This window comes from Sciurus vulgaris (assembly GCF_902686455.1).
Source record: "Sciurus vulgaris genome assembly, chromosome: 12".
Taxonomy (NCBI): Eukaryota; Metazoa; Chordata; class Mammalia; order Rodentia; family Sciuridae; genus Sciurus; species Sciurus vulgaris.
In genome coordinates this window covers 99,035,511-99,179,689 of record NC_136473.1, presented here as the reverse complement: position 1 = coordinate 99,179,689, position 144,179 = coordinate 99,035,511, and the positions used below count along the sequence as shown (strand labels likewise).

Here is a 144,179-nt window from a genome sequence, read left to right as displayed (position 1 = left end):
AGATGTTACCTGGTTCTGAAAAGAGAGCCAAAAAGATGAATGCAGTAAAGTGTGTGTTAATTTTAATTCTCAGGAATGATGTAGGTTGATTTGAGTTCTATTGTAAACCTTGGAAGCCTCAAATCAGTGTTTGCCAAATAGGAAAAAAAAAGTAAATACATTGGTATGTAGGGGAAGGAAATGTTATTTTTAAGAGTCTAAGGTACATATTTAAAACAATAGAATGCTTAAAAAAGAAAACCTTAAGAATATATAAAAATAAGCCAATTTCCTCTGAAATATTGCAAATCATTATGTCCTTTATGAAAAAAAAAAAAGGTCAGTATCTATTTAGAAAATAAATATCACTCACTTGTGGTTTTAAAACACAAATTTAAAAATTTTAAATTTAAATTAAATAATAAAAATGTATGGGGTACTTTCTATGTAGTACGAAGATGAATAAGACAAGAATAATTAAAAAGACCAAACACAGAGAAAAATGTACATGTCTAGAGATGAAGCCTGTGTACGGAATCACTGTCCATTTAAGTTAAATTTAACTAACACTTATATGATGCCTGTTCTATTTTATCTTGGAAATAGAATGACAAGTTAATATTAGAATACTAGTGACATGCTGATCTCATCTTCTCCACTTTCCTGCTTCTTCCCCGATCCCTGCTATGTTGGCTCAGTCCCTACTCCTGGAGCAAACTGGGCAGGTAGGAGAGGCATGCAGAGTGGTTGCAAAACAAGGGACCCATCAAATAACAAAATGTGTTCGAAAGATGGGTGCCAGCTTTGTTGCTGTCAGGGAAGAGCGCCCCAGTTATGAAAAGGGAAAAGTTCAACCACCTTGTGTTGGATTGGAATTAGAGGTGTTGGTGTCAAGTTGAAGATCTCAGATCTACATCAACATAAAGGTAGACCTAACACGTGTGCATTCCCTAATTCTGGTGTGGCGCAGGAACTCCCTGATAGCATCGAACCACCAAGTGTCAGAAGTAGGCTCCTCTATATTATTTTCCACTAAAAAGAACCAGGACTCTTTCTAAAAGTGTCTGATTTCTGGATTGGTACAGGGAAGGTATAAGGTGAGTCTGGAAATTTTTATTGTGCCAGAGCAAAGGAAACACTCAAAATGATGAAGACATGGCAAAGAGACACAGAAGTCAATTTTCAGGAAGTTTCCATTGACCAAAAATAAGGACTAGTTGAACAGAGTAAGAAAGACTTGTAACAGGTTATAAATCCATGAGACAACACCACCACAAATTAATAAACGAACAAGTTGAAGACTGGGTGAAACTTCAGATTCAAAGTGTGACTTTACAAAATACTTATTAATGACAAAGGGAACAAGAGTAACTGTTACATAGAGAAGTCAGGCAGATATCTCCTTAGTCAAGTGATCAGAGTTAAATGGGGAAAAAAAAAAAAAAAAATCAAACTTCAGTACCTCTGGGTGCATAGAATAAGAGCAGAACATTACTTCGTGCTGTTCCTACAAAGATAACAATACCTGAACTCTGGAGAATATCTCAGACAAGTCCAAATTGAAGGGCATGCTACAATATAACTTGCCAATAATTCTCAAAAAATATAAAGGCCATGAAAGTCAAGAAAACACTGCAGAACTGTTTGATGTGGAAGGAGTGTAAAGAGACATCATGAGTAAATTTAATAGGTTTTTCTGGATTGAATCCATTGTTCTTAATGGAGATTTAAAGTTAATTTCTTGATTTTGAAGGTTGTATTGTGGTTATGAATTCATAAAGTTGTCCCAGTGATGGTTCATCGACTTTACTCTCAAATTATTTAAGTTCTTAATATCATATTTGCAGCTTTTCTCTAAGCTTTAGATGGTATCAAAATCAAATGATGGGGGCTGGGATTGTAGCTCAGTGGTAGAGCACTTGCCTAGCACATGTGAGGCACTGGGTTCCATCCTCAGCACAACATAAAAAATAAATAAAATAAAGGTACTGTGTCCATCTACAACTAAAAAAAAATTTTTTTTAAATTAAATGATATGCAAAGAAAAAGTATGTGACTTTATCACAGTTCTCTGGTAAGGAATTCAGGTTGGACTCAGGTGGACAGTTTTGTGCTCCATGTCCCAAACGTTGGGGTCCTTGCTCAGCTGCATTCAGCCACAGTCTGGGCTGGAAGTTCCAAGAAGACTTGGATCACTGGCTCCTCCATTTATGCCACCCCCACCCCTACATGGAGCGCCATTATTCAGCAGTCTAGCTGAAGCTTGTTTCAGCCTAATGGCTGAATTCCCAGAGAAACAAAGAACAGAGCCAACACTCTTAATGGCCTCTTTACCTGGATGGTAGGTACACAGGTGTGTTAATACTGTAAAAAATTAATTGGAATGCACTTAGGATTTTTTTAGACCTTATAATATGCATGATATACTTCAACAAAAAAGTTAAAAAAAAAAAAAAAAAAAACTAGAGTTACTGTTTTTCTAATTGCACATCCTTTTTTACTTTCTACTTAATATCATGTGATATGGGCAAATTCTTTCTAGAATGAAGCCAGGATAGTAAAATAAACTCAGGCATTTGGATAACCTCTCTTTCCAAGAACCTGCTAATGTAGCCCAACAAATATACAGATGATAACATTTGCCTTACTTTAAAACATGAAGACCTGTCTCACCTACATATCTCAAGACTCAAGGATTTTCACTGAGCTAACAAGGGAGAAAGAGGAGTGCCAAACTCTCAAGGGTGTATCTTCAACTATTTCCACCAGGGAAAGGTAAGAAGGATAGCTTTGACTCATATCCTTCTTACTTGCTATGAGAACTGGCTGGCTCATAAATACTTATGAGCCTCCCACCTTGGAGGAAGTGCCTTCACAGTCTTACCCCAGGGAGGGACATTCCTGTCTCTGCTCTCAAACCATTCAACAAAGAGGAAGGTTGCTCCGAGATTTGCTCCAGGGAGATCTAAGGCCGTACAGTGACAGGCTCTGCCCCTGCTCAAAGGAAGCAATTTGAGAATTAGAAAGATAAATATACACTCCAAATAAGCCCAGTTGAAATAGATTGAAGCTAAATGAACACAAAATTATGAAAAATTAAATGTGTAAATTAGGTATTGGTCAGTTTTTTCATCATGGAGAACAAAAAGCCTGATGGAAATAATTAGATAAAAAGGTAAAATGTGGGATGTGGATGTAAGTAATCTAATTTTTAAAAGATGAAAGCAAAAAAAAAAAAAAAAAAAGAAAAAAAAGAGAGAGAAGTAAAAATAAAGAACATAAAAATTTATACATAAATATGTCATCAGGATCCCTGAAAAAGAGAAAAAGAGATGTTTACCTGGATACATTCTGATAATACTTATAAATCCAAGATAAATTTATAAATCTTTCTTCAAAAAAGAAAAACTCTTATTTATAAAAGAAAGATAATCAGACTGGCAATAGATTATATCAGATATTCACAAAGACATATGAAATTTAACTTGGAATGAAATTTTGGAAACAAATGCCCTTTGATAGAGTTTTCAGATTACTTTCTTTATTTTTGAATGAACACCTTCACAATATTTAGTCTTCCTATCTAGGAATATGGTCCACCTTTTCATGTGTTGGGTTATGTTTCCTGGATTGTAGTAAAACTTTATAGCTGCCTTCACATAGGGTCTTGCTCATGTTTTAATATTTTTAATCTTTGGTTTTACATGAATTTCTGTGTTTAGTTGTTTTGCCACTGTTTGTTTCATTATATTTCTGAGTAAAAATTGTGAAACATATTATCTGTGAGTAATGATCAGCTTTTCAAAATTTGTACTTCATTTTATTTCTTATCATATTGCAATGGTTAGGACCACTAGTACAATGTCGATAATAGCAATCTTTGCTTTTTCCTGCCTTGTATGAGATTACATTACATTTAACTAAATATTTCACCATTAAAAATAATGTTTGGCATAAAATCTGGTGTATTACTTTTTTTTTTTTTTTTGGTATAGGGGATTGAACCCAGAGCCTTGTGCTTGTGAAGCAAGCACTCTACCAACTGAGCTATATCCCCAGCCCTGGTTTATTACTTTTATCAAGTTATAGTCTTAGCTTAATAAGGGTATTTACAGGTGTGGAATTCTATTAAATTATTTTATATTATCTTTTGAAAGAACCATTTTTTTAACCTCTGATTTGTTAATGTGGAGAATAACATGCTTAGATTCTACAAAGTTCCTGTGATAAATGAGTTAGGCAAAATGCATTTATCTCTTCATACACTGCAGATCTTATTTGCTACTATTTTATTTAGCATTCTCACAACATTGTTCATTAGTGACATTGGCCTATAATTTTATTTTTGGTGTGCTATAATTGTATTATATAACTAAACATGATAATATCAGATTGATAGATAGGTTGAAAAGATTTTTTCAAATGTTTATTTCTGAACACTTTCTAGAGCATAGAAATTATTGAAACTAAATGAATAAATTGAATTCAACTGACTTATATGTTTTAATGGACAGTTCTTTGACAGATTCACTAGGGATTTATTTGGCTTAAACAACCATTAAAAGAGCTGAAGGAAGAGCCTGTAGGTGGAGCTTCCAGGACCTCTCTCAAGTCCACACCAGGGAATTACCCCATCAAGGTTGGGGCTGCCTCTGCCACCATCAGGAACCCAAGAAGCCACTGAGTCAGAAACCTCCTTCCACCATGAGAGGCACCAGAACCAGGTCACCTCGACTACAACAAAGGTTGCACATTGAGATGCCTTCTGCCAAATCAGGAGGGTGTCTGGGAACCAGCATGTTTGTACCCACAGCCAACATTCTAGAATCATAACACCTCTCCCTAGTCTATATATCCCCACGCTCAGATGGTTCAGTTCCAAGTTGAGTTCTTCAAGAATACATCTGCTTGTCTCAATCCAAACAATCTGAATCCGGAAATTTGGTTCCAAGGGATTCTGGCATGTTTGACTTTCTGCTTTCCAGTCTCAGAAAGGCATTCTGAGACAGGTTGGAAAGGTTTTGTGCATGCCATTCCACGGTATGTGCCACAGCCCTGTTAGTTACCCAACATATACACACACCCTTCCTCCCCTACTTAAACTCCCATCAAGATATTCCACAAAACATAATGCAAGTACTGCAATAGGTTATACAGATGAAAACATCCCCATCATCTTCCCAAAAGAGGAGACCCAAAATCTTCTTGGTCATGGCATCTATCTCTAAGTGATATTATTTCCTCCTCTGGTTTAGTCATGATCCCCCCTTTAATAACCTGTGATATGTGGACTAAATGAACTCATGCTACATAATGAGGATAAAGGAAAATTAGTCATTATAAAAAATATATAGTAGGAAAATATACATAAGTACTGCTGCCCAATATCTGCAACTGATCATGAAGAATAATTAATATTCATCACCATCTGCTCCATAAAGCATTCCAAGTTCCTGTGACTTCAGTCATTTCGGCTGCTGGTTGAAGGTTTTCCCCTGGCAGGGTGAGCAAACCTTTATTCCCGAGGTGACCAAACTTTTTTTTTTCAAAAATTTTAAATATTTTTTTTAATTGTAGATAGACACAATGCCTTTATTTTATTTATTATCACGTGGTGCTGAAGATCGAATTCAGTGCCTCACACGTGCTAGGTGGTCGCATTACCACTGAGCCACAACCCCAGCCCTGGTATCTGAACTTTTGTGGGTCCTGTGGGTACTGAGGGGGTGGTTTTCCATTAAGTTTTAGCACTGAGCATAGTAGTACCAGGAGACAAGCCAGAGGATACTCTGTGTTCTAGACATATTCTTCCTGGCCCAGTGTGTGATAATTATAATGATCTTAGCTAGCATATTTGTCTCCTATTTGTCTATATTCCAGTGACATGAAAAGGCCAAACGTCCAGGTGAGAGTCTCATGAGCCTGTATAAGGGAACTGTTGATGGAAACATTTTCCTTTTGAGCACTGAGACTTCTAGCCTAGCAGAGCCCAGAGTCGTGGGGTTAGGAAACAAACACCCTGCAAGTGACTCATTTGGTGCAGTAACAAGTACCACTCCTACTTCTTTGGATGCTGGGGCCACGTTTTTCTGGCTGCTGGAGAAACCACATCACACATCACTTTGAGGAGCATGTATCACAAGCTTAAAAAGTGTTATCTCCCAGCTCGGAGATAGCTGAATCTCAAACGTTTCATTCCACTGTTCTATAAGCTCAGCTGCTTCGAGGGAAATAAGTATGTGGTGAGATAATCTTATCTCAAAAGTATCAGGATCATTGTTTTATTTCTTTGACTGTAAAATGAATTATCTGGACAGAAGCAATGTTGTGTAGGATACGATGATGGGGATTAAGATATCCAGGAAATGCACAGATAGCATTGCTGGCAGGAGCATGCTAGATACTGAAGAAAAACCCGTATTTGTTCTGAATGTGGTGTACCTTCATTTTCACTATAGTGGGAGGTGTAATTGTTGGACCTGGAGTGTGGGTCATTTAAAGATCTCAGTGCTGGGTTCTTCAGCACTCAGCGTTGGTGGACACAGTTGTCCCCAGTATTTTCTGTCTTGGTTATGCAATGGTAGAGTTTTTGACCTACTCATATCACTCTCAAAATAAAGACCACATTTCCCAGCTACCCTTGTAGTTTGAGCTCCAGTTAGGTCACGGCAAATAGAACGTGAGCAAAAGCAGGGCACCCTTAAAGGGAAGTAGTGGGCTTCTCCTCTCCCTTTTCTTAATTTCAACTGGTTAACGCGTGGACTTGGGTGTGGGAGCTGAAGTAACCACCTTGACTCACACAATGAAATCCAGAAATGGAAGCAGGAAAACAGCAGAAGAACAGCAGGAAAATGTCTGGATCCCTAACATTCTAAAACTGCCATATAAACCTGTACTAACTACTGGGATTTTTTTATAGGAGAAAGAAATAGACTATTAAATTCCTATTACTCTTGCCTTGTTTAAGCCACTGTAATTTCCGCCTAATTGTAACCTAACCTGTACAGGTACTTAGCAGGGGATCACAAACCAGCCTTCATAAGGAGAAGTCCATTTTATTGAGCCTATATACAATCTCCACTATTCCTATCAGAGCTAATTTGTGCTTGAGCCAATTAAACATCCACTACAGGACTGGGGAAAGAGTCTGCCTGATGTCCACAAAGCAGGATGCTCATCTGGTTATTTATAGCTTTCTCTGTGGGGTAGAGTAGAGAATTAGATGATCATTCACATGAGGGCATAAATAACCTCATATTATCTATCTACCCTGAGAAGTTCATATACTGTATAAAGCTTCCCCAAACCTCCTTGTTACTAATCTTCCCAGTGGGTATTATTCCCAAGTCCCTGACCATTCACCCAAACCATTGAATGGTGCCCCCCAAATTATTGCCTATTTTAGCCTTTGGCTATCAAGCATTCCTGGCCAAGCGCTGCTTAGAGTTCTTCCTACGAAGAGGAGGATTATCTTTCACAGCCACTTCAGCATGCAGGTCTAACTCAATAGCAGTCAACTTGATAGTGCTTGATATTCCAGAATCATCTGTAAATCAGTCTTTGGTTTTTCTTCCTCAGTTAATGAGTGACACTGGATTTTCATGAAGCCATATGTGTGGATCGAGGGAGGGGAGCCGGTGCATAGCCTGAGTGGGTGCATTGGACCGAGCACCACTTACCTGGGTTTTAAGGATCCACTTCAAACCACGCCGTCAGTTGCTGCTTCCACTTGATGGTGGAATGCAGTGGGTCATGCCCAGCTTTACACTATCATGCACTAGATAAGAAGCCCATCGCGGATTGTGATGAGTAACCAAGCTAATTAATCATTCGATGTCCTATGGTCAGGCATGTAATATAGTCTTTATCAGGATTCAATAGCAAGTTAAGAGGTATTTACCAGAAAGAGAGTAGTGAATTGTTGAAGAGAGAATGTCTTTGTGATAAAATTCAAAGGGGGGTTGATATGGTTCTCTTGGTTAGGCCTGCCGCAGGTCTCTCCACCACATTCCAAAGTAGCCACAGGTACATCAGTCATCATTGTATCCCCTGGGCCTCAAAAACCAAGAACATTCACACAGCAGGGACTGGCTGACAGCCTTCTCATTCTAGTAGGTCTTACTCAACATCAGTAGATTTATAGTTACTCAAAAAAGGGTCAGAGGTCTACACACAGCTAGGGCACATATGAACTTCAAAACGTAAGCAGTCCTGGAAAGTATTGTGCCTTTTTTCTCAGAGCAGCATTGCAGGGCACAACAAGGTATCTTTCCTTTTGGAGGAAATACCTTGATATGACTTGAATAATTTAATCCGAGAAACTTGTCTGACAAGGCAGGACCACGAACTCTTATGTCACTTAGGTGACCTCTCTTTGGTAGGTATGATATGGCTCACCAAGATAGTTAAGGTGTTCTGGTTTTTTCATTAGTGACCATAAGTTCATTCTACTGTTTTTTACTTATTAAGAAAGAAGAAAGCATTTGTCAGATAAACAGCTGCATGCAACGTGGTATTTTGTTGATTTGATCCAGTAAAGAGATCATAGCTGCTGGTGTAAACTTCCCGATTCATTTCTTATGATACTAAGAGCTGTTTGTCTTCAGCAATGTCAAATTCAACAGAAATAAGACAGGGATTATGAATTTTTAAGTCAGTTCAGCCCCCTCGAGCACTAATTTCTATGATTCTCCCAGGAGAATCTACTGGGAGGGGCCCCCTGCTGGATCCTCTCTACCCTAACCCTCACTGATGAGTTCCAGCCAGTGTTAGACCCCTACCCGCTGCTGAGATGTGATCTCAGCTGTACACTGTGGAATAGGAGACCGACTGAGAAAGACTGGAGTCCCACCTCGTTTATGATCTGACTGCAACCATCTACCTCAATTGAGTGACCATGGCAATCCTCTCAGTTCCCAGGATGCTGGGTAGCTCAGAGCTGCCAGTGCCCAATAATCCCTTGAAGGTTTCTCTTTCCCCAGTGCACAGCACAGTCACTTCAGTGAATGACACAGGGCCATTTCGGAAGAGCTAGGAGCTCTGAGTCTGCAGCAGTGGTAACAGGGAGGGGTCGCGACAATCCGGACATCTCAAATAAGGCTCTGTACATTAGACCTAAAGTGTTTCCTGGTAGTTTATTTTGGTTTGGTTGGAGAGGTCATGTAGAACCTTGGTGTGCTGCCCAGCCCTTCAGTCTTCAGGACTCCATGATGAATTAATAAAGACCCTTGAGGATCAACCGTTCGGATGGTCCCTCCTTCCCACTGCTTAGTTACGATAACGAAGCCCTTTTTGCCTGTTGTGCGCTGCTGCCAGCTAGTTCTGGCACTGCAGACTCTCATCATCCCAGGTGACAGTAGGGAGCCCATTTCAGTAGCAGCATCTCCTTCCCTCACCCTTAGCCTAGAAAGGACAATTTCTCCTCTCTCCCTTGAGCCAAAGTAATTTCCCATTAACCTTTTCTTCATACCCAAGTAAAGGAAATATCCCTTGGAACTTACTGAGAGGACTACGTAGGGGGCTGTTGATGTGGTCACACACTATCAATCAAGTCCAATGTCCCTGTGTGCTTGGCTCTTTTGATTTGTTCTTTTGTATTTGTTATAGTCCTGAGGATAGAGTCACTTCTTGAGGGGATCCTGGAAATCTGCAGGGGCATTCGATATCACAACGACTAGCGATGTTGCTTAGCATTCATTGGCAGGGACTTGGAGTAGGAAATGTCTTGCAATTAATTCATGGGACAGACTCATTCAACAAAGAGTTGTCCTATATCCCTCCGCATGTTCAGAGGTCCGCCAAATATGGTTTCCCATGAAAAACATCTGCTTATAATAATCCAAAACTAGACCGTATAATGCCATTTAGTATATAATCAGAAAGTGTTTTGTGAGTTTTAAATATACACTAAATTTTCTGGAATGCAAGAGTTATGTAAACAAAGGTATCAATATGTTGTTTTGCTCAGAATTTTATCTAGTTGTTTCACCATTTTGGAAAAAAATCTCACCGTTGATTGCAAGAAACTCGGCAAATATTTTTCTTCAAAACAACACATCTCTGTCCGTCTGCATCTGGAGCTGTTTTAGTCCAGGTGATTCTACACATAGATCCAGACGTATGATTACTTTGCCATATCTTCCGGTAGATTTGTGTCTAAATAATCATTTATTGAAACAATAACTTTCATTTCTTCTGTTCGTTAGAGTTAGAATGTTATGTCCAATTAATAGCAATGTATATGAGTAGGTTCTATTAACTGAATTTCATTTGAGAATAATAAAGGGGGTGTTACCGTATTTATAAGATTACCAAAATTATCCAAAAAGGGTGGATTGAGATGAACTACTCTATATCAAATGCTGTTAAACCCCAGCCAAGTATAGCCAATCTCAGCTCTGGCAATAGCTGATTATGGCAATCAGTCTTCTTTCTTTTTACATATATATGTATATTTTAAATTTATTTTTATTTTTATTTTTATTTTTTTTTGCAGTGCTGGGGATTGAACCCAGAGCCTTGTGCTTGCAAGGCAAGCACTCTTCCAACTGAGCAATCTCCCCAGCCCTTTGTTTTTATTTTTACAGACTGCATTTTGATTCATTGTGCAAATGGGGTGCAACTTTTCATTTCTATGGTTGTACACAATGTAGAGTCACACCATTCCTGTAATCACACATGTACATCGGGTCACAATGTCTGGCAATCATTCTTAAGTACTTGTTTAAATCTCAACTTGCTTAGACCTCGACTACTTTAAAAGGTTGTTGCTATCATTACTCCCATTTAACAGGTGAAGAAATGGTGGCATTATGTGCCTCAGAAGCTTGCTCAAGGTGACACACCGGTAATGAAATACAAGTGGTTTAGATCCAGGTCATTTCTCTTAACCACTTTCTTGCCATAAATAAGATATTAACTTGAAAAACAAGGTTTGCCTCAAACAGCTTGCCATCCTGGAAACGCTACAGAGATTACTACACCTTAGTCTTTGAGAAAAGAGCCAACCAAGATTCTTGAAGCTTTTTAGAAGAGCCAACTCAGGTAACCTCTCTGATGTTTCACTTTCTTCCAGTGGTTCACTTGATCATTCATGGAATTATGCTGCTTTTTGCTGACCTTTTGATCCCATTGTTAAAATGGGAATTCCTCCTAAAACGGGGAATTCCTTGAAGGTAGGAACCATTATTATTTCTCTTTTTATCTTCAGCACCTAGGTTATAATAGAGGATCACTAATATAGACCAACAAATTATGATACCCAAAATAAATGGCAGTAATTATTCATACTTAGTATGCATGAATACACTTACCCCAAGGGCACAATATTGTTTCAGAGTCTTTGGTTGAATAGGTCCAATTGTAAAAGAGTTAAACATTATTTTCCTTGTTTCACAATCAAGGGCTTAATTGTCAAAGGGTCAGGTGACTTACTCCAAGTTATAAAGTCAGTCAATGATGGAAAAAAACAATCTAGGGCCTTCTTTTTTCATTACAAAAAGATCCCTCCAAAGTTAAATCAATATCTGTCAGAATACCAAAATTTTCTTAAAAATCATGATGACACGTTGTGAAAATCAAGCAAAATTTAAACACAAAACATTCACCATGTTAACTTTATATGAGTAAGTTATTTTGAAAATCGACTCCAAATATCATGTTCAGAAGCTTCTTCTTTCCATGCTATTTTTGTTTTCTACATATTATTTTAGTAATAAGGGCTGTATCCTCCCATGAGATCTGCAGGGCGGATGTGAGATAAGCCACAGATGAGTTAACTTGTTTTGGTTTGAATAAGGAAATGTGGCTGCTCCAGATGCTTCCATGAGCCACGCACATTGGATCTAGTAGGCAGGAGAAACTGGGCTAAGACTCAAAGAAGCAGGGTGTTTTTCAGCTAATAACAGTCAACTCTTCCGTAGACGATGATTTTTTTTTATAAAAGAAAAATATTATTACAACATAGTTATAGATAAGTTCTTGGTAAACAACTTCAACAAAGGATGATCCAAGATGCTTGGGTTTCTAACTGGAGAAACTGTTATTTTTACTCTTAAATCTGTTCCAGGACTGTTTTTCCTCCCTCTGGTAATTACTTCACCATCCATTGAAATGACCAAGCTAGAAATCTCAAATTCCTTCTCCATGGCTCTTTACCCTCCCTGTTCTATGTCACTGGCTTTCTTTATATGCCCCTCCTATCTTCTAAGTAGATAAATGTAGGGCATCCACATGTATAATATAATCCTAAACTCCAGGTTCCTTCTGCAGGCTGTCTCGCCACCTTTCTCCTGAACAATATGACCGTCTCTTGCCAGGATTCACTGCCACCTGTCTCTCCTGTTTCTGGTCATTTTCCCTTGCCAATTTGATAGTTATTTATTAACCCCTCAAAGCACCGATCACTTTCCTTTGCCTAGAGTTCAGCATACAATCTCATTAGCATATTTATGTCCTCCCCAATCCCTAGAATGAATTCATTTTATTCGATTTCCCTGAAAACCCTGTCCTCTAACTGCTGATTTCTTTTTGCCCGTCCCCAGATCTCTCCAACATCTCAAGTTCTTTCATGCTTCTTTGGGTGTGATGTTCCCTTAGCCTGCAGGGTCCTGCCTCTGTCTTTATCAGGTGGCTGACCCCTAAGTTTTCCTTCAAATCCCAGCCCAAATGTAGCCTCTCTGATACATGTCTTGATGCCCCCACATAAGTAATCATTCCCATTTCACATCCGTGGTAGAGACTTCTTTATTTCTTCTTCTATTATTATTATTATTATTATTATTATTATTATTATTTTGGCAGTACTGGGGATTGAACCCAGGGCCTTACACATGCGAGGCAAGACTTGGTTACTGGGCTACACCTCCACTACTTATATTTTTGTTTTTTTCCCCCACCTCCTCCCACCCCCAACACTTTTAATTTTTTGAGACAGGGTCTCAGTAAGTGTCCCACTGACTTAAAACTTGCAATCCTCCTGCCTCGGCCTCTTGAGTAGCTGGAATTATAGTGTGGCTGGAACTTGTTCCTCACGAGATGGTCTTTTGATGCCCTATGTTTCCTAGTTGCCCTCCCATGAAGTAGGGCCCCATGGCTGCTTCTGATCAGAGTTGGAAGTGGAAGCAAGATGCGATATTTTTGTCCAAAACATTGAAGAGTTGGTGCATGACCTTCCAACTTCCCTCTCCTGTTGGCAATTGGGAAGGTCTTGTGCTAAGAGCAAAACCACAAGATGGAAATGGCCAAAACACACTACATGGGGAGAGGTGCTCTGGAAAGTTCTCTGAACTTGCATTAGACATCATGTAAGCAAGATATAAACTTTTCTGAGATAAACCACTGAGCTTTGGAGTACCAGGGTGTAACCTCATCTATAGTAACCAACTCAGTATGTTACATATCTCTATTTAGTCTTTAATTATTCTTAGTTATAATAATGTATTTTTCTTCTGTATTGTCTGAGCTTTCAGGTTCAGACCCTATGCCTTATTTTACATCTAACACAATGTTACAATCCAAACGGGACTTGTTGAAGATCGAGCTCAGCATCCTTCAAATTTAATCTCCTAAATGTTTCTTCTTCCAGGGTTTCCTTTAGCAATTAATGGTGTTGCCATTAACCAGAATCCAGAAGTGTCTTTTTACTGTTCTCTTGAGCTTCTGCAGTGGAGAAATACCTAGGAGGTTCTTATTCTACCTCCTAAATATGTCTTGAACTTGGCATGTTTCTCCATTCTGCTCTCAATCATTTTTCCTCTCTTATTCAATGTCAGTCACCAGCCTTCTAAATGACTTTCTTCTACTGCTTCTTTGTGATTTCTTTTCCCTCTGCAATAAAAGGTATTTTAAAATGGAAAGGTATTTTAAAAAAGGTATTTTAAAATTTGCAACTATTATCACATTACATATTTCCCTGTTATTTATTATGTAATGTTCTCTTCAATAATTTTCAGTATTTTCCGTATTTATAATCTCTATTTTTATATCATGTATCTTATTTTTTTGTAATTATTTGTAATTTTTTGTAATTCTTATCCTCTCCATTAGATTTCAAGTGTTTTCAGGGAATAGACCTGTCTTGCCTGCTTACCACTATATATTTAGAATTTTTCTTTAGTTGTCAATGGACCTTTATTTTATTTACTTACATGTGGTGCTGAGGATCAAACCCAGTGCCTCACACGTGCTAGGCAAGTGCTCTACCACTGAGCTTCAGCCCCAGCCGATATATTTAGATTTTTGATATATAATAGGTAGTAAGTAAATATTTGTTGAATGAATGGACAAAAGAATACCTGGAAAACAGTAGGTGTACTTATTGAACAGTTAAGCAACCACATATATTCAAGCAAATATGGATTTTCAATACATTCTGAAGTATTTTATCAGCACATATTCTTTTTAAAAAATTTTTTAGTTGTGGATGGACACATACATTTATTTTATTTATTTTTTTGCGGTGCTGAGGATCAAACCCAGTGCCTCACACATGCCAGACAAGCGCTCTACCACTGAGCCACAACCCCAGCCCTCAGCACATAAAAACTGTTATTGGCAGTAGTCTTTCCCCTCCTTTATGCCAATCCATAGTCCTTGCAAACTTTAAAATTCTAATCTAAGTTTCACTTATGTATTTGATCATTGGGGAAAGAGACAGGTCATATTAATTCTTGCATAACTATATATTTGAGTTACATAACATCATTGAAAATTAGATTATTTTTGTAAATAGGCTAGAATAATTTTTATGTTTATGTACTCAATCTTCTTGACTGAGTTGTAAATTCCCCTGGAATTGAAACCAGGAGCTTTGCGATGCAAAATGCTGGTATTTCCTCACACCCTTAAGCACCAGGTTCCTAGCCTTGTGTTCTGCACACAAAGATCACTTAGTAATAGCCATGGGAAGATTAGCGAAGTCAGACTATAAGTGTGAAAGATGGATGGGAAGATGCTTGCCAGGTAGATATTGGAGGGGATCCTGCTTTGCCCTGGGGTAGAAATGAATTCCGGGTTTTGACTTCTGGGACTTGAATCAGAGGTACAATGTGCATAGTGTTCATTGTCTTAGTTTTGATGGGCTCCAGTTCAAAATGCATTTTTTTAAGGACCCAGTCAATCATATTTAATAGACCCTTGTTAGATTAAGACCCATAAAAAACAAAAATGGAGAAGAAAATCAAGTTTCTCTAAGGTTCTTTTAAATTTACTGAAAACCTGCAACGTTCCAGGTACACTTCATTTATTTATTAGAAATAAGTTAATATGAAGATCTCATATAGCTTAATTTTCGTTTTTTTTCTTATAACCTCTCTCCACCTCTCGTTATGATCAATATTTAAAACAAAACAAAACTCCAAATATTTTGGCCTTTCACTTGAGGCGATCTGGAGTCTGAGACATACCATGTGAATGAAGTTAGGCTTACTGGCAAATTTATTCTTGTGTGACTCTGTTCATTGCCCTGCCTATCTGTGCTAAGAGGACCTTTTCCTTGGCAGGGCTGCCACAGCGGTGGGAAACATTCCATCTTCTGTAGCTTCAGAGCTATCATGTAATTAAATACTGCAGATGAGGGGATAAGACTGACGGAGAGGGCAGTCTGGTGAGTGATTACTGACACACTTGACGGACATCGATAGGATGTTTTTATAATGAGTATCTTAAGAAGGAAGTTCCAGAGTAAGAAATATTCTAGATTTCAGAATAATATAAAGTTATTGCTTTAAATGATCTTATACACCAAATGAAGGAAAAGTACTTTTCTGAGCTTATATACCTCACCTCCATGACAATGTTAAATCTGTACATCCTGACCATCAGAACATTATGGTGTAATAGAATGAGACAAACATCATTACCCTATGTACATGTATGGTTACACAAATGGTGTGACTCTACGTCATGGACAACCAGAGAAATGAAAGTTGTGCCCCATTTGTATACAATGAATCAAAAAAAAAATAATAAGGGCTGGGGAGACAGCTCAGTTGGTAGAGTGCTTACCTTGCAAGCACAACACCCTGGTTTCGATCCCCAGCACTGCCAAAAAAAAAAAAAAAAAAAGAGTCTTTATGTTTTCTCTCATATGTGGAAGTTAAAGAGGAAATAGGAAGAAAGATGGGGGGTCTCATGAAAAATTGAAGGGAGCTCAGTATAATAGAGAGGGAGCAGAGGAGGGGTGGGAAAGGGGAAATACTAGGAAATGATATTGACCAAATATATTGCTAAATCATGTGCATATATGCATATGTAACAATAAATCCCATCGTTATGTAAAATTATAATACACCAATAAAAATATGGAAAATATTTTTATAAATTAAAATTTATACATTCTGGGCAAAGAAAGTCATTCTTACAATTCGTGAAATGAAACTTTAAATACCTAAAACCAGAAGATTCAGAGCTGAAGCATACCTAGAGTCAAAGGCACACAGTATTTTAACATCTTGTGATAATCACTTGAGCTTTACTGAGTTACTGAGCAGCAACTTTTATTGGTATATTAGAGGGAAACGAGTATTAGGCTGTGACAGACTTTGGCATATTAAGATTAATCACTTCTACTTTTATGTTTCACAACTGATTAAGGGAAAAAGCAGGCTCACCCTAAATACACGCAGAGTCAGCAATTCTGCGATGTAGCAGGTTCACTTTGTGTCACCTGAAACCTGAAAGGTAATTTTTAAACAATTGTATTAGCCGGTTTGAGCTGCATAACAAATATGTAGGTTGGTAGTCTAAACAGTTGAAATTCTTCTCACGTTTCTGAAGGCTGGAAGTCAGAGGTCAGGGTACCAACCAATTTGGTTCTTGGTGAGGGCTCTCTTCCTGGTTCACAAATAGCCGCCTTCCCACTGTGTCCTCACATGATGGACACACAGAGAGAAACAGCTCTCTGATCTCCTCTTACAGGGACATCAATCCCATCAGACTAGGGCCCACCCTCATGCCCTCATCTAACCCTTATTACTATCTCAGAGTCCTTTCTCCAATACTATCACATTAGGAATTAGGAATTGGAAATTGAAATATCAAGTGGGGTCACACAAACATTCAGTCCAATCTTTACTTACTTATTTTTTTTTTTTTTAATTTTTTTGCGGTACCGGGGATCGAACTCAGGGCCTTGTGCTTGCGAGGCGAGCACTCTACCAGCTGAGCTATCTCCCCGGCCCTCAGTCCAATCTTTAAAGAGTTTTTTTTTTTTTTTTTAAATCTGCTGTGACCTTTCTGAGCGTCAGTGGGCTCTTTGTTTTGTGCTCCACTGGAAAAAAATCCTTTGGGGGTGCTTAGTTTCTTTCCTTTTTCATTCCTTCTTTCTTTTCTTGTCCTGGGGATTAAACTCAGGGGCACTCTACCACTGAACTATACCCTCAGGCTTTAAAAAAGCCAGTTTCTTCTTTGAGACAGAGTCTTCCTGAGACTGCCCCCCAATTTACCATGTCCTTCTGCCTTGGCTTCCTGAGTCTCTGGGATTGGAGGAGTTCACTACTGTGCCTGGCTCGAAGTGGTTATTTCCTTTTCTGCTTAAGATTTCAAAACTCATGAGATATTTCTATTTACTTGCTTTATGTAGTGATTACATTGCATTCCTGTTTTGTTGACTGGATTATTTTCTTCGCCAAAATGGCAATGATGTCACCGAGGTTCTTCCTATTAGGACTGTCCTTTCCACAGCCTATTCCAGAACAAATCATCAATGCTTCTATTAGCACTAACATTCAGATGCTATTAAAAGGAAAACAAGGTACCTTAGGCCTGAAAAGTCCTGGTGACCCTTGTATAAAGTGGACATCCAAAAGACCATCCAGATTTTGGGAGAAAATCATTCTTGTATTCCGTGAGTTCTCTGATGTCCAATTACTTCCTGTTATGACATTTCTATAAAATCAGTTTGATTCAGTATTAATCCTTGCCTTGGAAAAGCATACCCTGTGTGATTAACAAATGGATATAGTGAACACACATCAAAGATAGAAGATGAAAGGTTAGTAGAAAATTATCACTAGTTTAAAATGGTTAGGTAAAGGATTTGAAGTCCTGTCCCTAAAATTGGCACACTAAAGCTGAAAAGCAAGAGCTCTCCATTGCAACATAAGGACTTCAATTACTGCACAATTTGCTAGACAGTTTTAAAAACATGATGTGTGGGGAGAGGCTTGTTTGGCTTTGCTGCTATTAAACTGACTTGGTTATGAGGCAGCATTCTCTCTGGACTTCGTTGAAAATGGAGGCATTCTGCTTTACTGGAAACCAATTGTACATAAACCTTGTCACCACAGCATATTTATGAAGTCCTCTAGAGATTTAACATTCAAGTTTAACTTTACTACTTCAGTTTGCAACCAAAAAATAATCTGTGTGCATAATTTAACATAAATTGAATTTTACATTCCTTCAGCTGGTCTTATCTATAATGGTCATTTCTTTTGGTCACAAAAATACAAAGACAATAATGAACATTTTGTGTAATGATGTTTGTCAATATTAGAGTGTGAAGATTATTTCTATTGTGCCTATAAACTATGTTTTTCTCTTTTTTTCTTTCCATATTTTTTATTGGGGCATTATAGTTATACACAATGATGGCATTTGATGTTACATAGTCATACATGCACACAGTATAATGATAAAATTGGCCAACATTTCTCCCCAGCACATCCCCCTTGCTCTCTGCCTCCCACTCACTGGTCGTTTCCTCTACTGAGCTCCCTTGATTTTCACAAGATCCCTGCCCCCACCTTCCTTCTCTTTTCTCCTCTCTTGCTTCCACATATGAGAAAAAACATATGGCCCCTGACCTTCTAAATCAGACCTACTTCACTTAATATAATGATCTCTAATTCCTCCATTTTCCTACAAATGACATAATTTCATTCTTCTTTATGGCTGAATAAAAGCCCATTGTGTATATATACCACATTTTCTTTATCCATTCATCTGTTGATGGACACCTTGGCTGGTTCCATAATTTGGCTATTGTGAATTGTGCGGCTATAAACATAAGTATGCATATATCACTGTAGTATGATGACTTTAATTCTTTAGGATAAACACTGAGGATGGTATAGCTGGATTTTATGGTGTTTCCATGCCGAGTCTTTTGAGGAACCTCCATACTGATTTCCTTAGTGGTTGTAGTAATATACAATCCCACCAACAGTGTGAAAGTGCTCCTTTTTTTCCACATCCTCTCCAGCATTTATTGTTATTTGTGTTCTTGATGACAGCCCTTCTGAATGGAGTGAGATGAAATCTCAGTGTAGTTTTTGATTTGTATTTCCCTAATTGCTAATGATGTTGAGTATTTTTTTTTCATATATTTGTCAACCATTTGTATTTTTTCTTCTTCTTCTTCTTCTTTTTTTTTTTTTTTCATGGTTAGTTGTCATAGTTTTACTGCCTGGTTTTTGGTGTTTTTTTTTTTTAAATTTTAATGTATTTTTATTGTAAACAAATGGGATACATGTTGTTTCTGTTTGAACATGGAGTAACAGCATACCATTTGTGTAATCATACATTTACATAGGGTAATGATGTTTGATTAATTCTGTTATTTTTTCCTTCCCACCCACCCCTCCCACCCTTCTTTTCCCTCTATACAGTCCCTCCTTCCTCCATTCTTGCCTCCCTCCCACCCCCCATTATGTGTCATCATCCACTTATCAGCAAGATCATTCGTCCTTTGGTTTTTTGAGATTGGCTTATCTCACTTAGCATGATATTCTCCAATTTCATCCATTTGCCTGCAAATGCCATAATTTCATTATTCTTTATAGCTGAGTAATATTCCATTATATATAAACACCATAGTTTCTTTGTCCATTCATCAATTGAAGGACATCTAGGTTAGTTCCACAGTCTGGCTATGGTGAATTGAGCAGCTATGAACATTGATGTGGCTTTATCTCTGTAGTATGCTGATTTTAAGTCTTTTGGGTTTTGGCCAAGGAGTGGGATAGCTGGGTCAAATGGTGGGTCCATTCCAAGTTTTCTAAGGAATCTCCACACTGCTTTCCAGAGTGGCTGCACTAATTTGCAGCCCCACCAGCAATGTATGAGTGTACCTTTTTCCCCACATCCTTGCCAACACCTATTGTTGCTTGTATTCTTGATAATCACCATTCTAAGTGGGGTGATATGGAATCTTAGGGTAGTTTCGATTTGCATTTCTCTTATTACTAAATGTGTTGAACATTTTTTTCACATGTCTGTTGATTGCTTGTAGATCTTCTTCTGTGAAGCGTCTGTTCATTTCCTTAGCCCATTTGTTGATTGGGTTATTTGTATTCTTGGTGTAGAGTTTTTTGAGTTCTTTATATATTCTGGAAATTAGTGCTCTATCTGAAGTATGAGTGGTAAAGATTTTCTCCCACTCTACAGGTTCTCTCTTCACATTGCTGATAGTTTCCTTTGCTGAGAGAAAGCTATTTAGTTTGAATCTATCCCAGTTATTGATTCTTGCTTTTATTTCTTGTGCTATGGGAGTCCTGTTAAGGAAGTCTGATCCTAAGCCAACAAGGTGAAGATTTGGACCTACTTTTTCTTCTATAAGATGCAGGGTCTCTGGTCTGATTTCAAGGTCCTGTATTTCTTCTTTTGAAAAGTATAGGTTTAATTCATTTGCCCACTTATTAGTTGGGTTGATTTTTTTGATGTTGTTTGTAATTGTTTTACATATTTTGGACATTAATCTTCTGTCAGAAGAGTAGCTAGTGAAGATCTCCCTCCCATTCTGTAGGTTCTCTCTTCACATCCTACTTGTTTCCTTTGCTATGCAGAAACTTTTAAATTGATGCCATCCATTTATTAGCTTCTTAGTTCTATTAAGAAGGTCATTGCCTGTGTCTCTATGCTGGAGTGTTGACTTATGTTTTCTTCTAAGAGTCTGGTCTAATTCCTAGGTCTTCAATCCATTTCGTAAACTATGTTTTAAATTAAAAAAAAAATATGAAGATCTTATTGGTAAGCAAAACATCCAGTCAGAAGCAAAATGTCTCATTGTTTCTGACTTAATTATCAAGCCGAAGTGATGTTCATTTGTGATGATTGGATGATACATCTGAACTGATGCTTGACCTACTCAGCGTTGGCAGAGAAGCCCTAAGACGCTACAGCCAGACTGCCTGTGTTTAGTCTCAGCTGGTCACTTGCTAGCTGCATGATCCTTAGTGAAGAACGGAGCCTCCCCTGCCTCCGTTTTCTCATTTAAAAAATGGAATAATAGTAAAAATACATATCTCATAGAATTACTGCAGAGATTATGTGTAACCCTATATATAGGGTTAAAATGTCATTGTTATGTAGAAAATATCAAATCAGCACTTGTTACTATTGTGTAGTGTCAAAGAGCATTGGCTCTGGTGAGACATCCTGAGTTTGATTAAGAATGTATTTTTTGGGCTGGGGAGGTAGCTCAGCTGGTAGAGTGCTTGCCTCACAAGCACAAGGCCCTGAGTTCGATCCCCAGTACTGCAAAAAAAAAAAAAAAAAAAAAAGAATGTATTTTTTAAGTTGTTGATTGATCTTTATTTATTTACTTATATGTGGTGCTGAGGATCAAACCCAGTGCCTCACACATGCTAGGCAAGCACTCAACCACTGAGCCACAACCCCAGCCCTAAGAGTATATTTTTATTAGGCCTTTTGGTAACAAACTGTCATTCTAGGTGTAGTTGATTTATTCAGTGTATTTTTCAAAGGAAATGAATCCACTTTGGTTTTTCTTGAAGGAAAAGTTGTTTCTCCAATTGTCAAGGGGTACTAAAGACTTCGTACATGTTAGTGGCAAAGTCTTTTATTTGCTCCATCAATAGATTCTGAGCAAAATGACTAGGTGTCTCACTGAAAACCCAATGGATCTGTCCATTTATCATTGGGATTATCTTAGCTAAAGGCAGGCTGATACTGGAAAGACTATTCATGGAGTCACTGTGCTGCACATCCTGTTCAGTAGATAGAAAGAACTCAGCCATGTTGTCTAGAAGTCTACTGAAACCTCAGTTTAAAAGCTACTTAAAACTGTACTAAAATCTGGACCTCCTAAAATCTTCTGCACAGCTTGTTTAATGACAGTGATCAATTTCATCAGGCCATCTCTAAGGAAGTGTTAAATACTTGATAAATATTGCTTTGGAATCTGGAGGTCACAGATAGTTGTACCATTTTTTTCCCCAAATGTAGCACTGTGCATGTAAATTTATCCACCAATTATGTTTAACTAGACTCACGAAAGAATGACCAGCGTACAAATACCATATACAGCCATGATACTTCTTGTGAAAGTAATTATCTTCAGATTCTCCATTGTTTCTAGCTTGTTTGAAGGCAGTTTCAGAGGTCCATGGTTGGCCAACTCCATAGCTCTTGGCCTGAGTGCAGAACATCATGGTGGAAGGGTGTGTTGGAGGAAAGCAGCTCGAGATATGGTCACCAGGAAGCAGAGAGCTAGACATCCAGAGTTTGAATCCAGGTTTCCCCAGGAGTCCAATGACTTTAGACAACTTCCTTAATATTGTACTGTTTTAGTTTCTTCATCTGAAAATGGGGATGATAACAAATATGAGGACTAATTGAAATAATAGGCCCAATGCTTAGGACAGGGCCTAGCATGTGTAAGTGCTGAGTAAACATTAACTATGGATATTATCTTCATGTTAGAGAGAACAAACCATGGCCATGTCTCCTGAATAGCAGAAGAAATATGAAATGAGAAATATGATACAAATGAAAAATGTTATATTCTGTTTCAACAGCTTGGAGAATAACTTTGAGTCACATATTTTTAATAGTAACATGACTCCAAACATCTATCTTGCGTTTTATAAGAATGTCTTTCTGTGTGGAGGTCCCCATGTCATGGTAAGTCCAGGAACCCAGGGTTGTTAGTCTCGAGGGGTCCACTCATCAGAGTGTTCTCTGCTATTTAGTCCACTGCTTCACCTGCAGTAAAGCCCAGTGTGGTAATAAGGGAGGTGCTGGTGCCAGTCTTCCATTCCCAATTTGCTTGACCCACAGATCCGCGTCCTCATCTCCCTACAGTGCAGCTAAGCAAACTCCGTGTACCAGAAAAACAAGGTGCCAGTGATTCACTTTTAAATAACAACATCATAACAAACAATATAATAACAAAGATAACTAGAACATCTGCAAATGTTTGGAAATTTAGCGACACATTTGTAAATGACCTATGAGTCAAAATATAAATTGTAACATATTAGAAAATACTATGAATAATAATGATCATAATAAAAAGAATATAAAAACTCAGGAGATGTAGTTAATGTAGTACTCAAAGGGAAATTTTTATTCATAAGGATGTGAATTAAATGAATGACTGAAATTAATCATCTATGATTTTGTCCAGAAATTAGAACAGGATATCAAACTCAAAGTCTAAGGAAGGAAATGATAAAAACAGAAATGGATGACTTAATAAACCAATAATAGAGAAAAATTACAAGGCCAAAAGTTGGTCATTTATAATGATTAATAAAACTGATAAACCCTAGTAAATGAAAAAGAGAACACTAATGTCAAGAATGAATAAAATTCTAACCACTGTTAAGAAGAAAATAAGGGGCTGGGGATATAGTTCAGTTAGTAGAGTGCTTGCCTCACATGCACACGGCCCTGTTTTCAATCCCCAGCACCACAAAAAAAAAAAAAAAAGAAGAGGTTATTATGAATAACTCTGTGCCGCTAAAATTTAAATATAGATGAAAATGATGAATTCTTTTAAGAATACAACTTACTAAAACTGATTGTAGGCTGAGCTTGTTGGTGCCTGCCTGGAATTCCAGCAACTCAGGAGGCTGAGGCAGGAGAATCGAAAGTTCAAGGCCAGCCTGGGCAGCTTAGCAAGATGGTGTTTCAAAACACAAAATAAAAAAGACTGGAGAGTTATCTCAATGGTACATTACTCCTGGGTGCAATCCCCATTACCAAACAACAACCACAAAACCAATGAAAACAACAACAACAACAATACAAACTGTAGAAGAAATAAAAATTTTAAATCGTGCTATAATAGTACCATATTTGTGTAAAAAAAAAGTGGAATCTACTATTACAAATAAATTTTTAAAAACAGGCCCAGATGGTGTCACTGACGAAGCCTTCCAAATGTTTAAAGTTGAAATAACACAAAGAGGGGTGGAGGGGTGGGGGGGAAGGAAAAAATAACAGAATGATTCAAACATCATTACCCTATGTAAATGTATGATTATGCAAATGGTATGCTGTTACTCCATGTCCAATCAGAAACAACATGTATCCCATTTGTTTACAATAAAAATAAATTTAAGAAAAAAAGTTGAAATAACACTTAAAAATTCTTCCAGAAAATAGCGAGAGAAGGATACTTCCCAGTTTGTTTTAAAGGCCAGGATAATCTTGATGCTCAATCCTTACAGGTATGATTATTTTTTTAGAAAAGAAACATTAGAGGGTAATTTCTATCATTGACAAAGATGAAAAATCCTAAATAAGTGATGAGAAACTAAGTCTGGAGATAGATAAAAACATAACAGTACAAATTTGGTTTATTCCAGGAATGAGGGCGGTTTAACATTTAGTAATTAATCAGTGTAATTTACTACATTAACAAAATAATATGTGATATGTATAATAGAAACACCATATGAACATTTCAACAATTGCAGAAAAATCATGACCACTTCCGACATTCTTCATAGTTAAAAAAAAAAAAACAAAAAAACAAAAAAAACTTTTATCAAGCTGGGGTATAAGGAAAATTCTTTAATTTGATAAAAGGTAAATACAGAAAATGTACAACAAACATTTCACTTAATGGTGAAGTGTTGAAAACTTTCCCTCTGAGATCAGGAACAAGATAAAGATGTCTACAGTCACCATTTCTATTCAGTGTTATGCTAGATATCCTCACCGGGCCAAGTAGACAAGATAAACTAAACCGTATTGAAAATGGGAAAAAAAGATAAAGAACTATCCTTATGTATAGATGACTTGATTTTGTACATGAAAACTTTAAATGAATCTACAAACTATTGGAATAATAGGTGAATTTTGCAGGTTGTTGGATTGTTGGCCATGAAATCTACATCCAAAACCAGTTGTATTTTTATCTTCTAATAATAACAAAAAAAATAAGATAAAAAAGCAAATAACCTAGGAAAGCATTTAATGAAATATCTGAAAGATTCTATGCAGCAAACTATAATGATTACCAAGAGAATCTAAAGATGACCTCAGTAAAAGGGGAAGGTACTACGAGATGGAGGAATCAATATTTATATGCATGTTACTTCTTTCAAAATTAATTTATAGGTTGAATACAATCACAAGCAAAAATGCTGGGTAGTTTTTCTGGTGGAAGGTGACAACCCAATTCTAATTCTAAAATTATATGGAAATGAAAAGGGCCAAGATGGTTTCAATGAAAAAAAAAAATGTGCTGGAGAAAATGTACTAGTATTGGATATCAAAACTTATTATAAAACAACAATAAAGCAAGCTAGAGACCTGAAACAGACCACTCAATACTGGGTAGTAACAGAGTAATGGAAAAAGAACAGTCTTTTCAGCACTAATGATTTGGTAATAGGATAACCATATGGAAAATATACCTTGACCTTTCCCTTACTGCATTCACAAAAATCAGTTCTAGGAGGATTAAAGATCTGATTGTAGCCTGATGTGGTGGTGTGTGCCTGTAGTTCCAGACACTTGGGAGGCTGAAGCAGGAGAATCGCTTGCATCCAGGAGTTTAGGGCTAGCCCGGGCAATATAGTGAGATGCCATCTCAAGACAAAATAAATTTAAATGTGAAAGAGAAAACAAAATTTTCAGATCATTGCACAGGAGACATGTTAATGATATTAGAGATTTCTTAAATGAGAATAGAAACAGTGCTAACCTTAGTCATGATTGGATTACATTAAAACGAGGGCTGGGGAGATAGATCAGTGGGTAGAGTGCTTGCCTCGCATGCACAGGACCCTGGGCTCAATCCCCACCACCATAAAAAAAAAAAAAAAAAAAAAAAAAAAAAACAAGGAATTTTTTTTAAGTGAAATGGTAGAATATTTGTGATTTTGCTTCAAAATAATTAAGTGTTTGGAGTAAGGTGGGGGAGAGGAAAGAGGATAGCTGAAATAAGATTGCCATGAATCTTGTTGAAGCTGGGGTTTCTTTGCATAATTCTCTCCATTTTTGTTTATGTTTGAATTTTCCCATGATACAAGTCTAAGAAGGAAAGCCACTATCAAAGAGGGAGGAGTGAAACCACAAAGTGAAGGAAGATATTTGCAACACAGAGAACCTGAAAAAGGGCCCATATCTGAAATGTATGAAGAATTCTTAAGTCAAGAAGAAAAAGAGAACTCAGTAGAAAAGTAAGCAAAAAACAAAACAACACCCAAAGGGCTGATCACTCTGTGAAAAGCCAAGTGCAATCAGTGACCAAGGAATTAGACTTTTTTTTTTTTTTGCTGTGCTGGGGATTAAACCCAGGGCCTTGTGCTTGTGAGGTAAGCACTCTACCAACTGAGCTACACCCACAGCCCAGAATTAGACTTTTAAAGTCACAATGATACAAGCAATTTATCTTTTGTGCAAATACATATACACAAGAGCCAGGGGACCTTAAGCTCTGTACCAATACCATAACAACATTAACCCAGAATGTCTTAAGATTAAAAATACCAGTGTTGGCGGGGATGCAATGAAGCAACTCCTCTACAGCTGCTGGTGGAAGGGGGGACTGGTACAACTAGTTTGGTAAACAGTTTTGTGGTGTCTGCCAAATTTGAATATATGCCTACCCCTATATCCCAGGAATTCCATTCCAAGGTATCTACCCACCCAAAATATGTGTATGCATGTGTGTGTGTGTGTGTGTGTGTGTGTGGTGTGTGCGCGCAAACGTGTGTGTGTGGTGTGTGCAAACGTGTACATAAAATATATCTCCCAAGGCCAAGAGAGAATGTTGATAATAACATAGTAATATTATTCATAATAGCTCCAAATTAGAAACTGCAGAACTATCCACCAACAGTACAATGAATAGAATTGTAGTTTATTTATACATGAGAATATCATTATCACAAAAAACAGTGAATTATGGCTACATCAATCAATATGGATACAGGTCAAAATCATAATGTGGATGAAAAGAAGTCAACTCCACACAAGTACTATGTGATTTCAATTGAGTGGGATTGGAAAACAAGCAGAAATAATGTGTGCAGACTGAAGAAAGTGAGAGTCCAGATTGGAGAGGGAGATGACAAGACTTTTGGATTTATTTCTGGACCTGGGTGGTGATCACACAGGGTGTGTGCACTTTGTGATATCTCACCCACCTATCAAACCATACCTTGGATTTTGTGTATTTTTCTTTATGTATACCATATTTCAATAAGATGTGCCTATTGTACCAAAAGAATGATCTGGGATAGATGAATTCTGATAAATAAAAAAGTCATTTTAATGTAGCAGAATTATGCTTGAAAAATTAAAGTATCTTGTTTTAATTTGGTTGTTACAATAAAAATACAAGCAGAGGAGAATTAATTTAGCATTTGTTCAAATACACTAAATTAGACACAGAGGCCCATGAGTTCTTTGGGCCATGAATTTATCCGGACCATGATAAATTCAGTAGGAAAAAATTTAATGCTGGTGTTATACCCTTCCACTACAGCCCCCAAAAGAATATCATTAAAAGGGCTTTGAATTTCTAATTTTGAACAATATAACTTCCGGCCATACTCTTTAAAAACGTAGTGGAAACTACCAAAAATAAGAACTTTGGTTTTAAAAGAACTATCTTGCTGGGCATGGTTGTGCACACTTGTAATCTCAGTGACTCAGGAGAGTGAGGCAGGAGGATCACAAATTAGAGGCCAGCCTCAGCAATTTAGTGAGGCCCTAGGTAACTTGGTAAGATCCTGTCTCAAAATAAAAAATAAATAAGGACTAGGGATGTGAACTCCTGGGTTCAGTCTTAGTACACCCCCACCAAAGAAGTATCTTTTATTGTTTTCAACAGCAACTAACCATCAGGGTCAAGAACTTATTAAAGATATTCTGAGTCCCTACAATAAAACCATATCATCTGCATATAAAAGATAATCTCTCTCTTTTCTATAGTGAGATGCAGTTCACATTTAGTTGATAGAATAAAAAAAATGCTTGAGAGTTTAAGTTCTCTCTTGATGGGAAGATTTTGGGTGGGGGTGGGTTTTACTACTTGTTTTTGGAAATATCTCCTTTTTATTATATTTGTATATTGTAATAAATTAAGTTCTGTTTTAAATCTTAGGAATTTAAGATTTTAAAAAAAGTGTCCTTTTTTTCCTCCCTTTTAAAACTTGTGTCACAACGTAAAATGGCCTGGACTTGGTGCAAGGGGTTGGGTGGGAAGAAAGACCTTTACCTCATACAAGAGGAATCTTGTCTTGACCTGAGCGTAGTCACAAAAGATATCTTATCTTGTTATGTTTGAACATGTACCAAGGACCCAGGCAGGATCTATTAACCCAGTGCAAAATGTGCAGTTACTGTAACTTTTAAGAAGGAAATGTAATTCTCTCCCAGTATTATGTTAATTTTCACCAATTTTAAATTCCGGATTGATGGCCTCAAGACCTCAGAAGTGGAAGATGGCTCTTCTTTACCCTCTCCCCTATCGTGACCTTTTCACAACTGAAGGAAACAGTTACAGACAGGCAGCCAGAAAGGGCAGGCTTTTGTCCAGCTTTTGCTTCCTACTCGTCTACAGAAGCTAATCTCTTTGAACCTTAGTTTCTTCAACTCTATGTAGGCAATAACATCCCTTCTTCAGTGTAATTTTGAAAAGCAGAAAATAATATGTAAATATGGCTAACATTTTATATTTTTAATGATAATTGCTATCTGCAGGTTACATTTCTAAATATGAAAGATGAGGCATGTAGTATCATGGTGCGTAGGCTTGGGAAGAATACAGGGAAGTGAAGTCGGAAGGACTAAAAAATGGAAAAATAAACACATTGGTAACTATAAAAGGACAAAAAAGGGACAAAGTTGTAATCTCGAAAGGTCTATACAAACTTTTAAACAATTTTTCTAATTATATCATGGGTTCTGAATCCTGATGTAGTACACATCTGTTGTTTTTTTCTGTTTTGTAACCTGCTCCTTCCTGGCAACAGCAACTTTTTCTTTGAACTGCTTTCCCCAGTTTTTTGGTGGACTGAAGATCATGTACTCATTCACCTTCCTAGTGAGGGGTAGGCTCAGGGGTCTGTAGGTAACCAAAGAAAGACCAATTAGCATTCTTCCTTGAAACAATTTATATAGATCCTGATAGGGAGAAGTCTCCTTTCTTTGGAGTTATAAAGGCAATTTATTTAAACAACTGGGGCTATCAATGAGAAGGACACTAGAATGAATCAGACGTCACTTTCCTATGTTCATATATGACAATCAGTGTAACTCCAAATCATGTACAACCACAAGAATGGGAAGTTACACTCCATGTATGCATGACATGTCAAAATACATGCTGTTGTCCTGTATAACTAAAAAGAACAAAGAAAGTTTGAAAAATTAAAAAGAATGATTAAAAAAACCCAAAAAACAAAAACCTGGGGCTCTCCTGTCTGTTCAATGAACAACTACATTACTTCATCCTGCCTGTCTTGTGGCATAGAGTCATTGATGATTGGCCACTAAGACCATCTTTTGAGGGATCTGAACCCAGTTTTCCCCATACCTTCCTATTTTTCTTCTAAACACTATGTCTATTTAGTAGATAATAGAGTTTTCAAGCAGTTAAGAAGATGTGTTTAAAAAGCTCTGGAATTTTCTGAAAAACAGGGTAACATAGTAACCGCCCCCCCCCTCACATCATCATCTTCTTTTTTTTTTTTTTTAAATACCAGGTGTGTTTAGTTGACTGTGGCATCTCCAGGTATCTACAAATACTTTATTTGTTGATATCATCAAATATCCAGTGTTCAGATTTTCTGAGTTGTCTTTAAAATTCTCTTAACAAATTCTTTGGTTTGTTTGAATCCAGAGCCAGACAAGGGAACAGAATTTTTATCATCCAGCACGATGGTTAGTTACACTTTACCTCTCTTCAGAATAGGTACTTCCTTGTTGCTGTAACACAGTCTCAAAAGCAATAAAATTTAAGAGTCACTGGAGGTCTCTTTATGTGCTTTGCAAGTATCAGATGAGGTTCTGGTAAAGAAATCACGGAGAACGCAGGCATAAGTAATGGCTTGAATTTAACTTTGGACATTAAAACTCACTGAGAGCAACGAAAAGAAAACATTTAGGTTGATTTTGCAGCCTTTGGGGTCTTCTTTTAACTCTTTTGGTGATGAGTAGAAAACCAGATGAGATTTACCCTTTGGTTTGTCAATATCTAATAAAGTACTGCAAATTTATAATAAGACAGATTGCATTATTAAATGTACTTGTTAAAATCTGTAGCTTTATTTACAACTAACATCCTTATCTGTGTCCTATATTGCCCTTGTTAGTTCTCAAGTAAAATTTAAAAATGTAGAGAGAATATCATCCTCTCTAGGTGAACAGGAATATATTTATTTTGCTTCAACTCAAATATAAAAGGATTAAAACATTATTATAGTTCCACCTTTTTTGTCGCATAGAGAAGGTGCGGGGGTGGGGGCGGTTAGAGACATTTAACCATGCAAATCTCCATTTGTCTCACCAAATAAACGAACATTGTGCATTGGATGTACTTGCTAAACGGGTTCCCATCCATACTCATAGACTAATTATCCTTAGAACCCTCCTTATTAAGAACTGTGGGTCTAGAACTGACCCTAACCATAATCACTAACGTTTTGTTTCATTGTTGCAGAAATTCTGTGTCCCTATTTTAAGGGGACAGGAGTCTAAAACTGTGTATTATTGTCATTTTGTCATTAAGGCCCTGGAAAGTTTTATTTTGTGTATCCACTTTGGGGACTCCAGAAGGTTTAAAATCCGCTGCCTTTGGCTGGTCCACTTTTACAGCACCCGCCCTTGCCCGTTCTTTGCCTGCCCTATCAGCATCGGGTAAAGTGCCTGGGTTCTGATTTGGGACTACAACTCATGATCTTCTGGCTCAGGTTCTGCGAACTGAGTCATTCTGGCACTGAGAATATTCCGTGACTCAGCAGGCCCGAAAAGGAGGATGTCAGAATCCAGATAATTTCAAGTCTTTTAAAGGCAAGCCGGGGAACACAAACAACACAGTGGAAGAATTTCGCAGTGGGTCTGCGCACCCAGGGGAAAAATGTCATTCCATTCCCAGCCTTTTCGCTTCCTTCCTTGCTCGGGTTAAACGACTGGTTACACTTTAATTTAGCGGCAGGAAATCGCTCCACAAAACTCATTTTGATGCTGCGACCAGGCCCTTTACTCTCCAGGGTCCGTGTCAGGCCCCCCGACACCCGGGACCTCTCCTCCGAAGGGATTAAACGAGCAGGGTCCCGCGCAGCAGGGGGCATTCCTCCGGACCGGCCCGGGGGCTGGGGCGCACAGGCAGCCCCTGGGATGTGTCCCTCCGGACATGGCCCCGGGGCGGTGGCCCGGCTGGACAAGGGCTGACACCTGGCTGGGCCGGGACTCGCCTGCCGAGCGCGGCCCAAGTTGCCCTGAGGCCCGCAGGTCACCCCGAGCGACCTCACGGACCTGTGCGCCCCTTTAAGGGCTCCTCCTAGGCGCTCCCCACCCAACTGAGTGTCTCCCCCAGGCACAGAGCCGAGGACCCGGTGCCCTACCGGCTCGGGCTGCCGGTCTCCACCGCCTCGCCTGCCTCCCGGCATGCACCGCCCCGCCGCCCCTCCCTCCCTCCTCCTCCTCCCTCCTCCTCCTCCCCCTCCCCGCTCTCCGCCCACCCTCGCTCCCCTCCCGCCCACCGCGCGCCGCGGGCCCGAGCGCGAGACGCCGCCGCCCCCGCCGCCGCCGCTAGTGGCCAGGGCGGACGCGCAGTCCCTGGCGCGCGGAGGGCGGGGGAGCAGCGACGGGGGCCGCGGGAACTGCTGCGAGGAGGCCGGGGCTGGGCTTTCTCCTCGCCAGACCCCACCCCACCCGGCCGACCCCACCCCCTGCTCCTTCCTCCCCGCGGCGCGCGCGCGGGTGCGCGCTCGGAAGTCGGGGGTCGGCACAGAGTGCGGGCTGCGCCCAGGGTGGGTGAGGGAGGCGCAGAGGCAGCGCGCGGGGGCGGTGGTCAGGGAGCCGCACAGTCCTCGCTAGGGGCGCCCACCCGCCAGTCTCTCCGGTGCGAGTCGCCGCCACCGCCCGCGCGAGAGTCCGGCCCGTGGGCCCCCAGGCTCAGCCCGCGGAGCGGCCTCCCGGGGACGCCGTTGGGCGAGAGGAACGCGCCGGCCCTGGCCTTTGCAGTGGCCCAGCGCGCGGGCGGCGGGATGAGGGGCAGCGAGCGGGCCGCGCTGGCCCTGCGGCGCCGGGGGCGGCTCTGGCCGGTGCTGGCCGTGCTGGCGGCAGCCGCGGCGGGCTGTGCCGGGGCAGCCATGGACGAGTGCACGGACGAGGGCGGGCGGCCGCAGCGCTGCATGCCTGAGTTCGTCAACGCCGCCTTCAACGTGACCGTGGTGGCCACCAACACGTGTGGGACTCCGCCCGAGGAGTACTGTGTGCAGACCGGGGTGACCGGGGTCACCAAGTCCTGTCACCTGTGCGACGCCGGGCAGCCCCACCTGCAGCACGGGGCAGCCTTCCTGACCGACTACAACAACCAGGCCGACACCACCTGGTGGCAAAGCCAGACCATGCTGGCCGGGGTCCAGTACCCCAACTCCATCAACCTCACGCTGCACCTGGGTAAGCGGTGACAGCCTTGTCCCTTACTACAGCTCGCTAACAACCCAGCTCCCGGGCCGTCTCCACTCCCTGGTCCAGCTTGAGGGGCCCAAACGCCGTGTGCTGGCTCTCTGCTCCCCAGCAGGGACCAAACAAATTCCTTTCTCCAACTTCTATAATTGATCTAGCACTTAACATCCGGTGAGGGCCAAGATGCTCTCAGCTGCATCTATTTGCTTTCCTCTTATTTCTAACTTTAAGGGATTCTTGCCATTTCGGCAGTTAGGATTTTGGTCCCTTTTTTTCTGAAGCTTCGGTCAAAAACACCCATCCTCTTTTTCTCTACCCTAGCAGGGCCATCTGAAGGCATGCTTCTATGCGTGGTCAGAGGCAGGAAGGTCCACCTTGAACCCTTTTGCCTTTAAAAACTTTAGATGCTAGTCTTTCTCCAGGATTGAGGCAGACTGCTGTTAAGGAATTCAAGGGGAGCAAATACCTTTACTGCCTATATTGCCTATGTGTAATTAAAATAGAAATTCACTTTAAAAGTTATTGTTCTTTAGGGCTGTTCAGCCTCAATTAAGAGCCACGAAGCTATTTCACTGCTAATCCTTGTAGAGAGAAAACAAAAGGAAGTATCCTGCTCTAATTGTTGGGAACAGTTTTGTCCCAGCATATAGTTCTCAGTGTCTTGGCTTTTGCTTTTGAGTCAGCAAGTGTAGAAACACACCTAAGTGACCTTTTTAGAAATTGGTCAAAGGATGTATAGAAAATTGCATGACAGGGCTGTGAAGAGAAAGGACATTTATTTGAAAGTATCAGAAATTCTGTTTAATCTTGGCAAGTTTTTTTTTTTTTTTTTCATTATCGTGATACAGAAACAAGTGAAAATTTTTTTCATTATTGTGTTTAACAAAGTAACATGTATGTGAACCTGACATTTGATTTGTAATTCTTCAAACCCCCTTGCAGTGGGAGACTTGATTTTTACCACTAGCTGGTACTAATGAAGTTCCTGAGAGAACAGACTGCCCCAAGCCATTCTTCTGTCAAAGCAGGGTAATTCTATAGGACTCATAACATTATCTGGGGATGTTTGAAAGGGACATTTTGTAGGCATATAGTCCTTTTGATCATGGTTTTGTATTTTTCTTTGTACTGATCTCTAACACACTAAACTTGGTATAATTTATCAAGATTCCAGAGGAAGAATACGACTTATGAAAAGTGCTTGAGAAGTGTAATTAAATTACTGTGTGTGGAAAAAGTTTTAGAAAAGCAGTATTTAATACCTTTATAGTAAATAAGTTTTTGTTTGTAGATGAATCATTGGGAAGATGAAACTTTTTGGAAATAAGTTCATGAATGAACCCACGTGGCAACCTGTTTTTTAGCAGTAGAAATAAACTGCTTTGAGTTCAGTTTTTTTAAAGGTATTAGAAATGTACAGGAGCAGTGGTGTCTTGGAACAGGTGCCTTTCTAAAAACATTGCAAGAGACTCAGGGGTTCTCAAAATCTTGAAGGGATGCTCTTTAACTGTCTTCCCCTAATGGTTATATTTTTAAAGTTGGGCAACATTAGTTTTGTAATTTATATCCTATTACTTTTGTTTGAGTTTTGGCTTGTTAAAGTTTCTGTGTTCACCTTTGAATACTCTTGAATTCTTACATTATCCATTTTGAGATCTAAAGAATTTCAAAGAAAAGGCATTACCTTGATGTTTCAAAGTGCCTGAGATGCCGTTGTTCTGTCCTGAATGATAGACTATCTATCTTAACTTTTCCTACTTTTCTGTTGTAGGCTCCAGGTAGCTAGTTTATTTCAAGTGATTGTAGAGGTAGATAGATTACTCAGTGGTCACTTCTCTGTTGCAAAGACAATATAGTAGACTAAGAGAGTATCAGTCAAGTTAATTTGCTAATGCTAGGGGGCTGATAGATACTTAGGGTCATCATGATAACAAGTTCAAAAGAGATCTTTAGAGTACACCTCGTTAGGACTCTTTTTTTTTTTTTTTTTTAACTTTAAAAATGTTTTATGCTTTGACTTGTTTTTGCTGAAATATTCTTCAGTTTTTGGTCATATCTTTGCTAAGTGACATTCATAAAACTATGAATTTAAAACTTAAAAAGTTAATTGAAATATATTATTTTTTATCATTAGTTGTGAAAGCATGTACTTTTTAAAGCTTTTTAGTTAGTTTATAAAAACTGGACTAGAACTTACTGTGCTTGTTTTTGGATCAGAAGCCATGTCCTGGAGGAAACGGTGTAGTGGAGGAGGTGGGAAGTGGGAGGGAGATTTGTGTATTGGGGTTGATGTTCATTTCTCCCCCCACTTTCTTTTTGGTGACAAGGACATATGTATGCGTGAATGTTACGATCAACAATTTATGGCAAGTGGGCAAGGCTTTATCAGTGTGTGTTTTGATATCAGCATATTCACTCCCTAACTTCAGTTACTTCATGGGCTCTAGCTAACTAATTATTTCCCATGAATTCAAGTACCATGACTGTTTTGTGCGTCCATTAAATCTCCCATCCAGTTCAAATTTCACATACCCTTAAACAAGTGATGCATATTGTGCTCTGCCCTTACAGAGCATGTGAAACTCAGAGTGAGCAGTGTGAAAGAACTAGGTCTTGCCACCACTGTGCTAGCCTCCTTTTGATGTTGAACTTTAATCACAGTAAGCTGTAAAATAAGCCTGGTTACATCACACTTAAGTAGTTATAAGAAAGGCACATGTTTTGGCATTGATCATAAGTTACCTTTTATTATAAAAATAAAAAATGACATGATAAACAGTAAATATAGTATGTGAGCTGTCTCCAGTTGCTAAGCTCCTGGAGACCACCCTTTGTGATTTCTTATGTAATCCTTCAGAAATTTTTTATGCATACACATATCAAATTACATGATCATTTTAACTGGTACCTCTTTGGGAGGAGGCAGAGACATATTTTAATATCTGGCAGGAACAAATTAGATCATTGTACTAGTATCATCGCTTGCTGTTATAAAAGCCAGGAAAAACAGCCTGGATTCTGAAATCTGTCAGGTCTTAAACTGCACATACAGTAATCCAGGGTGAAGAGCATCTCCAGATATAAAGAGTTAAATTGCTGTGAGAACCAGAACTGTACTTTCTGCCTGTGTGGAGAGAACTCTGTCAGGCACCCTTTTCTAAAAACAAGTTTTTCTTATTTTATTTTTCCTTCTAGATCTGCTAACTTCTGTATGGATCATTAAGTTGCTGTTCAGAAGTTTGACTTTTATGTCTTATAATAAGTTTTATCAGTACGCAAGGGGTAAGATTATAAAAGTGTAACTGAGGATTTGTCTTTTATTAAACAGTACCTTTAATAATTTGATAAACATGGATAGAAAGTTGGCAGACAGGTTCTTGAACTTGGAGGAAGGTAGCTTTCCCTCTTACTTGAAACAATTAGATTAAGGAAAGAGTGCTTATAAAACCAACTCAAATCAAAGTTTATGGAACTCTCAAAATTAACAGAGACCAGATTAGTTTCCAAGTTCCTCATAAAACTTAGGAATGAACAGCGATTAAACAAAATTCTTTATAAGTGAATTCCCTTTTGTGTGTACAAATCAGAATAATTGACATATAAGGTTATTCCATTTTATTCTGTTTGGTCCTCTGATGAGTGTGTTTAACGTGAACAGCAGTTTTTTTTTCTTCCAAGAAAATCTGTACAAGGTAGGCTCTGACTGTGTCAGGGAGTAGCTCGCTCTGGTGACTTCACTGTGGTATTTGTGCACCCTGAGGGGACACTATTTTAGTTTGTCTCACAAAGGCCTGATTTACATTTTGCAGGTTTCAACTTGAGAAGTTTAAGGAGATGTTCTTTAATGACCAGTAGTTGTTGAACAGTTTTACAAAAGTTGCTGTTGGCTGTTTTTCCTATCCTATAGTTCACTGCTTTTTCTGCAAATTCCTTTCCCGTTTTTCTAAGGCACTCAGAAAAAAAAAAAAAGTGACACATTAGAAATGTTGGAGCTATCAGGCATCTCTTTCACCCCATCAATTTGTCATTTGTTGCATTTGTGGGAGGAATAAAATTTGACCAATTCTAAATCCTTTTAGGAAGTTGGTTATGCCTTTTGCTATGCATTCCTTGCCCCATGCATACATTCTCATGTTACTGCCAAATACCTCACAAACGTTTTTAAAATATCCATGAAATACATAGTGCTCTGGCTGATAGAAAGATGTAGAAGATTGAGGGGGTCCTGTTTTCAGGAGCTTATTCTCTGCCACGTGGAATTTACAGTCAGTTGTAATGCCACTGCAAAAATAAATCAAGGGCATCCTTACGGTATTTTGAAGTTGATAAATCCTCCAGTTTATCAATGACTAGATTTTTCATGACTCAGTGAAGGCAAAGATGAGGATCCTATGGTTGTGACTTGACATGTTGTCGTGCAGGTAGGTCTTGGACTCTAGTTGAGTATACTGGCTCATGTGGCTTGTAGCTTCATCTCTTAAAAGAATGTTTAGTTTATTCCAGGGCAACTTAAAAGTTCATATACACACTGATTCAGAGACGCTGAACTCCTTTGGTTGTCTTCCTTGACATTCCTCCGTCCGTTCCTTTGTACCTCTAGTCCATTTTCGTGTTGCCCCTGTCCCTGAATGAATTCATTTTAACCTCAAGGCTTATTTACTGTTTACAGATTTATAGGTTTTAGATTTGTATTTTGTATTTCCAGATTAGTTCTTTCTCCAGATCTAAAGACTTGTTGCATATGGTTAATTGGGGTTTGTCTCTGGGCCATATTCAAAACTAAATTCACTCCTTATTGTCTCACCTAACTTGAAGGTGTTTTGGCATTTTCTGGGTCAGGGAATGCGCTACTGTCTAACACTGAGGCTCTCAACCTTGTCTTCCCAAGTCACCTCTGAAAGATAACCATGCTTGACAGGCGTCACCAGTCAAGATTACTCTGGTGAGCCCAGAGGGTCAGCTATATCTCCATTCCTTTATTTCCCACCCATCTTTAATATACTGTGCTTCCTATTCCCACCCACTGTGGCTCTTGAATGTTTATCTTTCCATCCTCTTTGCTTGGGCCTTAATGTAGATACCCAGTGAATTTCACCTGGCTTACTTCAGTGGCCTCCTAACTGACGGTCTTTCTGCCTTCAGTTTTGCTCCTTATACAGATGCTTCTCAACTTATGATAGGATTAGGTCCCAATAAATATATTGTGAGTTGAAAATATTGAGTCAAATGCATTAATATGCCCAGTCTCTTGAATATCATAACTTTGCAACACAGTGTACTGTAGCATATAGGTTGTTTTCTCTGCGATTGAGTAGCTGACAGGGAGCTGCAGTTCTTTGCAGTACCCCAGCATCACCTCAGTACTGCATCTGAGTAGCTCAGGAAAAGATCAAGATTCAAAATTCAAAGTCCATTTTCTACTGAATGTGTATCACTTTCACATCATTGTAAAGCCAGTAAATCCTAAGTCAAGGATTAGGTCTTCCTGCCTCAGTATCCTGAGTAGCTAGGACTAAAGGTGCATACCAGGAAGTCTTTAAAGACAGGATTGGGGACTTAGTCGTCTTTGATTTCAGTACTGCATGAACACTTGTTTGTTGCTCTCTGTGCTTTGGCACAAAGTGAATTCTTGAATGGATAGTGATTTATAGGACATTGCTCTGACCTTGGGCTTACATGATGTTTTAGTCAGCATTTCTTTGCTGTGACCAAAATACCTGACAGGAACAACTTAGAGGAGGAAAAGTTTATTTTGGGCTCACAGTTTCAGAGGTTCAGTCCATGGTCAGCAGACTCCATTGCTCTGGACCTAAAATGAGGCAGAACATCATGGTGGAAGGGCGTGGTAGTAGAAAGCTTCTCAGCTCATGGTGGGTGGGAGGCAGAGAAAGAGCTAGGGACAAGTTATAATCTCCAAGGTCATACCCCAGTGACCTACTTCCTCCAACCATGCCCCACCTCCCTACAGTTACCACCTAGTAATCCATTCAAATTATCAACCCATCAGATAGATTGATCCAGTTATGTTACAGCTCTTGTAATCTAGTCATCTCACCTCTGAACATTACTGCATTACTTAATCTGAGCCTTTTTGGGGGCAATCATATCCAAACCATAACAGATGAAGTCTAGATGAAATCTGTGTCTCTAGACTTGGGGGTAGGCAAATCATGGCCCCCTGGCCAAATTCAGCCTAGCCCTGACACCTATTTTTGTGTGAGCTATGAGCTAGGAATGGTTGGTGCTTTTTTAATTGAAAAAAAAAAAAAAAAAAAAAAAAGGAATAATATGGGCTGGGGATATAGCTCAATTGCTAGAGTGCTGCCTCATAATCACAAGGCTTTGGGTTCAATTCCCAGCACCGCAAAAAAAAAAAAGAAAAAAAAAAAAAGAATAATATTGTGCAACATTTGAAAATTGCATGCATAACCTGTAATCCCAATGACTTGGGAGGCTGAGACAGGAGACTCACAAGTTTGATTGAGGCCAGCCTCAGCAACTTGGACCTTTTCTCAAAATAAAAGATAAAAAGGCCTGGGGATGCAGCTCAGTGGTAAAATGCCCCTGAGTTAAATCCTTAGTACGAAAAAAAAAAAAAAAAAATTCGAAATCTTAGTATCCATAAAGCTTTACTGGAACACAGTTAAGCCCATAGAATCGAATGACACATTGTTTATGATTGTTTTTATACTGCCAAGGTAGAGTTGAGTAATTTGGACAGACTCCCTATGTCCCAGCCCACAAAGGCTAAACTACTTACCATTGAATAAATTTGGTGACCTCTGCTTTAGACCAGTGTACTCATGTCATATAATAAGTCCTAAGTGAGAGATGCTGGCAGAGAAAATTCACTAAATTTACCATTTGGTTGGAGGTGGGAGGTGCTGCATTTCCAGTACTTAGCAGTTTGTCTGATGGAGTGTTCATAAATCCATGTAGTGTGAGTGAATCAACCATTAGCTGAATTATAAATGTCCCAGCATGTTGCCCATTAGCTGAAATTCTTTGAAGCCATACCTTTAAGCTGTGTTTATTTTTATCAGTGCTATCTCTCCATGTTCAAGAGTTATGCACCACTATAGTAGCTGATATTAAATGTGATATGTAGGGGCTGGGGAGATAGCTCAGTCGGTAGAGTGCTTTGTAAGCACAAGGCCCTGGGTTCAATCCCCAGCACCAAAGTGGGGGAAAATGTGATGTGGTAGCTTTATTTCTATAGCTTTTAAAAAAGTACTAAGTTAGGTGTGGAAGTACTAGTTAGTCCATGACTAACTTCTTTTGGGTAAAAATTACACGGCTGACATGACTTAAAGTCAGTCTAGATTATATGAGAAAACTCCTAAGTTCCCACGTGTGCGCATGTATGACTGAAATATTAATGTTAGTCTGCTCTTCCCTTTAGAAACGGTCATAAGAAAGCTTTTATTTAAAGCATATACATTCACTTGTGCATCACTGAAAAAGACTCTCTAAGGATTATTAAGCAGTTGGGGAGGAAGATTCCTGTGAAATATCGTATTTGTCTGTTGTGTGTGGCATCTTAGTTTATTTAGTGCATCAGGGTAGAATGAGAAGACTCGCATACTGGGGCATGCCTTCCCTTCAGGACATGAAGGAGAGAGTGGGGGACAGGTTGATACCGGGGCACACCCAGGTGGGCAGGGAGACGGCATCACCTAGTTCGTCCATCTTTGACACACATACACACACCCAACATGCTTCTTTACGTGCTTCTCCTCTCCAGCTGTTCCTAATTGACAGCTTCATTGCTGTCCTGTTTGGGTTTTAGGGAAATGTGTTCAAGTTGAGAGCAGAGCTGTTTGTTTTTTACTACTCAAAATTCCTGAGAAGACTTAAAAATTAGTGATTAATTTGTCTCTTAAAGAGTTTCAGAGGGTAAAATTTCAAGGTGGTTGTGCACTGGGGTTGTATTATCCTTCTTGGTTTCTTCCCCTAGGATCTGTGAGAGGGCCCTGCTGGCATTTGTAAGCATCTTAGAATAAAGTTGTTTGTTCATTTGGGCCTACAAGTGACGGCTTGCTACTCGAGGCTGAGAGAAAACTCATTTATGGAAATGTCCCTGAGGTTTTGGCATACAGCTCCAGACTTGGTCAACACTAAATAAGTGCATCTTCCTCTCTTCCCATGTGCCCTTCCAGGGGGCCAGCTGGAAATAACTGGCCCCCGTCAGTCTGGTGCCTTCTGCAGCTACATATTCATGAAATAAAACGACTTATCTCTGTCTTGGACAATGGTGCTCAGATCTCTTGTGGGAGGAGAACCTTGTGGCAAGTCTGAGGGATGAATTAGGGCCTGCCAGCTTTCTTTTTAAAACTTTAGGGGTGATAGTTCCTCAGCTCTCTTCTTTTATCCCCCCCCCCCCCCCCAACTCAATGGCTCCTTCTGGGTATATTAAAGGCAACACTGCACTGTTTTATTCTTTGGGTCTTTATTTTATGTTGGTGGAAATCTTAATTCACTATCAGCCTTCATGTTTAATTTTAATTTTTTGAGTTTGGCATGTGGTCTTGGGTAGGGTTAGGGACTTGGTGCGTTTAGTTTCATGACGGTAAAGGGCTTCACAGTATACGTGAAGATCTCTGCTAACCAGAATGATCATCCCTGGCAGCGACAAACAGCCTGTCAGTGTTGCTAGAGACATGGTTAGGGGCTAGTCTTTTTTTGTTTGTTGTTGTTGTTATTCTTCTGATTTTGTGCTTTTCATCTTGATCTGAAGAAATCCAGAGCTGTTCATATTTGCAGACGTCTTATTGCATGTAAATTATTCCTCAAAGAGAGTTAAGACACTTTCAACCAATTTTAGCACAAAATAACATCCAGGTGATTTTTTAATTTATGGTGTAATTTGTGACCGAAAGTAGGAGAGCGCAGAATCTGAGGCTTACACATCTCAGAAGAGTTTTTTTTTTTTTTTAAAACCATCCTTTTCCTTTTTACTGAAGCTGCTGGCTTTAATAGGCATTGACAGATATTTGTTGAGTGAGCCGACAAGTAAGCCCGCCGAGTTTAATTGGGCTGTCCGCCGTTCGGGTGGAAGTCGCCGTGGTGTTTGCAGAGGCAGCTAGGGGAGGCACGGCCTTCGTGGCTCCTGTCACCTGCTTGAAGCAGGTGGTGCTTTGCATCAGTGCTTTGTGGTTCGATGTGGCAGAACAGTGAGGCTGTGGCTGTTCCTGCAGGCGTAGAGAAGTCGTTAGGAATGTGGCAGGTGCTATGCTCACCGTGTCTAGTTGTCTTACAGCTCACTATTGGGTGAAACAACACCTAAGTGTTCCACAGATTCCTTCTATGCTCTGAGGGCCCCCTCTTCTTTCCTTTAACAGGTACTGGGGTCGTGGCTGCTTCTCACTGAGCCTGTCGGGAAAAAATAATTCTGAAGCTGGAATTGCGTGGCTTTCTTGGGGGAAGCTTACGGGACTTTGTGAAGTGTTTGTACTTGTGTGAGAAGACCTGCCCCCCTTGAGATCAGAGGAACTTATTGCATTGGGCTTCCAATTTGCAGACAGAGATGTTGTATAAATAAGGGAGCTGGGGAGAACAGTTATTCATTTTGGTGCATTTGTAATGTGGGACGTGGGAGTTAATCGTGGATATTGAAGACATTTTCTTTATCCTGTGGTGATTTGCAGTGCATTTGAGGAGACAAGACAAAAACATTCACATACAGGAAAAATAATACTGTCGGAACATTTTTTTTTTTTTTTTGCGGTACTGGGGATCGAACTCGGGGCCTTGTGCTCGCGAGGCAAGCACTCTACCAGCTGAGCTATCTCCCCAGCCCTGTGTTGGAACTTTCTAAAGTGCGGAGGCAATGTCCGCAGAGCACCCGCAGAGCACCTTGCAGAGCATGGATTGAAGTGGCCTGCAGAAGGTGCTCGGGTCTTGATGAAAAGTAGTGGACATGGGCGGAGGACTTGCCAGTAGGGTGAGTTGCCTGTAGAAGGCCTGCACGTGGCCAGATGGTGGGGAAGGCATTGGAGGCCTTTCATGGCATAGTGGGCACATGTTGGGTGGGTCCAGAGAGAACCGGAACTCAAAAACTGGGTGACAGAAGAGAGTTAGTGTACCTTCCTTTGGGGACCTCTGTTTACCTCTGAACCCTTCAGTCTTGAGAAATATCCCCTGTGCAATGATAAGGTAAGAGGAGGGAGGCCTCTGAGGTCACACAGGTGTGTTTGGGTGGAAATCCAGACCCCCATGGGGCGGGGCCCTTGCCACTCGGCCTGTGAGGTCCAACTTGGTAAGTGGTGGCCAACTGTGGAGACCTTAAACTGGGGCGTGAAAATGACTGAGAATCTCAAACTGAAGAGCTCAGCCTGGTTTCTCTGCCAGACCTCTGCTTGTGGAGCTCTGGATTTCGGTCACTTCTGTTAAAAAGGGCTTCACACTTACTTGTGAAGGACAGAAGGCTATTTTCGAGGAAGAATTTTGAGTTCTGGGTACTTTTGCTAGTTGTATCTTATTTAGCATTAGTACCTCTAGAAATCTCTAAGGAATTTATTGAATTTCAGATTGAAGTCCTGGGTCCTGTCAATGTGTACTGAAGGAAAAGCATGCACAACCACATGTCCTGAAGGGTAGTCAGTGCTCACGCCTCCCAGGGACTCTCCCTCCTTATCTCCTTTCTGCCTTATCCATGACCGCTTTCTGGTTGTTGAGGATTGCTGGGTTCAGTGCAGTTGCTTACTTAATCTGACATCATCAAAGATAAGGGTGGATCTCCAGATTCTATTTTGTTTCCTCTTTGCTGAGTAAACTGAAACCCTTACAGAGTGGTTTTTTCCTTGCTGTTAGTCAAGGTTGCTAACTGAACAGATCTAACCTATCTTTTTTCGATTGATGGATAGGTAACTGCTGTGGCCCCAGGAACTTTCTTGGTCACCATTTCCATCTTTCAGACCCAGAAGTGGTGCCGTTCACTTTGATTTCTGTGTATGCAGGTCGATCAGTCAGTCAACATCCACTCCTTGAGTTTTCCCGTACTTTTTTTTCTTCCTCTTTTTATTTATCTCTGTCAAAGGAGTCACAGGCCCCATTTAGGATGTGTGTTTGGTAAGTATTTTGTGCTTCTCCCCCACTGTATTCTACCTCTACTTCTAGGACCTCACAAAAAAAAAAAAAAAAATCAGAACTCGCTAGCACTTTACAGGTGTGAGTTGGCCGATGGATTACAGTATTGTTGTCACTGCCTTTCTGCCTTTTTCTACTTAGGACCTGCTTAGTGCGCATTCTGTGCATTTCTGTGATGAAGGTGTTTCCACCATCGCCTCGGAGGACCTGAGGATTTTTAAACGCTTCTGCTGAGTTTCCTCTCTCATGGGAGGTTGAGTGGGATGGTACCTGCTGCTGAGGTCAGATTTAACCCACCCCTGGTTCCAGCCCCACCCCTGCATTGGTAAAATATAGAGATATAAATATAATATTTTCTCAGGTTATTCTATCAGTTTCCTTCAGATGGGATGACAGAATCCGAACTATTTCCAAGAGAAGACCTTTACGACTTTCAGAAAGGGGGTAGTGACAGCATGATGAAGTGAGCGGGCTGCTTTGTTTTGAGTTTTCCGTGCGCTGGCAGGGATTGGGGAGCAGTATTTTCCGGCTCCGGCAGCACAAATTAGAGGCAGGAGGAGTGGTCTGCCCACATGTTCTCAAAATCCATGTCCTGGGTTTTAGAAACTCTTAAGGACTAAACTGTATTAACTTGGCAATGTAAAAAGGTTGCATCAAGATAAGAGGTTGAAGTTTTCTGCCCCTGTCCCTTACAACAGCAAGACCCATAGTTTCTGGGAATGTTGGCATTCAGTGGACGTTTAAAAACACGAGGCTGCTCTGGTTGGATTGTGTCCCCCAAGTTCAGGTGTTGGGAACTTGATCCCCAGAGCTAGTGTTGAGTGTGGGACCTTAAAGTGGTAGTTAGGTCTGCCGTCACTGTCGGGTGTGGGTTTGTTGTGAAAGTGAGTTTGGCCCCCTCTTGTTTTCTGGGGTACTCTCGCATGTGATACCCTCTCTGTGTTAGGACACACCAAGGAGGCCCTCCCAGAGGCCAGCACCGGCCTCTTGGACTTTGTAGCCTCCCAAACTGTGAGCAGATGAGTTTCTGTTCCTTATAAATTACCTTGTCTTTCATGTTTGGTGATAGCAGTGTAAAATGAACGAAGGCAGTGGCTAACTAGCATAATAAAAGAGTGGAATTTCAGAGTTTGGAAGAAATTTAGGGAAGTTTTAAGCTGTAAAAAGATGTTTCAGGGATGGGTCCTGGTTTAAGTGCTTTAATCTCCTACCAGGAAGTTCAGGTAGGGGTAGTTGCTTGGGTTAGTGGTTTGTGCTGCTTCCCCCAGTGGTTGGGAACCCTGTTGACTGGTGATGCCACCTGGTTGGTGCAGCTGAGTCTTTAGACGGTTATTTTGTGCCAGATCACAATTTGCTACAGATGAGCACCCCGGAATTTTCATCAAAATTGTCTGTTCTTTTTGGAGATGAGAAGAAGCAAGGGGCTCAGGGAAGGAGGGGACTCGAGCAGCAGTGTCTTTAAGTGCTTTGGTGGCACGATCGCCTCTCCTTGGGAGAAGGACAGTGTTTGGTGGGCTTGCGTGTCTGGGATTAACTTTCAGAGGAGCTCTGTACGTATTTTTGAATTTATAGTGGATATTTTAGATAAATTCATGGGACAGAAAGTCTACTTGAGACTCTAAATTCCTAGAATTCTACAGATTATGAAAGTTGGTGGGAACATCTGTAATGCAGCTGTAATAAATTTGTTTACTTTATCAGGATTGCTTTAGAGGCTCTCGCCTGCTTGTTTATTGCCGTTTTCAGCATTTTTGTCACAGGGCAAGGAGTAAGTTAGCATGGACTCCTGGTGGACTTGGGAGTCATTTAGTTTTGTGGTCATTCTAATAAGGTTTTGGTTTTAAACTTAAGTCCACTTTAAAGCTATTATGTCCTGGCACCCACATCAGTGGCGAATCCCAGCCATGCCCAGACAAACTGATTCTGGAAATGAGCAGATGTCTGGAGAAGTGCCCTTGCTTTGCCTGCTGCTTTCTGTGTGTCCTTGGGTGTCGATCTGTGCTTTCCTCTGTTTTTACTTTCATAGCTCTCTTGGGGAAGTGGGGAGGAACCTGCTTTTTGTATTGGATATAAAATAGATAATTAAGTTTTGGGGGAAGCCTTTTGGGTTGGTACTGACATTTCTGTGAGAGGAAGGCCAGGCAGCTTTGTTTCCTTGAGGGAGATTGTTGGTAGGGGTAGCATTGGGCGTGACCTCCGCAAGTGACTAAAAACGGACTTGTTCACATCTCCAGTGATTTCCAGTTACGAAACGGGCCTCTGACGCTCCGGATCAGCAGCCTTTTAACCGAGCCTGACTAAATAGAGCCTGTTTGGAAATCCGCAGTCTTGCCGAGCTCCCCGCTGTCTTTTTGTCCTCCTGCTCACACACAGCTGTTTCTGTTCATACATCGTTTTGTGTTCAACTGGCTGGCTCCTTCCTCAGGTCCCTTTTATGGCGAATAATGGACACATGGGAGTTTGAACACCCAAGTGGGTGGTTATTCAAACAGGAAGTCTCGAGGAAGCACAGTAACCTTGTCAGAGGAACAGCAGATGGGACAGGAAAGGCCATTGACAATTTGAGGCTGACGACATCTGCAGGGAAACGACTGATGGTTTCAGAGATATCGACGTTTTGAGGATCACAAATGGGACAGTTTATTCGAAACTCGTCACATTTTAAAAAAAAAAAAACTTTATTGCAAGTTTAAACATTTAAAGAAAACGTTTGGGATATTAACCCCTAATCCATAAAACAGGCAGAAATGGAGGCAAAAAAAAAAAAAGAATGTGGCACTGGGCTTAAAAATGGGGTGGAGGCTGTGCCTGTGGTCTGGGAGGGGGCAGTAGCCCCCTGTCCTGACTGTGGAGTCCCCAGCCACCGCTGGAGCCAGGGGGCTGGATGAGAAGACCTAGAGCCTTTGATTATTGAGCACTGGAGAAGCGTAAGGTACAGAAGAATGCATCGGCTGCACTTGGAAAGGCCTGGGGACAGTGGGGAGCAGGACTGTGGCTCCACAGAGCTCTGAGGCACACTTAGGAGCTGCTGGGGAAGGGCAGAAACTCGGGCCTGCAGAGGAGGAGGGACCCAGCTGATCAGTCGAAAGCACCCCCACCACTCTCACCTGGTGACCTTTGGCATTCCCTCCCACCTTGAGAGTCTTTGTATGGTAGAGGGCTTCCCCAAACTAGTAGAACAAATTCTGATTCTAGATTTAAAAATGAAAATTAAATCTGGAAGGTAAAGAAGGGGGCGTCCAAGTCCCCAGCAGTTCACGTGAAGCACGTGGGGTGATACGGATGCTGGAGAGATGGGAGTTGGGCCTCATTAAAGGAGACAGCAGCTTCAAACCCAGACAGTTCTGCTTCTTCAGGTGCATTCCTCTGCCCTTGGTTTCCTTCTTGGGGGCACGTCCTCACATGGGTGCACCATCTTGTCTTGACTCCTTTTCTCTTTGTTTGGATGTCCTTTAGAATGAACGAAAGGGAATGTCAGCTCCTCCAGAAGATTTTAGGGATTTCCAACGACTCCGGCCCCTCCCCCGTGTTGTCCGTGCCCTTTGGTTCATCCACTTTTGAATTTCAGTGGACACACTGTGTGCCTGTGTGTGAAGGGTGCTTCATTGGATTGTTTTTTCCATTTCACCCATTATACTGGATTCACTGAGGACGAGACAGATTCGTTGATTTCTTAGTTCATCTAACAGATGTTTGTTGAGTGCTTATTATGCAAAAAGCATTGCAAAGGGCAGAGAAGACCACAGCTCACATTCTGGGTAAAAGGCCTCCGGTGCAGAGGGCCTGACCAGGCGGGGGTTGCCTTGGCGCGCCCCATCCCCACTTACACTGCTTACGTTTCCTGGTATATAGCATAGTAGTGTTTATGTGATAGTAGAAGCTCACAAGTTTGCTGAGGGAATGAATTTCTACTGCTATGAAGCTGTGACCACAGAGTTTAGGTAAGTGTAAGAAATAGCAGTTTTGTTTAGGTTTTCCCAAGATGGAAAACATTTTACATATGGTTGTTGAAATTGGGTGGGTAGAGTGGGAACTAGCATTGTTGGGTAAAGACTGAACCACTGCACCAAAAAGCCTCCACGGTAAACTGGCTCAGAGAGCACTGACATTTGCTTTTCTTCCATGAGGTAGTCCTGAGGGAAGCTGTTCCGGGCAGCTGGGGAGCTGCACCCTAGAGGAAGGCTGGGGCTCAGGAGCCTGTCGTAATCTGCCATCCGTCAGAGCATCGGCCTCACGTGTGTGGTTGAAGTTGGGTGATAGGCCCCTTGGCGTTCCAGACAGGAACATACTGTCGAGGAATGTGTGCCTAAATGTTAAGGCAGACCTGAAAGTGGCGGACCTCATTTGCATCGTCTGTTACAGGGACAGGGGAGAACAGATTGGGGCACACGGCTCTGCCGTGCCAACACTTCTACTCTGGCGGTGTGCGTGCCTGCTCCTGTGCAGCAGAACCCTGCTTCTCCTGTTTTGGTCTTCCGTGGAGAGTCTTCTTCAGAGGATCCCGTTCTGTGGCTAGCAGTTTTAGGACGTGGATCTTGAAGAAATAGCAAACATGCCCTCCGTGAACTTGCACGGCCCCTGGGTGTTCAGAAGAGCCTCTGAAGCAGAGCAGACTTCTGCCCATCTGCTGTGCCGCCATGACTCCAGCCTTCGCAGGGTTCACTTTATCCTGTAGTGTTCCCGGTTCTCACGCCCCCAGCCCTCCCTCAACGCTGAGGCCTCACTATGTTGGTGTTGCATGCTTAGCCCACTGGGCACCATGTCACATCCATCTTGGAGGAGTACCTCCTGCACAGGATCCTCGTGTCCTGGTTGGCTGGACGGTGCTGATCATATTGACCTTCAGCTGTGACAGATGGATCCAAGCTGCTTTCAAATCCAGACGTGCTTTAGAAACGAGAACTCCAGAAGCCATGAAACGGCTCATTGCTGCACCACCCATTGGTCACTTGATCACGCAGGCTGTTCTGGGGTCTTAAAGCTGGATATTTGACTAATGAATCATAGTAAATTTAGTAAAATGAGTGCAAATAATACCCGCTGATGTACCCGCCCCAACAAAACACTTCAATATTTCTGCGTGCAATGTGTTCACATGAAATAGGCAAATTAAGGACTGTGATAGCCTCACACTAGGTCATATTTTGTCAGAGCGCCTACTGTTTAAAACTCTCTGAATTTAGAGTCACAGGTAAAGTATTGTGGACTTGTATCACATTTGATGATACAGTATGAATTTTATGATGAAACTACTAAAGACTAAAAATTGGCCCATGTCGGTTATTATCTAAGTAATGAAGTTCTTTAATAGAAACTTTAATTTCATTGAAAGGATGAATTGTAACAGTTTCATTCTTAGTTTAGATGGATGGTTTATTAAATTACAGTAATAATATTTAGAACTACCAATATGGAATTACATAAATGTTTAAGAGAAGAAAAGAAATAGCATTGAGTTCTAATTAAAAATGACCTGTTCTGAGGGAAAAGAATTTCTGTCCTGTATGGATGGCAGTTCATTTTTTGCTTGCTTTTGTAAAAAGGAAATTTCATCTCCAATGATGGTGCATGGTTTTGTTCGGAACCTGACTATGTTAAAGCCATTTGATTTGAACCGCTTTTTGGATTGGAGGTTGGTTCTGTTATCCTTGTTGTCCGAGTCCATCCTCTCTGTTCTTTCTCTCACTCCTCCCTTCCGCCCCTCCACCTGTCACAGCTTTTAAAAAGTCACAACTCAGTCAGTGTCTCCAGGAATCTTTGAATAATCGCTGAGACTGAGGATTCTAATATAAATGATTATAAATGATTACTTTTGCCCTAAGGCTTCTTTCAGCCTAGTTTTGCTTCCTAAAAGATTGTGATCTCGAATTGATTTCTTCTTTTTCTTTCTTGGTCAGTCTCATTCTCTCTTTGCTCAGAGTCCTTTGCCCAAAATATTTCGTGTTGTCCTCTGGGCTTTCGCATTCTGGCTTCTCTCTGCAGAAATTTCCCTTCTCTCCAAACTCTCCCACACGTTCTGGAAGTGTGATAGAGCAGTGCTGGGTGTACCACTTCTTAGTCACTTGAGCATCCTGTCTTCTTTTGGAGTCTTTTAAATGCGTATTTATCTTTTTTAATTTGAGCTCATCGAAGATAAGAGCCATATTTTAAACCATGAGGTCAGTAATTTAGAGGAAGGTACTTGACCTGTGATGTGACAGGCATTTGAATATTCTTTGATTGTCTTGATGAATCAGAGGAATTGGGTCCAAACTTGACAGAGAAGCAGAGAGCTAATTCAACAACTAAATATGTCCCAAGCATGACTTTGGAAGTGTTTGAAAGAGCTGCATTCATTGATCTTTGGAGAAAGTCCACAGAACTATTTTCTCAAAATTTAAGACATCCTCCTTGTTGTGGACAGTTATAATAGAAGACCTGCCTATTTGTCCTGTTGAACTTTCTTTTAAGAACAAGAAAATAGCTGAAACCAACCATATTTTTTTTTTTTCTTTTTTTAAGGACCCACAATGCCAAGTTAAATACCTTTCTTTTTTTAGGATAGCAGTTTCTTGGACTGAGACTTTAAGAACTTCTGTTTCACCAACTAGAAAATCTCAGGAGCTGGGAGTGCAGCTTAGTGATGGAGTGCATGCTCAGCAGGTGTGAGGCCCCCAGTGCACACCCACAAGGGCCCTATGATGTTGGTGTTTAAATACTTTTTTTTTTTAAAGTAAGGAACACTAAAGCCTTTTTCTTCATGTCATTGGAAGGTTATCACAATGTAATCCTTCCCTCTAAATTCTTAATGCTGGTTGCTAGTGAACCCAAGGATGGTTCCTCAGGGGGAAATCTTAGTTACCTATGCTGATGGTTCTCCAGTGCTTGCCAGTAACAAATAGAATCGTCTCAGCAGTTTCTATTTCTGTTTTTTAATATACATGACAAACTTGCTTAGTATGAATTGTTGATTTGTACTTGCAGGTAAAATGCAAGGTAAACTAGAAGATTTAGTTCTGTGTGCATTTTGCTTTAGTGCACAAGCAGATGGAATAGAATTGTGGAAGAAAAGCCTCCTTATGAAGTGTTGTGTTTCTTCTCACCCTGCTCACCTAGGAATCCACAACCCTGGATCTTACGTTAGTCTTGCTTTAAATTGGTTTTATTGTCCCTAAACAACAGTGCGTTGTCTCAGATTAGCTTTTTGGTGTATGTGTTGTTGAGCTAGTGGGAGACATGGTAGGTGGGATCTGTATCCAAGATTTCTTTGTGCCTCCATTATTAGCATTTTTTTTTTTTTTTGCATCTAGTATATACTTAAGAATCTGCCTCTCTGCCCTTACAGTAGAAACTAAATTTGGAGAAAGATATGTTTTTTTACTAAATACTGGCATTTGTTGTATACAACATGTGCGCCCCCCCCCCCCCCCACTTTAAAGCATAGACAGAGGTGTATTTAGGAAGTAGATACATATTCAGGGGAGAATGCAGAAAGTCTCAAAAGAGAGACACCTTTGGTAAAGCAAGGAATGCACAAGAGAGAAGGCGGGCTGTCTCTGGAGGGAGACAGCCACCCGCTGGTGTGGGGTGTTAATGTTTACAGAGGGCTGGTGTTAGGGGTCATACAATTTTGAGTCCTTTCCCTTCACTTGCGCATTCCCCTTATTTTACAAGGGCATGGGTCAAGAGCATGTCATTCAAGATCCACAGTTGTGCTCTCTGCAACTCAGTGGCTTGGGGGGCATTTCCTTTAAGTCATCTCTCTATCCTAAATCCCTGTCTCATACTCCCTCTGCTCCCTCTGAGAATTTGATCCCTTAATCTTAAGGGTTGATGAAGGAGGAAGATCCATCTTCTGTGGCTGCTTCAGGCTGGCAAGGAGCGATGACCCTGCCTTGGCTGGGATCAAAAGTCTCATCCTGACTGATCTAAAGGAGACAGACACTGGTCTCATTTATAGGGGTGGGTTGGAATTCTTGAGTTGCCATCCTCTTAACATGGAATTGTTGCAATTTTTTTTTTTTTTTTTTTTTTTTTTGTGGAAAAAGTGGCAAAAGGTTTCCTGTTCTATATTGTCAACCAAAATCAATGTCTCCAAAGATCCCTTACAAGCCACCAAGAGATACCACAGAAGAGAAGTCTCTGGAGAAGGGGCCAAGGAGTCCCCAGGAGGGAGGGGGAGCTCCAGTTAGGACCAGTGGGGTTCTTGGCATGGAAAAGAATTTCAGCATGAGCCAGACACAGGCGTCGACAGGTTTATTTAGGAAGCAGGTAACACATTCAAGAGAGAATGCGGGCCGTCTCCAGAGATCCCTTAAGGTAAAGCAAAGAATAGCATGCAAGAGGGAGAGGCCTTCTGCAACTGCTTTTAAAATGGGTCTCTGCAGTGGGTAGCATGATATTATTATTGTTGCGATGACATTTCCATCCCCTGCGGGTGGAAAGAAGATACCTAGGAATAGAAAGGCCTTATACTGGTCAGATAGAAATTGTAGTATTAGAATAAATTGTGGAAGAAGTCTTCCTCTCCAAAAGACAGTTTAATGGAAGTAAAAGAAGTCTTGAATTTTAAGGTTATCTAAAAAGGTTATGTTGGCACTATATTCTTGAGGTTTTTTTTTTTTTGGTAGCTATTTTTTCTAACTTGAAATATGGTTAATTATGTCTGTTTTTGTTTCCCAGTGAGGAAATTTGTTATCTCCTTAAGTACCATACTCTCCCATTCTTACTAAATTAAAAAGACATTGGACCGTCTTTCATACTGTGTCAGTTGCCTGGGTATAACAGGGACAGTTTGGGGACCATCAATGGCAAATCCGATCTGTAGTGAGAGGCATTTTATGTGTTTCTGCACAGCATTCTTTCCGGTTCCACCTCCTCACCTAATACAGGTAGCCTCTTCTGTGTGGCACATGCAGCTCCCACTCCTGGTAGCATTACCACCATCTGATCTGTGTCAAAAGTCAGCCTTCAGAGTTGCATTGTGTAGGGTTTTCCTGCCTGCTCGTCTCCATGTGGACTTTACTATGTTGTTTAGTCCTATAATTGGGCCTGTATTTATACATTTAATCCATCCCTTATTAGAAATGTAAATTCCTTTTACATTACGACTACCGCAAATAGTTCTTTAATATTATTTACTCAACTTTTATGTATCTTTCTGGTTGCTTTCTTTTTTTTTTTTTTTTCTATTGTATATGTTTATTCCATTTTGCTTATCCACTCATCCATTGATGGAGAGTATCTGATGTTTTTTTTTTATTGTAAACAAATGGGATACATGTTGTTTGTTTGTACATGGGTTAAAGGCATACCATTTGTATAATCATAAATTTACATATTGCTTTCTTTAATTAAACTCTGAAAGATGGAGTTGCTGAATTAAAAGGCATGAATATTTTTAAGGCCTTTGGGTGTTACACAGTCTTAAACTCTGAGTAGCAGGTTATAAGACTACCTTTTGCTCTGAAGGTTTCCTTTTCTCCTCATAAGGTGGGGTAGTCTGATTTTTCTTTATCTGGGTGTTCAGTTTATTCGATAGTTGGCAGGTCGTGGCTCTGGTGTTGGTGCTTGTGATGCATTAAACATGGCCGCGAATGCTTCGGCCCTCCTGCCTATGGGCTGGCTGTCGGGCCTGCAGCTCTTCTTGGACCTGGGATAGCAACTGTGATGGTGGAAGAGTTCCACGTGGAGCCTTTAAGTGGATTGGCAGCTTCCATCTCGCCTCCTGGAGTTTGACTCCAGCAAAGTGGCCGCCATGCTTGAGAGGACATGGGTGGGCTTGCTCAAGAGTGTTCCCAGCTGTGTTCAGCCTTCCGTCCATCCCCACATGGGCACCAGGCGTGACCTGCCAGCTGAATACTACCAGATGATTTCAGTCTGTGCCGGACGGAGTGCAGCCATCTCCCAGTTGAGCCTTCCCCAAATTCCTGACTCTCAAAATCACAAGATATTAAAATGGTGGTTGCTTTAAGTCACTGAACTCTAGCGTAGCTTGGAGCTCAGTGATTGATAATTAGAACAGCGAGTGAGTCTCCAGGGTTACAGAGTTGGAGGCTTGGGCTATTTTTTCCCTAGGGCGGTCGACCTTTATTCCTTCCAGGAGTGGTTGCTGAAAAAGAACCTGTGGTCTTCTGCGGAAGGTGCACTTCCCTTTGGCTTCAGTTAGAGAGCCGCGGGAGAGGAGTGGAGAGGTATCCTGAGGCTATGCATTTTTGTGTGAGATTGGAGTTTGGCAGAAATTTCAAACTGAGTTACTATCATAGGAATCTTGCCTCTGAGAGAGCAGGCTCTTCTGGCCAATATCTCTTGTTTCTTCTGAATGGGAGACAGGTACAAGGACCCATCTTCAAGATGATCTCAGGGAGAGCCACAGTGGAGTAACTAAGGAAACCATCTGTGTTCAGATTCTTGGTGTCCTTGGATTCCTGCCGTTCCTTCTAATCAAAAACCTTCTTTTCATTAGCTGTCAATGAGAATGCTGGTGTCCAGGTTGCTGCTCAAGACTCTGTGCACTGTGGCCCCCAGGGCCTGTACTCCTCTGTGCTCCATGTGGACTGGCCCCCTGTCCACGGGTGTGTCACGTCCTTTCCTTACTCTTCTTTCCTCCTTCCTAAGCACCACCCTCTCCGCTCCTCCTGTCTCCGCCAACTGTACTGGTGTTATTCTACTCATACTAAAAGGCTCAGTTCAGTTTCTTTCTTTTTCAAAAAATCTTTCATTTCTTTGTCCCTTCTCTTCCCTCACATTGAGCACAGCCTGCTTGACTTTTGGGGTGTGTGTCATATATCCCTTCGTAGATTATAAACAGCTTGACACAAAAGGTCTTATTCATTAATAACGAATGAGAGTGTTCATTAACTTATTTGGATCAAGTAGAAACCTTTTTCTATATTTGCATTTTCTTCTTTCAAAAAAGCCACATAAATACTCTCTAGGAGGATGTGCACAGAGGCCGGGAACTTAAGGAACAATTGTCCTGAGAGCTTGTGGGTTTCCTTATGCAAACACAGGTAGAGGAGCTGGAGACTCGCACAATGACTACTCTGTTCCTAGTGTTGGCTGGAGTTCTCTGTAATCCTTCTTCCTGTCCAGGAAGGGGGAGATCGGTCATTTCTGAATTTATTTGTTTGAATTTATGGGACAAAAATGCTGTAAGTCCAGTCTTTTGTTAAGGTTTTATAGTGCATTAGATGTAAAAACTTGGAAAACTTGGTTTCCGAAGTACATGAGTTTGTTCCAGATATTTTTGCTGTGGTCCACTGTGACACACATTTCACGCTGCCACCTGGTCAATACACGTAACAGAAACAAGTTTCTCAAGCCAAGTCTTGTCATTATTTTACCTATTGTTCTGTGATATTTTCTATTCTGTTCTAATTTTTAAGTTTTTTTTTTTTTTTAAATGCTAGTTGATCTACTTTTCTTTTTAGTGTAAAGTAATTGAAAATACTGAGGTAGATGCTTGAATGCTAAGGATCTGATTCTGAGGCTAATCAGCTTAGAATTGATGATTTTAAAGATTACTTTGGTGTGTGATTCTGGTCAGAACAGTTAGTTACATTTTATGAAGATTTATATAATTCAAAAATAGTCATACTAAAACCATAGATTTTCTTATTGGCAAGGAGTATAAAGTGGGTGGACTCTATCCTCTTTGTTCAAGCAGAGCTTTTTGTTCCTCAGCATGACCACTAGCATTTTGCAGAATGCTCTCTCAAGTTAACAGCAATGTCTCCAAGGCAGCCTTTTTTTTTTCTTTTTCTTTTTTTTTTTGGTAGATTCATTTTCTTCTAGATAATTTTATCACCTCCAGTTTTCATTTCCAAGTCCCTGATTTTTCAGTGCATTCATAGCTCTAGCACCGTTAGCACCAGCATTTAGTAGCTAACATTGATTGAGCAGTTACATGCCAGATGTGGTGCTGAGTTGCTTGTCTTACACTGATCCTTAAAGTGACCCAGCGAGGATGGTGAATGTTCCCAATTTTCAGAGGAGGAGGCTGAGGTAAAGAGGTCGCACATCTGTCTGGAGGGAGAAAGGATGTGCACCCTAGGGTTTGGACACAGAGCTATTTTCTGTATTAGGCTGTGATTCTCTCAGAATAAAAGGCCTCCTGTAAAATGTGGCTGTGTTCTTCTTGGCTTTGTGGATGGACACTACTTATTATTCATTCCTAAAACCTGGGGTCACTTCCAGCATTTGAAGGGCGCCATGCTAAACCACAACTTGATGCTGATATTCTAGGATTGTATTGGGAATAAACCTGAGGTGAATACGTCTTGATTTTTAATAGTTGCTTAGGGGTTCAGGGTTAAGGTACTTTGTGTTATTGTACATAACGCCACCGACAGGTTTCTCCGGGCTTGAAGTTTTCTTGGTTGAAAGATGTGAGCATTTTATTTATTTGTGCTAGATACCATAACTGGCTGTAGAAATCCATTCGTAGCCCCCTTCCACTGATGGGGTGGGGAGTGGGATGAGTGGCACCCCCAGGTTCCAGACCCTGCTTCTTTGTGCTCCGCTGTGGCTGCCTCCTCTGCCATCTTTTTCCTTTGCTTTGTGAGAGCCTCGTGGTTCCTGTCTTAAACATTTCTTTCACTAGTTTGTGAAATGTGGGGGCAGATCTGTCCAGCCATTGACTAGTGATGACTGGGCTAAGCTTGACACTGGCTGAGGATGATTAGTCTCTTTAAGCCTTGGTTTTCCCATTGCAAAAATGAGGCAATGATAGCACCCAGGCATAGGTTTGATGGGAGGATTAAGTGTAATAAATACATGAATAGTGTTCATGTGGTGCTTGGTACAAAGCTAACATCACTGGTTATTTTTAATGGTCTTAATACAGTTAATAGTCTGCCTGGGAACAATTTAAAAATATACTACCTTAAAAGATAAAGCACATGTTTTAAGGTTGCATTAAAAATCTCTTGTGTATGGAATGAGGATGAAGTAGTGCTTTTTCATATTTTTATATTCTAGTTCTTTCTTGAGTAAGGGTTGACTAGAATTGACCCAGACCTCTCTACGGCTGCCCAGTGCTGTGGAAGTGCGGTGTCGTGCGGTGGATAGAGCACCGGCTACATCTGCAGATGGATGTCATGCCAGTCTTGCATCAGCTGCTGGCTGCCATGTGATCCTTGACAGGTCTCTTTGGGTGTCAAGTTCCTTAATTTCCTTGGTATAAAAAGTGAGCCATAGTACAGTATTTCCCTTGTGGGACTGCAAGGATGAAATAGTGAATACAGAGTGGCCTGATAGCACTTACCCCACTGCTGATCCACTCTTGGCTTCCTTTTACTCTCCTCTGGTACTGGTGGCTTATCATATGCAAACTCTTTTCTCTTGAAAAATCTTAGACTGTATTCTTTTTGTCTACTGGACGACTTCCAAGGCCTGACTCAGGCCATCTCCATCCTTCAGTCCTGCTTTCCCCATCTCCATCATTGACCTTGACCTTCTGCCTGAATTTCTGCAGCACCACTGCCTGGTGTGGTGCATAAGCAGCCCTGTGAGGCAGCATAAAGGGTCCCCAGAGACCTCTGAAATCATTTAACTCACTGCCATCCTTTTACCTCTTTTGGGAAACTGATCTCCAGGGAGGTGGTGATTGCCTAAGGTCAGGTTTCTTGCTTCTGGATTGGTGCTCTGTCTACCACCATGCGTACTAGGCTCCTTTTGAGCCTGTAAGAACACATGTGAGTGTGCCTATGTGTATGCATATGCACATGCATATACCCCCCAAATCCTAGAAACAGGAGATTATGTACAGAGACATGTGCTTTATGGCACAGAGATCCTCTTCCAGGTTTGCATCCTGCATTCTGCTCACAAGCTATATACCTGTTTTACTTCAGTTGGTAACTACAATATTTTATTTATAAACACAACACAAGATTAATAATCATAATTTACTGAGCATCTGCTGTGAACTTCATAAAAGAGTCTGTGCCTCTAGGGAGCCCACAGCCCACTGGAACACTGGAAAGCCCTGGGGTGACCAGGCACAGTGGTGCACACCTGTAATCCCAGCAAGTTGGGAGGCCGAGGCAGGAGGATCACAGGTTCAAAGCCAGCCTCAGCAACTCAGCGAGGCCCTGTGTCAAAAATGAAAAATAAAAGGGCGGGGATGTGGTTCAGTGGTTAAGTGCCCTTGGATTCAATCCTTGGTACCAAAAAAAGAAAAAAAAAAAAAAAAAAAAAAAAAACCCTGGGGATACCGAGACTAGAGCAGGGCTGAGTTCTTGAGTTTGGCATATTTGTTTTCTCACGGGAACAGAAAGGAGAGGTTCAGAGAAACACAGGTTGGTTTTTCTTACCTCGTTCTCTCCTTCAGCCACTCCACGAACAGGTGTTTGATAGTGGCGGGTGTGTTTACCGTTATGTCAAAGACATAATGATGCCCACCTTCTAGTTTTCTGGATGTGGCCAGGACTTTATTTGGTCAGCCCTCTGTCTTTACCACTTCCTGAGCCATCTCTGGTAGGTGAACAGATTTGTGAGGCTCCAGTTTGGGTAGCCTGTCTCTCTGGAAACTTCCCGAACCACCCCCAAACTTTATAGAAGTTTCTTTAAAAATTTTACCAGCTGCTAAACTGCAGCCCAAGCTGGCAGGGTTGGGAAGTGGAAAATGTCTATTATATGTGTTACCCTCTCTTGATCTGTACTGAAGTTTTTCTATTTTTTTCTTCTTATGTAAATATAATGTGCCCTAATTAAACATATCATGTTTTTATGTGCAGTTCAACACATAAGTAACTGAATCATAATCCAAAGTCATCTTTAGAAGGATTTGCTTTTGTTTGGCAAATAATAGTGGACTTCATTGCTTTCTAAAAATAAACCGTCAGTTTATGTCATTGAGTATATTTGAGCCATCTAAAAAGAAGCTCTCTCCCATTTTTTTAACATGGGAGTACATTTATTTTTTGTCTATGATGTAGTTTTCCAAAAGTTCATCTCTGTTGGCTGCTTCATTTCTGTCGTAAATGTAGTGAATTCTTAGAAATGTACTTAAAGAGACAGCGTAGGGATTTTATCTCAGGCCTGCTGATTGTGGGTGTGAAGGGATAGGAGTTTTCGATCCATTGTATTCCATACCCAGGGCTTGGCATATTGGTGCAATCAGTTTTATGATGCTTTGCAGTTTTGCGCATCTTTAAATCTGTCTGCTTCTTGAAATGAACACATCATTTCTTGTGATAAAGATTCCTCTGTGGTTATTTTAATTTGCTTGGCAGGTCTATATTTGAGTCTGGTCTTGTTTCTTCTCTGCAGTTACTTGATAATTGAGATTCATAATTTTTTTTTTGTCTCCAGAAAATACTCATGTATTGAATGATGGATTTGGTGGTTTGAAAATCTGGCGTGTGAATGAATCATTAGCAAGTACATCATAAAGGATTCAGGTTAGGGTTTTCTTGTTCCGATACATCCTACCCATTCTCCTGTAACATCGTCTTGGGTAAATATCTTATCTTCACTCATGCTGATGTTTCTTGTTGACCAGATTCCCTCCTGAGACTGTTTATGTAGACTGGAAGTGGTCCTTATGTCTGAGGGTGTGGGTGTTCTAAGTACCTTCCAGAAAACATCCAGGAATTTTTGCCCACCTACTTGGTTTCCCTGGAGGGTGAGAGAAGGTGATTAATAGAGGAGGAAAAAAAAAAAAAACAAACTCACAAAAAAGCTACCAACATAAAGATATAAAGATACCTTCATGTTTACATGCTTTTTTTTTTTTGAAGGGTAAAGTCCATCAGCTTCAAACTGCTCTGCAACATAAAAAATTTTCTTCCTTTGGAAAAAAATTGTCACAAAAATTTTCTTGAAAAATAGCTGCACTGTGGTAGGGTTTGTTGTTGTTTTGTGTCTCAGTTTACCAGGAGTTTAATCCAGGTAATTGCTTTCACTGTGTTCCTTGTAAACTCGCCTGTGTCTTTTTCAGAATCACCTGGTAGTGAAGGGGCCTCTAGTTCAAGTCTTCACAAGCCAAGCGTGCTTGCTTCAAGGAGGCTGTGCTAGCAGAGTAACAAGGCTACTAGACAAGAGAAGGAGGCTTCGTGGTACACGATTTTGTTCATTTAGGCTTGGCTTCCTGATTTGAGAGAGGTTCTGAATACCTGCCAGTGGATGGGCAGTTAATAAGTTATGACCTGCTGAACCAGGCATCCCTGGCTGGAGCAGCCCTCTTGCCCCGTTCCATCCTAGCATTTGTGGTTTGTGTTAGTGACCCTGAAAGTGTGGCTGGAGATATCAGGTGGTCTGAGCGGCCACTTGGTCTCATTCTTCATCTCATCTTAGGAAACAGCCAGGTTAAGTGACTTGGCCAGTGTAAGTGAGCAGCTTATTCAGGGCAGCCCTGGGCCCCGAAACACGTCCTGCAGCAGTTTGCAAGATGGGTAAAGTGGAGGGGACCCAGAGGTGGAACATAGAGCACAGGGAGGGTGTCGTGCAGGCTGGGATCACGTATGGCATCGTGAAAGGAGCTCTCGGAATCCAGATTTGGATTTGATGCCATCCACCGCTTTTGGACTGTGACATTGGAGCAAGATGCTTAATTTCTCCGACTATGAGTTCCTTTGTCTCAGAGATGTTGTAAGAACTAAATGACGACCTGTCTGAAGTGTGTGTCACTGTGCATAGGTCATGGCATGTGTGGATAATGCAGCCATTACTGCTCTGGCACCCGGCGGGGGTGGGGAAGGCAGGGAGGAATTGGGAGCCTTGCGACTGCGGGGAGGGTGCCATTGATTCTGCAAGGAGCACCCTTACAGAGTAAGCCCTTAGAACTCACAGGCCGGCGCGCCACTCTGCTGGAAAGCTGTCCTGGGCTTTTCATTGTGTGTCTGAAAGTTCAAGCCTTTGGAATGTACCTTTCCCACCTTGTGTACCAGGCTCCAGTTATGGGGAATCGCCTACAGTTTCCGGAACATGGATTTTTCATATTACATGGTCGTTGTCCCTTCACCCTCACCTGCCATTAGTCGCTCTCGAGGACGTACTGGGATCTCACTTCTTCTGTCTCTTGGAGCAGGCTCTGCTTTCTCTTAGCTCCTGTGAATCACCACTCCTGTTGTGTTGCCATAGCAGCCCGTACACAGCGTAGGGCAGTTACCAAGCTGTGTCCTAACAAATTGTTTACATGCCTGACTCATTTAATTGCCATTGCTTTCCCTGGGGACAAGGACGAACAAGGCCTTAGTCATCTTTGTACTGCTGCTACGAGATTGGTGCCAAGCACTTAGTAGATGCTCACTAGGTGCTTGTTGGGGTGCAGAGCAGCAGAACAGAGGCTCCCTACGTTGTTGCCCAGCAGGAGCCAAGACAAGGATGCACAACCAGTGACTTCAATGGGAGGAAAGAGGGAGTTCAGAAAGAAGGTTTGTGTTGAAAGGACGACGTGTAAGAGAGGCTAGGAAGATGACTGCCTGGGCGGCTTTGAATGTGAAGTGGAAGACTGAGCTTGTGCCTTGAAGGGAAACCATTTTGGAGTTTTTGTCAGAGCGGTGACATGGTTAGATAGCAGAGTTAACCGGGAAATCAGTCTAGTGGCTGGAGGACTTGGAATGAGGAAAAGTTTGGATCACAGAATGCCAGGTTAAGTATTGTGATACCAGATGTGGGTTAACAGGGATCGGGACTTGGGTGATGTCAATCAGAAAGGCAAGAGGAGATGCATTTAGGACAGCCACCACCAAGCTCTGGCTAACTAGTTCATGTTCAGATTTCTCACGTTTGGATTTGCCAAGAACTGTACCCCTCTTTCCCTTCAAAAGTCAAAGTCAAGTCTTGTCCATTAAATCCAAAACTCTCTACTCTGATTTTTAAGGAGGAATTGAAGTTCTTTCCAAAATAACTTTGTCTTTTGAAAAAAAATTTTTTTTTTTTTTTTTGTGGTTGTTCTCCCTAGCATCCTCCCATCTCTTGGGCTGTGGGCCCAGAAGGAAACCCGGGAAATAGTTTGTCAGTTCTCTTTGGCATTTACAAGATGTTCCTATAGCCTCATTATAGCATGGCTTCCTGACATGGTTCTTATTGATAGTGCTTATTGGAAAACAGCACCTGTCTTTTTTTTTTTTTTAGTGCCTGTATTTTTAAAGTTTTATGTTTCCTTTGAGATATTCCTGAAAGGTCTTTTCCCATAGATTATGAAAAAAGAGTTTCATCAGAAATCAGTTTTGCTCTGTGAGTTTCCATGTTGAAAAATAAATGATCTGCTCACACCAGCAGGTGAAGTAAATTAGTAATCTACTTTACTAAGAAAATGAAGGCTTTGGGCAGTTAATTTGTCTTCGTGTGCATAACTGGGAAGTGGCAGAGAAGGAATTCCTCATCTTTTTCTGATGATGGTGCTACTTGGCTGCACATATGCACACACGGCACTTCTCACACTTCCTTGGGAAGAGAATCATCATCCCATGAAATCAGGCTTCCAGAAAACAATGTGTTCACTTATGTGCATTCGGCACACCAGAGTTCAGGCTGAGAGTCACGCTTCAGCCTTCAGTCAGTTTCATCTTATAACTTATTTCTGTTTTTTTTTCCAAAATCTAGAGTTCAAAGTCACGTGACTACCAGAATTCTAATAGGATTTCTTTACTGCTTCAGTATGATTAATTCTTGTCGTAACATGCTAAAATTTGCAATGTGGGTCATTAACAGGTTTTTGAATAGCTTGTCTTGGAATTTCAGGGCAGTATTCGATTATACTGATCTAGAAAACTTTAAAGATAATTAGGAGGAAATTCTCTTTTAAAGTTGAATTACTTCATCTACTGACATGTACAGTTTTCTTAGTGAAGTTCTCTTTGAGAAGTAGGCAGGGGAAGGGTGCATGCCTCCATATCCAGTTTCACTACTCATTGTTTGGCAGAAGACAGTTCTTGAATGTAGCTTATAATATTTTAAGATGTTCTCGGTTACTTAAAATCAAAAACTTGTCAGCTCTTCAAAGTCTTAGAATGGTCAAATTTGTTTTGACTGTTGAGTCCAATGAATGCTTTTCTGCAGTCCTTAACATTGTGAGATTGGAGCTTGTTCAGCAAGAGACACAAGTTAATGCCCATGTGTTTTATTTCAGAGATAGTTAATAGAATGTATCAACCAAAGTAATCACATGAAAACCTCGTTAGAAATATTCAAATTAGCACATTGCCACAGAGCAATAGACTTAGATATGAAAAAAAGTAGGAAATTTTATGTTGTGGAATAGATATACCAGGGAAGGTGAGCCCTTCAGAGATGCCTTAGTGAAACTGACAGCCCTTTGGCATCCTCTATTTTGATCTGGAAGATGCTGACAGCAGATGCTTTGGTGGGGCTTATGCTACCCCCAAGATCTTTCCTAGCATTGCTTTAGACAGTCTGCTGTAATAACCTGTAAATCTTCCTTATATTGTTTCCACAGAAGCATGTTACAAAAACAAGCAAGACAGAGGCACATCTGTTTCATCAGGGCAATCAAATCATTATAAAGAGTTTAGTCAATTTCAGACATCAAATGAACTCATCAAATGCGCAGGGTTCTCTTGCTTGGAATCTTCCCTGGGTGGTATAATGAGATAATGCTATTAATTTTATTTCCATAATAGTTTGCTCATTCATCATCCTCAATGCAGTTTTTTCTTTCTTTGAATCATGTTTGCCTCTCCATGGCTCATTCTGTGATATGGCAATCTACTTTGAATGACAAAGTACTTAAATTTTTATTGTCAGATTTGTAAGCATAAAAAGACAGTAAAGCCTGAAGCTTGAAATCTGTATTCAAGTATCATAAAGCAAAATGGTTGAATTTTAGTAATGTAGAATTGACTCTTTAACTGTGGCAGGTGCCGGCCTCAGGTGAGCAGGTGTGTTTGAGCCATCCCTGGCATTTGAGCGTGGCACACAAGTGTAGTAATAGTGGGTGTGCTTATAGAATTTTACACAAGTGAGCATGCTCCAAACTGAGTTCACATGAAGACAAAGCAGAACTAAAACCTACCTCATTAAATAAGTTCAAATATACTGCAGAGATGAAGAGTTTTTCCAAGGTCTGCATAAAAGCCTACTTGTCTGTGCAAGTTAATGCATTTGGTGGTTAAAATTTTATATGTATTGTATTAGGTGTGTGTATTATTCAGTGTTCCCTAGAGAAACAGAACCAGTGGGGCGAGAGAGACTCTGTGTGTGTGTGCATGTGTGTGTGTGTGTGTAACACATATTTATCTTAAGGTATTAAGATAAATCTAAAGATTGTGGGGCTGACAAGTGTGTAGGAGTGTTGCCATCTTGAGCCCGAAAACTTGACCAGAATCTGTTTCGCACCTTGGAGACATGTGCCTGTCAGATTTCAAGCACTGCCACAAATGGCTGAGATAATCAACTTAGAAAAGGTTTAGGGCTGGGGATGTAGTTCAGTTGGAAAAGTGTTTGCCTCACAAGCACAAAGCCCTGGGTTCAAATCCCCAGCACCGCAAACAAACAAACAAACAAACAAAAAAAAAAAAAAAAAAAAAAAGAAAGAAAAGAAAAGAAAGAAAGAAAAGGTTTATTTTGGCTCGCAGTTGTAGAGGTTTCAGCCCATTATCCATTGGCCTGGCTGTTTGAGCCCATGGTGTCACCTCATGGCAGGAGTGCATGGCGGATCCACACTATCTGCCTCATGCTGGGAAGCAAGAGAGAGGTAAATGACAGAGTTCCACTGTCCCCTTCATATCTCCAGTGTCCTGAAGACTTCCCACTGGGCCACACTTCTTAAAATTCCACCCCCTCCCAATAGTGCCATGCTGGAGACCAGGCCCTTCATACATGAACCTTTGGGGAACACAGAGGACCCAGACCATAGCAAGGCAGAATTCCTTCTTCTGGAACTGCCACCTTTGCTCTTTATGGCCTTTGGCTGATAATCCGAGTCCTACCCATGTGATGGAAGTTAATCTGCTTTCCTCAGAGTCCACTGATTTCAGTACCCATCACGTCTAAAAAGACATCCACAGCAATACCTAAGCTGGTGTTGGACCAGAGAGCTGACACCACCATGTCCTAGCCAAGATGATAATGGAATCAGCTATCACAGAGTGCATTTTTAATTAGGATATTTTAAGCATTAAAATATTTTAAGAATTAAATTTGGTTCAGTAGATGTCTATGAAAGGTCAGAGCTCTTTGAAAAATAAAACGTTCTCATTTACCTGGATAGGCAGGATACTATTAGAAGAGCCAAGGATTTGGAACTGGGTGATTTGGGTTCAAATTCCAGCTATGCCATTTATAATCTGTGTGACTTTGGTCATAGTTCTTAAACTTCAGTCTCAGTTTCCACATTAATTAAAGGAAATTTTATCTCATTAGGCTACTTTAATAATTAAATGAGAGAATGCTTGTAAATCTACATTGTTGTGGCTGGGATGTAGTGACATTTACATGGTAACCTATCATTATCATTGTGATTATTATCATAGGTTTATATTTATACTGTGTTTTAGTTTCTTATTTCTGTCATTTTCATTATATAGCCTTGTGTACAAGTGTACTATTGTGTATACTTGGCATTGTTTATGGGGATAAACGGAATAAAAATCTAGCATCTTCCAATTTTCTTCTTCCTTTTTTTTTAAGGAATATTATAATTGAACAATTTGAGTGATTTTGTGACCTCAGGGGCTGCATGAAGGTTGACTGAGGTGTCTTGAAAAAGCATCTGTCACCGAGCTTGGGACAGTGTTTGGTTTATTGTGTTTTAATCATTGGCATGTAATTTTTCTGAAGTCATGGATTATGGTTACATGTATCCTAAGAGTGCATAATGAGTTTCCTTTCCTGTTTTGATACCAGTGTTTGTTGAAGTGGAACAGTATTTCCTTTAAAAGCTTTAAGGCAGCTCATGCTCTTAGGGATTTTACACTAGGACCTTGACTAATGATTGACGAGTTTCTGATTTGCTCTGGGATTTTGCTCAGAAATTAGAAAGAAAAAAATCTTTGCTCTATTAAGATCTATCAATTTTGTTTGAAATTCTCTATTTTGAAAGTCGACCTTAATATTTACAGTGTTGGGAGTATCATGATAGAGAAGACTTTGGAAAACCCGTGTGATAAAATAAATGGCAACAGAGACTCACTGTCACTGTTGCTTCCAATGGATCTCCCAGAAAGTGAGTGGATTGGAGCCCACTAACCTGGGCTCCCAGGGCATATGGGAATTATTTCCTTACAAGAGGCTTAGGAACTGGATCAGGAGTGTCAGGTAATGCTGAACTTCTTACTGCCAAATTGAAAATGGGATATTTTTTCCAGAAGGGCTTTGCTACACTTTTTGCCTAAGATGATGTTATATTTTCCTGGGTAACCCATCCTGTTGTTTTGTGTGTGTGTAAAGATGACACTGAGTACTGTTGTCCCAGTTTCATCCATTTCAGTGACTTTGAAGTGTAAGCAAATTATTTTCAGGTAAATTGAAGCAGCACCTGGGATAGTACAAAGGTAAGAAATAATAAGCCAGTACTCATTTATGGTACATAAGCAAAGGAGTAGGGTAAGTACATTCATTGGGTGGGAGTGAAGAAATCAAACCCAGAAAGTTTTAGGGGTATTAGTGTTCCTCAGATCTGTCTGGGAGGGTTACCGGCAGCCGCTGACTCCTCATGGACCTACTGTGTGCATGCACTGTGCTAGTATTGCACGTTTGTTATCCTCACAACCGTTGTATGATGTGGGTATTAAATTATTGCACATCTGTAGTTCCGTAGCCAACACTCTTGGAGCAGAACATGTCTCAGATTTTGTGGGGTCTGAGGTTTTTAGAACGTGCTTATTTTGTATTGTGTTCTTCACCCCCAGCAGTGTTTGACCAAGTACCCCATAATTGAACACATGACTCATTCTGCATGAGGTATAGAAAAATCCACACGTAGGTGAGATAATGGCTATAAATAGCTCTGTGTTGTTTCAGGTCAGGTTTGGCTACCAATGAGTCTCCTGCCAAAGGAGTTTACTGCTAACTTAAAAGAGCAAAAATAAAATAGAACCCAACACCACCTGATTTATAAAGCTTTTTAGATTTCAGATTTGAGGATAAGGGATTATGGACCAGGGTTTCTGTTTTTACAGTCACAGAAGTAACAGCATAGAAAAATAATTTGCCCTGCTGTGGTTAGACCAGTCCTCACATATTTGCCATTCAAGAGAGCAGGATGTGGTGTTTCTGGAATAAGAGGTGATACATAAAAATACTGTTCCTTCATCCTCTCTCTACCTTTTGTCATTACCTCTGTGTCTGATTTTACCATGTCATTGAATTTCAGGGACAGAAAAATATTGGCTTTCCCACCTCGTTATTTTTCTCTGTATTAATGTGCATTTTGACCTAGTCTTAGTGCAATCTTGAGAAATTTCAGTACTGTGGATAAAATTGGGAGATTTGTATTTGTTGTTTTCTGCAAGACCTTACATCTGTGGTTCCACAGATTCCACACACTTTCAAAGGTTCTTTATAACGTAGGGTCTTGGTCCATGAGAATATTCTATTAGAAATTTTCCACTGCTGGTTCCTATTATTGATCTCTTAACTGCTGTTTTTCACAAAATGTACACATAGTGTAATTGACAGTAAACTGATACATGTTTATTAGATTCTATGTAGAAACAACATAGTGTTTAACATTTTGTTTTTTGTGATTCAAAACATATCTGTTAGTATTTCCTTGGGAATTGACTGGAACATATTTAGCTGTAATTAGCATTTACCTTCTTGATTTGATTTGAATGGGAAAAATTGACAAAAAGGATAGACTCTGATGTCAGGGAAAAGACCTTTGAGGGCTTTACAACTAGTGGCTTGGGTTCAAGTCCAGCTTTCCTCTCAATATATATGTTTAAAATGCAACACACCTGCTTCAGAGAGTTGTTAGGGGGATTAAATGAAGAGATACTTGTAGTGGGTTTATAACTCTTCCTGACACATGATGAGGACCTAGTGTTAGCTCTTGTTATTGTTACCAATCATGATACATTTGAATATTTGTGTTTCAGATGATGGAAAGAATAATTGACAAAATGTAATTTCCAAGTTTTAAAAAAAATTCCTAGAGTGAAGAAAAGAAATATTCGTATTCCCAGATCTTAAATTTTATCTGTAAGATAATTTTTTAATATTCCTTGATTGAGTAGGTACTTATTGAAAGCTAGGTATGTGCCAGGTACTATATAAAACTCTGAATATATGTCTTTGAGAGATTTTGCCTAGAAAGTTCCTGTGTGAGGAACTCTTAGCAGTTGGATAAGTTCAGTGGGAACACCCCTGGATATCAAAGGGTGTTAGAAAAGCTTTAGCCTTTTGAGGGATGTGTAGGAGTTTGCTAAGAAGATTTATGTTTAAATGACCCATTGACTTAAAAATGATAAGAATTCTCATCAGTAACATCGCCCTCATGTCCTGCATCCCATCCCGATTTCCCAGACCAGTGGTGTAAAAACTGCCAGGTCACAGTGGTAACTGTAGCAAGAATTGTGTTCTTACCAGTGAGGAAAGAATAATGTTTTCAACAAGAATGCTAGACAACTGGATATCCATGTTCACCTGAATAAGGACTGGAGGTGGACTCCTTACACCACAAACAAAAATTAAAGCCCATCAAAGACCTACGAGTAAGAGGCAACACTGTAAAACTCATAGAAGACAGCAAAAGAGTAAATCTTCATGATCTTGGATCAGGTGGTGTTTTCTTAGATAGGATGCCTGAAGCTCAAGTGGCCAAAGGAGAAAACAGATAAATTGGCTTCATCAACATTAAAAACTGTCCTGCTTCAAAGGACACCATCAAGAAAGTGAAAACACATCCCACAGATTGGGAGAAAAAAAAAAAATAGAAAATCATGTATCTGATAAAGATCCTCGTATCCAGAATATATGAAAACACTAATAGATATGTGTCAAACCTTGAATATACAAACTTAACCAGAAAAAGATAAAGCTCCCCAATTTAAAAATGGGTAAAGGGTTTTAGGAGACATCACACCAGGGAGGATGTGCACATGACCAGTAGGCTTACGAAGAGGTGCCCAGCTCCAGGCACTAGGAAAACACCAATCAGAAGCACGAGGCTCACACTACCCCCATAAGGCAACCGTGATCAGAAAACAACAAATATGGGGAGGGCGTGGGGAGAGTGCAGCCGGCTCACTGCTGGAGGCAGCATGAAGTGCTGCACCTGCTTTGGAAAAAAGTGTGGCAGACAAGTTAAACAGTTACCATGTGACCCAGCAGTCCCACTCCTGGGTGTGTTGGTTTTATGTGTCACCTTGCCTGGGTCCTGGTACCCAGATATTTGCTCAGACATTATACTAAATTTTTCTGTGAGGGTATTTTTTTGATGAACATTCAAATCAGAGGGTCGAATAAAGCAAATTGCCCTCGATAGTATAGATGGTCCTCATCTAATCAGTTGAAGGTCTTAATAGAACAAAAACTGAGGACTCACCACCCATGCCCAGAAAGAAGGAATTCAACTAGGAGATGACCTTCAGACTTGAACTGCAGCGTTGTCTCTTTCTCTTAGTCTCCAGCTAAGGGACTACCATGTGGATTTTTTTAGTTGTAGGTAGACACAGTACCTTTATTTATTTTTATGTGGTGTGAGGATTGAACCCAGTGCCTCACATGTGCTAGGCAAGCCCTCCACCACTGAGCCACAACTCTAGCCCTACCTTGTGGGTTTTGAATTTGCCTTTCTCTATAATCTCATGAAAAAATTTCTTATTCTCTTTGTATACATATCCTATTAGTTCTGTTCCCCTGGAGGACTCTTATAAAATATTTAAGAGAATGAAAAACAGATATTTACATAAAAACTCATATACAAATGTTCACAGCAATATTATTCATAATAGCCAAAACATGGAAATAACACAAATATTTATTAATTGATGAATGGATAAGGATATTGTGATATATCTATGCAGTGGAATACAATTTTGCCATAAAAAGAATAAAGTACTCATACTTGCTACAACATGAATGGACCTTTAAAACATTAAATGCTGGATGCAGTGAGTATATCTGTGATTCTAGAGACTTGAGAGGCTGAGGCAGGAGGGTCTCTGTGATTCTAGAGACTTGAGAGGCTAAGGCAGGAGGGTCTCTGTGATTCTAGAGACTTGAGAGGCTGAGGCAGGAGGCTGAGCAGGAGGGCAGCCTCAGCAACTTAGCAAGACCCTGTCTCAGAAAGAGCTGGGGATGTAGCTCAGTAGAATGCCCATGTTCAATTCTCAATACCAAAAAGCACACAAAAACATGTTAAGTGAAAGAAGCTAGGTACAGAAGGCTACAAATAACATGATTCCATTTGTATGGAAAATCCACTGTAGGCAAATCCATAGAATTGGAAAATAGTTTAGTGTTGCCTGGAGCGAGGTGGAGGAGGAATAGAGTGACTGCTGGTGGGTATGAGGTTTCTTCGGGGTGATAGTGTTTTGGAATTAGTGGTGATGTTTGCACAACCTTGTTAACATACTGCAAACCACTGAATCACCTTAAGTGGATGAATTCTATAATATGTGTGTCATGCATGAATAAAAAATGAACATTCTCAGCTTTCACCAGGTATTTTATACTTGGCACATTGACCTAAATCATGGGCTTTGAATATTTTTAATTTATACAATAAATATTGAATCACCTCAGTTATCATGTCGTAGGAACTCTGAAGAGATGCCAGCTTATATGGACTAGCCGTCAGGTAGCCCATTTGTGGGGGGTTTTGTCATATAAAAAAATTCATATGTCTTGTTTGGTTCTTACTACAGCCCTGTGATGTAAGTAGGACAGAATGAACCGGGTTCTTACCTGTGTTTTTCAGAGACTTTTTATAACCTTTTACCACGGTCTCTTTCTTTACTGTGTTCTGTCTTTTTACATGTTCTTCCTAAAGCCATTACTTATTTTCCCAGCAGCTGGTAGGAGCTTAATAAATTGTTACTGAACATCTTCTAGCTGAGGTCAGGGCTCTGGGGGTGGAGGGACACACTCACGTTCCCAGGCTGGGCAGGAGCATGGCTGTGGGTTGCAACCCAAGCTGGGCTGCGGTTTTTCTATTTTTCCTCACTTGGCCACATGCAAGAAAGAAGGTGGTCACCTGCCCGGGAGCAGCACTGCCAAGGACCCATGAGACCTGACGTGACGGTGGTGAGCTGAGGTCTTGAGCAGGGTGGTGATGGGCTTTCTCAGTCTCGTTCTTGAGTTTCAGTGTCCCATTGCCGAGCATGGTGTTTGCTGCAGGCCTTCCTGCGTCGCTCAGGTTAAGGACGTTCCCTGCTCTCCCCAGGTGGAGGCACTGGAGAAGAAGTGGGCTTCTTAGGCATCTGTCGCTTTTTTGTTTCTTGTGAACCTGGTACTTCCTCACCTAAAGTGAAAGATCCCCCTGAAGACAACAACTGGAAAACACTGTCTCAGAGCCCTTGTGACGACTGAGAAGGTTTGTGAGAAATAATGACCCCAGTTCTGTACTTGTCCTACTTTGATGATGCTCGGGCGAGGCCCAAAAGGCTTTCAAAACTTTATTTCAAGGGTTTGTCAAAATATATAGCATCAATTCTAAATGTGGGTTTCCATAATTGGAAAAACCTGGGAAGCCTTAGGTTTGGCTTATTGAGAGGGAAAAGACTCTAGGATGTTAGGGACTCAGATTCTGTTATGTCTCTTGAGAATGGGGCGGCATTGATCTTGATCTCTTAACTTTTTTAGACCTTCCTGTCCTTAAACCCCCAAAGCAAAGCCCTCTCCAGGAGCAGCTTGCCCTGAGTGTGTAGTCCGCCTTGGGGTGCTGGAGTGTTTGATACGATACCCGGGTGGTGGGCTGCACTTTGATAAATCAGATTACTAGAAACCTTATCACTTACTGGTTGAACTTTGAAAAATAAAGTTTACTTGAACCAAGAAGGTTAATTTTAGGAAGATTTAATTTAGGGAATGAACTGATGGTTTTTTTTTTTTTTTTAATTAAAAAAATCATGGACTCAATATTAAAATTTGATGTGTGTCTTTCTATTACAAACTGTACTATACCTAGTGTAATGCATGTCATAGCAACTTCTAAAGAACTCGGTGGTTTTAGGCTCATTGTCAGGACTCTGGTACTTCTCTATGCTGTCATATGGACATTTTCACTGCTGTTTCTTGCCGTATTTACAAAACCTTGTATATGTGTGGAAACAAACATGGAGTTTTGTGCTCTTGTGCTAATGCGTGTTCAAAGCAAGACAGATGGTGGTTATTGGACAGGGTTTAGAAACCTAATCATCTAAAAATGTAGTTTAATGTCCCACTGTGCTTGTGCAGTGGGAGGTTCAGGATCGATAGAAGTCGCGTCGCTGTCCTCGAGCAGATTACGCTTCCATTGGAGGTGCATGCTCGTCTCTTGTGTTGTTCCAGTGAGGTTTGGAGGCAGTAGAGGAAGACAGGTGACCTAGGAAGCCTGGGGAGAGACCTGGGGTCCCCTGTGTGGGGGACTGCTTCCTTCTGAAGGCGAGCGTGTGCTCCAGCTGGATCGCCTTGAGAGTGGGGAAGAACGTGGGCACGCCCCAGCTTAGGGAACAGAACCCATGGAATCTGGCTAAGTCCCACCCGTCCAGCCGCACCAGCTGCTCTGAGTTTGAGGGGAGGGCCCAGTGCTGCTGGCCCCACCCTGGCCCACTGCAGGTCTTTGCCAGTCCGAGTGTTGCTTCCTGGGATGGCTTTGTTTTTAGAGCACTAGGTAGCCACCACCAATGGAAAGTCAACCTGGGAAAGGAGAAGAGTAATGGGGCCATCCAGGCAGACAGCGTGGCACAGGTACCGACCCCAAGAGAGAACGGCCTGGTTGAGTCATGTTAATGCGGCTGGGACAGCACAGCACTCAGTGAGGAGGCCTCTCCACAAGCAGTAATTCAAAGAACCGGTGAGCTGAGTGTGGTGTTTTCTGCAGGTGAATGGAGGTTCTGGATGGTGGGTGTGTAGAGAATCAGCTGAGAGGTTCTTAGACTCGGCCATCTTTTATGCCACATGTTATGGAGTTTCTTGTTTTGTTTTGTTTTGTTTTGTCCAAAGTGCTTTGGGAAATTATTGAAAGATTCTGAACAAGGGAATGAAATGACCAGATTGCATTTTTAAAACTAAAATAAATGCTCTATTTATATCTCACTTGGATGTGGTTAGGAGAGGGCGGTTTAACCATCCCTTGAACTATTAATGTTATAGTTTTTATTTGGGGCTGAAGGAGATAAGTTCTAATTTGGGGATTTTTTTTTTTTTTTTTTTTTTTTTTGCTACTTGAATTCACTGGGGTCTTTCTCAAAATAGTTCTCCTTCCTCCCACTGTGATGTCACCCTTGTCAGATTTCTTCTATTAAAATGTAAAGAATTGTCGGACAGGTGGAAGGGTAACTGAGAGTGGGCAGGGGCGACTTAAAGGAAGAGAAGTCCTACAGATGATAGCCGTGGGGTGGGAAGATGTTGAATCCTGCACTCAGATGTCCCCTTGGTGGTCTGCAAGTGCGTGGGAGAACTTCATTCCCATTTCCTGTTGCATCACAGCCTGCCACCTGCTGTGTCGCTATACAAAGTAACAGTACTTGTGAAGATTGCTGTTTAGGAAATCATGTTTTATATGTCAGGAAGCTGGTTTTGGTTATTTTGTTTCATAAAAGGCTGGTCCAGGAAACCTGTCTCAAGGTTCTCTATTGGAAAGTTTGTGTGTGTGTGTGTGTGTAGTGTGTTGGTGTCATCTTGGGGAACTGGCATTTGACACAGGGAGATGATGAGTAACTTAGAATTGTGTGTGTGTGGATGTTTTGTCTGCACGTGGGTGGAGGAAAATGCTGGACATTATGTTCTGTAGGGGTTTCTCACTTGAAAATTGAAACTGTATCCAGATACAGCTATAATTTAAACTGATGTAGGACAGCCTGTGTTTTTCTTTTTCTGGACCCTGGGAAGATTTGAGATTACAGTTGTGCCATTGTTTTTTGAGGTACATGTGTAGACTGTACTGACAACCATCACTATTTGCAGATTCTGTTTGCAAATTTGCCTACTTGTTAAACTTTGTTTGTAACCCCCAGTCAATAATCAATATTTGTGTGTGTGTGTGTGTTTTCATTTGGGGGCATGCAGAACAGTGAAAACTTTTGAGTCCACACATTCTCAGTTGATAACAGAGGAGGTGACACCCTGCCTGCTTGTTTGTAATAAGTGTCCCTTTCTTGCTGCATTTAGTGGCACATTTTTGGTGATTTCAGTGCCTGAAGTGTAGTGCCAAAGTGCTGACAGGTGTTCCCAAGCGTAAGCGGTCTGCTCCCTGGGGAGAAGGGAAGGTAGGTGTGTGCGGTTGGTTCAGGGAGGGGTTTAGGGTGGTGCAGGCCATGGATTCCGTGTTACTGGACCACCAGTGTGTATTAAATGTAGTGTCTCTAAACAGACACAGAAAACAAGCTTATGTGTCGACCAATTCTGAAAGCAGAATTGAGGTGCCCAGAGGCACCCACTCCTGTATTTCTCCTGGGAACAGTGGTTCTGCATTCTCTAATTCAGCATTATGTTAGGATGTAAGTACCATGAATAATGAGAATCAACTGAGTTTAGGGCTGGAGCTTGTTTGTCTTAGTCATGGTCAAGAGGTGTGGTGAACATGGAGGATTTTTATGCTTCTTAAAATATATTTTTAAAATTGGCTTTTGAAAATCAAGCGAACTGTTTAGTTTATAGATTAGAACAAATAATAGTAGGCAGGTAGTTTGGCTTTCTGAACCCTCTTAAGTTTTCTAGGGGCACCATTTGTGATACTGTGATCATAGCAAACTGACTGTAGATGAATTCTTGTTACAGCACATTCCAAAGACTGTGGGGCACGGGGACATTTGATTCAAGTGGCCTTACAAGATCCGCAGGGAGCTCTTTGAATACCTTGGACTTCAGAAGTCCTGGCTGCCTTTGTGTATATCGCTCTGCCCTGAGAGGACCTGAGTGAACAGTAAGGAGTCCCTTCTTCCACGTGCTTTCAACATTGTATTCCTTTTGCAGAGACCCTTATGGGGATGGTCATTTCCAGAGGTAATGGCTCACTTGAAACTGGGAAATGGTGGGGGAGAATCTTTCCATGTTACTATTAAAACTGGGAGCTAGAGAAGTATGTTTGGGGGAAGGAATGTCTTTGCAGTGATGCAGATGAGAGGACATAGTGAGCTGGACACCTTTGTGATGTGATTGTTTAGTATTTTCTTGTGATAGCATTACAACTGAAATTTTGCTTTTTAAATTCACTTCCTCTGTCTCATTTACTATTATGTGAAGAACACTTTACTAGACTCTTAAGAATCAAATATGTCTGAGAACTAAGTGTTAGTGTCAAACTAAAAACAGTGATTGCAGAGTTTAATCTAGATTCTTATGTGGTGGAGGAGATATACACGTTTTATTTGAATCAGACGTTTACAAGTCCTCAACTTTTGCCTGAGTTGGACAAGGTCCAGATGTTCAACCCTGATTTGCTTTGTGGAATTTTCTCACTGTGGATACCAGTGATTTGGACTCCTCCCCTTCTCCTTTCCCCAAGAGATAGGGAATTTGCATCTTCCATAGTTAGCCTTTTCAGTTACAGTTAAATGTGTGGTACGGTGAATGGAAGGAATTGCTACAAGCATTTAATGGAGGAAAGTGCTCTCCTGTCCTGGGAGAGTTTTCAAAACTTCATTTCCTTTCAAACAAATCCTCAAATTCTGGGTGCTTGAGATGTTTGAGTTGTGACTTCCAGTGCTTTCTGTATGGAGAGGAAGAGTTAGAGATAATTCAGTAACAGTTTCCAAGCCTCTTGGTACATGGGGACTTCTGAAATCAGTGGATTCAACATCATGTTGTCTGGCCAATTTCTATAAAAGTTTCTGCAGCTGTCATAAGCAATTTATCATAAGACCTCATTCTGTCTTTTCACCAGATCTTACAGCAACGAGTAAAGAGGAAACTTTACTTTCTCTCCTTAGCAGTTCCTTTCCAAGGGTGCATTTATAAATATGCCTTCCTAGTGGAAAGAGGGACAGAAGTGAGGAATCTGTGCACCCTTTGGAGGCTCCTTGCCGCATTGCTTGTGGGCACTTTTCATATGAAGGCCTTCAGCTGCCTTTCATTGATGAGCCTTTGCCCTGACTAGGGGGAAAGGATATTTTCTCTTATCAAACTTTGTCATTTTTATTTTTTAGCAACAAGGAATAGAAGAGTGATGTTCTGGGATTTTTTATGAAGAGTGACAGACATGAGGGAATGCTCCTCATGTTGTGCTCTGCTACCTCTGCCAGCTCAGTTGTCAGTTTATTGTGTGAATGAATTCTGTGATATTATGGGTTCGATCACTAATTATTGAAGCTTTGATTAAAAAAATTCACAGAAAATCATTTGGCATTTGAAAAAACATCACTTGTATGTGCGTAAAATAAGTTACTTTTTCTCTTAGCCTTCCTGGTATGTCCCTCACCCTTCCTGGTGTGTCCCTCATCCTTCCTGGTGTGCCCCTCATCCTTCCTGGTGTGCCCCTCATCCTTCCTGGTGTGTCCCTCATCCTTCCTGGTGTGCCCCTCATCCTTCCTGGTGTGTCCCTCACCCTTCCTGGTGTGCCCCTCATCCTTCCTGGTGTGTCCCTCATCCTTCCTGGTGTGCCCCTCATCCTTCCTGGTGTGTCCCTCATCCTTCCTGGTGTGCCCCTCATCCTTCCTGGTGTGTCCCTCATCCTTCCTGGTGTGCCCCTCATCCTTCCTGGTGTGTCCCTCATCCTTCCTGGTGTGCCCCTCATCCTTCCTGGTGTGTCCCTCATCCTTCCTGGTGTGCCCCTCATCCTTCCTGGTGTGCCCCTCATCCTTCCTGGTGTGTCCCTCATCCTTCCTGGTGTGTCCCTCATCCTTCCTGGTGTGCCCCTCATCCTAATACCTTGCCCTAAATATTTAAGCACAGAAAAGTCATTTAACTTCATACCCAACCAGATGAGGAAGGGCCTGTTGACTTTAGTTGTTACCTGGTGACTTGTCCTTTTCATTATGGTCTTTAGAAGTAGCCAAGAGGGTGCTTCATGAGTTTGTTCTGGGAACTGGTGTAATTAAGAGCCACTTTGGAGAACAGTATGGGCTGTGGTTGTTTGATTCAGAGAACACTGAAGAAAGGACGTAGGTGATGTCAACAGTCTCAAACCCAGGCTGCTCCTGCACGGCTCGTACATTTTTGGAAAGCACGTGTGCTTGCCAGAAGTCTTCGGGAAGTGGGGATTCCTTTGAAGTACCTGGCAGAATAATTCTATAGCGTTTTCCTTTTACACTTCGACCCCAGAGGAAATTTGTGTGTTGTTTTGGAGCTGAGAGACTGTGGTAGCAACTTTGCAAGAATGCCTTTTCCTGTAGCCTCTTCCCTGAATGTCAAGTTAGCTGTCAGCACTGTTCCTTCTGTCGACTACTTCTTACCAGTCTTCTCTCTGATCGGTTTGAAACGTATGAATTTGGGGCAATAAAGTTCTCTTAAATTTGATGAACTCTGCAGTTACGGTTTTTGTAACCTTTAAGAGTTACGTTCTGCTTTTCGTTCGCTTGCGTGTGTTTGTGCGCCTTACGGTACTTTTTTCTTTGGTGCCTTATGCACATTGAAATTATATAAGATATTGGTTCAGAAAGATTATTCATAATAGGAATTTGGTATTTGTTATAGATTGTACGATTTTCTACATCTGGAGATAAGGTCTTAACTGGAAAAGTATATATCACATTGGAATGTTAAGTCATTTTTTTTTAAATACACTTAAGTCCCAAAGCTAAATTGATGAGATAGGACCCTCAAATACCAAAATCTGGAGCCAAGGTGAGAAAATTAAACCTATAATAGATGAAGTAATTTAAACTCATTCTTATATTGTGGTTTCAAGGTAGCATTGTGAGATGAAGGGGTTCATGGCATGTAATTAATGTAAGGAACTGTAATAACGAGCTTTAGAGATATGTAAGGGGTATTAAAGATGGAGAAATGAAGAATGAAAATTTTCATTTCTGTCCCACTCTGGGAGAGAGGCTGCTCTAATTTTAGACGGGTAGTCTGATTATTTTTAGAGAACTATTGTTAGAGCAGAGGAGGGCATTTTGCCATTATTTGGTAGAACTGTTGCCTAAGAATACTGGAGTCTCACTCCAGTTCTCTGTAGACCAAGCAGCCTTCTGATCTCCGATCTGGTCTTCAGTGAGGACTTGCTCTGGGGCGCTATCTGCTCCCATCGTTTTGACAAAAATAGCTTTCATTGGAAACTTACATGTGGTTGTTTATGTCATAAAAATCATCTTGGTTGAGTTTGGTTAGCACAAATCAATTCCCTCAAGTAATCAGCATTTGAGACGCTGATAAAAGTCAATTTCTGAATTTTCAAAGCTGTAGATCAGGTGGTTTTACTTAAAATAACTAATAACCATGTTACCAGTCTTTATAATAGATTCCACAAAAATCTGCGAAACAGAAAGTAAAGGTTTTTATTCCTGTTGTTGGTTTGTAATGACAGGATATCTCACTAATGATAATGCCATGAAAAAAAAAATTTTTTTAAATTTTACTTGCTTTTTTTCCCCCGACCAATATTTAAGATATCAAGATAACAGTTTCTAGGCTGCATCCGTCATCATTGATGATTTGCTGCCAGAGAGCTGAACAGTGATGAGACTCACAACTTGGAGACATAGATACCTGTTTTCACTGCTGCTCCTGAAAGGGTGGGCTGGGTTGGGAGACCTGGAGTTTACAGAAGCTCTGTGCCACTGTGCCCTGGCCATCCCAAAGGAAGCTAAGGCTTCCCTGATCCCTCTTACCACCTGGGACTGTAGCCTTGGGCCCTAGGACCCTTGGTATCACCCACAACTGGACTCCGTGGTCAGTGGTTTGTCATGCCCTTTGGGGATCAAACATTTTGTTTCTTCCCTTTTTCCTTTTCCTGGTTGCTAGTTAAATGTCAACCATCATAGTGTGCTGCTAGTGGCTCTTCCTTTGTGGTGGTGCTTGGTGCCCAGGGTTGAACCTGGGGCCGCGCACTGGCCCAGCAGCCCCTGTGCCTCTGAGGTGCACCCTACCCAATGCTAGAGTTTTTCATACTGTGTTAAATAGAGAAACCTGGGTTGTTAGAATGTGTGGTGAGATTTTATTTTTTAGTTGGCTTTTCCAGCACAGTTCTTAGCTTTTCTTATTTGGACTTAAAAGCTGACCTCAGGGCAACATTGTGACAGTACTGATGTTCTCTGATTTTAATATTTTTGAAAGCAAACTGCCCTTGTAAGACTATAACAAAATTCACTTGACTTCGAAAACAAGTCTTTTAAATAAAACCTAGTGATGCTCTTTTTATAACTAGTAGCCTTGAGACCACTTGTAGGTGTGCAGCCAAATGGAGCTGAAAGTGCTGCCAGCTCTCCCCGGTTCCCACCCCACAGCTCCTCTGTGATCACCAACACCCTCCAGAGAGTACATTTGCCACAGTTAACAACTGATAAAACATGGACACATTGTTATCCCCAGAGCCCACGATTTGGGTTTGCTCTGGGTGGGGTCAGTTCTGTGCATTCAGGCAAGTGTGTACTGACGCACGTCTACTCTTCTGATATCATCCACAGTAGTTTTACTTTCCTAAAAATTCGCTGAGCTCCACCTGTTCATCCTTCTCTCTTGCCAAACTTCTGTCAGTCACTGGCCTTTTTATTATCTTCATGATTTTGCTTTTTTCCACAACATCATGTAGATGGAATCGTACAGAACATAATTTTTTCAGATGGGTTTCTTTCACTTAGTAATATGCATCGAAGGTTCCTCTACATCTTTTTTGTAGCTTAATGGCTTATTTATTTTTAAAAATTTTTTCCTGTATATACTATATAGTATTTCTTTTCCTGACTTGGTGAATCTTTTTTAAAATGATAATTATTAGCACATATTAGTTATGCAAAATAATGGGACTCATTCTGACAATTTCACACATGCATATAAGCATTTATTCTACTTATAAATTTTTATTAGTGTGGTATAATTATACTTAGTGGGATCCATTATGCCATATTGATACCTGCACATAACATAATTTGATCAGTCTTATTCACCAGTGCCTTCCCTTTCTTTCCTTCCCTCCCTTCCTTTGCTCTTTTGCTTGCTCTTCTCTAATAATTTCCCATTTTATTTTACCATTATTATTATTGTCATTTAGTTACTGTGTGTGCTTTACCACTAGAGTCCATATATGAGAGGAAACAAGAGATGCCTTTCTGAGTCGGGCTTATTTTGTTGAGCATGATGATCTTTACTTCCACCCATTTTCTTGCAGATGACATGACTTCGTTGTTCTTCATAACTGAATAATGCTCCGTTGTGTATATATGCCACATTTTCTTTAACCATTTATTTGTTGATGGACATCTAGGCTGGTTCTTTAACTAGATCATTGTAAATAGTGCTATAATAATTGTGGGCATGCAGTCATCTTTATGTCGACTTTAATTCCTTGGGTATGTACCCAGGAGTGTTTAATTGGATCATATGGTATTTCTGTTTTTAGTTTTTGAGGAGACCCCATACTGTTTTCCATAGTGGTTGTACTAATTTACATTGCCATCAACAGCGTATAAGGTTTTGTTTCCCCTGCATCCTCACTAGCATTTGTTATTTCTTGATAATGGTCATTCTGACTGGTGTGATAGAATCTCACTTTTTAAAAAAAATTTTATTTTTTGATTTGCGTTTCCTTGATGGCTAACAGGGTTAAGCATGCATATATTTATTGGCCATTTGAACTTCTTTTGAGAAGTGTCTGGTCAGTTCTTTTACCTATTTATTCATTGAGTTACTTGTTTTTTGTTGTTAATTTTTTGAGTTCTTTATATGTCTTGAATATAATCTTTTGTCAGATAAATAGCTGTCAAAGATGTTTTCCCATTTCATAGGCTGTCTCTTCAATATTGATTGTTTCCTTTGCTGTGAACTCTTTATTTTTATTGCTGAGTAATATTCCATTGTATGGAGGTACACCACTGTTTATTTATCTTTTCAGTTACTGAAGGACAAACTGGTTGCTTCTAAGGTTTGGCAATTAATTGTGAATGAAGCTTCTCTAAAAACTTCCATGTGTAAGTTTTTGTGTTGATCAAGTTTGGACAAATCCAAAGAGGGCAATTGCTGAATCATAAGGGTTGGCATTTGTGTTGCTGTGACCAAAATACATGATAAGAAAAACTTACAGGAGGATAAGTTTATTTAGGCTCAGTTTCAGAGGTCTCAGTCCATAGACACTGACTCCATTGCTCTGGGCCCAAGGTGAGGCAGCACGTCATGGGGGAAGGGGTCGGCACAAGAAAGCTACTCAGCTCCTGGTGGGCTCAGGTAGCAGAGAGAGAGAAAGAGTAGGGAAGGGACCACAAGGTAGTTGCACCCTTCCAGAGCATGCCCCCAGTGACCTGTCTCCTCCAGCTATGCCCCATCTGCCTTCAGTTAACACCCAGTCAGTCCATTCAAATTAGGATGGACTAATTTGGTTATAGCTCTCATAATCCAATAATTTCAGCTCTGAATATTCCTGCATTAACAGGAGCTTTCTGGGGATACTTCATATCCACCTCTGTCCTTGGCCTCCCAAAATTCATGTCCATATCACAATGCAAAGTGCATTTAGGCCATCTCCAAGAGTCCCATAGTCTTAACAGTTTTAGCATTGCCCAGGTCCAATGTCTCCAGTGAAACCCAAGGCAAACTCTTGCTGAGCCCTGTAAAAAGCAAAAGCAGGTTACATATATCCAATGTACAGTGGCATAGGAAAAGTTTCCCATTTAAAAAGGAAGGAATAGTGGTATAGAATAGTCCAAAGCAAGCCTGAAACCCAGCTGGGCAAACTGGTCCTGTGACTCCATGTACAGCATCTGGGACACATGACTTGGGCAGCCCTGCCTCTTTGGTCTTTTAGCCTGGCTCTCTGCAGCCAGCAGCTTTTTTTTTTTTTTTTCCCCCTTCAGACAGTCTATCAGTCTACGTTACTGGCATCTCTTAATCCCTGGGTCTCCATTCCAGTTTTGGCATCACCTTCACAGCTTCACACATTGTCCACTCAGGGGCTGCCTTCAGGGACTCCTGACCTCCCTGGCCTTCTCTGAAATCTTGGTGAAAGCTTCTGTGACCCCCAAATTCTAACATCCTGCATTTCTGCGGAAACAGCACATGTGGATGATGACAAGGTCTGCTGCCAGCATTTACAATACCTGAACTCCTGGAATCATGACTGCAGTGGCCTCTGAGTGGTTGCATGGCTCAGCATGGTGAAATAAGTTCTAGCCCTCTGTCCTCCACTGCCTGCCCCATGCAAGCAGGGCACCCCCATGATCCCGTCCCAAAGGAATTTTCCTGTACCCTGGAGCTTGTAGTGGGTGTGGTGTTGCAAATTCCTGAAATGCCATTGAGGTATCTTTCCTTTTGTCTTGTGCAATGTACTTAGCATCTCTTTAGCTACTATAATCTCTGTAACAAGCATCATTTCCTTGGATCCAGCTTTACATGCGCTTTTCTGGCCAAACTGCATGTTTTAAAAATCCTTTAGCTCTTCTCTGTTCTCCCACTTCTCACAGTAAGCCTGAATAAAGCCACCAGGAATATCTGTATCACTGACTAAATGCTGTGCTTCCTTGAAATTTCATCTGTCAGATTAATTCATCCATTACTTTTAAATTCAACACACAGTCTCAGGACATGGCCAAAGCACAGCCAAATTCTTTGCCAGTATTTAACACCAGTGACCTCTAGTCCAATTCCCAGTAGAGGTCTCAGTTCTCTCTGAAACCTCATAGTCTACACTTGTGTGGGCATTCTGGTCTTTTGAGTTCCCACCAGAATTGCCCACTAAGCTCTACTTACAACATTGCAAGACTTTCCCAGTCTGTATTTCCAAACCCTTCCAAATTCCTTCTGCAAACCATTTTGAAAGGCTTCTGAACCATGATCAGGTTAGTCACAGCAGCAACCCCACTCCTGGTACCAATTCGTTTTAGTCAGCTTTTGTGTCATTGTGAGCAGAATACCTGACAAGAATAACGTAGAAGAGGAAAAGGTGATTGGGGACTCAGTTTCAGAGGTCTTAGTTCATAGACAGCTGACTTCATTGCTCTAGGACCAAGATGAGGCAACAAATCATGGGGGAAGTGCCCGGTGGAGGAAGGGTCAGGAAGCAGAGAGGGAGAGAGAGGGAAGAAGCCACAGGGAAGATGCACCCTTCCAGGGCATGTCCCCCAGTGACCCACCTCCTCTACCCACACCCCTCATGCCTACAGTTACCACCCAGTCATTCAAACGAGAATGGACTAATTTGGTTACCTCTCCTGTAATCCAGTAACTTCAGCTCTGGATAGTCCTGCACACATTAATAGGAACTTTTGGGGGACACCTCATATCCACATAGTAAGGAGCTGTAAAACTGTTTTCCAAAATGGCCGTACCATTTTGCATCCCACTAGCAATGAAAGAGAAGTAATGCTTTTGAATTCTAAAGAAATTGGTTTGTTAAATGTATTTTTGATTGCTTCCTTATGGGGATATCAGTATGGCAAGGGAACAAGAAGTTCAAAGGACCAAAGTAAAGTGCATGCCTTTGGTGTATGACTGTAGTGTGTGTATATATATCTGTGAACATGCACAGGGTGGTAAACATACAGAGGGGACCTGGTAAAGGAGAATTGAAGGGTAAGGATTCCCCAAGATTTTCTCTTCTGAAAATTACAACTCATCCAGAAACTGTCTTATGTTTTAGTCATCCTTAGAAATGGAGTCACATCAATGTTATTGTAGCGCTGAAGTTCTTTGTCTACTAGTATTGATGATGAGAAACCTCTATCGTTTTTGGTATATGTCTGGGCTTTTAAAGGTGGCCTAACTTGAGTTGTTTTAGGATCATTGTTAACTGTATGGCAACCACATCCCAGTACTGGGATCAGAATGAAAACTGTGAGTCTGGACATAGTTGCCTGAGAAGTTCATCATTTGTACTGTTAATGATGCAGTGGAAAGGGCTCTTTGGTCTTGGTAACAGCTTTATGCCGTCTCTTGATACTTTTTCAACGTGCTTGGCCTTCACCATGACTTGTGCAGGTGGGAGGACTTGAAGGAAGTTAAGTCCTTCTTTGAATTGGTGCAAGGCAGACAAAGAGAAAAAAAATTGATTTGCATGTGTGCGTGTGTGACCTCGAAGGATGGATTCTGCACTGCTGCTCTGTGGAGATGCTCTTTGTGTTAGCATGGATGATGATTGATCTGTCTTTAAAGACGACTCTCCTTCTGTGAAGAAGGAATAAAGCAGGAAGGGATAGAAGCACTTCCCCTGGGTGCCTTGCAGCTCTGTCTGAGAACAGTAAGAGCATCCCTGGGCGAGTGGCCAGCCACCACCACACTCCTGCGTCTTCTGGAACTCGAGCTGTGGCGTACTCACTGCTCAATGATTTGTTGGTTAGTTCTCACATGGAATCCCTGTTAACTTATATGTGGGGCCTTCACAGTATAACCACTATCCTGCCTTATAAAGTATTCTGTAAAAGGCTTATTATTTATAGTTTTCAGCTCTTTTAATTTTAAAGCCATATCACCCAGGAGTAATTCCATAGATGAATTAATTTCTTTGCCTCTTAAAAAAAAAAAACAAAACCAAATCCCTTCTATGATACATGCTATGTAAACTTCCAAAACCTGTATTATTTGAGATCGTTTCAAACTAATTTGGTTTCCACAGTAATATGTGGAATGAAGTAATTGAGAAGTTTTATAAAAAAAACTGGAAGACAGAGCAGAGCAGCTATCCCTCTTCTGAAGGGATAACTTAAGAGACAAATTATTTCATATATTTATACGGTGTTTAGCACTGGTCTCTGTTCTTATCTGTACATATATTCATGTAATTTCTCTGTGGGTTTCTTATAATGCTTCCTTTTTTTTTTTTTTTTAAATGCTGGCATCAAGAGTGACAATGCCAGGCATTTTACTCAATGCGAATATTCTTTATAAATTCATATACTAAAACATCAGGAGAAGCACTAAGAAATGCCTTTGAGGGTGTGTGTTGTATTGTTCCGTTGTGTCAAAACCACCCGCTCACACTTCATCGCCTACTCAGAAGAAGAAATCTGTGGTGGCAGTGCTTTTTAAAAGTGTGTGAAATCATACATTGGGGTGCAGCTCACCTTGTGGTACCCTTCCTAGCCCTCAGCACCCCTGCACCCTAGTTGGTGGTTCCCCTGGGTTGTAAACTTTTTTTTTTTAATTTCTTTTTATTGTAAACAAATGGGATGCATCTTGTTAAACTTTTTTATTTTTGTACTGAGGATTGAACCCAGGGCTGCTTAGCCATTGAGCCACGTCTCCAGCCCTGTCTATTTAGAGACAGTGTCTTGCTAAGTCGCTGAGGTTGACTTTGACTTTACTATCCTCCTGCTTCAGCCTTCCGAGCCACTGGGATTACAGGCATGGGCCACTGCGCCTGGTGGGCTGTGAACTTTTTTTTTTCCCTTTTACTCCTTCTTTATTTTTTACTGTACTTGATTTCCTTTGTGCCTATAGATCTCAAAGGACATTGTCATAATAATAAAGTGACATGAAGTCATTTGTAACGATGGGGCTGGTAGCCCCATAAACGCAGTCATACAAGCCAAGACACTGATTCTTTTTTTTTTTTTTTATTTATCTGTGGGTTGTGAACTTTTCGTTTGCAGAGAATACATTTGTCCTTACAATTTCCATCACTGTAGGCATTCAGTGCATGCTTTCGAATTAAATTCAGATGTAAGCGCTACTGAAAAAAATTATAAATGTGCTTTATGAATTCTAAAGATACAGAAAATTGGTGATAATTAGTTCACCCCCATACCTTATCAAACAGTAAGTGGCACTCTGCTGCCACTTGGCCCTGGTTCCCCTTCTAATGTGCCTTTCATTTCAATCATATTTTTCTTTTTAGGTTCTCACTGGACATTTAAGAACTTGGAGTGTTTGACTCTTTGCATGCATTTGTGACCACTTAGTCTGGCCTTTAGTAGAGCCCACAGAAGGATTGGGAAAAGCACTGAGTATGAGCGGGCAAATAAAAACCAGAGCGCTGTATCTATTTTAAAACATACATAGACAGGCCTGTTTTATGCTAAATTGCACAACTATATTAAGTGGTTGCCTTAAATTATGCTTCTGTGGAAAGAAGGCGAGTGGGAAGGCATATCTGGAAAAAGCTCCCTTGACCTGTCAGGGCAGAATCACCGCAGTGATGTGCTGCAGGCCGCCGTGCAGTTCTGATCCACCGACGTGTGAAAGTCAATAGGGTCTTTGTTCCAAACTCATGGAAGGATGCGTGAGCCAAGTAGTAGTGGGGGGTTCAGTTCAGTTCCACTGTTTCATAGATTGGGTGAATTTTATTTTTTCAAGCAGCAGAAGCAAGAGCAGAAAATCCATTCTGTCTTGGCCTTTGAAGAACTTATTCCAAAGCATTGCATGTCACTTGTCCCTCATGGCTAAATATAGATGGAGACTTTGTTGGGAGACTGGAGAGTGATCTTTTATGGATATAGAATCAAAAAGTTATCTTTTTCTTATTCAAATACAGGAACAACTGTTGGAGAACCCTGTGCTCAGTCACTTAGGACGTGTTAACCTTTAAAACAGAACCTTCCGTTATCCTTTGCAAAGTACTCAGTACAAGCAATACAAACTTGCCAGCAGCTGGGTGTGGAGCACCTGACTGAGCAGAGAATTGTCTGCGTTCATAAGATTATTTAAGTCATTATGGAACTGACCTTCATTGCAAACCTACTGATATTCATTGTCTTAGATGTTATTCATCTTCGTCAAACCACTTCCTGTGGCATTTCTTTAGAATAATACTATGAGAAGGAAAAACATCAAAAAGATCTGATGGAGGAGGTATTCTCAGAATTGATCCTGACAGTAAGATTGTAGGATCAAACATTTTGGAGCTGAATGTATTCATTAAAATTCATCTTGTATAAACAGTTTTACATAGGAGAAAATGGAGGTGTAGTTTGCTCCTTACTCCATGGTATAGTACTTCTTTCATTTGTATTTTCATTGTTTGTGCTTTCCTTCACCTATCTATTGGAACTTCTTTTGGGCAGGGACCCACTCTTATTTTATTTATGCATCTTTGGGGCCCAATTTACTGCCTGGCACACAGTAAGCTTCAGGGTATGTTTATAAAATGAATGAATCTAGCAAGAAATCTGACTCAATCTAGGTTCATCTCCTACTGGGTTGCTGCTTATTTTATAAGTCAGACCCTTCCTATAAAAGGCAACAAAAATATATCTCAAAGTAAAGGGATAGCAGGAGACCAGAGTTTTAGAACTCCAAAGCATATATAGTTGTGTTATGTGTGACATATACTAAATGCAAATGATAAATACATACCAAACCCAAAACCAGGTATTGATAGTACCATGAAAAGAGTGCCGTGAACACAGACATGGGGAATTGAACTTCCCAATAAATATCCAGGTCTCTCTTCTTTAGTAGAAATCAAACCCCAAGCCCCAGGCATCAGTCCATCCATCTCACAGAGAGGAAATCCTGGCTACTACCATGAAGGCGTGCCACATGCTCATGGCTGAAGAAGATGTGGGAACCAGAGTTGCTAAAAACAACTTATTTGAAAAGTTTAACTAATGCAGGGTTGGAGGCTTCCGGCCCCCATCAGGATGCTGTGTTGTTGAATGGAATTTTTGCAGTTTAGCTTTAGACAGAAGGACATTTTCTTTGACTTTGTTAAAGAAGGTCATATATTAAGTTTCTTTTTTTTTAGTTGTCCTGTTTAAAAATCACTGGGAGAAGGTCTCCAAAGGCGGCATCATCAACCTGTATTTTGATATCCAGAAAGCATTCCATGGTAGAACTCCAACCTGTTGCACGAGGTGCGAAGTCAGCTTTCCACCACACTTCCTGAGCACCTGATGTGGCTGAAGTCAGTGCCCCAGGAATCACAGCAGTGTTTTTCAAATTGTGGGTTATAACTTCCTGATGCCACCAAATAATTTAGTGACCTGCAACCAGCAGTTTCTAACACATGAAGAGAATGACTGTCAGATTGCATCCTAGATGGTGTTACTTTGTTTTGTCAAATGTGAGTTTCCACCGTGTGTGAATGTGTGTTCTCAGGGCTGCAATACAACGTGTCGTTTTTACTACGTGTGATAAAAAGTATTGACAAATACTGTTGTGGAAGATACCAAAAGTTATAGATTTCTTGCAATAAGTTGAACTTTCGTTGGGGCAGAGAAACTTTGAGGAGTAGATATTAAAGTACTGAAATATATGGCTTGGATAATAAGTGCTGTGTATTCAACAATGTGAGATAATCAAATTAGAGGCATCTTGGAGACAGTGGTACTTGAAGTCACCAGAGGGAGGGTTCAGAAAGAGGGAGCTGGAGAATGGCTTGGAGGTGAGAACCGGTGTGAGATGATAAAGATGGCAAGACTACAGTGGAGAGTTTCACATTATGGTTTTGAGATAGAAAATCCAAGGCTAATGGATGCCTTGCAGTAACATGCCTGAGAGTTTGCATTAGCTCAGGCAACCTGCAAGGATTCTGACGCTGAGGTGTGATAGGACAGGGGGTGAATTTATAGAATAGTTTCCCTCTCCATCCTAAATCTGCTGTGGTCATGGAGCTTCTAAGGGAATTCCTTCTAGGTGGTTTTTGGATAACCAGGTCTCTGGCATCCGATCAAAGCGAGCTAGAGGACCTTGGCTGTTCTCCAGAATGTAAATAGAAAGGTAGAACAGGTCCCATTGTTGGTGCATGTGCGATACTCCCAGGGAGGGGAGCTGCAGGGCTGTCTGTTTGAAATATCGCAAAGGACGATTGGAAGAACTTTTTTTCTGATAGCAGTGCTAAGGGTTTGCTCTTCACGTGGAGGGAAAAGCAGATAAAAAGGGCTCGTGTTTTTGAAGTACTGGGAATCTACCTGAAATAGGCTGTGTAAGGATTTGTCAGGTGACCTTCTCTTTGCCCTCAACACACCCTCACTGAATCTCGTGTACATAACTTATAAAGCAACTGGGGAGTGATCACAGAATGTTTCTCCTCACTGGAGAGGGATATTTAGTAGATACCTGACAAACTCTTCACTACTTTCCAATTGAAGAGAAATTTCAATATATAATAGTTTCTGAAATGCTAGTGTGCATCTACAGGAAGGTGATTGGTTTAACTAGAAAAAAAAATACTTTTAAAAGACTGTATCACCTATAACGCTAACTGCATCAATAATTTTGATTAACCTTTAGTTGGAAGTCTCAATTCTTTGATGTAGCAGATTATCGAATGTTCTAAATCGAGGTTGTAATAGGAATCGTTCAATTTTTAAACTCAGTCATTAGAAAAACAGTAAACAGACGCTTGCATCTAGGAATGTCGGATTCTCTTCCTGTAGCCTGTGGAGTTTGCATTCATCATAGGTATTTGATGGGGGCATAATTCAATCAGGAATGCAACAGCAAGTCCCAGCACAGCTCACGAGAGACGAAGAGATATAAAGAGCACAGACTTTGGTTTCCGACAGAGTGTGCGTGGTGTGTGTTCCCATTCTTCTGTGGAGAGAGTAAATGAATGAGGAATGAAGAAGGGGGTGTATTCGTTTATACTTATCTCATGAAGGCATCTGCTCACAATCAGTCGCTTGTAGAGAGAGTGCCAGCTGGCAGGGTATTTTCGTGATGTAAATCGTCCATCCGCTTAGAAGAGCAGAAGGACAAGGAGGCCTTGTCTTGTGTGAAGGACTGAATTCCTACCCAGAGGACAAGGGAGGAGGTTCTCCTGGAGATCTAAATGAGATCTGCTCGCATTTTCCATTTTATTTGCGGTTTTCAGCATGTCATTCTTCCTGTTCTTCCAGCTGTGATTGCTGGTTGATGTGGTGCATGTTTCCCTCCTTTCCCTGCTCCTCCTCGGGCTGGGCCTTCTGGGAGGGGACATCACTGGAAAGATGGTGCCACTTTTTCCAGCAGTATTATTTTCCTTATCTTTCTGCTTGACTGGTTCATTTTCATGAGCTGTATAAGAGCTAAAGAATATTATTGCAGATTTGATTTTTGAGATGTCCCAAATCTCCATCTCCTCTCCATTTAACTGCTAATCTTTTTGCCTATTTATATGCCAGGAAAAAAGTGTTATTTTTTTCCCCTCTTGTGTGAAATAAGAAGTCATTCTAGGTGTCAAATGTATTTGAATTGTCATTGATCTTGTAAAATTTCTGAGTAGACTTCTTTCGTGTGTGTGTGTGTGTGTGTGTGTGAGTGAGTGTGATAATAGAGGAAAAATTCAGATTTCCTTGGATCAACTTTTAAAACAGTGGGCCCTGCAGATGAGAGGTAGAAGAGGTTTGAGTAGAAATCTTTGTTCTTATGTTCTTTGATTCCAAGGTTGGGGTCAGCCAGTTTCTTCTGGGAAAGGCTGCGTGTTGAGTATTTTAGGCTTCTTGGCCATGCATTGCTGCCCACAGTTGCTCAGTCCTCCCCCTCTAGCCAGAAGGAAGCCTAGACAGTGTGCAGACAAACCGGTGTAGCTCTGTTCAGTTCAACTCCCCTTGAACTGAAAAGGGAGGCAGGCTGAGAGTTGGCCGAGATTCCAACTCCTGAAGGCGCATCCCAGGACCTGAGACTGGAAGGACGTGGGATCAGTGACATAAAGTGTTTCTAAAAGAGGAAGAGAGGGTTTTGTGTAAATGAGATGTGAATGTTGTGAAATTTCTTAGAACCAGAACAGCAAGTCTGGGCTTCCAGAACCTTCTTAATTCTTTAGTCTCATTCTTTTTTTTTTTTTTTTTAATCTTAATGACATTTTATTTGACCCTATATATCTAAAATACTATCAAGTCAACATGTAATCAATAAATTGAGATATTTTTCATTCTTTGCATAGTAAGTCTTTGAAATTCAGAGTGTGTTTGACTCTCATAGCACATTCCAGTTTGGACTAACTGTTTTCCATGTGTTCAATAGGCATACAAGGCTAATGATTTAGTCTCATTCTTTACCTTTCTTCCTGTCCCTTTCTCCTTTTCTTCCCCTTCCTTCTCTATTATCTATATGAGTATTGGGTACTTTGCTCTTAAATTTTCCAGTTCACACACACACACACACACGTATGTACAAATAATATTTTTAAAAATGTCTGCAGTTTCTTTTCTAGAACATAAATATTTCTACACTGGTTTTTAACCAATGCAGTATAGCTCCCTCCCTGAAAATGCCAACACTATCCGACACAGACTGGGATTAAACAAGTCTAGGCTTCTAGACAAAGAAGAAAAAGTGTTTTCTTATCTTTTTGAGTGTACTGAAGCAGAAGTTAACTCTTTGCTTCCAGATTTGTCCCTGACCATTGAGAATTGCTGGTGGTCCTTTATTATTTTGTTACGTATTGGGAATTGGGGCCGAGGAGGACAGAAGCCAGAGGGCATGGGGCATTTCGCTTGCAGGGAATCTTAACCAATATCTGCAGGTAGAGGATACTACCATGAAATCCTGCATAATTTTCTACAAGTCACATGTATAGTTTCACTTGCTTACAAAGTAGGACCTTGAGAATACAAGTTGAATAAGAGGAAACTGGCATGGAGAAAAACACTGGGGAGCTGGGGTTCAGTCAACCCCTGTTGAGTTTAACATCTGTCCGTGGCTCAGAATAAGACCGCAGTCAGGCACGGTGGTGCATGGTGCATGTCTGTAATCCCAGCTACTGTGAAAGCCGAGGCAGGAGGGGCACAAGTTTGGCAACTTATTGAGACCAGATCTAAAAATAAAATAAAAAGGTCGGGGGGTGTAGCTCAGTGGTAATAAGCATACCTAGCATGTCTGAGGCCCTGGATTCAATACCCGTTACTGAAAAAAAAAGAAAAAAAGATGATGATGATGGATGGATTCCTGTTGTCCTGGTTCACTGCTGGTGCCTAATTAGACACTTGCAGTGCATTTACCTTGAAACAGGTAACACGGGAAGGCCAAAGTAACCACTCAGGAGAGCCTAATTCATTCTACTCTGTAGCACTAAGGTTGGAATCCTTTTCTTCCTACATCTTTAAAGAGAGACTAAGGATGGGGAACAGTTTATAGTAGCTAATTATTTCTCACATGTAACTGTACATTAAAATCACCCACAGGTTTAAAAAGTACAGATTTGAGGACCTCACCTGGAACCTGCCAAAGTGAAAGTTCAGGAGATAAGGATCAACAAGTTGCATTTTTCAAAAGCTTTGTGGGTGATTCTAATGGCCAGTTCACTGCCTTATCATGGGCCATGTTATGGGGAGCTGTTGTAGCAGGAAGGCCTGGAGCTGGGCTGGCTGTGCTGGAAGGGCCTTCCAGAACTCCTGTGGGCTTGCAACTGTTCCAGTACCAGATGACTCTCTTTAGACTGGATGCTTTCAGAGACCCTTGATGTCTTATCATTCCTTTTGTCTTGGGGGAAAGCTCTCCCAGAGAGCTTTTTTGTAGACCCAGGTGCTTCTCTTGGACCCACTCAAATCCAGCTGTGCCACCAGAGAAAGTCCTCTTCTCACTGTAGATCCAGCTGCCATACTGAATCATTTCCATCAACTCTACCCAGTCCGTCTTCTCACCTTAAAAGCATCAGCTTTTGAACCCTATCTTTTCCTCTGCAGCTACCACCTCATTTCTTTTCAGCAAAATTACTTGGAAATTGTCTTTATTGCCCCAGCTCCAGTTCCAGCCACCCCACATTCTCTCTGACCTTCAACCCTGACTTCCTATTAAATCACTTGTTGCATTAACAGTGACCTCAGGGCTGGTCAGTCCGGTGGCCTATGCTCAGTCTTTATCTTTTTGGACTTTTCAGGAATTTTGATACAGTTGATTATTTTCTTCCTGGAGAGCTTTTTGAACATTGGCTTTTGGAATTCCACTCTGTTGATATTCTTTTTGCTTCAGTAGCTCTATCTCTTGAGTCTCCTTTGCTGGATCCTCCTTATCTCCCCATCTCTAAAAGTTGCTGTGTCCAAGACCTGCCTGGCCTGCCTCTTGTCTGTCATATCCATTTAGGCTACTTGTCCTCTAACCCCTGACTTTGAATGCTGACTCTGCCCTCATGACTTCCAAATTTCTTTCTTCTGCCTGAACTCCAGACTTATGTGTCTTAATTGCAGACTTAATAATTCAACTCAGATGTTTCAAACTTATTATACCCATAGCTGAACCCCCAGTTTCCTCGCCCTCCATCCCTGTACCTTTTTCAATAAGTGGCAGCTTTGTCTTTCTAGTTGCAGAAGCCAAAGTGCACACCCCATGTCCAGTCTACCATAAAACGGATCTGTTCTGTTCTCAGAGTAGGACCGGAATGTGGTCACTGCTCACCACTTTTATTCTGGCCCAGCTACCATTTTCTCTTACCTGAATTATTGCAGCCAAACCAGTCTTGTCCCTTTGGTTGTTTTTTGTCATGACAGCAGCCCCAGTATGTTACTCCCTTTTAAAAAATTTATCAATGGATTTTCACCTCAGAATAAAAACTAGGTCTTTCAGTGGCCTGCAAAGCCCCAGATGATTGGCAGTTCTCCCGCCCAGCTCCTCTTACCTTTTCCCATGATGTTTTCTACCTTCCTCACTCTGAGGCAGCCAGGCTGACCTCCCACTACTTCCAGGGACCTCTCCACACGGTCATACCTCAGGGCATTTGCACTTCTCATTCCCAAACATGCCCTCTGAGATGGTATACTGCCCTTCTTCTTCAGGTCTCTGCTCGGCTGTCCCCTTATCCATGTCAAGGAGGCCATCTCTGATAACACAATGTTGAAAAACACTGTTCCTCTGTACTTTCTATCCCAACTTGTGATTCACCATCATCTGACACCTAAAATTTTTATTTTTACTATTTTATTCACCCCTAAATGCAACCCTGCTCCATATTGGACTGTAATCTTACTTGTTTGGGACCTTATCTGTCTTATTCTCTGCTGTGGCACCAGTGCCTAGAACAGTTACAGACTAGCCTAGCAGTACTCAATAAATATTTGTTGAATGAATGGAAGAATCTGGACTCAGCCCTCATCAAGACCAGTCATGGCTGTTAGCCTTGGACCTCATGGGTGAATGTACAAGAAATCAACAAACAGCTGTGAAAACCCAGAAAGACTGTTGTGTATTTAAGATAGCTTATGGTACTTGTAGTTATTCTCCTTTTGAATAAAGATGCAAATAGTACATGGATCTAGTGGGATTAGGGGCCAAGTTTATTAGGAGTTGAAGAAACCAGAGAGTAGAAGGCATTCTCACAAATGGAGGGATTGGCGTATGCTGCATGGTTCTGTCAGAGTGGACTCAGGCAAATTCTCTCAGCAAATAGTTGTCGTATGATTAAAAGCACACTATTAACCAGCTTTCTGTGACTTTGTGTGTGGGAAGGGGATTATTAGAATTGTTCTGTTACTCTACCGTTATGATTAAATATTAGAACTTTTTTTTTTTTTCTTTTCCCTAATCTGGTTACTGTTTTCTCACCGTTCTTTCTTCACCTTCCTTTATGGACTCAAGCCAAGCTATAATCCATTCTCAATCATATGTGAATGTTACAGAATATGAAAGAGCTTCTCATAAACTCATGGTGTCGTTTTCTTTTATATCTTAAAAATCATACACTTTTAAAACGTAGTTTTTACTTACGGAGCTCCTGTGTTGCTGCCTTTGTGTTTTATTTCCTTGCCTTACTGTATTTGCCTTCCATGACCTCTTCAAGTCCTGCATGTCTGTCAGTTCCCATAGCTAGAGCTGTGTTCGATAGCATGTGGGATTTTCTGCTCAGCAAGGGTGAGTGGGAGAGAAGGCGGCCTCGCTCCTGCCAGACTGGACGATTTCAGGCATCTGTGACCTACTGGCCTGAATAAGGGCTGGTATTGAATCCCGTGAGTGGAAGATTCGTGCTAATAAGGCATATTCCTCGGTGACTGACTTGGAATTTCCTTTGGGAATCTTGTCTCTTTAGGTGAAAATATCACATAAAATGTCAAGACTGTGTATGTTAGGATGAATTAACCTTATGTTTCCTTAACGGAAAACGTCTGTAGCCTCTAACTAATTTGCATCTATTTTTAAATTACTCCCCAAGCACGTTTGACATTCTGGGTTCAGTTAAGGATCTTCTCTGTTCTCATTCTCTTTGTTCTCATGTTTTGTGAACTCATATTTGGTTAATTCTGGCCCTTTGGTTTGCTGAAGAGTATATAGCATTTTGGGATATTGCATTTGGGTAATGCAAGCAGAAAGATTGTACTTTTTGAGGATTGCTACACTAGGTTAGTGCCATAGTCTTATTCAGCGAGAGCATCAAGTGGTATTTTGGAACAATAGGAAGTTATTAGAAGTGTATTTTTTAAAGAACTTTAACTTTCAATTTGATCTTTATGGAAAAGTCCAGTTTCCATAAGAGATTATGGATTTATCTTCTCCACAATCATAGTCTGTTTCAAAACTTGTTTTCCTTGTGGCTCTTAAGTCTTAACCTTACCATTGTTTTTATAAATAGTCTTTGGTGTATAGCATTTTATTAGCTTTAAAAAATTCTAAAGTGGTTATCTTTACTTTTCTCTGTCTGTTTTTGTTATAAATTTCATTGAGGAAACATAAAATTGAGACTTTTCCTATTCCAGCTCCACCCAGCTTAGCGTGTCTTTGTGTTGTTAATATTTATTGCTGTACTAAAAATATGGCTGCCAGCCTTTTGTTCATTCATTTTAGAGGGACTCTATCAAATTATAAGTTCTGTCACATTTGTTGTAATCATAACTACAGCAATTAACTAAAATAAGCTATAAAGGTGACTTGTCTTCATTGGTCAGTTGTGCAGTTGTGTACTTTCTATGGGACTGTCCCCTTGCCCTGTTGACGTTTGGCTGATTGACAAGGGAGAGACCTTGAACGAGAAGCACTGAAATTTAGGGGAAAGGAATAGGGTGAGATTTTAGAGCAATCCGTTTGAGGATGGGCTTAGGCGGTAGGAACCAGCTCTTCAGCAGGCGGTTGGGGTGAGGTTTTCTGCAGGTGGCGTGGTGGCACTGTACTCAGATCATCACCTCAGTGCTTTCCGCGTTTGCTCTTTCGTTCCTCTGGGTGCGTTCTGGTTGCCTGTGTCTGCTTGAGGATCCCAGTTGCAGCATTAACTTGGCTCTGGGTCATCTTGACTGGTGAGGCTCTATTTGTGCAGTCCGTCTGCTGAGGTGGAACAATGACAGCTGGTATGCAGCTGGACATGTTGTCCTGGGAACTCTTGTTTCGGCCAGCAGTTATGCTAACAAAATTGAAAACGTTTTCAAATAGTTGCTTTCTGTGTCTGCTGTTTGCGTTAACTGTTTAGAGAATCCTATTTAGTAGCCTAAACATACACCATCTCCAATTGACTTTGTGCTACAACTTTATTAAAGTTTTGTATTCCTAAGTCTGGCTGCAAGAAGAACATCCATTCTTCTAAAAGAGTCGGCACAGAAGATTTCTATAGAATTAGTATAGAAGAACAAGGGTGAACCAGAGACTCCTAATTTGATATTCTGGAATGAGCTACTTTTCTTCTAATTCAAGCCATAGAAGGGCATTTTGAGATTTTGTAAAATGCTGCACAGCCCGTCATTCATTAGTAAAATGTAAAAGAGGCTGTTTCACAAGATCCTCAAGGAATTCTTCTGAGTTGCACATAACAGAAGCATTTATGTTCCCCAGCAGTCAGGACTTGAATCCAATCCTGCAGAAGTCTTGCTCCTACGCAGAGATTAGAAATACTTCCCCACGTAGGAGGCTTACACAGAATTCCTTGACTTGGCCTTGCCTGAACAATGGCTAGATTCTCATTGTTCAGTCTCTTTCATTCCCTCAGCCAGCATGGACAGTGGGACTCAGAGCACAAGATGTTAGTTGATCTTGTGCGCTTCATTCTAAACAGCTGCACTTGAGGTGGTTTTTTAGTTTTGTTTTGTTTATGGAAGCGATGAGGGGGGTCAGGGGAGAGCAGTAGAACATTCAGAGGCTAAATATTTTCTCAAGGGTGTATATATCCCTGTTAGTCTTCATGTGCGGGAATGTGAGGTGAGGAGTGGAAGATGTTCTACTTGTAGAGTTGCTGGAATTCATCCAGGATTGTACTTTCTGAGTAACTTCGTTGTGGGTTTGGTCGCTTTACCTCAAAGTCACACTGCCCACTGCTCGCTCCCGAAGTGTAAGGAGAGTATGACCGGGCCACTGTTGGAAGACGGGACTTGCTTTCCCTTCATCTAGCTAACCAGCTGTTATGTCGTGCCCTGTGCAGTCAGGAGGAAGGACACACGAAGGGAAGGGATGTGTGGTGAGAGAGAAAGAGGACCCGTAGCTCTCAGTGGCACCTGTTTGGCAGAATTAAAATCGAACCCTTTAGGTCTCCAGTTCTTGAGTGTCGGTGGTCACAGGTTGGCTCAGGTAACACAGATAGCTCATTCCGCTTTGCTGTATTTGCTTCTTGGTAATTCAGACTAGATTCCAAATCCCTGAAGGGACTTCAGCACCCTTGTCTCACGGCCCTTCCTCTTCACTGGCGGAGGGGTGCTGCATGCTGCTGTGAGGGTCCTGCCTCCGTCCTCTGCCTGCCCAGCAAGCCTCCTTTCCTCCGCGTAGTTTTCTTTGCTGGTCGCTAGTGACCGTGAGAAAGTTTCTGCGCTCTCCAAGTATTCCCCACCCAGCTCTCCCCACCGGCTTCTCCTCAGCTCTTAGTGCAGGTACCTCCCTTCGTTTTGACTGTAAGAAAAGTGAAAGTTAGCCAGGTGTGGTGGCGCACACCTGTGATCCCAGCAGCTGAGGCAGGGGCTCGCAGGTTCAAAGCCAGCCTCAGCAGCTCAGCGAGGCCCTGTCTCAAAAATGAAAAATAAAAGGGCTGGGGATGTGGCTCAGTGGTTAAGTGCCCCTGGGTTCAATCCCTGGTACCAAAAAGAAAAAAAAAATTAATTAATTAATTAATTAAAAAGAAAAAAGTTATCAGAACTCTTTGAACTCTGTCTTTCAAAACTTACAAAGCGGTTGGCATTTGTACCCAGAAGGTAAAGAGGCACATTACCTCTGTGAGCGCTGTCCACCAACTAGCTGCGAGTCCCGTTCTATTTTCTCAGCCTGCATTTCCTCCCTTCTCTGCACACTCCAGCACAGCAGCAGTAAGCACAGTGATAAAGGGAAAAGGACGCTCTTGCCCCGGCCCTCAGTCCTGCAGTTTCCTCTCTGCTTGCTGCTGTCCTTTTGCCCAGTGCCAGAGCAGGCTGACTGCACGTCCTGCATCGACCTGTTGTCCATCCTCAGTTCCAGGGTGTGTGGTTCTTGTGCCTGGGACACTTCAGGTGCAGCAGTGGCCTCTTTGTGGCTCAGAGCCAATGGATGGATGCTCTTTGGTCATTATCCTCCTTGACTCTGGGCAGACGTAACTCCTTTGACTACTCCCTACTCATAACCCTGTTTCCTTGGCTTCTCTTTCCTGAGGTGGCTCCTGTAGTTTGCTCTGTCACCTCTTCTGCCTGGGTGATGGTGACAGTCAGCCCTCATGCAGCTCACCCCTCCTGTCCACCATACCCAGATCTTTAGTGTCCTTCGCCATTAGCCCCCAAAGCCGTATGTCTGAACTCGGAGTCTCTTGGGCCTTCAGATCACTCACATCCTTCTACACAGCCCCTTCTTGTCCAGGTGACCTGAAGTCACCCCGGATCTGGCCACAATTGAACTCATCACCCCCTACCCCTCCCTGCCACTGCCTCCAGTCCTGCTTATGCTGCCCTGTCCTCTGTTTAGTGAATGCTGCTACTCTCCATTTGGTCATTTTTAAACTAGGGAACTGAATGTCATTCTTAATCTTTCTACCTCATGGACTGGGACAGTATGGCTTGAGGGGGAGCAGAGGGGGCCTCTGGCAGGGCTCCCAACCCCTCCCTCAGGAGACCACCTACCCCTCACACAGATCCTTTCACTTCTCCATTCCACTGTCCCTGCCTTTAGTTCAGCCTCTGCTGTCACTCCGGGAGCACTGCCACATCTTTTTTAAAATATATATAATATATTTTTAATATATATTATATATATACATATATAATATATATATTTTTTTGTTGTAGAAGAACATAATGCCTTTATTTTATTTATTTGGTTTTATGTGGTGCCGAGGCTCGAACCCAGTACCTCGCATGGGCTGGGCTAGTGCTCCAGCACTGAGCCGCGACTCCAGCCCCGCACCACATCTTCTTCACCTCTGTCTTCAGCCCTGTCCCTTCCAATCTCCACATTGCATGGAATGTGGGCCTGGTGTCCTGGTGTCCACCCGTCAGCAGCTGGCCACCGCGCCTACGTTGGGTTTGTCTGTGCTGCACTGCTCGTTGGCCTCCCTCCGGCGTCTCACTGGTTCAGCTGGGTTGTGCGGCCCTCATTCTTCCTGGATCGTCCTCCATGTGCTTAAGACTGCTTAGCCAACTCTTGGACGTAGGTGCCACTTCTCCTAGGAAGCATTTCTCAACCTCACAAACCGGAGTTGGGTGACCCTCCCTCATGGTCCCCCCATGAGCTTCCCTTCCCCTGTCATAGAATCACCCCACAGAATTACACTTATCTGCGTCCGCTCCAGATTGGCTGTGACTCTAAGGGCAGTGCCTGTGGTTGTCTTGTGCAGACGTGTGTCAGCTTCCATTGAGGTCACCACAGAGTGTGTGGAAGAGGGTAAAATGGGAACTGCAGCTCTGAAATAGGCTCAGAGCTGGCGAGGCCGGCCAGTGCCTGTGAGCTAGGCCATTGCCGAGTTCAGTGCTGGCAGAATTACTTCTTTTTTTGTTTTGCCACCCCTGGGTATGTGACCGTGGTCACAGTGAGAGTGACCACACGTGCCCATTTACTTCAAAATGTGGCTTCGTAGAGCAGAAGTTGATCTGGAACTCAGGATCCCCTGGTCCATTCTGCTTTCTCTCCTTTGGCCCAGTCAGCTGCAGTTCAGGTTGCTAAAGAACAATGGGATGTCAGAAAGGAAGAGAGAGAATAGAAAAGCAAAGGTAATCTGTAACCCACAGATTAGTGAGTGCACCTTTGAACATCCCGAGCTACCTATTCCTGCATACAATGAGGTTGCTTTACCATTGTGGAATGTCTGAGATAATGAGTCTCATTCAAAGGTGACATCTTGACATTTTTGACACAATAGGTACAATAAAGGTTAAACTTGCATTTTTTTTAACATGAAGTGCTTTAACTGTGTGTTTGTGATCTGTGTCCAGGCAAAGCCTTCCACTACATCCTAGGTGTCAGATCCTTATTCATATAGTATCCTTTGGCACCTGTACCCAGGTAGACCATGCTACAGCGAGGTCCTTAAGTGTGAACATATATCCAGGGGCCTAGTCTAAGAATTTTTTTCCATAAATCCTACCATAATAATACCTTATATCAAAAAGTTTTCCAGTTCATCTGGCACATGCAAGGTCTCAGTTTGACCTTCTGACAACCCTTTGAGGTGGGTGGAGCAGGGAGTATCATCCTCATTGTTGTCCGCATTTTTTATTGGTGCGTTATAGTTGTACATGACGGAGGAACTTGTTACTTATCCATACATGCATGCACTGTGACAGTAGAATTTGGCCAGTACCGTCATCCTCATTTTTACAGAACAGAAAAATGGCAGAGCAGAAATCACATAGCTGTAAAATAAAGGCGCGCTGGCCTCACAGTGCCCGGTTCTGTGCTCTCTTCATCATTCCACATAGCTTTGTGGTCAGGACTGTGTGCAAGTGTGCCTAAGTGTGCCTCGTGTAAGTGAACCCGTTGAGGAGTGGATGGATACAGCTCATTTTACCAGTTTTACTGTGGATAAAGCTGAGTCGAAGAGTGTGGCCTGAATAGGCAGCATCAGCCTCCTCATCCCCAACGAGAGGGCATTGCAGGAGAGGTCGGGATGGTTATTCCTGAGGAGCTAGTTCACTTGGGGGAGGGGGCAGAAAGCTCCTCCTGTCTCCCTGCCCCAGTGTATATAGCACAGGTCTGAGTGTGTAGTTTTGCCAGACTAATACTCATTGACCAAACTGGGATCTTTACTATAACTTGAAAGTAGCAAAATAGAGATATTGACAGAGATAGAAAGACCCAGTGTGTGAGTGAATGGTGACTAAACACAGTTGCACATTCTTTCTTTTACCCATCTGAACATTCTGACGGGCAGTCAAGCCATCCTCACCGTAAGTGAGGATGTGCTCTGGCTATTGCAGGGAACTGTCTGACCCCGTGACTCTTCTTCCAGAGGTGTGGCAGCCCATCAGCTCCTCACCTTTCCTGCCCTTCTCAGAGTTTACATCTCACGTATTCTTTTGAACACATCCAAGTACATCACTTTTTCCCATCTCCTTGTTGAGCTTCTGAGGGAGAATTTCTTTTCTTCTTTCCTGTTCTACTCCCTGCTCCATCTGCCAGACACTATCCTTTTCCCTTCCTAAAATTTCTATCTTAATTTGGATGAGTAAATAGTATTGCATCAAGAGTAACATTAGTGTTTAATGAAGAATGAGGTTTTAAAAGTCTTATAAGTGCCCAGTAGACCCATTTAGAAAGTCAGCAAATATTTTTATATCTATTAAGCTTTTGTGGAAGCACCAGATTTAAGAATAAACGAGTTTTTAATGTACTTTTATATTTTAAAACACAGTACTGATAGTACTAGTTTTTATTGCAATCAGAATTTCAGTAACGCACATCATGAACAGGTCTTTACGAGCTGACGTTTGAACCCAGCTGTACTTTGTCATTTTGTGGGAAAATGTACACTGTTTGCCGTTTTAGGATGTCCTATTTGACCTAGCCCGCATGCTGTGTGCTCTGAGGTCTTCTTGGTCTAATGTGCACAGGAGACTTGTATCCTCTTTGTCATGCTCCAGACCCAGCTAGGAATAGAGGGGTTTCCTTGCCTTCACTCCTAGGACTCACGGGCTCTGCTGTGTTTGTCCCACAGGGAAAGCCTTTGATATCACCTATGTGCGCCTCAAGTTCCACACCAGCCGCCCAGAGAGCTTCGCTATCTACAAGCGCACACGGGAGGATGGGCCCTGGATCCCCTACCAGTACTACAGTGGCTCCTGTGAGAACACCTACTCCAAGGCCAGCCGAGGCTTTATCAGGACAGGAGGGGACGAGCAGCAGGCCTTGTGTACTGACGAATTCAGTGACATTTCTCCCCTCACCGGAGGCAATGTGGCCTTCTCAACCCTGGAGGGAAGGCCCAGTGCCTACAACTTTGACAACAGCCCTGTGCTGCAGGTAGGTGCCCACAAACATGGCTGGGGAGCCAGGTGGCTCTTCCACATACCAGGTGCTGGAAGGTCACGCAGTGGGCCTGCAGCCCGCTCCTGAGGTGGGGGTCGGAGCGGAACCTACTTCTGCAAGTCAGACAGCTGGGGTTTTTTGCTGTTTCGGCCAGGGAGGTCATTTCCTTCCTATCACCTGGTTTGTTCTCATGTCCTTATGCACTTGCAAATATACCCTGGCATGTAAACTACAAATTGTTAACAAGATGAGCAATTCTGATTTTAGTCTCTGCACTTGAGGCAGAAATATTTTGCTTCTGACATTTGGAAGAAGATATGTGACCTGATTTATCCAAGTAATCTTGCATCTTTTCTTACCTCTTTGATTTGACTAAATGAAAAGCATTTTTTAAAAAAAAATCAGCAAGGAGAAACAGTCAAAGCAAGATACTTAAGGATGCCATGTTCCTCCATTATTACACAAGGAGATTTTGATTGGGTTTGTCTAGCTCCTCTGCCAATCACTATGAGAATTCTTCATCACCTGAAAGGATGGGTGTTAGTGAAGGTACCAATGTGGTACCCATGGTATTGCACTTAAGCATTGTGATAGAAACCTTCCCCTGTCTAACAGCAGAAAACATTTAAGTTTTTTTTTTTTTTTTTCCACCAATTCTATACATGTGTTCCTTGTACACCCTGATTTGGAATCTTCTGTAGTGCTTAAATTTCTGTGAACTTGTCCTGTGATCTAGCTAGATGATGGGAAAGAGTGCTGAGTCCCATGCTTGTCTCAGCGTATGAACAGAGTTGGAGACACAACTATCATGTTGCTGCAGTTAGCATCTAGCCTGGGTCAGCCCATGTTGATTGAGACAAGGAAGATGGGATGTGGGTTTGCAAATGCTGTGTACATTTTATGAAAAGTTGTTAAGGTTTCTAAGTAGGAAATCCTTCTGTTTTTCTGGGCCTTCTGAAAACTTTTGTTTTCTCATTCTTTCTCTCTGAAATTCATTATGTTCAAGGACTCTTACTAATTTGGTTGTGTGGATTTGAACAGTGACCAAATCAAAGGGTATGTTTCTCGGGGGGTCCAGTTCCCCCTTCCTTTGTATTTCTGAAGGTTGCTGGGACACGGCACATGTGACATTACTTGGTCAATTCTGAGGTTATGGTGAGCAGTGAATATGTTTGCAGAGGCCTTTCAGAAAAACATGTTGCTTGGAATGGGAGTAGGCCATGTTCAAAATAAATGGCAGAAAGAATAGCTCGTTCAGAGAGATGGAAAAGCAGAACAAATGCTGGGGAGAGGCAGTGCCAGCAAGCATCTGCCAGCCTCGTTTCTTCCTGCAGCAGGTCGAGGTGTTCTCCTGTCCTGGGCAGGCAACAGTGTGGTCAACAGGAAGAAGCAGTGTTACAGAGTTAAGGCTGTGGTTCGTGGTGCCTTTGCCAACTGTGTGTCTGACGTGTCGCCCGTCTTGGGCAGCTTCCCCTGCTGTGGAAATTCTGTTTGCTGCTCGTTATGCCATAGAAACTGGTGAGGATGCATGTGGTGAAAACGGTGAAGACGCTACGGGCATCTGCATGATTCAGATGCAATCTGAATTACACGTTCATGTGATCACGTGTCTCTGGATGTAAGATCTGTGGTCCTTGTGTCCCATGGCCAAGGAGAGTGGGCTGAGTTGTCAGCTGGTCTGACAGTGAGGAGGGACGCAGATGTCCTCTCCTTCCAGAAGCTGCAGGCTCCCAGACGGAGGAGGCTGCCCTTCCTGGTTTCACTGTATAGAAGCATTGCTAAGCATGCATTGTTGTAATAACAGCATTTCTCACTCACTTGTGCCAAAATGTGGCAAGTGCTATTCCAAGCTCTTAAGAGATATTGATTCTTTTTAACTCTCATAATAGCTCTGTAAGTTACTTTTGTGATCTTCATCTTACAGATGAGGAATCAGAGACCCAGAAAGCTTATAACTTGTTCTAGATTGCAGTTTTAAATGGCAGAATTGAGATTCAATCCCTGTGAGGTCCACCTCTAGCTTCTGCTCTTTTTAAGATGCTTATGATGAAACAAAACTGACTTAGCATCAGCCCTCCTTCTCAGAGAGCCGTGGTAAAGGCACAGGTGGTAGGAGGTGTAAGAAGCATTAAGCAGGGATATGTTTACCTATTTACATTGCAGACAACAAACAGATTCTGGTTGAGGCCATGAGTGGGAGTTGTAATGGAATTCCAAGTTTGGATACAGTGAAATCACCATCTCTTCTTCCTTCTGATTATACTTGAAGCGTCATGGAGATCAGCTTTTTTGAGCTCTCCATGTTGCTCTGTGTGCCAGGTATTTGACAAAGTTTAAGACAGTGGTTCTTAAGCAGGGGTGTATCTTCCCACTCACATGGAGCCTTCCGGAAGCGGAGATGTCTGCACATCTATGCTTGCTCATTACACCTCTAAAGGTGACTGACCTGTAGTGCCTAGGAAAGTCAGAGCAGAAATGGTACCTTTGGGTGGTCATACATGATCTTCCACCCCAAAACTTAATGTTTCTGAACCTGGTTCATCAAACTCTTTGCCGTGATTCTGTGTCGCTCTGGGCTCCCTTGCACAGCAGCTCAGCTGAGGGCTGGGCCTCCCCCAGCCCTGTCTTCCATCCTCAGGAGGCTGGACCTGGCTTCCCAGGCGATGGAGGAAGTATTCCGGGAGGGCAGGTCCTTGTGTGCAAGTGCTGGTCAAGCCTCTGCTGGCGTCGCCTTTGCTGATGTCTCTTCCACCAGACCAGCCACACCAACAAGCTCAGTATGGAAAATGACAGCGCTGGGTGGGGCTCTGGCCAACGGGATTCACTGGATCATCACCGTACAGCCTACCTTGCATGTAAACGTCTAAAAAATTAGTTCAGTGAAAGGGCACTTAGCGTAAGGGCTCAGGTCCATGAAACCCGAACCTTTGTTCTCGTCTGCTGCTTCCAACGTGGTCAAACCTGGGCTCCTCTCAGGTTCATTTATTCGTTGGGCACACCTGCTGTGCGCTGAACACAGTGAACAAAACAGACGCAGATTGCCTGCCCTCCGGTGCTTACAGTCAGGTGGTGGGAGCAGATGAAACAAATAGAACAGGAAAGGAAAGTAAGGAGCTGGGGAGGGATAGCCATTTAGATCGGTGGCCAGGGAAGACCTCATAGAAAAGGTGATGCTGTGGGAAAGTCAAGGCAAAAGTCCACCTTTCATTGGTCCAGACCAATGCCAAGTTCATACTTGGATCTCTCCCCCAGATCTGTTAGTAGGGATTGGGTTCAGGAGGGGAGGGGTAGATGGGACAGAAGGGCAGGGGGAGGCATATCTAGGACAAGGGTAGTGTTATGTGACCTCTGAGCTAGTCTCTGCATTTGGGTTATAGCTATGGAATGGGGAGAAGAGACACACGTACTGAGTGCCTAATACATGCTAGCCTTTTGTTTATTTTCGTGGTGCTGGGGATGGAACTCTAGGCAAGTGCTTAACCACTGAGCCAACCCCAGGCCCATACCCTAGTCTTTTAATAAAAGTGTGCGTTTTACTTAAACCTCTGAACAGTCTTGTGGAAGAAACAAGTAGTAAGTAGTCTTGCTTCTTCTAGACTGAGTGTTAAAGTAACAGTATCAATCAAGAAGGGGAGAATCAAGGAGGAGAAAAACATTAGGAAATTAAAGGAGTCATCGAGTATTTTAATAGGTTTAGTGCTAGAAGAGGACATGAATTAGATAATACACAAACTACTTAGAAAATTTTATCTCATCTTTGTCTCTCATCGGCAGTCCCCATACTCTCTTATATTCTGTGTTTGCTCTCTGACAGGAGTGGGTAACTGCCACTGATATCAGAGTGACCCTCAATCGCCTGAACACTTTTGGAGATGAAGTGTTCAATGACCCCAAAGTTCTCAAGTCCTATTATTATGCAATCTCCGATTTCGCTGTGGGCGGCAGGTAAGTGAACTCTTAAATCTGCCTCGAACGTGCTCTGCTGTGACGGGAGTACCTTGCTTCCAACTGTCGGGCTGTTGCTAGACTTTTGCTTCACTGACTGCAGGAGTAGCAGGACTTAGGGATAATGCATATGCGGAAGGACAGGCAGCAACCTGGAATATTTTTCTTGTCAGATTTTCTTATTTCTCTGGCAACCCAATGATTAGATTTTACAAAACCTTGTCAAATCAAGACCTTAGCACAGGGCTGGGGATGTAGCTCGGTTGGTAGAGTGCCTGCCTTGCAAGCACAAGGCCCTGGGTTCAATCCCCAGCACCGCAAAAAAAAAAAAAAAAAAAAAAAGGCCTTAGCACATACCAACCATTTACGTGCAGAGCCCCAGGCTAGGCAAGCAAGACTACTAAGGAAGGGCAAGACTGGCCCTCTGAGAAGTCCTCACCTCCTAGGAATTTCTAAATAGAAGGGGCAGGTCTTGTCCGAATGCATAGAAATTTAAATACTGATTGAGTGTCCCTAATCCAGAAATCAGAAATCCTTCAAAATCTAAAACTTTTGAGTGCTGACATGATGCCACAAGAAGAAAGAACATTCTACACCTGATCCCAGGTGATAGGTCACAGTCAAAATGGAGGCACATTTAAAATGTCATACAAAACTACCTTCAGCCTAGGTGTATAAAACATAAATGAATTTTGTGTTCAGACTTGGGCTCCAGCCTCAAAGATGTCTCATTATGTTGATACAGATATTCCAAAACCTGAACATCCCAAACTCTTCTCATCCCAAGGAATAAGAATACTCTACCTGTGCTAGTATGGTCACATGTTTTAAATAAAAATATCAAGCAGCAATAGAAAAATGCCATATATCAAGAATGACCCAGAACTGTCAGGCTAGAGGAGGAGTAAGTAGGTGGATCTGAGTTGGGCCTTGAAGAACAGGTAGGACTTAGATAAGGAGGAAATCAATCCGGATTGATGCAGGAGGATGGACATGGCTGTGAGCAAAAGTTCAGAGGTACGAGAGTATGAACTTACTTGAAGTAAGAAAAATGTTTGTTTTTGTCAGCTCTTTTTTTTTTTTTTTTTTTTTTTTTTTTTTTTTTTTTTTTTTGCTGCTGTGACAGAAAGACCTGACAAGAAGAACAGTTTTAAGGAGGAAAAATTTATCTGGTGCTCAGTTTTAGAGGTCTCAGTCCATAGACAGCTAGGTCTATTCCTCAGGGCTCAAAGTGAGGCAGAACATCATGGTGGAAGAGTGTGGTGGAGGGAAGCAGCTCACATGGTGATCAGGAAGCAGAGAGAGAGAGGCTCCACTTGCCAGATATAAACTATATACCCCAAAAGCATATCTCTAGGGACCTACCTCCTCCAGCCACACCCTACCTGCCTTCCGTTACCACTCAGTTAATCCTATCAGGGGATTAATTCATTGATTTGGTTCAGATTGTCATAACCCAATCATTTTTCCTCTAAATCTTCTTGCATTGTCTCACACATGAGCTTTTGGGGAACTCTTCACATCCAAGCCATAACAATGTCTAATATAAGTTTGTAGAACCGTTAACTAGAAAGATAGTTTAGTGACCCGAGACCTTAGACACCTGGCTAAGAATCTTACACTTTTTTACCTTGTATGAGGCTATGGCTTCTCAAGAGCAGAAACATTATTTTTGCATGTAGTGTCCCTAAAGATGATGCTTAGCAAGTTAATGAAAACTATAACCAATGAGATATCCAGCAAACTTTTGGGAGTAAGGCTGTGATATCAAAACAGTGGATTAGGGAGATTAGTATACAAGCAGAGTGAAAATAGGGTACGATTAGAGAATTCATATTTCTGTTACAATAGTGTTTAGTTAGGTGTTAGGTAGCACACACCTGATATTAGTATGATGACATTGGAATACAAAGGAATATCCAGAAGCATTTTCTTGTGTAGAATTATTATCAGGACTTAGTCTAATATGATTTTAAAGTTTAGTGATCCAGGAGAACAGTGCTACCATTAAAAAGATTAGTGAAGAAGATGAGCTAATGTGGTGGAGATGATGAGTTTAGCTGTAGACAAGTAAAACTTTGGGTCACAGTGGACATCTAAGCTCGTGCAGCAGCCAAGGACAGCAACATGGGGGAAGGACAAGAGCGGGAAATCCACATTCAGGACTCATCCTGGCACACTTCAGATGATTCCAGAGTGTTTGCATGAATTTTCAAATGATAGTTGAACTGTGAAACTGACAGCTGTCTCTAAGGAAACACGCGAGGGAGGGTCACTGCTCCACCACGCACGTTAGTATTCAGGGAGGGTCCTTGGGTCCTTAGTGTATGTCCATACCTGCATCTTGGGAATCCTTCAGGGAGTCCTGCCCTGTGCAGCCTGAGGGAATGTTCTCACTCCTAATTCAGTGTCTCACCACCTGCACATTGAAATCAGCATGGCAGATTATTGGCATTACCTGTTGATGTATGTGCCTGTGCTATCCTGAGCTCATAAACGAGGCAACTCCTTGATCCTCACAGTAATCCTGCGAGGTAGACGTTGTCATCATCCCTGCTTTACAAGTGAGGTTCAGTTACTCTGATGAGTGACAGGGAGGGGTTTCAGACCCAGGCAGCCTGACTTCCTATCCACCCTTTTTTGTCCCCATTGTGGTACTTAGGATTAAACCCAGTGGCACTTTACCACTGAGCTACATCCCCAGTCCTATTTTATTTTTTATTTAGGGACTAAGTTGCCGAGGCTGGCCTGGACCTTGCAATCCTCCTCCCTCAGCCTCCCAAGTCATCGGGATTACACTGTGGCTAACTTTGCCAGTGCCCTTCTTAACCACTGTACCCTGCTGCCTCTCAACACACTCCTGAGTTCAAGAGTTGATCCTACAGGTGTCCTCAGCAACCGTGAGAGGCTCTCCTCTCATACCTGGTTAATGCCCTGTGCCCTTTTAAAGAAAGCTACTCTTTCTTTTAACTTGGTCTTGCTTGTTTCCTCAGTTTACACTTTTGAACAGCAAAATGCAAAAGCATTTTTAGGTTGTTCGGAGGGCTGTGTGTTTTCGGTTTTCTGCATCACTTTTGGGAACTTGCAGCAGTTCGTTCTTGGGCGTTTCCTTTCTTCCCAGGTGTAAGTGTAACGGACATGCCAGTGAGTGCGTGAAGGATGAATTTGACAAGCTGGTGTGTAATTGCAAACATAACACGTACGGAGTGGACTGTGAAAAGTGCCTGCCTTTCTTCAACGACCGGCCGTGGAGGAGGGCAACTGCCGAGAGTGCCAGCGAGTGCCTGGGTGAGCACACTGGGCCCCGCCCGCCTGTTGCCTTGAGGACTCAAAGAGGGGCAAGGAGGAACCGGGGCTCCTTTTGTTCCTCCCGGAGAGAAAAACTGAAAGGCAGTGTATCTCCTGCAGTTTGAAAGTAGCAAACTGCATGTGTTCAGAGGAAAATCATAGACAAAGGCAGCTGACTGCAAAGACGAGCGGTGCTGGTTTTGTCTCCTTCCTGAGGACCCGCACAGACGCAGCAGCACCAGGGTTCGGAAATTTGCTTAGATTCAAATACTGGGCCTGCAGGTTCCACTAAAATATGTCTCTACCCTTTTCCCTTACTGCCCTGTAAGATACAACCTTCCCACAATATTCAGCCCTCCTCGAATACCAAAATCTGCAGATGCTTAAATTCCTTGTATCAAATGGCATGATATTTACATGTAACCTGCACATATCTTCCCATATGCTTTTTTTTTTTTTAACCCTTTTTTACTTTTAGTTGTAGATGGACATGGTACCTTTATTTATTTGTGTGGCACTGAGGATTGAACCCAGTGCCCCATACCTGCAAGATGAGCCACAACCCCAGCCCCTCCCATATGCTTTTAAAATCAACTCTAGATTGCTTCTATTACCCCATATTTTATAAATGCCGTATAAGTAATTCTTTTTTTTTTTTTTCACAACTTTAAGCAAGTACTGCTCAGATTTATTTTAGCTCTTCTTTTATAGTATTAAGTAAAGCAGGATTAAACAAGATAGAAGTTATAGAGAAATTACCACAAGATTTGTCATTAACCACACTTTCCAGCAGCGTCTAACACATAGAGGGTACATTAAGGTCAGCTTTTTAAAATTACTCACATAAGCATATTACAGTGAAAGATATTTTCCTCTTTTCATCCTACTGGCCTTTGTTTACCCTTTGGCATCAGACCTATTGTCAGCATGATTACTATTTTGTTTTAAGCTAATTTTACTGAGCTGCTAAGCAAAACATGCACTTAATCTTTTTAGCTCATATTATTATGTTTTTGATTTTAACCTTAAAGGTCTATTCTATTATCTAAACAAGCTCAGTCAAAACTAAGTTAGGTTATTTACTGCCAAATAAGTATGAGTGCTTTATTTTGAATTGTTTAGGTAATAAAGACAAGGAAAAGATCTGTATATGTTCAGTACAGACCCAGTTGTTTTCCAAACACTTTTGATTGGCACTTGGTTGAATCTTGGGTGCTGAACCCTCAGATACAGAAGGTTAATTATATTGTTCTTGCTATCAAAACCTGATTTACTCAGGTGACAACTTGATTAGCATGTGTCAGGTACAATGAGTTCTAGACTAATTATCAAAAGATTATTTCTCAAACCTGTTTTTTCATTATCTCACTAACAAGTGCAATGGGGAGAATTTTCCTGTTCTACTGTGGAGAGCTGGTAGCTTTTGGAGGAAGAATAGGTTCTGTAGTCTTTAAAAAGGTGAAATGAAAAAGGTAACACATTGTTTATTCCTTTATAATGTCATGGTTTATTCTGAACAGATAGAGGAAGAAAAAACTCAGGGAAGAAACTGTGGAATCATGATTTGCCAAGGGATCAGCACAAACAAACTTTTAAAGCAGTCAGGATGTTCTTTTGTCCTTACAAATATTTTTCATAATACTGTCTTGGGAATAAAGGGAATAAGAAAGAAGACACTGTGAACTTGCAGAAATTTTTGGCAAAAACCTTGAGAAGGGTTTATTTTGACTCATGACTATTTTCATTGATGTGCCTGGAGTGGATTTTCTTATTCATCTTTTGTTTCCCTCAACAAATTCCAGGCTTAAAAATCACAGCCTCCTCTAGCATTTCTATGCACTTCCATCCCTGTATTGAAGTGTCCGGTGTTGGAAGCTATATAATAAAGACTGGCAAAAGACAAAAATGAAGTACTCCTCAGATGTGGCATCTAGCTAAGTAGACACGTGGCTTTGGAAAGTATTCTGCTTCATGGTATTATATTTTTAGTCTATCCAGGAAATGACAAAAAAGCAAATGAAACATTGCCAGCTCACTGCAGCCAGTGAACTGACTGCTATAGTTAAGAACTTTGATGAGGAAATAAGTCAATTTGCTTTTCTCCTCGGTCTCTCTCCTGCAGCACTGTGGTGCTTCAGAGAGTGCAGTTTTGGGGTGTCGTGATAGGACCGCAGCCTTGTCAGGATGCTGAGGCTAGGGAAGAGAAAATGACGGCTGCCTTCTCTCGTACGAGCTGTCCACGAGGGAGGTGCAGATCTGCTTTTGTTCTGGATCGGATCAGTGTGGACACAGAGATTGTTCTGCCTCCTGGTCTCAGAGCAGCAGATCTCTTAGGTGGGGTGGACTGATGAAGGGATATCGGGCAGCTTGAAGGGACAGAAAGAGCTGTAGAAGGTGGGGAAGTATACAACTAACAACAAAACTCTTTTTAAGTTTTGGTGCCTATGATTCAAGTTTCTAAAAACAGTTTTCAATTGCAACAACACAAAAGAACTGATTACACAGAAGGGAGAAAAGAAAGAAAATACACATATTCACATATTGTTAAAAGGTTCACAGGTCCTGTTCTATTTAAAAACAAAACAAAACTTTATTTAACACTCAAGATACTTTTATACTCTGGGCAGAATCAATAATGGGGAGAAAAATCATCTTAACATAAATATAGCAAAGACTTTGTGACTACAGATACTTATTCTTAAAATACGGTTGTACCCTACCGGATTGCGGCTCCTGGGAGGTGGATGTGTCTGTTCCCTTGAATTCTGCTCCATCCACAGAGGCGCTGAGCCAGCCCATGTGCTTCAGGTTTCCCCAGGCTGAATGTGCAAGTAATCTGGCACTTGGAAAGTTAGCATCTCAATGACTTTAAATTGTCTGAGGCCTAAAAAGTTAAAATTGGCACTTGCATGTAAATTGGTACCTGATTCTTGGAGTTAGAATGGAAAAGGAAGGATAAAGAGCCTGGAAAATTGTAGTTTGAGTTGGCTTTTACGTGAACAGCTACCTGGAGGCAGATTATTTTCTGAGCACAGGGATTCCTTCTATTTTATGATAACCCTATTTTTTTTTTTTAATAAAGATGAATACTTCTTGGTAAACTGATAATCTGGCTATATGAACTTTTTGTTGACACGCTGGTTTCTTGTTTTATTTCTAAGAAACAGTGCATCTGGTGGTCATTCTGTCACCACATGTCTCTCACAGAGATGGGGGAAGTTATGGTTTGATTTTATTGGCATCTTTTGAGATGCCATTTGTTAAGGTACGTGAATCTGACATGAGGTGTGTGTTCTGGCTGACAGCCTGTGACTGCAGCGGCCGATCACAGGAGTGCTACTTTGACCCCGAACTCTACCGTTCCACCGGCCATGGTGGCCACTGTACCAACTGCCGGGATAACACGGACGGCGCCCACTGTGAGAGATGCCGGGAGAACTTCTTCCGCCTGGGAAACCACGAAGCCTGCTCTCCATGCCACTGCAGCCCCGTCGGTAGGTGATGGAAGGACCCACTTCACCCTGGTGGATGGAGAGACAAAATAAGAGTTCCCTAACCTGCAGAAAGTAAAACTGGGTTCCCTGCCCATTTGCACAACCATCAGCAGAGGTGTGCATGTTACTGTCAGAGTCTGCCTCTGCCCCCTACCTTCACTCTCCTTAACCATGTCGAGCTTTCACATGCTCTTGGGGTGTGCATGGAAGTCGATCATGGCTCTGTGAATAATTAGCAAGAGGGTCCTGTAGACCATTTGAACTTGGACTGTAAAAGGATGTTTCTTGTTAATGATTTTGTGGAGTCTAATCTCCTTGAAGGGCTGAACTGTTTTCAGCACTCGGCGTGTGTCTAGAGGTGCATAGCACTCCGTCCATTGCACCTTTTCAGGACTCTGAGAACCACTTTGTTGTATGTGCCTGTACATACTTAAATTCTCGGCGTGAGCCTTAAGGAGCCTGTGCTCACCTCCAGAGAAGTTACTGGCCCTGTGCAGGTGTATCGTGAGATGCAGAGCGGTTTGTAAATGATTAGAATCAACTTAGGATATGTCTGGAAGCTTCACTGTCATGGTGTAAGAGAGTGAGATTTTGAGAGTCCCGATGTGAAATTGGATCTTTATTCTCTCTCTGATCACACATTGGTGATCAGGCATTTCCTTTAGTTATCAGTTGTCTTTCTTTTGACACATGAATTTTACTTTCATGACTGTCTGAATGGGTGGTTAACAGTGAACTCATGTGAACTACAGGTTCTCTCAGCACACAGTGTGATAGTTATGGCAGATGCAGCTGTAAGCCAGGAGTGATGGGTGACAAGTGCGACCGATGCCAGCCTGGATTCCATTCTCTCACAGAGGCAGGATGCAGGTAAAATGTTTTCAAAACCAGAGACGGGGCAGAATCTATGTAGTCAGTCCATAGTAATAGATCCGCAACTTGTTGGCAACAACGTAAACATTTTCCCCGTGGTAATCATCAACAAGATTCAAGACTAGATGCAATGATGAGCTACTAGGGGTTTGGCTCACACAGAGTAGGCAGTTTCAGTATCTAAATGCGATGAGATCCTTGGCTGAAACCAAAGCCAGCGTGAAGATGACTTTAGAGATTCCTGTTGGTCTATATGTAGAATTGATTAACATGTAAAGCAAAAGATTGCCTGAAGGTTGGAGTCTCTCCTCCCTTCTCTTATCGTTTTATTCTATTTTCCATCAAATAGGCCCTGCTCCTGTAATCCTTCTGGCAGCACAGATGAGTGTAACATTGAAACAGGAAGGTGCATTTGCAAAGACAACGTAGAAGGCTTCAACTGTGAGAGGTAGCTCTTCTTTCTTTAGCTGTATTGTTTTCTTATTGTGTTGTCATATCGCAAGTAAAAATTAAAAAAAAAAAATAACCGACTGCATCTTGATCTTTTTCAGATGCAAACCTGGATTTTTTAATCTGGAACCATCTAATCCTAAGGGTTGCACCCCCTGCTTCTGCTTTGGGCATTCTTCTGTCTGTACAAATGCAGTCGGCTATAGTGTTTATTCCATATCCTCCACCTTTCACAATGGTAATTTAGACTTTGTCCTCTAGGACTCTGAGACCAAATTTAAAATGTATTTGTGTTTTTTGAATTAGTAAGTCTTTTAAGGGTTTTTGTTTGTTTTGCAGTACTGAGGATTGAACCCAGGAGTACTCTATCCTGAGCTATATCCCCAGCCCTTTTTATTTTTTGATTTTGACAGAGAGTTTCACTGGGTTACTCAGGCTGGCCTTGAATTTGAGAGATTCTTGCCTCATCCTCCCCAGTAGTCAGGATTATAGGCATGTGCCACCTCCTCCAGCTCTTTGAGTTTTTTGATGGTGGAAACATTCCATGTTACTTAAACATGCATGATTGTTCTTATTTGGTCCTTTAGTAGAAGTATACATATGGTTGTACAATTAACTGTAGCGAGCAGCGAGTACAAATGTCACATAATCATATAGTGTATGCAGCATAGCACACATAGTTACTATTGTAGGAAACACTGGTTCAAAATTTTTACTGATGACTGGAGGCAAGGTGCCGCCTCACCCCTGTGTGGGATACAGAGGGCCTGGTTCAGGGTGCTTGCCACAGCCGTGCTTGTGTTTTTACCCTGTCTGCAGACGAGGACGGGTGGCGCGTGGAGCAGAGGGGCGGCTCTGAAGCTTCTCTCGAGTGGTCCTCTGAGAGGCAGGACATCGCCGTGATCTCAGATAGCTACTTTCCTAGGTACTTCATTGCTCCTGGTAAGTGAGTCTGGGAAGCAGTGTGACTTGTGGGGCGCTTCTCTGTAGCCGGATTCTCAGTTCTTGCCCACCATTGTGTCTGCCTTCCAGCAAAGTTCTTGGGCAACCAGGTGTTGAGTTACGGTCAGAACCTCTCCTTCTCCTTCCGGGTGGACAGACGAGACACTCGCCTCTCTGCAGAAGACCTTGTGCTTGAGGGAGCCGGCTTGAGAGTGTCTGTACCACTGATCGCACAGGGCAATTCCTACCCCAGCGAGACCACCGTGAAGTACGTCTTCAGGTGAGGCTGCCTTCTTTGTAGACTTGGGCGTGACCTGCATTGTGAAAGTGGTCTCTTCATCTACACACCCCAGTGTGTGTTGAAAGAAGAACTTCCCTGTTATCAAGGTGACCTGGAAGAAGGGAGCCTTCCTTTGTCTACCTTTCCCTCCTCCAGTTGTATTGTCAAGCCAACAATCTCCTTTCTGAGTTGGTTGGATTATCAGAGCTTCGCATTATTGGTTGTGTAAATGGATAAGATGGATAAGAAATGCTTTCCTGGCATCCAGGGTTATCCCTCGAAGGTTAAGGCAGATCTTTCTGTCTCCCCAGGCTCCATGAAGAAACAGATTACCCCTGGAGGCCTACTCTTACCCCTTTTGAATTTCAGAAGCTCCTGAACAACTTGACTTCTATCAAGATCCGTGGGACATACAGTGAGAGAAGTGAGTTGTGATGTCATTTAGGAGAGTCGTTTAAGACAATTGGGTAGAAGGATTCCTGATAATGCAGTTTATCTCTTCTAATACTGTAACGCTAATTATGAAGAAACAATATAAACTACTACATTATCCATGACTTATATAGAAAAAATATATTTTTAACCTACCTTCATGGACCTAGAGAAAATTTGCTAAAATTAATAAATAGAATTATTTTATCATTAATAAGCCAATTGAAGTTATATTGTATGTAAATAGATTTTCTAAAAATCCTAATAATTCTACTGGTTCAAGTTGCTTGATCTTCATTTCTCTTTATTTGCTGCTCTGTAATTATCAAGTCTTTTGAATCCTTGGCTAAATTATGAAAAATTATAGATTATTCAATAATCATTTGCTGTAATTTTAAATAAGAATTTAGTAAGATGCCATAAATTTTTTTCCTTTAAATTTTTTTTTTTTTTTTTTTTAATGATGAACTTCTCCAGGAAGGTGAAGCTGTATGAAGGTGGTGGACTCAGTATGGTGGGGTGACGTTAGCAGTGCCAGCAGTGGCTTAGATGTATTGATTTTTGAGATGCTTTTGTGAATATCCAGATGAAAACCACTTGGGATAATCAGAAATATGAACCTAGGCCCCAGGAAGAGTTTAGAACAACGGATCTAGATTTAAAAGGCTGTCAACATACGGGCAATGATTTTCAAATTTAGAAATATGATACAAAATATACAAAGAGAAAGAGGATGGAGTCCTGGAAACACCGTTAATTAGGGTCCATGCCCTGAGACCCAGAGGAGAGAGGAGTTTCACAGAGGAGAGACAGTGAGGGTGGATGATAGCACCACGGGGTTTAGACTAGGTGATAAACGAATCGTTGGCGAGGGATTTTTTGTCGATTCTGTTTTCGATCTTCTTTTAGACGTGTTGAAACTACATTTAGATTGCAGTGCTTTGAAAATTAATTGAAGGGAAGAAGAAAAATAAAGAATATTCTTTAGAGAAGCTTGACTTAAGAGAAGAAAAAAGAGTCACACCATAACTTGGGAGTAAGAGCAAGACTGAAGAGAGCATTTTCAGTATAGGGAGACTTAAGAATGTTTGGAGTTGGAGGCACGTTAGCCTGAGGAGGCATCTCACCATCTAACTAGGCAAAAAAAAAACCCAAAATCTATTAAAAGTTAAATTAAGCCAGCAATACAGAAGTGTTTTTCAACCTTAGGTGGTCAGTTTCCAAGTGAATTATGTAAACAGCCGTGATCTTTTGTAACATGGAGGGAACAAAACAAAACACAAAAAAATCACTTTGAGCAGAGACTGCTGAAGGCTGAGGTGGACTGGAAACTGAAGCAAACCATTGGTCTCAAGTCGATTTAAGGCTTCTTCTATTTTTATTTTCTTACAGAAATGGGAAAGCATTGCAACATAAGGCATAATGGCTTTGGAATGATTGCATACAATCAGGAGTAGCCGTGTATATTAGACCTTATTTATTTGATCTTTACTGCTTTATGGAGGGCAAAAACTACAACCCGAGAGTACCTGTTGACAGGTGCTTCCCTTCTCTCTTATCCTTGAAATCTGTAGTTTCTGCCTGCTTTTGTGGCAGAAGAGCCAAAGACTACTTAATTGCTACAGGCTTAAACTGTTCTTTCCTTCCACACTCTTGCTTCTATCTCTTCTTGCTACAAATGATTGTCCAGTACTTTACATTTTCACACTGGTGATTGGGAGAACTCAAAAATCTAACAGCTCTGTGGGGTGTGTGTGTGTGTGTGTGTGTGTGTGTGTGTGTTTGAAAATGTTTGCTATACCACTACTACAGATATTTAGCACCCAGTACCACATGATTGTCCTAAATCCAATTTTTTAATTATCTTCTCTAGCAGACAAGCCAATGACCAATTTGGAATTTGGCTATTCTTTAGAGTTACTGACTTTTCACAAGCTTTTGGGGAATGGAAGACACTTCAATGATTCTCTGTGCCACACTATATACACAGGTGCTGGATATCTGGATGATGTTACCCTGGCAAGTGCTCGTCCTGGACCTGGGGTCCCTGCAACTTGGGTGGAGACCTGCACCTGCCCAGCGGGTTATGGAGGGCAGTTCTGTGAGATGTGCCTCCCGGGTTACAGAAGAGAAACTCCGAGTCTCGGGCCATACAGTCCATGTGTGCTTTGTACCTGCAATGGACACAGTGAGACCTGTGACCCTGAGACAGGTGAGAGAATGATTGGCAGCTGCTGGGCCTGACTCCTCTTTGGTGGTGGGTTGGAAATGCCCGTCATCTCACGTCCTGCTCACGCCTGCGCACACCTGCTGTTTGCGTAGGTGTCTGTAACTGCAGAGACAATACTGCTGGCCCTCACTGTGAGAAGTGTAGTGATGGGTACTATGGAGATTCAACCGTGGGTTCTTCCTCTGACTGCCAACCTTGTCCGTGTCCTGGGGGCTCAAGTTGTGCTGTTGTTCCCAAGACGAAGGAGGTGGTATGCACCAACTGTCCAACTGGCACCACTGGTGAGTCTGTGCTTTCCATCATGTTCAATGTTCCATCTTAGAGAAAAGACGTGGGGGAAAGGGCTTTGGGGGCATGGGAGTTTGTGGTTTTTTTTTTTTTTTTTTTTGGAATATTTCGTTTAGTTCAGCAATTATGGTTTTCCTCATAGGAAAAGGTTTTGTAGGAAACAGGTTAATTGTGGATTCATAAAACACACATCAGATTACTGAGTACAGCTATTAACATCTGCTAAGTATTTGTGGCCAGGAGCTGCTCTAAGCACCGTACACACACCTCCTCATTTAACCTCGAAGCCAAGGTTGCTTTACCATTCCTCCCCTCCACTGAGCTACGTCCCCAGCCCTCCTTATTTTTTTGTTTTGAGACAGGGTCTCACTGAGTTGCTGAGTCTGGCCTCCAACTTTTCACCTTCTTTGCCTCAAGCCTCCCAAGTGGCTGGATTTACAGGCATGTGCCTATTCAAAGCTGTAAAATACAAATGTATTTCTAAAAAAAAAGGCTGGGGATGTACCACAGGTCCAATCCCTAGTACCAAAACCAAACAAAAACAAACAAACAAAACCCAACCAAATGGAAAGGACTCTATTTCAAGGAAGAATTTTAAAATTACCTCTTTACATCAAGAATTCCAGGACAACCCAGCAAACTGAAAGTCAAGTTTGCGTTCTCATTTTATGAGAGTGAGTGTGCTATAGCGATCATTATTTCCAGAGCCAGACAGCCTGGGGTGGAATACCAGCTCTACCAGCTATTGGCCATGCAGCCACGGACACGGGACTCCACGTCTCCGTGCCAGTGTTCTCATCACATCATGGGAGGGATGGTACAGTGGCCTCAGTTTCAAGGCCTGTCCACTCCTCCAGCATCATAATGGAGAGGTTCTGGCCAGCCTTCTGGCACAGCCTCTGACCTTGTTACAAGCTTCTCATTTAGAAAATATTGCCCCTGTATCTCCATGAAACACTGCACCTTCCAACGCAGAGTGACTCATTTGCTTAAGGCAGTTGAGCAAATGAGGAATAGAAATTAGTGTCGAATTTCATATTCCTGACTTTCTTGCATTTCTTTATAAATTTATTTCAAACGGATAATGCAAACATAAAATTGTAAATGCTAATGGGGTACCATGTGCATTTCAGTACACATATATGTTGTCTTGCTCCTTGCTTTTTTTTTTTTTTTTTTTTTTTTTTTTTTTTAAGGACTGACCCAGCAGAGTCCCACACAGATTTCTCTAGCCTCAGTCCCCAGTATCCACTCCTGAACCTGCCCTCTATGCCCCAGACCTCCTGGGCTTCATTTAGTGCCTCAAGCATGCTGGCAGCTGGGATCATGCATGGCATGCTTCTACATGTGACTTAATCTTTAAAATGGCTTTTAGAGGTAAAGAAATACCAATGATCCGTTTTTCCAGCAAACTCGAGTGCATGTCTTTAGGAAGACAAAGACGAGTAAAGATGGTCCCCTCTACTCAGAGGCTAAATTCATGGAGGAAAACACAGATAATTGAATATAGCATCATTAGTTCAGTTAAAAGAGTGGACACAGGAGTGCTGCTGGGGGAAGAAAGGACCTCTCCCCTTGAGGGGAGGGAAGATAAGGAAAACCAAGGTTCGAAAAAGCAACTCTTGCCCAGAGTGAAGCCATACAGCTAGGATTTGAACCTGGGTCCTAAATTTTAAAAGAACGAGGTTGACTCTCAGTAGCTACCAAAGTGTATTTTGGACTTTTTCACAGACTACTAGATATTTCTTTGTTAGCTTTCCTACATAATTTTAGTTTAAATTCTATTCAAATCGTGTTTCAAAACTTTTAAAATATGGGTCATATCTGGAATAGGGAAATTATCTGATGAGAAGCCTAACTGGAATGCTGCCTGGTGCTGCTCTGGAGATGGATCTGGGTAGGAGTCTGGTGGCTGTTTACATCAGGGCCACGTGGGCCCCTGGACTCATCCTCTGCAACCTCCTGCTGCCTCCACTCGCTCTCTCCCCATCTCCACCCACATTTTTTTGTTCAGCTCATCAGTCTGCATTTGCTAAATTCAGTGGTTGGTTTTCAGTCGTCATCCTACCTGGTCTCCCAGCAGTGCTGGACGCTGTTGACCACCCTCTGCTGCAGATGTGGTCCCCTCCTGCCTTTTATGCCACTTCAAGGCTTATTTTCCTTTTGTCCCTCTTTTGTTCCCCTGTTTCTCAACTGGCGGGCTTTCATGTTAACTTGATCTTCAGTCGCCCTGTAGGTGGTCAGATCTCCTTTGGGCTTCAAAAGCCCCTCAGTGCCTGTGACTGCAAATTCTGTGTCTTCAGCCCTGAGCAGCAGCTACCTGTTGCCCATCTCTGCCAGGGTGATGGGCTGGAAGCCTTCTGCTTGTCCCTCCACATCTAGTCTCTGTCCCCTGTGGATGAGACCTGTATGTGCTACATCAAAGCCAGTCTCCATTGGAGTTCAGAAACAGCAGAAAGCACACAAGGTAATCAAAGAGAAGGAGGAGAGTGAGGGCAGGGCATTTTCTGAGTCCCCCCTTCTCTGGGGTCCTCTGGCTTGGTGACCCCCAAATTTAATTTGTTAGCTCTTGACAGTTGGCCTCCAAACAGCTCTATCTTTAGGCTCTAGTACTTGCTTGCTCCACCTGCACCCTGAGGGACAGGCTCTGGAGCCTGTCCCTGGTGCTGCACTATCCTTGTGGCTTCCAACACTGCCCACCTTTATTAAACTCTGCCCAAGTCTTGCTAATTTGAATGTGACAACTATTTTCTGCTGTGATCTTGATTCATATAGTTAAAGGAATCCCCAATTTAAGCAAATAAAAGGTAAATCTTTGACAGTCTCTTTTTTTTCCTCCAACCCCAACCCTGTTCTTTTCCTAATTTTCCTCTTTATATTCAATAAATATGCTACCATCCACCTAGTTGTTCAACTTAAAATCCTAGGGCTTGTACTTGATTCTTTCTTTCATTTTCCAGAAATAGTCTGCAGGTCTTACTGATTGTCTCAAATCTGATCGCTTTCACTACCTCCTCTGCCTCCATCCTGGTTCCAGCTGCTGTCATCTCTTACCTGGACTTGCCTCACCTGCTTCATCTGCTTCACCTGCACCCTGAGAACCATTCTTCACATGGAGGCTAGAAAAATCCTTTTAAAATGTAGACCAGATCATAGCGCTTTTCAAACACCCCAGGAGCTTCTCCCTGCACTTAAGTTGAAATCCAGATTGCGAAGTCCTCTGCATGGGTAGGTTCCTACTGCTTCTGCAGATCGACCCATTTTTCTGAAACAATTTTTCCCTTGGATATTATCTCTGTCTTTCCATCCTCTTCCCAGTGTCTCCCTACAGAGATTTTCTCTAACTCAGTCTAAAGTCGTTATCACTCTTATTCTATCACTTACCTCATTCATGCTCTTTTAACTTTTTATGCTTATCCCTATCCGAAGTAGTCTTGTTTATTTGGATATCTGTGTGTTGGTTCTCCCAGATGCAGCATAGGCTTCAGGAGAGCAGAGACCGCCTCATTTGCATCTTGACAACCTAGAACAGTGCTGGCCTACAGTAGATGCTCTGTAAATATTTGTTGAATGAATAAATGAGCATGCAGTTCTCCAAAACCTCTAGGCTCTTTTAAACCCTTATCTTTTATACAAAGATAAAAAGAGTGTTGGAGCTCTTAGTACCTGAGCTAATGATGGTTGGAAACTAGAAAAGGAAGGATGAGGAGCAGTGAGTTTGGTATCAGGGGAAAGTGCCCATTTCTGGCTCTGCCTGTCTTTCTGTCATTTATTTGGTTGTGGGCAAGTTACTTAACCTGTCTGTGCCCTTAGCTCCAATAGAAGCAAGTGGCAATGGATGTTTTCTAAGTTCTCTTCAAGAAATCTGATTCTATACTAGTTGACACTGCTCACCAAGAGACAGCAAGGGTCTGTTAGATGTTGAGAGAATGATCTTCCTTAGCCTGTCATCTGGGACACCTGTGGTACTGAGAGTGGTACTTCATCTTTTTTAGTGGTATCAGCCAAGACCAGCATATGCATTGCCATCCCTTGGAATTGGAGCGGTTCATAATCTTCAGACCTGACTCATTTAGAGAGCACTTTTAAATACATGATGTTGGTTAATTGTCAGAGCATTTGCAGTGGGGCAGGCAAACCAGAGCCTGCCTTTCTCAGGGGAAGTGGAGTTGTGCTCAGGGTCACTCCACTGATCTGGCCCAGTGCTGGGGCTGCAACCCAGGGCTCCTGCCCACACTGTACTTTGTCACCTTGCATCTGATGGGTAGACTACACAGTCTGTGACCAGTGATAACCTAGCACCAGATCCTTCTGTCATAACATCAGATCGTCTCATCCCCAGGTAAGAGATGTGAGCTCTGTGATGATGGCTACTTTGGAGACCCCTTGGGTAGAAACGGCCCTGTGAGACTTTGCCGCCTCTGCCAGTGTAATGACAACATTGATCCCAATGCCGTGGGAAATTGCAATCGCTCGACGGGAGAGTGCCTGAAATGCATCTATAACACTGCGGGCTTCTATTGTGACCGGTGCAAAGAGGGATTCTTTGGAAATCCCCTGGCTCCCAATCCAGCAGACAAATGCAAAGGTAATCAGCCATTGGTCCAATCTTGTGACAGGTATATTCCTTTATTCTGCAGATTCGGTGTGTGTCTCTTTAAATACACATAGTCATTTGGTCTAATGCAGTACTACCCAATAAAAATACAGTGTGTCATCACATTTTAAAAAGTAAAGCAGGAGAAATTAGTTTTAATTAAAATTTTATTTGACCTAATATAGCCAACATTATCATTTCAACAAATACCAGTGAAAAATTGTCAACAAAATACATGTTCTTTTTTACACCAAGTCTTCAAAATCCAGTGTGCTTTTCACATTGACAGCAATGTTCCATTCAGACTGGCCACCCAGTCCATATTGGAAGCCATGTGGGTGGCTCGTGTTTGGTATTTCTCTCCAGTGACTTGAATCCTCTGTGCTCTCTCTCTCTCTCTCTTCCTGCTCTAGCCTGCAGTTGCAATCCATATGGCACCGTGAGGCAGCAGAGCAGCTGTAACCCTGTGACCGGTCAGTGTGAGTGTCTGCCTCACGTGTCTGGCCGGGACTGTGGTACTTGTGACCCTGGCTTCTACAACCTGCAGAGTGGACAAGGCTGTGAGAGGTGAGGCATCAGTGATGGGTGGAAGTCTTCTTTACTTTTTGTATTGTAAGAAGTGAATTTTTATGTTATATTTAATAGTGTCTTGATTTTGTTCAGGAATGATTTGAGTGCCTGATACAGGAAAGTCACCCTTAAGGCACAATCCTAGACAGTTGTAAATAGGCTAATGGGACAAAGGAGTGATCCCAACTGTGTCAATCACCTGAGCAATGTCTTAATAAAGTTACAAATTACCAGGCTCTTTCTGTGAAACTTAGAATCAGACCCTCCAGGTTTGCAACCTGGCAATTCCTATTTTCAAAGCTCCTGGTCAGTGCTGATGCAGTGTCAGTGTGGAGAGCCCTTGGTATTGGTTAAGCTTAGGACTTGGTTAAGTCGTAGGTAGCCCTCATAAAAATTACTTGAACCTCAGGGGCTTAGTGATCTGTAACATTCTCTCTTAATAACCTTCAACATACTGTTTTTTGCTACAGATTACATCAATACTATGCTGAAATAAAGCCACAAAGTTTTGCAAAAACCTGCTTTTCTTACCTTAGGAATGTCCTATGTTCATTTTCAGGTGCAACTGTCATGCTTTGGGTTCCACTAACGGGCAGTGTGACATCCACACTGGCCAGTGTGAGTGTCAGCCGGGCATCACCGGTCAGCACTGTGAGCGCTGTGAGGTCAACCACTTTGGGTTTGGACCCGAAGGCTGCAAACGTAAGACATGTTGGTGGCATGCTATGCCAAGTCTCCCCTGATTCCGGTAGCACCTGTGTCCAGAAAGGACTTTGACAGTCTCTGTCCAGCCCTCTGGCTTTTGGTCAGATGGTTCCTAAGTCATCATAGGTGCTTTATTCCATGAATATTTTCTAGAACTCCGGTGCTTTATTCCATGAATATTTTCTAGAACTCCAGAAATTAAGGACTTCTCTGATTTCTTTGCAACCACCTTATTTATATATTCTTTTAAATGTTTTTGATTCTTTCCATCTTGAAAGATCAGGGCTCAACTTGCTCACTGTGTTTAGAGGAGCTTTTTAATTGATCGCATTCTTAGTGCAGACAGTGAAACAGTGAAGGATCCTGTTCGCAGTGTGCTCATTGACTTACTGACTGCGGTTGCTTCCCGCCCTGGGGCCCCTTCTGGGACGGTTGCATATAAACATCTGCTTCTTTTTGGCATAAACACTTGCCTGGAATTAGGCCTCGGAACAATTTGGTGTTTTTGCTTTCTGAATTCCTTCATTTCTCCTGTGGAATGTAGCATAAGTCATTGACTCAGTTCAGAGAACAAAGTGAGTAAACAAACTATAAAATAATGCAAGAGAAGCATTTAGCACTTGGGTTTTCTCATTCTTCAGAGAAATGTTAAGCAGAGGGGAGGTAAAGATAGAGAGGAATTCTTGAAGTGCATGAAAAGTGCACTTACTCGTTTAATGATTTCTGTAATTATTAAGTAACATGAAGTGTGCCCTAAAAGATGCATGTTTTACTGTAAGGCTTATTTTGACTTTTAAAATATCTATCTTCTCTGCCAAGTGGACTTAACCATTTAATTTCTCATCAATAGACCTTTAAAAAATAGTCGGCTTATAATGATAATAGAAACAGCTTATTGTTACCAATCTAAGTTAAGGGAATGCTCCCTTCCTCCTTTTGCTTCTTATGTACTGTTTCCCCTCATTCTGCAGCTTGTGACTGTCATCCTGAGGGGTCTCGCTCACTCCAGTGCAAAGATGATGGTCGCTGTGAATGCAGAGAAGGCTTTGTGGGAAATCGCTGCGACCAGTGTGAAGAGAACTATTTCTACAATCGTTCTTGGCCTGGCTGCCAGGAATGTCCAGCTTGTTACCGGCTGGTGAAGGACAAGGTGAGCTGTCAACAGTGCGTTCCTCCATTCATTCAGCAGACATTGAGTGGAAACTTAGCACACAGCTCCAGAGAAAAAGTGGTAAACAACACAGACGTAATCCCTCTTCTCGGAGACTTATGTTTTAGTCAGGAGGGAAATAAGAAAAATTTAATAAGCAAGAAATATCGAGATAAGTGCCAGAAAGAATATAAACAGAATACCTGCCAGAAACTGCTTTCTATAAGACCTCTTTCAGGAAATTCCTGGGAAGTGAGAGCTTCAGAATGAGAAGGAATGAGCCAAGTAAGAAGTAATGGCAGGTTGTTCCCAGCAAAAGGAACCTGGCATAGGAGGACCTAGAAGCCAGAGGGCCATGGAGCCTACTGATTGAAGGGAGAGTAGCTTGGGACGAGACTGGAGTGTCTAATAGGGACAGGTTATATAGGACCATGGTGACCCTAGAGAAGAGTTCACACCTTATTCCAAATCCAATGGGAAGGCACTGGAGAACTCTTCCAAGCTTGGAAATCCAGTTTGCAATTTGAAGAGGAGCACTGTGCTGTGGTAAGAAGGGTGGTTAGGTGTGGGCAGAAGAGAAACTGCCATCCCATTATAAATGCCTGTGTCAGGGTGGGGTAGCAGGAGAGAAGAATCAAAGATGGGTCTTGGGTCTTTTGCTTAGGGTAGCTGAAGATGCTATGTACTGAGATGACCCAGGGAGAACAGAATCAGAGGTATGATTTTGGATGTTAAATCTGAGTTACTATCAGAGGAAAGTGGGAAAGGCAAGAAGGTAATCTACTACTCGGGAGAGGACAGACTGAAGAACTGTCCGCTGGTGATGTTTGAAGTCCGAGGGAGCCATGGCTTGGAAATCTTCCTTTGGAAGCCAGAGAAACAAAGAAAAACTACCCATCACATCTGTTTAACACATACTCACACGGTGCCTCTGAAATTCCTTCAGGAAGTAGAGTTGAACTCTTTCCCTTTTCTCCTCCATTATGTTCAGGTTGCTGATCATCGAGCGAAACTCCAGGAATTAGAGAGTCTCATAGCAAACCTTGGAACTGGGGATGAGATGGTGACAGATCAAGCCTTTGAGGATAGGCTAAAGGAAGCAGAAAGAGAGGTTATGGACCTCCTTCGTGAGGCCCAGGATGTCAAAGGTACCTGTAAATGTAAATTTGTGATGTGGCTCCTCATTCAGTTAATTAGTAAGGTTTTATAAAATTCTTTCTCAATTTTTAAACTACTTGCATAATAATGTGTATTATTTTACTATAGAATAGTATTTCAAAAAACAATCTATCAATTTAATGTTTTAAGATATAATAAACAGAAGGTAATTTTCCAATCAATCAAAAATATTGTCTAGTCATATTTAAAGTATTTTATAGATTTGTTCCAATACAAGGTGTCTTTAAGTTTAAACTGGGTACAGTGGTGCATACTTGTAATCCTAGTAGCTCAGGAAGCCAGGAGGAAGGTCACAAACTCAAAGCCAATCTCAGCAGTTTAGCCAGACCCTCTACAACTTATCAAGACCCTGTCTCAAGACAAAATAAAAAAGGACTGGGGATATAGCTCAGTGTTTAAAGGGCTCCTGGGTTTAATCCCTAGTGATAATTTATTATTTTTTTTATGCACTACTTCAAGCATTGACTGAACATCTAGCTACAGAATATGCAACAGTTAGTATTTGCAAAAGTGAACATTACAAACTAGTGCCTACTTATGAAATTTTTCATTTGATTAGCAAACAGGTATGCTACTAACATAGAAAAACATGCTTTATTCTTACATCCATCGTTAAGGTCCTTTGCAATTGAATTAGACCTTTGCGCAGAATCTGATGAGATTAATAACAAAGAATAGATTGACTTAAGATGTAGGGAACAGTTTAAAATACTTTATTGACTTTAAGAGACAACTTAGTTTTTTGTTTTTTGTTTTTTTTTGTGCGGTGCTAGGGATTGAACCCAGGGCCTTGTGTTTGCAAGGCAAGCACTCTACCAACTGAGCTATATCCCCAGCCCACAATTTAGTTTTTAAAACATTAAAGTTAAAAGTATTTCAAATAATTGATGTTGGTTTTTAAAAATCACTTTGAAGTCTTGTTTTTATTTCTTGCTCTGTGAATTAAGCTTTTTTTAAACTCAGGCAAGTGCTTTTTTCACTCATTGAGTGCCATTAGTAAGCCAGGCACTTGCTCAACACACCAGTAATGAAAAGACAGAAAGACCCAGCTCCATCAGGCCTGCTGTGTTATGAGGCCTCCCATCACTGAGATGCAAGAGTACAGATGCACCAAGTCAATGTACATTAAAAGTATACTTGCAACAGCAATGATTGACTTCACAGTTGAGCTTATAGATCTCTCCAATTGGAGTTGCATAGAGAGGCCTTCCTGTCAGAGTATAGATCAACAAAAACAATATGTTCCTCATTTGTTCTTATAAATATTTCAAATATATAGAAATTGGTTTTATGCAATTATTGGAATAGAGGAAGAAGTCATTGGAGTATCCTGTTTGGGCCAGTTTGATTTTTATTTTTTTTATGTTTTATTTTTTGGGTGCTGGGGATTGAACCCAGGGCCTTGTGCTTGCAAGGCAAGCACTCTACCGACTGAACTATCTCCCTAGCCCCCTTGATTTTTATATGAGAGGCCAGACTTTGTTCTATAAAGTCAACTTTTAGAAATTGAAATTAAAACAAGAGATCAATAGCTGATTTTAACATTGTGTTTATGTGTTTGTTTTGTTTTTAGTTGTTTGTGTTACATTTTAGGTCCTAAACAGAGATTAAGAAAAATTCAAGTCTTTCCCTTTTCACATACAGTATCTTTTCAAGTCTTTCTCTTTTCACATACAGTATCTTTTCCAGATGTTCATTTTCTAGCAACAACTTTTGACACACGCATTTTTTCATGAATTGGAGTTGTTGTTCTATTGGACAGTCAACTCTCATCTGTCTTGCCGTATACATGAAAAATGGAATATGGGGTTTCATCTGAAGCACTACCCCTTGACCTACTCCTGTGTACCAGAGCCTAGCTCTTTGCTGGCAAGAAAGGAAGGGCGCCAGCTTTGGCACCTGCATTCCAAGCATCTTGATGCAGCTCAGCTGTGCACAGCTCCCTTTGGCCCCAATTGCCACCTGAATTCCTGTGCCCAGGAAGGTGATCCTGTTGGATGAAAACTCTGATAGGATCCATTATACCTCTCTGAGCCAGAGCACAGTGTGTTGCTGCTTTCTGTCAGCCCTAGGGGCATCCTAGTCAGGCTGGGTCTGGAGTCGCTTTCCCTAAGATCTCAGGGAGTTCCTGACTGACCTTGCCTGCTGAGGTTCAAACTAACCAAGAATGAAAGTGTCTTCACAATTATTTATCTTTTAAGACTATCCCCAGGTATTCATTTGTAGTTTAAACTTGTGTTTATTATACAGATTTGAAAGGAGATTATACAGTGCATTAGATCTGGCAAGTAGACACTTGAGATTGGAAGGCATTTGAAGTGAACCTACCAGTTAGTCCTTTTTTCAAGATAGTGTTGTTCTGTAAAGAACTAGACAAAGAGATGGAGAACTATTGCATTCTTCAAGGTCTAAAGGGAAGGGGCTTCTCGAATATTACTGGTTGCATCTCCCTCCTAAATGTGAATGATTTTCTTTGATCTAAGCTCGTTTATGTTCTTGGTACTTTCTTAAGATTATTCAAAAATTGCCTAAGTGACCTTCCAGGCAGGACCACTGTGTGTAGTAAGACCCAGGTTGTGCAATGGATCACCTTTGTACATGTATTTGGGGGCCCTGCTTCAAATGCTGTTTTCCAAAAGTGTATTTGTCTCTTTGTTCTTAACTTTGACCTCTCTTTTTACATTGAGCCCATCATGCTGAAATAAGAACAGATTAGTTTTTTAAAGTTAGATGTATTTATTAAAACAATATAAACTGTACATATTAATGGGTTGATGTGATAATTTGATGTTTGTATAGATGGTGTAATATTTAAATCAAGTTAAATTTATCTGTCTCCTCAAACATGGTATTATTATTTCTTTAGGGTAAAATCTTTCAAAATCCTTCCTTCTGGCTTCTTTTTTTTTTAATATTTGTAGTTGTAGATGGACATAATACCTTTATTTAGTTTATTTTTAATACAGTGCTGAGGATCGAACCCAGTGCCCCACTCATGTGAGGCAAGCACTCCGCCACTGAGCCACAACCCCAGCCCTCTTTCTGGCTTTTTGAAGTGTACCGTACATTATTGTCTATTGCCACCCTGTTTTGCTATAGCACACCAGAACTTCTTGCTCCTGTGTAATTGTATCTTAGTACCATTATCAATCTTTCATATCCCTCCCACCTCCTATTCTCTCCATTCTCTGATAACCACCATTCTATGAGATCAAATTTGTTCTTGTTTTTTGCAGCTCTGGGGACTGAACCCTGGACCTTGCACATGCTAGGCAAGAGTTCCATGACGAAGCTACACCCCCAGCTCTTTATTTATTTTAAAAAATATTTTTAGTGTAGATGGACTCAATGCCTTTATTGATTTATGTGGTGCTAAGAATCGAACCCAGCGCCTCACACATGCTAGGCAAGTACTCTACCACTGAGCCACAACCCCAGCCCCCCAGCTCTTTATATTTTATTTTGAGACAGAGTCTCTCTGAGTTGCTCAGGCCGATCTCATAAACTTGTGATCCTCCTGCCTCAGCCTCCTGAATTGCTGGGATTACAGGTGTGCACCACCACAACTGGCAAGATCAATTGTTTTGCATTCCACATATGAGTGAGATCACGTGGTAGTTGTTTTTCTGTGCCTGGCTTACTTCACTTCACATAATTATCCCCAGCTCCATCCATGTTGTTGCAAATGACAAGATTTCATTCTTTTTATGGCCAAATAGTATTCCATTGTGCATACCACATTTTCTTTGTCCATTCATTGATTGATAGACACTTTCTTGTTTCCATCTCTTGATCATGGTGAACACGGTTCTTCCATGTTTCTGTTTCATTAGAGAGATAGACATTGCTGCACCATGTGGTCGTTCTGTTTGTATTTATTTTTATTTTTGGTGTTGGGGATTGAACCCAGGGGTTCTTTACCACTGAGTCACATTCCCAGCCCTTTTTGTTTTTTATTTTGAGACAGAGTCTTGCTAAATTGCTTAGGGACTCACTAAGTTGCTAGACTGGCCTCGAACTTGAGATCCTCCTGCCACAGCCTCCTGAGTCACTGGGATTACAGGCACACACTACTGTACCAGGCCTGTTATTAATTTTTTGAGGAACCTCTCTACTGTTTTCCATAATGACTGTATTCATTTACATTCTTACCCATAGTGTGCAAGGAATACCTTTTCTCCACATCCTCACCAGCACTTGTTACTTTTGATTATAACCATTGTAACTGGGATGAGGTGCTATTTCGCTGTGGTTTTAATTTGTGTTTCTCTCATGATTCCTGAAGTTGAATTTTGTATGTCTCTTTTGAAAAAAATGTCTATTCAGGTCAAGTGCCCATTTTTAAATCATGTTATTTGGTTTTTTGCTATTGAGTTTTTGGAGTTGTAGGTACCAAGCCATTGTCAAATGTATAATTTGCACGTTTCCTCCCATTCTGGAAATTGTCTCTGCAATCTGTAGATGGTTTCCTTTGCCATGCAGAAGACTTTTTTTGTTTGATCTAATCCCGTTGGTTTATTTTTGGTTTTGCTTCCTCTGCTTTTGGGGTCTTGTCCAAAAATCTCTTCCCCATTCTGACATCCTGAAGCCTTTCCCCTGTTTTCTTCTAGTAGTTGCATTGTTTCATAATCCATTTGAGTCGATTTTTGTAACTGATGAGAGATAGGGCTCTAGTTTCATTCTTGTGCATGTGGATGTCCGGTTTTCCCAGCACCAAGAATTAAAAAGACTGTCCCTTCTCCAGTATGTGTGCTTAGCCACTTTGTCAAAAATCACTTGGCTGTAGCTGCAGAGTTTATTTCTTGCTCTCCATTTTGTCCCCCTCACTGGCCAGTTTTGCGAATGACTTATTCAGTGGTTTTTGTGTATTAATATAACCTCAAATACCAGCAGGCTCTTATTTACACGGACTTTTTGGTTTATTAGGACCCAAGTATTAAGTTTAAGTTGAACGTTGTTAATAAAGAGTGATTTAAAGAGCTATTTAAAAGCAGAGATCAATTTAAAAGAATTTCATCTGTACAAGGGGGAAAGGGTTGGAGCAATAGTCTGTTTAATTCAAAACACAAAGTGAGTTGAACTTGCCCACTTCAACTTTGGTTTTAAACAGTTTTTTTTCCCAAGTTTTGAAATACACGTAGCTTTCAGGTGTGGCAGCGTTTTTAACAACAATGTGTATTTATAATTAGGTTTGGCATGTGCTGGAATATCAAAATCAATTTTTCTTTCCTTCATCAAACATTCCTTGGTTGCCTTCTCTTTTCCAACCTCTGTCTGTGTAAGGCTGGGGCTGTATAGTGGGAGAGGCCAGGCAGTTGGAGACCTGTTGAGGAGCAGCCGTGGAGGTGTGAAGGCCGCGGTAGAGACTGCGCATCTCCACTGTGGGAAAGCTTGTCCGGAGGTGCTGGATTTGGAAGAGCCGAGATGCAAGGCATCATGCCCTCTTCCGATCATTTACGGCCCTTCTTCCACAATGCCATTACAGATGTGGACCAGAACTTGATGGATCGCCTTCAGAGAGTGAATAACACTCTGTACAGCCAGATCAGCCGTTTGCAGAACATCCGGAACACCATCGAGGAGACCGGGAACCTGGCCGAGCAAGCACGTGCCCGAGTGGAGAGCACGGAGCAGCTGATTGAGATCGCCTCCAGAGAACTCGAGAAAGCAAAAGTCGCAGCTGCCAACGTGGTGAGTGGGTGGGAAGCTCGGGATGCGGGGCCGATCGGGGAGCCCTTTGGAAAACTGTGGCAAGTGCATTAGGGGCAGTGACGTGCTCCTTCAGCTCCTCCCCTGCCAGAGTGCCTCGTCCCTCGCTGTCATGAGTACCTGCTAGCCAAAAACAAGGGGCAGCAATGTTGCCTCTCGCTTTATTCTTTCTCCGCCACTTGGCAATTTATTCTTCCTTTACTGAAACAGAAATCGTTTGTAGTCAGAGGTGTTAACGTTCAATAAAGATCTCTGAAAATGAGAAGCACCCTTTTTTCCCTCTAACACTAACAAAGATTTCATTTTGACACTTGCTTTCTGAAATTTCGACACTTCAGTCCTTTGAGAATAAATGCTTTTTTTTTTCTTCAGTCCATCACTCAACCTGAGTCTACAGGGGACCCAAACAACATGACGCTTCTGGCAGAAGAGGCCCGAAGGCTGGCTGAACGGTAACCCAGAGATCCCGTTTAGTGGCTTGGGTGTAGCTTCCCAGGGTATGGCTGTGTCTTCTGAACCATCCCTCAGATGGGTCCCTCTGTAAGGCTTGGTCTCCCTTCCGAGATGTCAGCCTCTGTGTACTCTCTGCTTCCCCTTACTCTGAAATTAGAGTGGTCACTCGAAGTGTTAGAATATGACGGTTTGGAGCAAAATTCGCTTATCTCAAAGAAAACCATAACATGTTTTAGATTTTTAACTTCAAAATCTTAAAGTTGATAGAGTCTAAGCAGCTCAGTAGAATTTAATTATTAACTTTTTTCATGTTAGCTTTGCAACAAAAATGCTTATTTTTCAGATCTCAGTAGAAAACATTTGTTCCTCAGTATCTTCCTGTACTGCCCTTATAAATTTTATATCAGTAATTTTCTTGGAAAATACCCTTTTATTTTCAATTTGCAGAATGATTCTTTAGCCCCACTGAAATGATTGTAAAATTCCAGATGAATAGGGTTTTCCAATATTTGGAGATCTCAACCCACATTAGTGTATGCATCACCTAAATTTTACTTCTTTTCCTATCTGATGCTCTCTTCTGTGGTTGATTTTTTTTTTTCTCTCATGTATATAGCCATAAACAAGAAGCCGATGACATTGTACGAGTGGCAAAAACAGCCAACGATACGTCAACTGAGGCATATAATCTGCTTTTGAGAACACTGGCAGGAGAAAATCAGACAGCAGTTGAGATTGAAGAGCTTAATAGGAAGTGAGTATAATTTAACAGTGGCTTTCAGACAGTCAGATATTCTTGTAAATAACACCAATTCAATGCGGAATTAAATGCTGTGGATTCAGGATATGCATTCATGCAGTAAGATTTCTTTTGTTAATCAAGCTTTTGAAATGGCAGAGTAATTAGAGCAGGGGACTTGCAGCCACAGAGGTTTTGTTTGATTCAATTACTGTAACTGTAGAGAATGGTAATAAGACTAGTCATGATACTTGAAATTCTGCATACCAAATGAACAAAGAAGGGAGAAAATATGATAGAGCAAACAGAGGAAATATACTTGTATGGCAGTTTCTTAAAGGGGTCTGAAATAACGAAGTACAAGTTTGAGAATTTCATGTCTGAAATGCTTGTGTCCAGAAGTGTTTTGAATTTGGGGTTGTTTTATATTTTGGAATATTTGCACATACATAATGACATATCTTTTGGATGGGACCCAAACCTAAACACAAATTTTGTTTGTGCTTATGTACACTTCATACACATAGCCTGAAATGTCATACAGTATGCTCAGTGTGCCTGAGTTTTAACTGTGACCCCACCATATGAAGTCAGGTGTGGAACTCTTCATTTGTTACATTGTTAGGTTGTGTTGGTGCCCAAGATGTGTGATTTTGGAGAATATAGATTTTGGGATTAGGAATACTCAAGCTGTTTATTGTACCTATGTTATAAATAGAAGTGATGAGATGAAATGTAAATTTTAGCTAAATGTTGATATTAAAATGAGGGCATTTTTAAAAATTTTTTCTTAATTTTTAAAAAATGTTTATTTTTATAGACTGCACTTCGAGTCATTGTAAATGAGGGCATTTTAGTGTAGCATTTCCTTTGAGGTCTGGGAATGATATCCTAGTGGTATAAACTGGGTTGAATCTGGTTAACATTAAGATGCTAAAAGCAACTGTTTTTATTAATCATGTAATCCATTCCTTAGGTATGAACAAGCAAAGAACATCTCACAGGATCTGGAGAAGCAAGCCGCCCGAGTCCACGAGGAGGCCAAGCGTGCTGGTGACAAAGCCGTGGAGATCTACGCTAGTGTGGCTCAGCTGGCTCCCGTGGACTCAGAGGCTCTGGAGGTACACACAGCATGGTTGTCCCTGCCGTCCCCTCTGGTCTGCCCTGCACCTCCCTCCTCAGCCCTGATGCACCAGTAAAGCTGAGTTCTGTGTTAAGTGTTCCAGTAGAACTTCTCGAGGTGAAGAGTCTTATGATTGTAAATGTTCATTAGCAGACTACTTTAGCGATATGAATAATCACCCCTATGTTTCTCATATAAATTCAAATTATAGCATATTTGAGTTCCTTAAAGCACGATATGCCTTGACCCTTACACCCAGGCACTGTCTGATGGAGCTGGGGAGAGCAATAAAAGTTAATGGTTTAAATGAAAGCACTCTTTTAGGATACTCTGGGCATGAAAGGTATTTGGGAATTGGCAGTATTTTATTTCATATCTGTTTTCTAATCATGCTTCTTCATGAGAAGTTCTGTATAGACATGTTTCTTACATTAAACTTGAAATTTACTGTTTCTCTGTCTGTATATGAGGTCCTGACTTGACATCTGAAGGTTTAGGTCTCTGCAGCCATCTCTGTGTCCATGCACACGAAATTTGAAAATAGGCAAGATGGGCTGGAGTAGTGGCTCAGTGGTAGAGTGCTTGCCCAGCATGTGTGAGGCACTGGGTTCAGTTCTCAGCACCACTTACAAATAAATGAATAAAATAAGGGTCCACCAACAAGCAAAAAAAGAAAGGAAATAGACAATAGTGAGGATATCAGAACAGTGGCTGCAGTAGGGAGGGATGGGCGGTGGAAAGCCTGGGAAGGGGTGCAAGGGAACTTCTTCGGCTGATGGAAATATTCTGTGTCTTGACTGAGGTGTTGCTACACAGGTAAACACATCTGTCAAAACGCATTAAACTATGTCAAAACTGTGAATTTCACCATGTGAAGAGTGTGTCTCGATATAAATTTTAAAAAGGTCGACAAAATCTTGACTTGGGCTCTTGTTCTAAAAATGTCCCTTCTGTGCTCTTCTGTGCTTTTCACAGAATGAAGCAAATAAAATAAAGAAAGAGGCCGCGGATCTGGAACGTCTGATTGACCAGAAGTTAAAGGATTACGAAGACCTCAGAGAAGACATGAGAGGGAAGGAGCTTGAAGTAAAGAACCTTCTGGAGAATGGAAAAATTGAACAGCAGGTCGGTTTGATTTGCAGGTTGCTTCATTTCTGGATGCAGCATTTTAATGGTCCAGGTGTAAGCTGCGTCGAACAGCCGCGGAGGCAGCAAACCATAAAGCATTCAGAGCGGGACCTTCTGCTGGGTGCTGGCCGGTGCCTAGCATGCTGCATGCTGCAGAGTCTCAGGACACAAGCTTTGAGGAACCTCGCCTTCTAGTAGAGGGAGGGGGCTGGCCGTGGTGGGTTTGTCCTCTGATATGCCCTGCATTTGCAGACTGCCGATCAACTCCTGGCCCGAGCTGACGCTGCTAAGGCTCTTGCTGAAGAAGCTGCTAAAAAGGGACGAAATACCTTACAAGAAGCCAATGACATTCTCAACAACCTGAAAGGTATGAGAGGTCACATGACAGGGCTCCTCGGACATCTCTTCCACTGGGGCCATTTCATTCTTTCAGGTCTTAGCGTGATACTCTCTGGACAAGTGCAGAATGAAGGATAGTAGCGTAACGAGTCCCATCTACTCCTCACTTAGATTCCGCAGTTGCCATAATTGTCGCCACACTTGCTTCATCTCTGATACTTTTTTTTTTCTTTTCTTTTCTTTTTTGCAGTGCTGGGGATTGAACCCAGGGCCCTGAGCTTGCCGGGCCAGCACTGTACCCACTGAGCTACATCCCCAGCCCGACACACTACTTTTTTATGCTGAAGCGTTTTCAAGAAGAATCCCAGTGCTCACGTCCTTTTACCCCTGCACATTTCAGTTTAGAAACAGACAAAAAGCATTTTCTTACACGAGAAGGACTCACATGATAACCAGGGTCTGACCCACGTTGGTAAAGGAAGGTTGTCATCTTTCATTTGCTCTGCCAGTGGCATCTCATTCTTCACCCTGGATAGAAAAGAAATATGCCCGGGCTGGGGAGATAGCTCAGTTGGTAGAGTGCTTGCCTTGCAAGCACAAGGCCCTGGGTTCGATCCCTGGCACTGCCAAAAAAAAAAAAAAAAGAAAAGAAATATGCCCAATTTACTGCATAGGTCTGAATTCACCTCTGATAAAAATCATGTTTGGTAAGGAGGATTTCTAGGATGAGAGTTGAAAGCATGGCTTTGGCCGGGGTCCGCAGGCCTGGGTATGAAGTCCTGCTCCACCCGTCAACCTCTTCCATCGGCAGCGTTCTCATTTTTAGAAGTGTACCTATGTCACTGGTATTCGGAGCCCCTAGCTCAGCTGTCCTGCTAGTGAACACTAAATAAATCACAGCTTCTGGTACTGGCCAGGGTGGTAGTAACCGACAACTAGATGCTGTGCATCAAAACAGATTTTCCAGTGAGACTTCTCTGTCCATCCTTACACCTCTTCCTGAGAAACCTGCGTGGAGATTGGTGTGTACTTGGCTTGTCTCAGATTTCAACTCAAACCATGTTTCATATTTTCCCCCTGACTTCCATCGCTCCAAAAACAATTCCCTGAAAAATTCCTTCTGGCTCGTTGGGGTTGAGTTCTGATGCTTTCCCTGAACTCCTTTTAGATTTCGATAGACGCGTGAATGATAACAAGACAGCTGCAGAGGAGGCACTGAGGAGGATCCCCGCCATCAACCAGACCATCGCCGAGGCCAACGAGAAGACGAGGGAAGCGCAGCTGGCGCTGGGCAGCGCGGCAGCAGATGCCACCGAGGCCAAGAACAAGGCCCATGAGGCGGAGAGGATCGCCAGCGCTGTCCAGCAGGTGCGCTCCCTCCTCGCCCTCACAGCCCCTCCCACCTTCCCCAGCCACTGTCCAGACCCTCGGGCCTGTGCAGGGCGCTTTCTCAGCTCCGGCAAAATGGTCCTGGCCCATCCCTGTTTTATTTTTTAACCGTGTTGTTTAAGGAGGAAGAATCGGTAAAAGGGGCTCTTTAAAATGTCTATAGTAAATCAGTGTGAGGTCTAGGTTGTCAGAGTGGGACGGCTGCAGAGGGCTGTAGAGCCCTTCCACAAAAAAATCAGCTCCTCCTACAAACATACTTCTTGGAAGTGAAATAAGCCAATCCCCAAAAAACCAAAGGCCGCATGTTTTCTCTGATAAGTGGAAGATGATACGTAACTGGGGGGTGGAACAAGAGAAGAATGGAGGAACTTTGGATTGTGTAGAGGGAAAGGAGGGGGTGGAGGGGGCGGGGGAAGGAAAGATGGTGGAATGAGACAGACGCCATTACCCTGTGTACATGTAAGATGACATGAATGGTGTGACTCTACATCGTGCACAACCATAGAAATGAAAAGTTGTACCCCATTTGTGTGTAGTGAATCAAAATGCAGTCTGTAAAACCAAAAATACAATAAAAGTACTTCTGGGACCTGGACAGGTGACTCTTTCATAGAGTGCTGTATGAACACAGCTTTCCAAGCCCCTCCCGTGCGGACTTTCTGCAGCTGCTGCACTGGGGTTCTTTATACGCAAAAAGTAATTTCTCTGTGCTGACTTTATCCTATCTAAAGGCAAGATTGGAGCCGATTCTAAAATGTGTGTCACAGAAATTTCTTAGTTTTTTTAGAATAGTTACATTTTTAATTATGTTTTGAAGTATACTCATATTTCAGGATTGAGGCCTTTTCGTACATTACAGTGAACTGCCAAGAAGAACCAGGCTAGCTCTGAATTTTAAATGTATCCCAGTGAAAGAGTCTAATCAACATGGTGTGGTGGGAAGTGAATGCTATAAAATGTTTATCGTTTGCTGGTCGCGTGATCACCACTAAAAATAGCAGTAATAGAACAGACACTTCAGAGACTTAAAGAAGAGAATGCAAAGGAAAATACTTTATAAAAATGCTATTTTGTTATGTATTCATGTTTTTCTTATTAACTTTTATGAGGAGCCCAAATAAGTGGCAATACAGTAGAAAACATGAAATGGTATAAATCACTGTGCTGTTCTTTCTGAATTATAGTTTTTAAACATTTTACAAAATATAAAGGAGTAGGACCATACTCCAGAAAAGGGAAGACTTTTTAAAATGAGCAATTTAAAATGGTCAGACATCATTACCCTATGTACGTGTATGATTACATGGGTGGTATGAAGCTGCATTGTGCACAACCATAGAAACGAAATGATGTACCCCATTTGTGTACAATGACTCAAAATGCACTCTAAAAATAAAACAAATAAAAAAAATTTTAAATAAAAATAAATAAATAAAAATGAGCAATTTGCTTATCTTGTGCCTAGAATGCTACCAGCACCAAGGCGGAAGCTGAGAGGACTTTCGCAGAAGTCACAGACCTGGACAACGAGGTGAACGGTATGTTGAGGCAGCTGCAGGAGGCAGAGAAAGAGCTGAAGAGGAAGCAAGACGACGCAGACCAGGACATGATGATGGCGGGGATGGTAAGAGGCTCGCCGTGCTCGCGCGTGGGCAGAGTTGACGGTCCCCAACTTGTCAGGAAGAGTCTCTTTGATACGGAGTCTGTTTTTCGTAGCATCTGCTAGTTAAGAATCAGGTTAGCAGCTGAAATAGAAGACAAAGAATTTGGATCTTCGGCCAGAACTTCTGTTGCACAATGGTCCTGCCCCAAAACTCTCTCAGTGAAAAGCAAAACATTGTCTTACACACGTGGGGTTTTAGGACATTTTGAAATGTCTGTGTTTTTGAATGGGTAATGCATAAATGGTATAAAATCAAACAGGTTAAAAGGGAATGCAATGAAAAGTCAGTTTCCTTCCTAGGTTTTCCAGTAGCTGTCTCCCTGGAGGCGAAGACTGTTTCTTATATATAAGAAGATTTGAACATACCAACTCAGGTTCAGTTTAACCCTTTCTCTTTTGTAATGACATGTGTACATAGGACCGTTGGTAACAAAATTGACTTATGAACACATGGCCCAAGGGGCAAGGAAGAACTAGGGTCCGTTTTTCTGTTCTGTTCTGTTTTACTTCAGGAAGACTTTAATGGCGCACAGTGGGAATATTCCTGCCCAGTTGACTGTAACAGTCACAGTAACAATAGTCAGGAACTTGTTGATGTAGATACTTTGAGTATAAGGAGGGGACTCTTTCTTTTACTGTTGCCAAAGAAAAATCAGGGCCTCTCACTGTGGGTCACTTTCACCTTGAGATAGGAAGGAGGGACACAAGGCCTGGGGAAGTGTTAACAGGAAGCGTCCCTGTGAAGACACCTGATTTTGTGGTACTTTCTCCTTTTTTGTTTGAATTATTTTAATTCTTTGTGCAACAGAGTGGCTGAAGTGGAAATTCCCATGTAGTGAAAATAGGTATTTCTTATAATGTGCTGAGAGTCTGTCATTTCATTTTTAATATAGTTGTAGAACATTACATTTGCATAAAAGGATATGGATTTAGTTTAAAGGGTGGAAAGAAGAGCCAACTTTCGTTACTTTTGGTAAATAACTCCCAAGGAACATAAATCACCCTCACGTACACTATCCTGCTTGTGTTTATATCAATTTTGAAAGGCCAGGACTTAGTAATGTTTGGGTCTGTAACATATTTTTTAAAGGAGAAGCTTGAAGGTTGTGGTTGTTCCTGGGAGAGGAGGCTGCAGCTATAGGATGGATGCAGTGGGAACACTCCTGGCAGTCACGGCAAAGTCCTCTCTCCTTGCACATGCAAAAAACCTGTGCAGCTCAGTGAGAACAGCTGCCCTCTGAGCAGAGGTTAATCATGTGTTTGTGAAGAATTTTTGCCTTGCTTTCTTTTTCTTTTTAAAATTTTCACATTGTTTGGAACCCAAAGTGTTTTTGCATTGTCTTGACCCCAAAACTAGGAAAAGCCAACTGGGGAGCTCAGAGCTGCTCATTTCTATCTCTACTGGATTTATTTGTGAGAGCATCTGTTTTCTGATATCGAGACACTTCCTCTTCCACTGTTATTTCCTGTGACTCATGCTCAGTGTATTTGTCCAGGTTTCATGGAATTTTCCCAAATATCAACCTGGGGTTGGTTTTGAAGATGTAAATTGTATTGTCCTGATAAAGGAGCGTGGGAGTGTGTGGTTGTGGCTGGGTGGCTGCAGGTTGAGGGGGAGTTTTCAATGGATTATGAAAATGTTCTAAGAAAAGGAAGTTTCTAATCATCAAGTCCCTAAGACTGCCCTGGAGGACATGTTTTGATTCTAAAATGTAGTTTTTATACTCACCCTTAAAAACTAACTTGTTTCTGCTTGATGGGTTTTATTATGAATACACCTTCATGTGTTCTCAAGTGAGAACCTGAGAAGAGAAGATAATAGTGATATATATGTGTGTGTGTGTGTGTGTGTGTGTATTTTTTTTTTTAGTACAAATATGAGTGCAGGCATGCTGACTGCCTGTTCATGATGGTTCCATGAGGTAGAAATAGCAGTTATCCTCAGCCTGAAGATCAGACCTCAGAAAAGCAAAAACCTGCAGCAAGAGGGCATTATTTCGTGATCAGAGAGGGGGAAAGCATCTGAAAATTCGATTTATTGGCTCACTGGGCCAACAGAATATATTCAAAGAAGATGAAAACATAGAGTCAGAGCTGTTTGTATGGCTTATCCTTTTCCCCTGCAGGCTTCCCAGGCTGCTCAGGAAGCTGAGATCAATGCCAGAAAGGCCAAAAACTCTGTGAATAGCCTCCTCAACATGATTAATGACCTCTTGGAGCAACTGGGTAAGTGACCATGCAGTCATTTTTGTCAGGCTATGAATTCATTGCACTGTTCCTGGGATCTGATATCATTTACTAAAATGCAGATTAATACATGAATCCCTTTAAATTCACCTATTAGATTATGACTTTTAGTTCTTGCCCATTTAAAAGTGCCTTAAAATAGGTATGTGTCTTGCATAAGGGAACCTTTAAGAGCAACCTGAACTGTTACAATAGTCACGTGTTTGTCAGCTTTAGAGTGCAAACTGAATCATGACTCAGTTGTGTTAATCCAGTTTTGCTTACGAGGTGCCTTCTGTGAACTCTGGACTGTCTTTTTAAATTGTGAAGAGACACTGCTATCTGGTAAGGCTCATTTATGGTCCAGGTTCATCTATGGCCTAGGAGGTTCATGGTGCAATTAATCAGTGATTTTTTTTTCTTAGCTCATTCCATTGGCAGAATGTCTTTGAGGAATTTAAAAAGAATTTCAATGATAAAATAAAAGAACACGTTAAGCTGGGCATGACTTCATTGCCTGGAATTCTGTTCATTTGCCAACTAAAGCACAATTCTTTTATGCCAAAAGAGGAAAAAAACCTTGATTTGTTCAGGAAAGATAAATATACGGAGACCTTCTTCCCAGCTTGGTAGGGAGCATGCTTCATTTGGGACAGGTGTACCAGATTCCATTATAAAGTGGCAGTACTGTAGCCTGGACTCTTCTTCGTTATATTTTAATCTGCTACCCTTTACGGAGTGGTGTGTTTCGTTTAGTGGGTTTTTTTCCTTTGAGGGGGAATATTTTTTAAATATCTCAAATGTCAAGAATAACAAATTATGTGCCAGCTGATGGATTTAAAATGAAAGTAAACTAGAAGAGAGAGGTGTTTGTGGAAGAAAGAACTGGACTTTAAAATTAGACTTGGATTGAAATCTTGGTTGCCAATGGGTCATACAAACTTGGGCAAATTATTTAACATCTGAGAATCCCTGAGGGTGAACTGGTGTTATGGGATTAAGTAATCAGCTGGAATATGCCTGAAGTGCTATTCATTGCATCTGCTTTCATGTGTTACAGAACCTTCTTTTTCTTGCTTTGTTCAGTGAGGCTTTGGTGAAATTATGTCAGCATTTCAGCCTTGGCCATTTTCTATAGGAAGGTTCCTGAAAGTGCCTCAACCAGCCCATCTTCCCTGGAATCTAGGAGTTGAGGGCACAGGGCTCTGTCTTAAAGATTTTTGTATCCTTCAGATGGCACTAAAATGACATATAGACTGGTTACACAAACCTGGAAAGGGCATTAAAGGTTACCAGGTGACCTTCAGAACCACAGGAGGAGTGTAAGGTACAGAACACTCTAGCTGTGCATTTAGAAAATGTTCTGAAAAGAACCATCTTCTCAGAAAAAAGCTTCTGACCTGATATTGTTTACATGTTCTGACCCGCTTCTTCCGGGCCAGGTCAGTGTTTGTGCTTCTTTTGCATTGTCTGTGCCCTGGTGCACAGTAATGACCTGCAGGTCAGGCCACCTCTGTGTGGTGGCAGCTGTTGGGTTGAGTGCCTAGACAGGTCCCCAGAGGTACTTGAGTGAGGTTCTAGATCTTGCTGAAGGTGTCTGTTCTCTTCTTTGTGCTTTCTGGCTTTATAGGTCAGCTGGACACAGTGGACCTGAACAAGCTCAATGAGATTGAAGGTACCCTGAACAAAGCCAAAGATGAAATGAAGGCCAGTGACCTTGATAGGAAAGTGTCCGACCTGGAGAACGAAGCCAGGAAGCAGGAGGCTGCCATCATGGACTACACCCGCGATATCGAGGAGATCATGAAGGACATCCACAACCTGGAGGATATCAAGAAGACCTTACCGTCCGGCTGCTTCAACACCCCATCCATCGAGAAGCCCTAGCATCAGGAGGGCTGGAAGACAGTGTCCCCTACCAGGGGACCACTTGTGAGGCCACAGAGTGCCTTGACACAAAGATTACGTTTTTTTCCGACCCCCATTTCTCTGCTGCTCTCCATCACTGTCCTTTTGAACCAGGAAAAGTCACAGAGTTTAAAGAGAAGCAAATTAAAACATCCTGAACTGGGAACAAAGGGTTCTGTCTAATAAAGTCTCTCTTCCACTCATGTTGCTACCTTCCCACACTTTCCCTTCCAGTTTGTGTGAGGACGTGACATCCTGCACTAGCGTCCTGGGAACCCTCGAATGCCATGCAGAAGCCCTCCCCTCTCGCATCAATACCAGCAGAGCGTCCTCAGTCTCGGTACTCTTGTTTCTATGAAGGAGAAGTCTGGCTACTCACTGTAGCATTGTGGTGGCCAGTATATCCAGTCCACGGATGAAGAAAGTGCATCTGCATCTTCTGACCTCCTCCTTGTAAGCAAAAGGAAATAAACATCCTGTGCCAAAGGGACTGGTCATTTAGAATGGGGGTAGCCATCCATCAATCCTGCAAGCAGTTTGGGTTTAGGAACTGAGCCATCCACGGGTCAGGGTGCAGTTATTTATGAGAGTCTCCAGGAGAACGTGGCTGACATAGGCTGAAGATTTTCTCTTGTATGAATAATTGACTAGGAAGATAAGCTTTTTTCAGATCTTTGGGCAGCTGATAATTTAAATCTGGATGGGCAGCTTGCACTCACCACTAGACCAGTAGACATCTTCTGATATTCTTAGGAATGGACCTTACTCTGAAGAAACAGGGATATGATAACCACTAAAGTTTCTTTCAAAGTCAAACATCCTTTGAGCTTTTTTAGTCTATCACTCTTGGAACTAGTGTTAAAATACCT

At 41.6% G+C, this 144,179-nt stretch overlaps 1 protein-coding gene across 1 annotated transcript; it reads left to right on the top strand.

Annotated features, from left to right (window-relative positions):
• The first annotated feature begins 31,951 nt into the window (after positions 1–31,951).
• On the top strand, positions 31,952–143,798 carry LAMC1 (laminin subunit gamma 1). Its single transcript, XM_079108006.1, has 28 exons — positions 31,952–32,814; positions 101,900–102,204; positions 106,025–106,155; positions 109,277–109,443; positions 112,749–112,937; positions 113,690–113,807; positions 114,160–114,258; positions 114,362–114,498; positions 115,080–115,202; positions 115,293–115,482; positions 115,794–115,906; positions 117,905–118,126; positions 118,237–118,425; positions 122,775–123,020; positions 123,443–123,596; positions 124,159–124,301; positions 125,276–125,454; positions 126,446–126,602; positions 132,119–132,324; positions 132,715–132,794; positions 133,412–133,549; positions 134,511–134,655; positions 135,633–135,782; positions 136,038–136,152; positions 137,293–137,492; positions 138,979–139,137; positions 141,303–141,402; positions 143,033–143,798. Exons 1-28 carry the CDS (start codon positions 32,400–32,402, stop codon positions 143,287–143,289), a joined length of 4,827 nt encoding a protein of 1,608 aa, XP_078964132.1. The 5' UTR covers positions 31,952–32,399; the 3' UTR covers positions 143,290–143,798.
• The last annotated feature ends 381 nt before the right edge of the window (positions 143,799–144,179 follow it).

Excerpts from the sequence above, each read along its gene's own strand:
- LAMC1 (XM_079108006.1), top strand. The coding sequence starts at position 32,400 with ATGAGGGGCAGCGAGCGGGCCGCGCTGGCCCTGCGGCGCCGGGGGCGG. Across the intron at positions 114,259-114,361 it reads GAAGGCTTCAACTGTGAGAG|ATGCAAACCTGGATTTTTTA; the intron begins GTAGCTCTTCTT and ends GATCTTTTTCAG. Across the intron at positions 123,597-124,158 it reads AGTGGACAAGGCTGTGAGAG|GTGCAACTGTCATGCTTTGG; the intron begins GTGAGGCATCAG and ends GTTCATTTTCAG.